The 104637-nt window shown below is 43.1% G+C and overlaps 1 protein-coding gene across 8 annotated transcripts; it reads right to left on the bottom strand.

The window, feature by feature from the left end:
* Positions 1–21627: 21627 nt before the first annotated feature.
* On the bottom strand, positions 21628–85818 carry LRRC56 (leucine rich repeat containing 56). Of its 8 annotated transcripts, none has more exons than XM_050336599.1 (15): positions 85766–85818; positions 84089–84237; positions 76767–76935; positions 74747–74911; positions 66711–66798; positions 59842–59902; positions 40966–41062; positions 40373–40570; positions 34791–34968; positions 32468–32668; positions 31386–31450; positions 30139–30269; positions 29193–29386; positions 26682–27048; positions 21628–25960 (listed from the first exon to the last, which is right to left on the bottom strand). In XM_050336599.1, exons 4-15 carry the CDS (start codon positions 74900–74902, stop codon positions 25768–25770), a joined length of 1929 nt encoding a protein of 642 aa, XP_050192556.1. In that variant the 5' UTR covers positions 74903–74911; positions 76767–76935; positions 84089–84237; positions 85766–85818; the 3' UTR covers positions 21628–25767. The 8 variants fall into 8 exon arrangements, with proteins under 8 accessions (XP_050192556.1, XP_050192555.1, XP_050192561.1 ...); XM_050336598.1 differs by having other exon boundaries at positions 84089–84234; positions 85766–85814; XM_050336604.1 differs by lacking the exon at positions 29193–29386 and having other exon boundaries at positions 84089–84234; positions 85766–85814.
* Between the last annotated feature and the right edge of the window lie 18819 nt (positions 85819–104637).

Raw genomic sequence — 104637 nt, 5'->3', positions numbered from 1 at the left:
TAAGCAACTGACTCAGCCCCTGGAAGTGCCATCTCCCTCCTCCACACAGGCAGGAGCCAGGTATAACCAGGCATAGTCCTCGTGTTAGATGGGAGAGGAGTCCTGCCTCCAGACAAAATCAAAGGATGTGAGATAACCAAAATACTCCAGAGGGCCTGGGCCTCACTCCTTAGCTAGGAGTCATCCCTCAGCCAGCCCCACGCATTTTGTCCAGGTATGGGTAGCATTGGCGTACTGGATAAGTGAGCTCAGCTCCCTCCTCCAGGACTCACCAGCTCCTTCAAGAACTGGAGATACTGCCACTGCCAGCATGGGGAGGGAGCACAAAATCCCCTCTTGCACAGCTCTCCTGCAGCCGAGCTCTCAGAAAAGCTGTTGTGCCGCTGGACAATGGATATCCATCCAGACAGCTTGGATGTCTGACCATGAAACTATTATAGTGGAAGAGGGTCCCAGCAGAAACCTCCTTTACTGTGTCACTATGAGTGTCATGATGCAACAAGGCTACGAGATAGCAACAAAACATGCCAAACTAACTCATTGGTGGGGCAGAGTGGACTCAACCAGTCAACCATAAAGGACAGAGAGGGGGTATTCTTTTCCAGGGTCCAGTGGCTCAGTTTTGCCCCTTTATGCTTCTCCAAGCAGGATCTGTTCTACCTGTCATTGGTGCAGGTGTCCCAGCCAGAGCCACCCAACATCACAGGCACTGACGCAGTGGCACGTGGGATAAGACCCTACCTGGATGCAGCATCACAGTGTGATTTCCCTTCAAGCTGCTACTCACCTGTGAGCTCCCCAAAATCCCCAGCTAGCCAACACCAGAGCTGGTGGGCTGGTGGAAGGAGAGAAGTAAACCCATTGTTTCTGGAGGGGTTGGAAGAGGGCCCAGCCAGTATTGATTCAATTCTTCCTTCAATGTATGTTTGAGTGAAGCAATTCAGAACTGTTCCATCAACTCAAACTTGTGTAATAACATTAGCCACAAAACTCAGGAACTTGGTCCATCTTTCCTAGCAGATCCATTATTCTGAATCACTCCCTGAGTAACGACAATAAAATGATCTTGGCCTGATACACCAAAGCCAAACTCTCTAAAATCTAAGAGATAAAGTTTTTGTTATCACCTTTTTCTGAACAAGAATATCCTATGGGAACGTGCCAAAGAGTCAGTTCCCCATCTCCCCCTTACCTTGAATAAATAATATTGTAAAGGAAGTAAAAGAATAAAGTAAAATTTAGAAAATATATTCTTGATAAGCACATCTTAAAAAACAAAAAAAAAAAGGAAGGAAAACAAAAGAAAATGTGCAAACCCCTTTTAGCACTCGGAGCAACCCAAACCAAGAAAAATAGCAGGGCTGAGGAGGAAGATTGTGTGGGCACTGCTAGGGTGGGAACAGAGTACAGGGAGGGAACTGTAACCCCCACTTTTCTACATGTACACTTCACCCTTAAAATAGACTTGACCTGAAGTTATATATTTTCTCAATTCAGTAATACCTCTAACAGACCTATGTCCATCTCCGCTCTCCTCACATCACCTGCTCTGAAGTGATCATCTCTTCTACCCCATACTTTTGGCTTAGCCTGTATATTCCTTGGACAAACTCCTCCAAGGTGGCAATCTCCCTCCCTCCCTCCCCATTCCCCTTGAAGGGTTTTTCTTTCCCATAAGATTTATTTTGTCACTTGCCCAGCAGGAAGTGAAATGAGGGCAAACAAGTGTATTCATTCACATCTCTGTCTCCACATTTTATCTGTCTCACAGGTAAGATGCAAGCCCTGCTGTGAATAACAGCTTTAACCATGGCAACGCGCTCCAGCAACACAAACACAAAGGCACTGAGGTTGTAAAAAGGCTGGGAAAAAGAATGAAAGGAGGAGAAGGACCAGGTCTATCAAGGCCTGTTAAGAGCCAGGCACCTGGACCTGAGTTGAGCAGCAAGGTATTAGGGGACCTCTGAGATCATCAAGTCCAACCTTTGATTTTTTTTTTTGTTTAAATCCAGTCTGGGTTTCCCCTCATTCCATACTCCAGGAAAATCCAGTCCGGGTTTCCCCCCATTCCGTACTCCGGAAAAATCCAGTCCGGGCTTTCCACCATTCCGCACTCCGGAAAAATCCAGTCCGGGCTTTCCACCATTCCGTACTCCGGAAAAATCCAGTCCGGGCTTTCCACCATTCCGTACTCCGGCCGAAATCCAGTCTGAGTGTCGCTCCCCTCCTCCCCTCCCATAGCGGGCCCCGGGACCCCGACAGAGGCACCGCAAGGTGTGAACCCCCCAAGGTGACACCTGAACAGTGTTTTCTTTGTTGTAACAAACACAGAGGATCACGATGCAATGAATTTCTTCCAAAAAATCAGCCATAACCCTTGTAACTATACGAGCATACAAGGAGTTAATGCAGAGGTGTCCATCTCAGATTGGTGTGAAGCAGCCACGTTACTGTATCAGTTTCATGCATTTAGCTGGGCTGGGTTTATATTGTGGGTGTAGCATGCACTGCTGTCTGTGATTCCAATGCATACCCCACATGTCTGGGTTTAGGTGGGATGGAGTGATTTGTGTGCAAAACCAGTGAATTGGCTCTTTGAAGGTTGCCACCTTCAAACTTAAATGCACTGTCACAGCCTGCTAATTAAGTCCTTAAAGTCAGCTTCTCAAAGACCTCTTCTTTGTTTTTCCTCCTAAATTAGAGACCAGATTTCCAAATTTGATATATTTTTTTTTTTAATCTGGTCCTTTATGAAGCAGTAAATAGAATGGGAGTATGTTAAATTTTAGCAGAAAGTGTGAATGGTAACTGCTTGAAAGTTAGGCAGGTTATTAAGTTCCACCAAGAGTCTGAAGATAGAGATATCGCATGATACCATGAAGTTTCTCAGAGTTCTTTTACATATTGGTAGGAGTTGTGGTTTGAGTGAGTTATTTGCAGGTATGAGATCAGACCAGGCTACTTGAGTGCTTTTTATATCCCACTGACTTTTCTGCCCACTCCTTTAATAGTAGTTTTTACTCAGGAAAAAGGCATGTCTCAAAACTGGTAGAAGAGTAGGAAAAGGAAGACTGAGTGTATGAAGTTGAGCAACATGTGTACATTTATAAGCATGATGGGTATTCTGCCAATATTCAACCTTTAAATTTGGGTCAGTCCTGTAAGCAGCAGTGCATTCTTCTGTGGTGCCAAGCAACCCACACTCTTACTGATTTCACAAGAACACTGTACTTTATGAATTCAAGACCAGAAGCAAACCTAGCAAATGTTATCCACTCCGGAAATGTGTGCTGTTATAAATAGAATTTTGCAATTTTTTCACTTTATGCACTAGTTTTACTGTCTTCTTCTACCAACTTGTTTCAGATTCCAAGTCTCAGTCACAGTGTCATCTCACAGACAAGTTTCCGTGCAGAATATAAGTCCACGGGAGGTCCTGCTGTCTTCCAGAAGCCAGTGAAGTTCCAGGTGGACATAACATACACAGAAGGGGGAGAGGCACAAAAGGAGAATGGGATCTATTCTGTCACTTTCACACTCATCAGTATTAGGGTTGGTACCTTTTCTCCCCCTTTTTTCTCCCTTTGCACTTAACATCTCAGCATCTTGCTAAGTGGAGGACTTATTCCATCACCTCTGCCACCACTGGGCTTGACTGACCTGGAAGAGAGCTCATTTCCTTCTGCCCCGAGTTGCAATAAAGGCACATTACAACTGAAGATCCTGGCTGCTTGAAAATTAGAGGGATGCATCACTGAATGGCCTGATGCAAAAACCAGACCAGCTGGTGAGATGCCATCATCTCACCTCCATCCTCCTGGGTGATGAGCCAGCCATAGCTCAGGCTATGAAAGCCAACAGCCCCTTCTTTGAATATGGGGTACCCAAGCCCCCTCCACGTCAGACACTGGCATCATCTCGCTGTGCTCATAGGACAGCTTCAAGGGTACCTGCTGGCTGGAGAAATCAAAGCACTGATTTACTTGTGGAGAGGACAGAGATCATTGGTGGTATGGAAGAAAGAGACATTTTAGCTGTACAGAAAGCACTTGCAATGCAATCAGGTCACTCTTGGCATGCTTGAAGCCTCCAGTGAAGACCTGGCACCATCACATAAGGCTCTGCATGGGCAAGGCCTTGTCCCACTGAGCTTGCAGGACAAAGGAGCAAGAATGATGGGAGGTGGAAGAAAGCGTGTTTTATGAATTGCCTTCTCCAAAGAGGGTGAAGAGCAGTGGAAGGGTTAAGTGGCCCTCCCACAGTCAGCCCAGATGCCCATGGCAGTGTCAGAAGTGGACACAGTCCCACCACTGTTTCACCTCCCTTATGGCTGCTAATATTCTTAAGACAGCCAGAAATACACGCGTGGCACCTGGTCTGGGCAGACTGGTCTCACTCCTCTGAGGAAGGAAGTGAATCAGGACAAAGCAGCAGCCTTTTGCTATCCAACACTGAAATGTCATAATTTTTGGATGACTTTGGCTCTATAGTGACCTCAGACCTCCTTTTAAAGGGTGATGTGGGTGGTTTTGCTTATTTTTGGTTAAAATCCAACAAGCAGGTTGCAAAGAGCGAAGGAGATGGTGATGAGGCGCACTGTCTACAGACAGTGAGACTGGAGGTGACACCCGTGGCTTAGGAAAGCTGTACCCCTGCAAATCAGAGAGAGAAGGAAAGTCAAGAGTGGCACGGGGAGAGGAGCACTCACAAGGGTAACTGGTCAGTGAGGGAGAGAGGTGCTGAAGGGTTAAAGGATTTTAGTGAAAGCACAGAAGAGACTAAATGGATCGGAGAGTGAAAATCCAATTAGGAGATCTAACAGGAAGAGGCCAAGCCCTGAAACAATAAAGATAATAGTTTTAGCTGCCAAAGAAAAGATTAGAGTGAGAGCAGATTTGTGGTGGGGCCAAGAGGAAGGAGAAATTGTAGCAAAAACACCATAAAAAATATAAAGAGTTATTATTCGTCAAGACAGATTTTCATTACAGTCTCACCTACAGCAAAGTTCATCTTGGGACCCACACTGTGCAGCTGGTTCTCGCTTTTATAATCGGCTGAATGCCTTCAAAGTAATTTGAAGTTCCAGTTTGAGTCCCTCACTTTATTGTTGGCATGAAAGAAGCCAGAAGAGAGTTGACCACACTGAGGTTTGCTTACTTTGCTCTTATATGTTGTTTTGTAAATACATTTTACCTGGGATAAAAGCAAAAGGGAGGGACTTCAAATGTGTCCCCTTCAGGTCTCAGAGGGGCTCTCACCTACAGTCCCTTACACACCATGGGGTCTCTGCAGGAAAACCAAGGAGATTTAACACTGGGGGCATGACTTTGCAATCAGGAGACAGGAGGCAGCCCAATGCTCAAAGAACACTCAGGTGAGGCTTCTACCCTTCCAGAGGAGAAAGAGTCCTGGATCAAAAAAAAACCCCAAAACCAAAATCCCAAGCTGGTTATGCATGGTATGCTGTGCCAATTACTTAAGCAAGCAGGATCACAGGAGTTGGCACAGCCTGTGGCCAAGAAACAGCAGCATCTGGAAGGAGCAAGAGCTGCAGGGCAGGCATGCTTGCCAAGCCACTGTGCTGACCTGTGCCCCAAAAGGCACCTCTTTGAAGCCTCAAACCCAAAATGTAATAGGGCAACATGGAGAATGGGATGAAGGAGGATCAAAGGTCTGGAGGAGCCTCCCTGCAAGCAAGGACTCGTGCGTGCCAGGCCTTCTCAGTCTGGAAAAGACATGGCTAAGAGGTTATGGTAGCGGGCCATGAAGTCATGCATGGCCCAAAGAAGGCTGATAGGGATTGGTCTTGCTGTCTCCTCCCAGTGCAAAACCTGGGGCTGATTTCAAAGCATGAAGGTTCTCATGTGATGGGGGTCAGACCTGGGGATCTCCTTGCCCAAGGATGCTGTCGGCTCTGAGCATTTGCATGGGTTCCAGACAAGACTGGACAAGCTGGTGGGGGAAAAAAGCCATTTGGATTAATAAATATAGATACATGCTGTTTAGAAAGCCTGGGGGATTGTGCTCTTGACCTGTGCTAGTAGCAAACGGTGTGGGGACATATGGGCCACACTCTGCCTATTTAGACCTCACTCCTGGAGAGGATGACAAGGGGTGAGAATTGAGGGAATGCTAATCAACATGCCCTTGAGAGCACCTACTGCTCCCTGAAGCCACCTTAGGATGCTCAGCAATTCAGACCCTTGATCTTAGTATAGGATTTTCTACTTCCTCATGGCTAAACAGCCACATGGATCCCAGTCTTGTCCCAGGATCACAGCTGTCCTACTGCTTATCAACAGGAAAGCTGTTATAGGGAGTGATTTATCCCTGTAGTGTGTGTCTTCAACTGCTAGCCTACATCAAAGAAACCCAGCCACAGCCTCATCCAACTTATTTCTAAAGTGTGACTTGTTATACTTAAAAACAGAGGTCCTCCCACTGAAGAATCCCACCATACCAACAGAGGATCATCCATCTCTCACAGGGTTGAAGCTCCATCTCCAAGCTCATGCAAGCCCACTCAGCCCGTGGCCATGCTGTGTTTTTCCACCACCAAAAGCACACCACTCACATTAGACAGCATAAAGCCTCTGACTCACTTGTCAGATGGGAATACACTCTTGCCAGCACCAGCTCCCAGATGGCAAGAGGAAACCTTTGCCAGCCCCACGCCAACCCCAGGGCAGCAGGTCCCCCTGCCAACTTCCTGTGTGCTGAACCATATTTGCTATCTCAGGCAACCACGGAGCTTTCATGTTTAATAAAGTGAAGGCTGCACAGGTGTGGGGGTAGCAGATGGCTGGCTGAAGGTCAAGATGCTCATGTGCTCCTTGTCCCTCCCATATTATGTCTTGGCTGACTATCCCTCTGACCTTCCTTTCCTCTAGATGCACATGGTGTGGATGTGGGATGTGATGTCAAGCCAGACAATGGCCTGGCTTTTACAGCCTTGTGGGATCACCAACCCCCACAGGAGGTGCCAGGCACCAGCCAAACCCCTGCTGGGTCTATGTCTTGTGCCTATTGGGAACTGCCTCATCTTGGCCAAAAGAAGGACCTTGCAACCTAACAGAGAGGTCTTTTCAAGCTCTCAAGAAGCCAAAAAATGCCAGTGTCTCTGCCTGGCTTACATTTCACCAGCCCATGATCAGCTTAGAGACTCCAACCTCAAAGCACAGCACTGTAGAAGCTGTGGTAAATCCCTGTGCTGCCTGGACATCCCAGGAAGGCTGCAGCAGAGGAGAGCTGTTTGAACCGGAGTTGCCGCACTCACAGTGCAGGATGGAAATCTCGCCTAAGCCAAATGTTAATGAGATGGCAGAGGCTCTGGGCAGGCTTTGTACTTTTTTTCCTCCTGGATTAAGCAGCGGCATGTGAGGATCATGGAGCTGAATGGCTGACAGCTGAAGGTTAACATCAGGTCAACGAGCCCTTTTCCCTGCCTTTCAGTCCCAAGACCCTGAGGTGGGAGGGTTACCTAAAGCAAACATTTTAAAAAGGCAGTTCTCCTTTCTTCCCTGTCTCTTTCCCTTGCTTGCAGAGGAGATGCCCTGGTTTTGAAAGCCAGCTTGAACGCTGCTTATCCATGAGCATCAGGATGTGGGAGCAAAGGCAAGCCATGGCTCTTCTCCCATCTGAAGTCCACTGGTCTCTTTTTCCCAGGACGAGCTCCCTCCTACACACTTGCAAGTGTCTGCAAGCACCTGAGCTGTGCACAGAAAAGCAGGCTTCAGCTCCTGACTCTGCAGCTGATTTCTTGGGTGAAGCCAGACAGGTTTTTCACAGACTGACTCAGCCACCCTCAGGTTTCCTTGTATTGCAGAAGCATAACCAAGATCTGGGCTCTGACGTCTCTTCCCCAAAGCAAAGGTCATCACCTCTCTCCTCATCACCCTCGTGGTGTGCGCTGAGACAGTGACGCCCCCGATGGGGCAGTGGTTTCTGTTTGATCATCTGGGTGGTACCACAACTCAAACACAACAAGTGGCTCGTTCCCCCCATGCTGCTGTGCAGAGGGCTGTGGGCTGCCCTGGCCTGCACCCAAAACCACCCAGTCTCATCAACAGTGTTAAGGACAGTAGAGTAAAATACCGTACCTTAAGGATCTTTTTTTTCCAATGCAGAGTTTGATGACTCAATTACTACACACCTTTTGAAGTAGTGATCCAGCACACTAGATGGGGAGCTCCAGGGCAGCTTCCCTGGCACAGAAAAGTGACTTGTGGAAGCTGTTTCCTAAAGAGATCCAGCTGGGCAGTGGGAGAACTTCAGAGGGGACCACGGCTGTCCAAGCTAAATAAAAAACCCAGCTGAGTGTGCCACAGGGATGAGAAGAGGTTCCCTGACCCTTCCCACTGCCTCTGCTATGGGTGCATCAATCCTGAGCAGTCAGTACTGAGAAGCTCAGAGATGATGAACAGAGGAGGGAACAGGAGGAAAACCAAATCATAAACCACCACAGATACTTCTGCCATCACCTTCTGGCCGCTGCTTCAAGCCCTGTTAGCATTCACAAGTTACATCAATTTAAAGCTGTTGGAGTAATTAAAGTGGAATGAATTTCCCATGAAATTTTTTTTCCACACACACACAAATATGAATATGGGTGTATATATATAAATATATAAATATATACACACACCTGTAAAATTGAAGCACCATCCTTTACATTGCCATAGCTTACTCTTGCCTGGGAAGGAGGTATCGGTACAGATTTTTAGGAGATGTGTTATCAAATGTTGCACACCTTATAAGACAAAAATATTTCACTTTCAAAACACCTGCCACATTTCTGATTGGTCTTTATACCAATAAAAATGTCATGTGCCCTCTTGGAAAATGAATCCAAAATGATTAAGACTGTAGATTTAGATTAGTGGAACCACATTAAGTCTTTCTGTATTCACTCTCATTTGAAACAAACACTCTTAATTCAGGTTAATTTGTAATTAATGGGAAAAATCCTCAATTCAATTTAAGGGACCATTAGTCTATTATGTCCAAATGAGGCTGTCAATAGAGCTCTCAGATGATTTTATATTGCCTATCATAATTACACCAGAACAGAAGCACCTGAGAGTTTCCCTGGGCAGCCAAGAAGCCCTCAGGGTCTGTGAGGGGAACTTGGGGAACAGTAATAAGACATTCAAGCCTTTTCTTCAGGCATGGTGCTGTGAACAGAAGCATGAGCACTTGAGCAGAAAAATGTCCCTTTTGGGCTTCTGGTCCTCCAGTCTCAGCATTCTCACCTCCCTGATGCCTGTTGCCCTCTGATGTGGCTTGGAAAAGAAATTGCTTACTTCCTAAGGGGTGTGTGGGGAGGGAGCTCACCCTGCGGCCCCTCAGGGACCCAGACCTAAGGGCATCACTCGTTCAGAAAGGTGTAGGTGCACGTTAGGGTTTTGCATGTGTCCAGTGCTGTAGTTCACCCTGCACATGGCAGATAAGGCCCCAAAATTGTACCTTGATGAGAGCCAGCTGGTTGCCCATCATCACTCATAAGGCAATAAAGCTTATTCCAAAGTCAGGATCAGTTTGGGGTATTTGGGCAGTTCAGCCCAGCCAGAAACAGGAATGCGGCAACCAGCATCCATGACCCACAGCACCAGAGAGGTGGAAGCGTGGCTTTTCTGTAACCAAGCCAAGACCAAACACCCCATTGCTCGTGTCTTTCACCCCATTTTTGCTTTTGCTCCCGTGAGCAAGTATAAAACATTCCCTGCCATCACCAACTGGGATTTGTTGAGGGTCAGCTGTGTTAAATCCATCCAGTCATGGCCTGTGGTGGAGCCACTGGCTTTGAGGAGAGGGAAAAAGCTGGAGACAACATATTTTGATGTTAGTAAGGCGTTAGGTATTGTTACAGATAAAACTTAACATTCTCATAATTAAGTCTGGGGAATGATAGTTGAGATTAAAAACACTGTACAGGGAGTGCACAGAGTGTATTTACTGGTTTTTCGGGTCAAAACAGAGAGGCCCAAAACTGTTAACCTATTCAGGTATTCACTTTGGAGGTAACAGCAAATGGGAGGAGTTGCCAGCACATCTGAGAAAGTGATTATGATTCAAAATGATCTCGAGAAATCAGAGAAAGAATCTGAAAAAAAAATCCCAAAACATAATTCAACAGAAGTGTGGGTGAGGTGAGATGGGATAATCAGTTGGACAAATGGAGGATAAAGAGAGTTGTTTTTGCTGGAATAGTCAGTTGGACTAGAAGAATAATTCCTATAGAAAAGGTGCTTTTGATCATAATCCATGATATGGGTTAATCATGCTGTGTTGGATGGCTTAAAACAGGTCCCTTACTTGGTTATCCCTGCTCTGTGCTGGTAATGCTTCTCAAGAAAATAAGAAGCACTCGAAGAGAGCTAAACAAGTTGGGGAGAAAAATGATCAGATAGGGGTAGGTAAAGGAACGGTGATCATTTGTCTAGGAAAGGGAAGGCTAAGGAGATGTTTCAAATACAGAAAGGGCTGTGATGGAGAGCAGAGTTTGTGCAAGCAGAACGAAAGCAATGCTCTGCAGTGGGGATAAGGGCAGTGTGGGCTGAACAGGGGAAAACATCTTTATCCCAGCTGTCAGGATAGTCAGTGCTGCACTGGTGGGAACTGGCAAAGAAAGTTTCAGGAGAGCTAGAAGAGGGCTAGGCAGTATGATGTCACCTCCCCTTGCCCCTTCCCCTTGCTCCCTTCCTCCCAGCCCAACAAAAACTCATGTTTCATTTGACTCAGCCAATGAAACAATGCTGAGGATTACCTGCCTGGTATCCGCTGCAACATGGCAGGTGAGACCAAACACCAACAAGGTTGCAGGAGCTTATAATGAACTCTTTTCATGTTTGGAGTTCATTGATGCCAGCTGGATTGCAGTCACTGACGATGGTGGTTTGTAGTGCGGAGATGCTGCAGCCTGCAAAAATGAGGGAACGAGGAACAGTGATGGTACCCAGTTACAAATATTGCCATTTATATCAGTGTCCCCTAGCCTTGCACAGAGTCTCTAGCTGATGAAGTGATGGAGGCTTTTCCTAAAGCTACCAGCACAGAGATGAGACTACAAAATTATTCCATTCCTGTATGCCAAAGGCACAGACGATTACAATTTTTCTTCTGACTCCTACTCATCCCGCCTCATGAAGATCAGATTAATCGTGGCACATGATCAAAGAGATTGAAATGAAGAAACCAAGAACCAAATAGCTGCCGTTACTCTGCTGAAAAACTTGGGTGCAGATAAGGACTCTAATTTTGCTGAGAAATAGCCTGGGCTAGGAGAGGTGAGGGATACGGTGCTAACCCCATGTGTTTTTATCCTGACAAGTACCCCAGCAGCTCTGGTTCAGTGAGAACTCTGTTATCACACTTTGAGCTTCAAGAAAAAAAATTCACTGCCTTTTGGGAGAATAAAAGCAAAGTGTGAGACCTGTGAAAATCAGCAATGCTGCAAAGAGACTTTGCCATGCAGAAAATACACATGGTGGGCTGAAGCTCCTGCACATGAAGCCCAACATGTTCCCAGGTCATGGTTACGGACCAGCTGCAGCCCCAGTAGCCCCTTCCCTGCAGCTGAGGACCAGCAACACACCATAAACTGGCCCCTAAACCCACCACCCCTCTCCTAGGACAAAGCAGTTGCTTTAATGAAGGGTTAGCCCCCTCCAAGAGAAACTTGGCAGTGTGGGGCACGTGTATCCCACCCACTCCTCCTCCTCATTCTCCTCCTCCCTGCTTCTGGCACACCACCCACAGACCCCACTGGCCACCCTTGGCAGCTCCTCAGAGAGCTCCAGGGAAGCGGAGCCAGATGGAGCTGCCAGCTCGCCCGTACAAGATGGCACAGGCTTTTCAAGCCGCCTCTTCCTGGAGCTGCCTACTCCCTGTGGGAGGTGTAAGCGAGGCACGTGTTGCTTCCCCTGATGAGTGATCCTCCAGCGTGTCCCATGCCACCAGCGCTGGCACTGAAGCTGTGCTTGGTTGTCCTGCAGAGCTGCCAAGCACCAAACTGGCTCAGATAAGCACCGTGTCACCTCTTCCAAAGGCCCTCTGGGTGGAGTGCAATTCAAGACAGAGCATTACGGCCGCTGACCCAAAAGCCAAGATTTTCATGGTCACCTGCCTGTGTGAAAAGTATTTGCGTGCACAAAGGCCTGTCCATGGCCCGTGACCTTGTCCACCATCATGTTGAGATGGTGCCAGCAGCAGAATTCCCAGCGTGGGAAGTGAAATTACTGGGAAGACCCTTCTCCTTTCACACTCTCAATTTTTATTCCCACTTACGACTTCAGGAGGACGATAGGAAAGAGTATCCACCACTGTCCCTTAGAGAGGTCTGCCCTGGGCATCCCACAGCATGTGCTGCCTATAAGGACAGGCTAGTGGGTGGAAGGGGAAGATGCCACCTGCTGTGACACACATCTCCATGTGCAGGGTGCTTGTGCAGGGTGAGAAAAGCCAAGACCACTATGGCCCGATGGCTCTGGCAAATCCTATCCTTAGGTAAAATCCTGTCTTTAATTCCCAGCATTTTACTACCTCAGTAAATCCCAGCACACATAAGGGAGGAAAACCAGGCACCCTGCCTGCACTGCAGCTTGCCAAAAATAAATTCAGGTGCTGGCCACACTGCAAGACGCTTCAGTTGCCACGGGGCTTTGTCACAGGTTTGAGCCTGCTGCAGCCATAGGTGCTGGGAATGCTGCCTTTGGAATATGGGAAGTGACAGATATGGGTCTGCATGGGAGCAACCTGGCAGGTGTCAGATTTCCAGTGCTTGGGAAGAAGAATGCAGCCTTTTGTGGGCTGGGTGAGCTGGCTTGACACAGAGACTTGCATGTCTTGCTGCCATTGCCAGGGATCAGGCTGTCTTGACACATTTCTGGGAATCTTCATCTGTGCTGGAGAAGCACTTCTGGCCTCCGCAGTCTTGCTGGCCAGGGAGAGGCTGGGATGTTCAGAGATGCAGCGTTTCTTTTGGGGAAGGAGGCAGAAACAGCTCATTTGGCTATATTTTCATCCCGGGCTTTCAGCAACCAGATAAAATGGATGCAAAAATATCTTGTAAAAGGAGAAAAAACCCTTTCACACCTAAAGTGGGAGGGTTGAGCGCTACCCTGGACCCCAGGGTTGCTGTTGAGGGTCTATCATTGCCCTGAGAGCCTGTCAGGGTGGGATGTGGAGTGGTGGAGTGCCAAAGGTGGCATGGCATGGCCAGGTCCATGTGGGCTGTGTGCCCATTGTCGACACAACTGGAGCAGCATGTAACACGGGACAGTGATGAGGACCTCTAAGTCACAGGCAGCCTCCCGGCTCTTCCCTTATCTCTTTAGCAAAGGCCTCTCTGGGGTCAGCCCAAGCCAATGCCAGACACAGCCTTAATTCCACGAGTCTGGTTCTACAGGCACCGTTTCTCACCCCCACGGAGCCACGTTCTGCCCTCTTGCTGCTGCTCTGCGTTTTTAGCTCACTTGGCTGTGGTTTGCAGGGCTGGGCTCGGGCTGCCACCAAGGCAGCTCAACCCAAGAAGTGTTTTTTAATATAAACACTTTTGTGCTGCCACTGTTGTACGGGAGGAGGGATGGCAAAGTGCTCATCTGAGGGATGTGAACTTGGTCCACCAGCTGTGATGCGGCATTTGCCACATCAGGCCTAAGGCCACCACCTCCTCCAGCAAGAGGGCTGAGGAGGTACCTAAGGTCTGTTGCGACTAACGGTGGTGGTTGCCACCTGCAGCAGACCCCATGAGTGACACATGATAATAAAACAAATACACAAGAAAACCCCTTCCACCACCTCTCCCCTGGCCTTCACCTGCGATGCAGGGTGCATCCCTTTGCTGGCTCAGCTTTCTCCATGGCAACAGATGGATGTCGGAGTCCCATCCCCCTCCATGATGCTGGGACGGGCGGGTGGGAGACAGATGGCGATGGAAGGGAAAAGAGTCCAGATCCTCCTGAGTGGCAGAAATTGCAGGAATCCCTGATTGCCGAAGCCAAGACGCTGACCCAGAGCCGTGGGAGGGAGGGAAAGCGGAGGCGCGTGGCTCTGCCGAGCCCGGAATAGCAGAGCAGCTGTTAAGTTATCACTTGTAATTATTACAGCATATGGGAGGGAAAGAATAGCTCTCAAAGGGAGAAAAACAAATAAGGAAAAGTCGGGCTGCTGCAGGGCTGAGCTGCAGGAGGAGTGACACTCAGCACTGTGGTGGGTCCCCACCAGGTGGCAAGGGCATCGGGGGACAGCTCTGCCTCTCCACAGCTCTGGCAGGAATTTGGGTGCAAATATTTGCACTAGGTGCTCACCCATCTCACAGGGTGCCCACTGCCCACTCAGAAGCATGGATATGCTGGGGAGAGGATGACACTGTCTGGGGTCTTGCAGAGGGATAGAGCCTGGCATGCTCCCATCAGTCCCTTCTCCCGTGCATGACACGACTGCTTGCTCTGCAATTTGGCAGGAGCCATCACTACTGCGTGTGAGCAAGGCAACAGGGTCATGGGCAGCAGGTGACACCACTGGAGTGCCAAGTGTCTGCATGCCATGGTTTGGAGGGAGAGCACCCAAATTTCTCACCTATGGTTGCTGCCAGCCCATGTCCAGTGCTATATGGGGAGACAGGACGGGTGGCATGGAGCACTGCTGCTCATGCCAGCCACTGCAAGACAAGGCTGGAACTGCAAAGCCAGAGCAAACATCTGCCCTAGGCCTCAGGATGCACCAGTTAGCCCCAGTAAACCAGAGCGGAAAGTCTCAGAGATGGGCCCTGCATGGGACAGCCTGCTCGCAGGAAGGCATGCAGCAGGGGAGAGCAGCAACATCAGGAAGAGAAGAAAAATGAGGACAGCAGTCTGTGAATGAGGAGCAATTACAGTCTCTCTTAAGTTCTGTGCCACTTGGAAAACAAGTATTGTATCCTCTTATGGCAGTTATTATTAAAAATGAAAATGGCAATAAGCCCCCCTTGGAAACGTGGAGCTATTGGCAGTTGCACCAGCTGCATCCCACCTTTGGACTGCAGTGTGGGGACAAGGAGTGTCAAGAGAATGCCACACTTATTCTCACCCAGAAAAAGCCTGAGAGACTTAATGAAGAAAAATCTAAGTATATCTGCTGTGTATTCCATGCAAATACTTAAATTCACTGATGAAATTCACAGTCACTGAGCTACAGATTTTCCTGAGAGTGGGAGGGCATTTGGGGCCCATTTTGATATTTGCTTGTCCTGTGCAACAGGCACATAGCCACAGAGATGAGTCAAGACAAGAAAGGGATGTTACTTGTCCTGTTCCCATGCTCTGATGGCTTTTCCCTGGGCAGCTGCTACTGGCTACAATTGGAGATGATGTAGGACCAGGGGCGAGGGGTTAAGGGGTTAAAATTTACTCTGAAGAGATACTTTTATACTCTCTTATATTCATCTCTCTCCTGCTTTTCAGCTGTATTTATTTCCTGTCTACTGCTGCCTTTTCCCTGACAGTGTAATGATTATCCTCAGAGCAGGTGAACTGGCACCTGCCTGCTCACCTAGGTCAGCACCAGTGTGTCCCTGGGTCTCCCATCCCAAGCCAACCTGATCCCATTGCAAAAAGCCACTGGCTCTGGTGAAAAACACCAATATCTGCTGGAGCAGGAGATGGAGAACCCTGGACACTCGGGCTGATGTGCCAGGACCAAAGCACACCACTCCTGGACTGAAGCCAAGAGCTTGCAGAAATGCCTTGGACAGGTGTTGCCAGCAGGACACTGATGTCGATGGGTGCTGAGCATCTGCTGGTCCCATGGGAGCCTGGGAAGTGCCCTTCAGCTCTGGTACCCCACTTGGACATGCAGCACAGGCAGCTGCTGAACAGCGATGATGCTGCAAACAAAGCTGTGACAGAAGCATTGGAAACAGGAGACGGTTCAAACTCTGTGATCCAGAACAGGAATAAATCACATGTGGCAGACAACAGCCCCAGCACCCATTAAATAAACCAGCCAAACCCTGCCAGCATCCCAGGATCATTGCCAAGACAGGCACTGTGCTTGGAGATTGAAGGACCAGCTCTGCTGCTAGCACAGCCTGGGTGAAGATCAGGGAGGCAACAACGGTTTGCACCAGGTGGGAATCTGTCCTGATGCTTTCTAAACTGCTGGTCCTGCCAGAAGGGCTGACCCCCACTCCATGCACGCAGGCTTGACTGCTGATGTGTGGGGGTGACCCAATAACCCAGCTGAACCTGGAAGCGTTCCCTGCTGCACTGACATCTCAGAACAGAGGGAAGCAGCAATGCTGAGATTTGCAGAGCTGCTTGGTCCTTCTCTCCTCCATCTGCAGTGACTGAGGGGCAGGGAAGGGCTGCAGAAGGGCAGATGGGGGCTGTGCCTTGGCATAGAACATAGCTTGGGTCATCCCTGCCCATAGCAGTGGAGTTGGAACTGGGTGATCTTTAAGGTCCTTCCAACACAAACCACTCTATGATCCAGAATGAAAGGATTCTCAGTGTTTCTGCCAGACCCTCCCTGGGGGACTGTGCTGTCTCAAGCAACCGAGGGGAGATAGAAAACCTGACAAGAGCTGCAAATGGAGGAGAAGTGCATTTGTAGTTCTTTCTTATCTCCATATTGGCCCTGGATTTGCAGTGGCTGAGTTAAAGCCATCAGGGTGTTGATGGTTAAGCCCTCCTTGTAGCAGGATGCTCTGCCTGGCTGGGGGTAAAACAGCTCAGACTTCACCATATTTGCAAGAAGTTATCAGTGATGGATGGAGAAGGGGGGTCACGCTGCTGTCGGTGTCAAAGAATGCTGAAACCAGCCTGACTCATCAATCCCAAAGTGAAACATTCCGAGGACATGAAAAACAATGTTTCCTGACAGAAACTGGCACCAGCGAGGAGGTGGCAGACAAAGTCCCTGATAAAGGAACCAACAAGTTATAGTACTGATAACTTATCTAATGGTGCTGAGCTAGAGGCTGGTGAGCTGACACAGCTGGCCTAGGAACATATGACTGGCAGGAAGTCACTTTGTACTATAAAAGCCCAGTCACACTTTTTAATGTCAGTGCCTTCTAACACACCCCATCTTGGAGTCTGGAGATTCCTCTCTTGACTGGGGACTCCCCACAAGCTTACTCCTCAAGGCTGAATGAAAGAGATATGCCCATGGTTGTTCATATGGGTGAGTAGCATCAATCTCTACTTAATAATTATTTTGCTAGCTTTAATATTGTTTCTTCAATATGGTCTCAAGAAATAGTGTGCTATACTAGTAGTCACAACTCTCTATATTCTGTAGTAAACAATTCTAATTAAAGTCTTTTAGTCTAACCATCATTATCATCACCATTTAAATAATCATTGTATTCATATAAATATATTTGGTTTGTCATCCTTAATTCTGTAGGACAAAGTTGTATAAAGGCCCAATTACATCTATATAATCCTTTAGACATAAACTGTTGATCAAGTCTGGGACTAGGATTGGATCCAGCTGCACTTAGACTCCTCTCTGAGAAGGAGTTTAGAAAGCAAGGGGGTCCTTTCTAACCCTCGTGACTCAACAGGAGGGTCTCCATGATAGACCTTGTCTGAAAATTCCACCTTTGCCCATGACAATCCTGCATCCCAACTCCCCCCGCAGCCCTTGTTCGACCTCGCATGGCCTCCATTCTTGAGTCAGGGCAAGGTGGCAGTGATGCCAGAGCCACCCCAGGGCTTTACAGGAAACAGACAGTCACACACAGGTACACACACACAGAGTCCCCCTCTTGCATTTTTGGCCACCTTCCCAAATGCCAGCAAGACACAGCAGCCCCTTTCCATCTCTGTCCCTTCTTCTGTAAATCATTTGCAAAGTTACTTGATCTTAAGGTAATCACTTTTTCCACAGCAGCAAGGGCCTCTCATTTGTTTTTACATGCCATTAATCTAATCCAAAGGCTTGTGTTTGGATTCCTGCTTCCCCTGGATTGTTTGTAATAAAAGAAAACCAGGATTGGACAATAGCAATTGAAAGAGGAAAGTAATGCCTCTCTTTTTCTTTTTCAAAACTACCAAAATTGGCACTGGATAAAATAAAAGGGATAGGAGAAATCAGGGAAAGTAGAAGTTTTGACCTTTTTCCCCCTCCATTTAAAAATTAGTTTGTTAATGACCATCGAGGGGAAAAAGGTATTTGTTGCTTTGACCCTACAAGACCCCTGAATATTTTTAATTCCTTGCTATTGCTGTGAGGCCCCACCTGGGGAAGCAGCAGGAGACATTCCTTGCAGGATCCTAGCAGCTTTTGGAACTGAGCTTCTGAACAGGGGCAGCTTTGGTGACTAATCCAGGAAATCCCCTTCTCCTGGACAAGACATCCACATCCTGATTCTGGCTGCTGTTCCTGGTGTGCAGCATTTTTCTGGTAAGGGCTGATGGATTCATACCCAGACCTTGGAAGATGCTGGCCTTGGCAAGACATTAGCAGTCATTCAGGTGGTCTGGAAAACAAGATCTGCTCTAACCCCTCTTTCTCTTTAGGAGGGTGTTGCTTTGGAGGGGGTCTATTACCCCTGCCTTGTTACTACTTCCACACCTGATCCAGCAGAACATACTTTCCCTCCCGTGACAGGGTTGCGCGGTGCTCCCAGCCCGACTCCTGCTGCTGGCATGTCCATCTTCCCTGTGCTGACCACTGCAGCCTCTGCTTCCTCTTCTGCTTGCCAAGTGCCTTCCTCCTGGGGCATCTCCCAAAGGTTTTCACTGCTTCCTCCCACGGCAGTTTCCCCTTTCCTTTCTCTCCCTGAACGTGACATCTCCTTTACGGAGATGGCAGACAGTGCTGTACCCTTGCTTAGAGTGCTCTCCAGCACAGCCCTGGTCTGTACAGCCTGGATTGGCCCAGGGCACAACCAGGAGACAGCACATGCTCACCACTGTCCCTACAGACAGCATGGCCAGGGCAATGTGTTTTGGCTGATGAGGAGAGAGCAGGTACTGAGGTACTCACCTTCAGGCCCCTGCCATGGCTCTAGATGTCCCCTGGGGTATGGATGATGCTGGTGACAGCAGCCTGCAGCAGCAGAGTGGCCCAGAGATGAAGAAGGGACTGTTGCAAGCTGTTGGGGAAGAAGGGTCTGATCCTGCCCACAGAGCAGGAGTAAGAACGTGGGTGTTGATTTTTGCCAGGCTCCACATGAGGAAAGAACTGGAACAGAAATGACATAGGCTGGGTGGTGGCAGATACTGAGCCCTTGGGAACTGCCAGGGTCTCTCAGTGCTGTCCTGACATCAGGAGGAGGACCAAGATCCGTGCAGGTGGAAAGCCATGGAAGAGAGAAGAGCAGCAACAAATGCAAACCACGCCTAGCTTGCACCACTCTTCCAGTAAGGTCCGTTCCAGGGAGGTACCGGGAACCAGCAATTGCTTGCAGGTGGGAGGCTGAGCTGGGTGAGAACCAGGAGCAGGGCAGGGAAGGACAGAAGAGGTGAGAGAAGGGGAGAGAAGTGGTAGAAGGCTTTCGCACAGCTGGGCTGGGAGAGGACTGGTTTCAGACTAGAAGACCTAGCAGCAGGGACTTGCCCAGTGGCACTGGGGAGCACAGTTCCCAAGGAAGTTCTGTCTGCTCTGCTGGGCTCCGGAGATGAGAGGTCCCTGGACAGCATGGGAGGAGAAACTGGAACTCAAGCCATGCACGGTTTTGAGCCTGTTTGCAGCTTGTAGCTATAGTCTGTGACAAAGATCATACCTTTAAAACATGTCGGGATTGCACACAGCATAATCACATGCCCTATAACACCACTAATGCCTGAAAGCACCACAGCTTTCCAGAGCTGAGGCAGGTCTGGGATGTTCTCCATTACAATTTGAGGGCATTGCAAGCTTCCTAAATTTCCAAATAAATCAAAGTCGTGTGTGATACAGCAAGCCACTATCAGCATAGTGCATTTGGGGCATCACACGAGGCAAGCACACTGGGTGCTGGATAAGGTAAAGAAGAAAATGTTGAGTCTCTGACTGTCAAACTCCTCCCAAGCGCCCTGGAGCTGCTTGGGTTTGGTTTCTGAACCTATTAGAACTGTGAGACTCTCTTCTTCCCTCTAGCGTCCATTTCAAGGTGTTCTTCTTGCTCTTCAGCTAAAGCGGCGCTTGCCTGGTTGCATGTGCAGTCACTCCCTTCCTGAGGCACAGGTTTAGTATTTATAAATGATACTGCAACTCTCCACCCAGGAATCCGACGTTTTATTTTTCGGTTTAAGCTGTGCCATGCAGGAGGATCCTGTTGCAAGGCTGTCATTCCCTGGCATGCTTGAAAAATGATCTCAATTACTCCCTTAATTTTAGCATGATGGCACTGAGCTACAGCTGGGGATGCACAGACACAATGAGGTCTCCAATGGCAGTGGGGAGAGAACGTGATGGTGGTAAATGTATTGTTTGAGGGATGGGTCAGAGCAAGCCCCTGCTCTTGTAGCCTTTGTAAGACTGTGCTACATCTCAGATCAGGATTTGTCCTTGGGCTGTAGGAAACCAGTGCAAAGCTGAAAAATTACTCCACTGCCCCTAAGGCTGGATCAAGGCTGTTGCTGAAAGGTTGTTTTATCTCTGGTGACAGCAAGAGACCTCTCAGGCAGGATCTCCATTACCTGGGTCCCCTCCCAGATAGCTGGACTGGTTTTTGTAAGTCCAGCCAGCCTCCTCCTCCTTGAGGACAGAGATAACAGACATTCCCCTCTTCTGAGGCTGGGCAGCAGACCTGCACTCTGAGATCCATCTGCAACAGGCCAGCCCTCTGCCTGCACACATGGTCTGCAGCACATCCTGACTTCCTGACTTCAGTCCAGGACAAGTCCTCCTCGCTGTCCTGCAGCCGTCCTGACCTACCTGCCCCACTGCCTGCACCTCCCTGGAAGGTCCAAAAGCTCCATAGGCCTGCTCAAAGAGCCATGTGCACTGACTTGAGGTGTGCTGCCCCAGCAGGCAGGCTCATGCTGTCTCCACTCTCCATGTCCAATGGCTGATCCTTTTTCTCAGCCAGGACGTTTCCACTATCCCCCAGGGTAACTTTAGAGGAGCAAGACACAGTAAAAAAATGGCCAGGATACTCTGGCATACTGAGAAACTATTGCAGGGCAGGATTCATCTCACCTCCTTTATCAATGGAGAGACTGGCACTGTTGGAGCACAAGCCATCAGACTAATCATACCCCAGGAGTGTCTGTGTTCTACCATGGCCCATGGCAATGAAGCTAAACATGTCAGGCTGTGAACAAGCCAAGGAACCACATAGGAAATAATCCTGAGCTGACTTGTCATTTGCACGTATTTGAAGAGGAGGCATGTACAAGACTTTTCCTCCTGAACAACTCCTGGGCCAAAGCTCTCCTCTTTGACAGACAAAGAAATCATCTCCTCTTCATCCTTTAATGAAGGTGAATTTGTTCCAAGTGCAAAGCAATCCCAAGCCTTCAGTGAGAGTAATGGCCTCAGTAACTAGCACGACAGCCCCAAGCCCTGTGGCGGTGCGCTGGGCACACAGCTGCCGTGGGGACGCTGTCCCCACATGGGATGCTAAGGTCTCTGCAAGGGGCAGGGCTCTGCAGAGCTAGGAGGTGCAGAACACAGTCCAAGTCTGAGCAGGACCCACCTTTGCTTGTCAGGGCCTATTTGTCTGAGTGGGATGCTGTCCCAGACATGCTTCCCTTCAGGAAGAGGAACAATTTTTAGACACTGAAATAACAGGCTGGCTGGCACACAGGTCCTTACTTATTTCTCCCATTTTTTCTTTCAAAGCTCCATCTGAGTGGAGACTTTCAGCATGCAGGACAACACCAGCCACTCCTGCAGAGCTGCTCACAGGATACCAGCTAAGTGATGCTCAGAGGCCTCCTGGATGGATCATGCTGCTTCTAATACCACAGCATTGTCACTTTGGGCCAAATCCTTCAGCTCCTAGTGCTGCTCCCTGCAGGGCAACTGTTCCCAGCTAACCACTGCCCCCCTTCCCTTAGCAGCATGCACTGATGAGACTTGGCTCCCAGCAGAAAACTCTTCCCTGCAGTGCTGATTTATTAATAGGTGAGGGGAACAGTTCTCGCCCCTCTCTCCAGCTTACACACTAGATATCAATTTGGCAGCCAGCAGCAAATGCCATTAAGGCAGTGAGATATTTAAAGGCATCAGCAGCTCCTGGCCCATTATAAGAACAAGGAGATGGACTCTGGTAATGCACATCTGAAACTCGTCACATCCGACTGGAAGCAAGGATCCTACTGAGACAAATATTAAGAGTCTGCAAAGGCAAGAGATGGGAATAAGCTTTTTCATTAAAGAACTTTCTCCGTATTCAAGGGACCAATGCAGGGGAAACAGCAACGAAAAACCACAAAATTAAACTCCCCATATATTTCCCTTTTGGGTCAAGAGAACTGAATTCACGAGTAGCCCATCATACGTCATATTTCATAATGTCACCTATTAAAGACTATTAAAGCCCTGTCTGACTTTTGCACTTTCTAGATGAAAAAGGTGAAATATGGACAAGCAGAGACTAAACCAGAGCAATAATTTTCTCTGTGGATCTGTTGCAGCTGTGCAGATAGCAATGGCCCTGTTTATTTTGCTTGTCCTGGAAACTGCAAGACAACAGCATGGCAGCTCTGGGAAACCTGGAGGCACACCCACTACTGGCAGATGGCAGACTACCAGCCCCTCTTCCCCATCAGGTCAGGCTGTGATCACAAACCTGCCCTCTTAACAAGCCTCCCTGCTGCTCCACGTGTGACAGCCTGGTGCTGGGTCCCGTTCCCCATTTAGCTGCAGAGCACATACTCTTGCACACAACCACTCAGCAGGTCACATCGCCCAGAAGGGACACAATGAAGGTGGCATGCAAAAATCTGATGCCTCCGACATGGCTGACCACCACTGCTTAGCTCTGCCACCTGCTAAGCTTTCATGTGCTGCTAACTAATTAGTCTTACTCCACTCCCTGTGCCCAAACCATATTAACAAGATGTGTGCAAGTCAGAGGCAAGTCAGATTCTACTGGTGCCAGTGCCCTGCTGCCAAAGTGCTTCATCATCCTCTCTGTACGCCTGAAACCAGGCTCTGCCCTGCTGGGTAACACAGCTGGAGATCCACCTTGGGAAGGCAATGCCCAAAAGCTAAGCATTGCTGCTTCACTGAGCATGAAGAGCAGCCTTCTCTGGCCTGCTGCCCTGTGCTCTGGGCACGTGGTCAGCAGTGCAGCTCGAGACCAACCACACCTCCCAGATAAGCATGAGGTATTGTGTCCACAGGTCCATCTGAGGACAAGAGCTTTTGCTTTCCTGCACTTAACCCAGAGGTTCAAATGAGGAGAATGGCACCAAGATGCTTCCCAGTGGCACCAAGATGCTGCAAGAGCCCCAGGGCTCCCAGCTCCTGGCACCACTGATTTCTGCTGTAGCACAGTGCCACTGAAGCCACAGCGCTCATCTCAACTGCTTTGCTCCTCAGGCTTTCAGTCTATACACTAAATCCCCACAGTGGCACCAGCAGGACACAAGAGCATTTGGCATTATGCCTGTCTTACATATCCATCCCTAGCAATATGCACCTGAGGAGGTGATGCAGTGATTATCAGGTGGCATAGACATCTCCCCCTGTCTCTACGAACACAAGCCACACCATGATGCAGCATGTGATTGCTTTGGTTAGACCACCAGAGGGGCAGAGATGGTTACTTAGGGGTGGAGTGGCTCTTTTGAAGGTCACATACTGCCTGCACCCCTGAGAGTTACCACTGGGGTACCTGAAGGGAAGGTAAAACAGGTAACCCTGAGTGAAGTGGTCTGGATAAAAGTCCTCAGTGACTTGTGTTTCCCACACATGAGGGCAGAGCTGTTTTTTCTGACCGTTTCTCCATGTTCTCTCTGCCACCTCAGAGAAGCTTCTTGCTCCACACACATAAAGAGCCAAGCTGAGTTTGTGGTGAGACAAGCTCATAGGTGCTTTTGAGAGACTTTCCAGATCTGTACCCAGAGTTTTGCATTTGCAGATGCACATGTCCAGACCCATCCGGATGCCACAGTTTACATGCACAAACCCCAGCAACCCTTCTTTGCCCGTTCACCCCTTTGAAATCAAAGATGCCAATTGAGAAGGAGGCTCTGAATATTTGCAGAAGACAGTCCTACCCATTGCCCGCTAGTACAACCCCTGGATATAGAGAAGGGCCTGATTGTCACCAGTGCTGACTGACAGCAAGGCCTGGAGAGTTCAAGAAGGCAGGAAGGGCATAGACAATTTCTGAAAACTATGCTATCACTGTCTTCTTTCCTTTATAAGGTCAGATTTTTTCTTTTTTTTTTTTTTTTTTGGTGATGGTATGGTCAGTGACACTGGCAAAAAGTCAAATTTAGGAGGCCCATACAAGGACACAGGCACTGTTGCTGGGTGACATTTGACAGAAAATCGTGGCTTGCATCCACAGTATTGCACAGAATCACGTCACATAGTTTTTAATGATTTTTGATGGATGATTTCCACTAGGGCTCACCAAAACTGGGCAAACTAGCTTCAAACTCCAGACTATTCTGTAGAAGAAAGTGGTACGAGGAGCACCATGACAAAAGGAAGTTTTAGGTCTTTGTCTATTATTCTGCTTCTCTGTGTTAAGATGGCCTGCAGAAAGGAGACAAACCAATTCATTAACTCATCATGTAATTACTGTTTTATAAACTGATTAAAAAATATAATCTAACCATAGTAATTTAAACTGGAAAAAAATGTGATGATGCTTGGTTTCAGACTGCAACATCAATAAAGTTGTAAGGCACAGTCATTTGGAACAGCAACTCAATCTGTAGTCACTAAAACAAATGTTTTGAATCTCACCCGAATACAAAGCAAATGTCCTATTGAAAAAACAAGAGATTATTCCCTTACTTCCCTGCCTTGTCTTTGCTGCATCCTCACTTAAAATCATTCAGTTGTACTAAATTGGAAAGTCTATTTGGTCTAAAAAAGCTAGAGGTAGGATGGAGGTGAAAGGTACATGCCAGGGATGCTCTGACACCTGGTGACAGAGGTCAGCTCTGCTAAAGAAATTCTGGAATGCAATGTCTAAAGTGAGAGAAGTCCTTCCAGGTACCTATGGAGCAAACAAACATGCTAATACTGGGATGAGCCACTTGTTCAGCATTTACTCCCATAGCAATGCATCTAACAGGATCCTATAATGCCTGTGAATGGGGTGAACTCCTGTGGGGGCATAAGCTCTGAAACCAATCCAGCTCTCCTGGGCTCTTCTCCAGGCTGTGCACCTCTCCCTTAGAACCTGCTCCAGTCAGCACTTCTTCTCAAGACCTCAGTTTTGGCCCTCATATGTTAAACATCCATGACTGCAAAAGGCAGATGGCATGGCTGCTGCCTCGTCACCTCCTCCAGCCCACTCCCAACAAGCAGGCTTCATGCTCTGCTTTGTTCAGTGTCCCTGCCTGACTCCCAGAGCAGGGCATGGTGTGGCTGAGAAGAAATACCACAGAATTTGTTCTGGTTTAGTGCACGAAAGTTGCAAAAATAACCACATTTTTCTGTAATAAGAGGTTCATTAGCTCCTTGGTTGATCAGTGGTTGCTCTTTAAAGTATTTCTGGACCAGCTGTATCTTGAATTGAGGCAAATCATGTAATTTGTTTGAATTGCTCTACTTGCACAGCTCTGTGTTTAGCTTGCAGAAGCAGCTGAAAGATAGCATTGATCCTTCATGCCTGTTCTGTGTACATGGCTCCAACACATGCTGAAAACTGGGTATTTTCTAGGGCTGAGGACTTCTGTTCTGAGATGTCCTTGTGACAGTAGTACTGTCTGGCAATGGCTCCAGCACGGCCCTGGCAGTCAGGGGCCAAGCAGCACATGTTGGTTCAAACCTCTCTGAGGCTTTTGTGGATGAGCAGACAGCTGGATGCTGGTGGTTGATCTCTCCAGAAGGGCTTTCGTCCATGATGGGCCTGAGGAAAAGAGAGAAATGCTGTGGCGAGATTGCACTCTGGATCTGGGTATCTGCATTCTCCTCACCAGCTCTGAAAACTGATCCAAAAGCTGCCAGGCCTGGGAGAAGCACAAGGAACACCAGCTTCCCACATAAGGCATGTGTTCTCTGTCTATACTGACTCCATGATGACTGTGTTAACTGAAAATCAACCTGTCATGTCACAAGTCCTCAGCCGTATTTCTTCAAAAAGCAACACGATGCTAATCTTACAGTAAGGGGGTACAGAAATAACAACGTTTTGGTGCATGTGACACTTCTCTAATGCCTACTTCATTTTCCAGAACTCATCCTAACATGAATTCATGTCAGGGAAAAAAACCTAAGTGGGATGTCAGGAACTTGTCCTGGAGTTTACTCGAGGAGAGCCTTGAACAAGAGCTGTGCAACAGACACAGTATTGGCTCTGTGTGGGGAACATGAGAATGGATCAGTGAGAACACTGGGCTATTATTCAAGAAAATATATAATTTCTAACACTCTATAAGGATAAGGAACATGACAAAACGTTTCAATTAGAATTAGATGGACAAAGGTAAATGTCAGCACAAATAAAAGGAATTTCTTTTACAGAACAGGGAGGAGACCCCATGGACAACACAGAAATCTTTTTCCTGCTGTGAAGTCCCTTCTGTTTTCCCCAGACACATTGCAGGCATTGCTGCCAGCAGTGCACATACCCAATCCTTGTTGATCCAACAGCTGTTGGTCCTGGAATAGGCCTTTGTTGGCTGGTGCAGCCAGCAGGCTGGTGCTGCCCTTGAGATCCAGAAGCAGACAGCATCTTGTGCAGGCTCAGGAAAGCAAGTTCCTCGCCCAGAGGCTGGGCTGAATTTTCTTGATGAGCCCTTGACTGGCATCGCTGTGTACACTGCCTGTCCTCCTCTTGGCTGGGTATTTTTAGGCATCTTACCCTGTGGTTTCTTGTTTTCCAGGGTCTTGCTGCAACACTCATTACAGATGCAGGTGAAGGGCTTTTTGGAGGGGATGGAATTAAACAAGGGCTTGGGTTGGAGAACACTACACCCTCCTGAGTCTGTGACGAACCTGAAACAGAGTGAAAAGCGCAGTGACTTACCAGTTCATCTTACTCCTACATGACTAACCCAGTGAGTGGCTTTGGAGATGTTGTGTGATGGAGCTGTCCCGGGGCACACAGTAATGCTGGCCTTGTTGAATTGCTTCCTCTGATAGTCAGGCATTTGGGTTCCTTGGCAGCCTCCCTGCCAGCACTGCTGGCGATGTGCCAAGCACCACAACTGCTCAGGAGCCATGCAGAGCTCAAGAGGGACAGACCAGCTCACCCACCCTTCTGTTCTCAGGCAGGATCACACCTGCATCATTCCTGGCCAGTGTTTGCACTGACTTGTTTCAAATACCTGAGGAATCCTTCCAGCAATCTGAAGTGCAAGGCACAGAAATAATCACACATGAGTAGATCTACTTTTTTTTATTTGGCGCAGAGATCATAGAACCTCATAATTTTGAGATTAGCTTTAAAATTACAGAAAGTGCCTGACTGCCAGGGAATATATTGCACTACATGCAGGGCTACTATTTGGCTGTTTGTATTTCAGCCCATGTAATCCTCAGGTGCAGCATACAGAGAAGAAAAAACTTGTTGCTGACTTATAAATATAACAAGCATGCATATATGCTTAAAACCATTCTATACATAGCAGGGATCTGATTGCTCTTGTCTATTGAAAGAACCAGCCATTCTATATATAGCAGGGATCCAATTGCTCTTGTCTATTAAAAGAACCAACTGTACCTAAGTGCCTAATGTGCGGGGTCCAGAGCAGGAACATAATCTAAAGAATGTGCCATAAAAAACCCAGGCCCAGAAAGTTCAGCTTGATGAAGGGATTGATGGAGATGTATTGTAATAGCTAGGGTAACCACAAAAAGCTGGTACAAAATTTTCACTGAACAGTTTGCATCATACTATATGCTTTTAAAATGTCTAAACTTCATAGGGTTTTTTTAATTTGTTTTTAAGTGTAGACACACTGAGAGACTGGTATGTCTGACTCAAGAGCCCAAAATAACATTCAGTGCCTTCCAAAGAGTGCAGTTTATACAGATCTGATGCTGCAAACACACTACGTAAGGGTGGCTTTACTCAGATGACTTGTCCTTTTCTGGTCAGAAGGATTGCTTCCAGCAACAAGTTCTTCTGTGAGAAACTCACATTGGGTAGCACACTTGTGCTTTTGATTTGGGATCTGGGTCATTCCCCCCTGCCACGTTAGATAGCAACAGATTTCAAACCACTCCACCATCTCCCAGCAGATTTGGTTACAAGATTGTCAGATGTATGCCCAACCATTCAATTTCTTAATGCTATAGGGCATGATGCTGGTACACTGTGAGATGTTTGTGACATTGCCTTCTCAGTCTTCAAAGATGATGAGACCATAATTCTCAATCTAAAGAAATAACATAAAATCTAAAAAGATAACATTAAATCTAAAGAGACTATGAGATCATAATCTTAATACTTGTGTGGTCACTGGAGGGTGGTTGGGCACTGGAACAGGCTGCCCAGGGAAGTGGTCACAGCACCAAGCCTGACAGAGTTCAAGAAGTGTTCGGACAATACTCTCAGGCGCATGATGTGACTCTTGGGAATGGTCCTGTGCAGGGCCAGGACTTGGATTCGATGATCCTTGTTGGTCCCTTCCAACTCAGCATATTCTGTGATTCTGTGATCCCTTTAGTTGCATATCTTTCCAGAACTCCCAGTTGCGCAGTTAAACCTTAATCATTAGCTCAGTCATTATTTACATCAATGCCAACTGGGTTCAAATACATCTCAGTTGGAATGACAGTATTTTAGACTCACCCAAGCACTGTCATAAATTAATGACACAAAGTAAGACAGAGGCATGTCCTTCCTCTGTACTTGATGCTAAGTTAGTGTAAGATCACCTCTGATCCTCTTAATTCTACAGATCTATGCCGAAATATATAATCTGATGGTCAACACAGCTGGCCACCATGTCCTGCTTAAAAACTGGAATGAATTATTTAGGGTCTGGCTCTGCAATGGTATTTCCAAATTGCTGCTCTAGAGCACAGAAGCCACATCTCATAAAACACTGAAGTTACCAATACACATATCTACAAACAGTAGCCTGTGTTACTACCCTGATGTTAACCCTTCCCCTGAGGTTTAGGTCCAGTACCTGAGGAAGACTTGGAGAGACTGGAGTGAGAAGAAGAATCAGCTGAAATCCTTTCAGCGAGGTCCTCATCATAGGCCTTCCTCAACTCATCTTCAGAGCTGTCAGTCAGGTTGCAGCCTTCACCCTCTTCCTCACAACTAAGAATTACCTTTGATGCTTGGCTGGCTTGTTCTTGCTGACCTGTTTGCAGGCACCTGGACAACATCAAGTATCCCATCTTTAGTTAGCCCTTTGAGTGCGTTTATGCAGCCAGTCAAGTGCAGCTTCGCATGGCCACTCAGGCAAACACCTAGGCAGTAGATTTACTTATCCACTCTTACTTCACACTTCTCAGGAGATAGGAAAAATAATTCTAATTGGATCAGCCATCTAAGATGCCTGTGTCTGATTATCTGAAAGTGTCCTAAAGTTAATCAGGTGAAGTGGGGCAGATTTAAAATACTTCCTAGTGAAGTAAGCTCAGAGAAACAAAACCATTTTTACTACCAAAATAACCATTACCTATCAGTGAGATGGGGGAATCTCAGCATGATGCTATTTGTCTTTCAGCATTTTGTTTGGTGAGGCCAATGTGCTGCATGAAGAAAACCTCATCAGCTTTCAGCTCTTTTACCATCTGAAGGTAGACACTGTCAGGGCCAAGAATGGCTTACCTGTAATGAAAAGTCATTTCCTTGCTCTTGCTAAGGAAGCGAGCCCACCCTGCCTATCCTGGACTTCAGCTGCTCTAGAGAGAGGTCAGAGGGTTTTTCTTCCGTGACCAGATGCTCCAGGTGGGAGGACAGTTGGACGGATTGCCAGCCTGTCCCAAAGCAGCGACAGGAAGGAAGGAGGCCAAGACTATCCCTCGAAACCGCCACCAGGTGGCCAAAGCGCTTATTTTATTTTTGCAGGAGAAAATGAATGCCGACTTCATTGCACGTCAAGAACTCTCCCACGGTCTCACCTCTTCTGCTGCTCTCTCCATACTCTCAGTTCAGAGGACACATTTTCCTGGTGCTCATCTTTTCCTCCTCCAGAGCCATAAAGGTTTTCTGTCCTCAGACCGCTCAGTTCCAAAGGGCTCGCTGCAGGTGGCTGTGAAAACGACAGATATTATCTTGATAACCTTGGGAACTCCCCCCAGCTCTGCTTCTAGATGTGGATTTTAGAAGGCATCAAAGTTCAGTTACCTCTGAGTTTTTAGATAATCCCTCACCATTTTCTTACTCTTCAGTTTTAAAAAGTCCCACACCCCATCACGTGCTGTTACAGCCTGAGGAACCCAGGGTGGCAAAACTGTTGATTGTTGATTTACATTTCACTGGCATATAAGCCTATAGCATCTATACCAATAAACATATTAAGACCAGCACCACAGAAACTGCATAATTCAGTATATGACCACGGTCCCATTCCACATCCCAATTTATAACACACAGTAATTCACTCAAATGTTCAAATTTGTTTCAGAAAACCTTCCAGCGCTCAGGCAGTAGCAGCAGAAAGACAAGAGTGGGACATATTTTTTCCTGCAGTTCTTTAACATCTGTTGTCAGCACTAAGTCAGGCTGCTGACAGTGCAGTGATGCAGGTGTCCTGTGCACGCTGTCTCCCTGATTTAGCACAGCCTGTTTAAACATACATTCATGAGCCTCAGGGCCCACAAACTGTGACGAGCTGGGCTGCACCCCTTTACATACATGGGTGTCCTCTCACTAAGTTATGCTGAAATGAGCAGGCTGACCCGCAGGGCTGGGCTACCACCCCACTGCCAAGAGGCACAAACTTTGGCTTTGTGTTTGTTTAGTCAATTGGAACGACCTTGCAGAATTAGCAATCTGACTATTTACACCAACATCAAAGAAATACTAAAGTCTTTTGCTTAATAGCTGTTGTAGAAATACCATCAAATTTTTTTGCAATCCTGCCTTGCACTTTGCTCACTGCAGGATGATAAAAAATCTGCCACCAGAAGCTGGTATGTGATTTTCATGTGTTCCTTTTCAGGAGATAGTTAACTGCTGCTAGCACATGGACACAAGCAACGTCATGGCAAGAGACCCTCTGTCCTCCTCAAGGGCACTTGTATGTTGTGGGGCTTTGAGGCAACAGAAGAGAGTGAACTGACACAAGCCACAGTGGAAGTTCAGTTTATCCCAGGATTTGTGGGGGTCACCAGGCAGGAATATGAAGTATTCAAGAGAAACATACACCTAGCTTTTGCCTCCTTTCACGAAGGGCCTTGGCGGGGTTCCCGCATATAACTTGACTGAGTCCTAGGAAAGAGAGGAAAAAAGAAAGCATTTTACTCCAGTGATTAGCAAATGATACTATCTTTGAAATCAGTCAATATTTTTCAAATGTGCACTCAGCTGATTGACTCTGCATTGCTTCATCTAATTCATCATCCTGAGTCCTACCTATAGCAAGAACTGAGGAGGGACTGGCATCTGAGAGAAGCAGCCCACCATGCCTGGAAACAAATAACATCTTCCTATATAATCTGCACTCTGTGGGCTGGTGGAGTTGCACCATCAAGTTGCTTCCAGAAGCCAGGGAAGGATGTCTTGGGAAGTGCCAAATATTGTACCATAAGTGAACTTCCTCTCTATCCAGCTGTCCCCAGGAGCTTCTGACTTGGTAGTATTTCCAGGTAACCAGGGCAGGAAGAGCAGTGGAACCCCTATGGTTTGGGCTAGCCTGTAGATCAGGTATGTGAAGTCAAGGAACTGGCTCCTCTTGCTAAGGGATCAACCACAGAAAACCCAAAAGAAAGTGCTCATTGACCACAGTGATGCTGCTACAGTGCGAGTGCAGAACACATAGCCTGAGCACATGATCCAATGGGGAGTGAAGGAGCATCACCACACCTTTATACAGGACTACCTCGGACCACATTCCAGGTACAGGATGTGCCCAGGTGTTAGTCCAGTGAGCCCCAGCTAGGCTGACATCTGATTTAAAGGGCTGAGCAGGACAGCTTTGATGAGGTATGAAAGGCAATGTCAGCAAAAGAGCACCACTGCAGTATGGGGCTGTCAGAAGGGACAGCAGCACATGATGCATGGGCGTGAGGGGCTGAAGAGTGGGCAACTTGCACTTTCTGCTGCAGCAGGAAATAAAGGAAAGCCTACAATAGAGCAGGTGAGTCTCATGGAAGAAAACATATGCTGAACCTCATCTAGCAGTGGCATGGGTGGGTGGTATTCAAAGCACCCAGGCTTTCATCAGTAATAATAACATTCAGAAGGAGGTGGAGGTGTGGGAAAGAACAGGATTAAAAAGCATATTACCATGTGTCAAATCACTGGAGTCATCTTCTGAGAACAGCATATCAGAAACAGCAGGATCTGGAAGAAGACGGCTACCATACAAGAGCTGGGCATCACTAAATCTCCCTACATTAGCAGACCACTGTGCATTTCCAGGTCTGGAAGTTGTTGGGGGTCTTGGGCCACATCCAGACTGCCTTGCTACTGCCCCAAGATATGGATCTAAAAGAAAGATTTCACTAGTGAAAGCATAGTTGTGTAAGGCTTTAAACCACACCATCACCGTACACAGCCAATACAATTGGCTGCTGCACATTTGGAGCTATAGGGCACAGAAAAATGTGTAATTGCAGCTACAAGAAACATGCTGGAATGGATCAAGCCTAGAGAAAGAGGGTTTCCTGTGCTGCACACAATCCCTTCTAACTGTTATTTGCAGATGGCAGAACGTGGGATGCCCAGTCAAACTAATATCCCTTCTCACTTTTCTGCTCCTGGGAGCCAGAGACAGACTACTGGGGTCAGGAACTGCTCTGTGCTCACCATCCACCTCTGACTGTCCCACAGGTGAACCTGGATGCATCCAGGGCTCTGCTACTTCCCCTGCCTGCATGTCCAGGATAAGTGGAAGCTGCCTCTCATTTCCTGCTCACTTGCCCATGGGGGAACCATTGCAGACTTGCCACAGGCACAGCCTAAGCTCTCAGTCTTAAAATAGGTTGCTTAAATGCCCTGGCACAATGCAGATGGTTATGGCCACCTTACCAGAGCAACTACACAATCAGGGCAAACTGTGTACCAGGAGTTACAGAAATCTGGAAATGGCAGTGATGGGTTTTTCCAGTCTTGCCTCAGAGACAGATACTTCTCTACCACAGAAAGAAAGGTGAAAATTGCATTTTTGTGATGCTACAGGACACTGTGAATTACACAAAAGCTAGCAAAGCCACTCAAAGCCTTGTTCTCTTACCTGCCCAAACGCTGGCTGTCCTGGGAGAACAGCACAGCTGTAAGAGCAGCATATGCAGCCAATAACCCATAGAAGAGTGGATTTAATTTCAGTGCCTAGATGAATAACGCCTTTATAAAGTCTTGAGCATCTACCAGCTCCACAGCGAGCCATCAGCTCTGTAATAATGTGGCCATTTCCTTAAGAGCTGAGAGTCTTTAATGTATCTCAGCCATAGTTGTTAAAACAAACTCATGAAATACACAGCATGTGAAAAGTACCCAAGTCAGTGTTGGTAAAGGAAAGAAAAAAACAATATGGGGATGTCTGAACCTGACCATATGAGCTCATCTTTTAGAGCTGACGGCAAGAACATAAGTCTGGTTACACGAGGAAATGACATGAAATCACAATTTTGTGCTCTGTCCCTACTGCTTCTGTCAGCAAACTTTGTTAACTAGTTTTCTGAACCACAGGTGATGTTGCCAAAGCAGGATCACTGAGGGATCAGATTTTAATGGATTTTTTCCCTACCATAACTACTATTACAACTAATGATTTGGACCCATAGGGATTAAATAAATGACAAATGTATGTACTTATTCCAAAACAGATTAAATTTTTAATGGAGTACAATTGGCAGACAAACCACAGCTGAGGGGTTGGGGGCTGGGAAGCCAACTGCATTGCCCACACTAATGGGAAAGCAACAGGAGCACTTATAGGAAATACTTTGCAATATTTAATGATATGTGGTAAAGTGCATGTAGCATGACACGTAAAAGCATGGACATCTGAACTACTACCAAGGCTGTAGGTAAGGGGACAACAGATTTACTTTCAAATCATTTACTCTCTAATAATGAATGTAATGGACTTAATCACAGTGGAAGAGAAAATAGAACAGATCTCTTATGAGACCATGCAATCCTGATGGGATGTTGCTACTGTTGAGGGGTGATGACCAAATTCCCTTTCCTATTATTAAACTGGAATAGGAAATAGTACTACATACATGCTACATGGGATCAACTGTTCCCATGGAAAGGGATATGAACAGCTGTTATTGAAACATTCCTTTCCAAGCTTTGCTTCTTCCCATCATGCAGAATGAACCCTAAGTACAGACTTCCAGCTACTGCTGGATTTGCTAGATGATCTATAAGTTTTCTGCATTTTCCTGATCTTGATACCCAGTTTAGGACAACATTCATTTAAATCTGCCCTGTTATCTGCTGAATTAAAGCTTTCTTACTTCCCAAGTGAAGAAGACAACATCCTTTGTCCCTTCACTATAATTAAATGTTGGCTTTGAAGAGGCCAGCTTGCTCTTCACCTTTCTTTCTTCATAACACATAACCTGAAAAATGAACCCCAGTAGGAAACCTGTCATACCTAACCACGAAATGTCTCCAGCTAAACCACCTTCCTTGATGGATTCCTTGATGATTAGACAATCTTCATACATCTTCTTGGAAGGAAGGGGAACAGTCTGGTTTGCTGGTATTTTGTCCAAATACTTCAAGTGGGGAATAAGTTTTTTTACTTCCGCTCTGTAATTATAACCTGGTTCCTGAAGAAATTAAGAAAGTGGTCAATTTAACAGCCTGTGAACTTCCACCAGCAGCACAGCGCTCTTCAATTTATATGACTGCCATATAACTTTAAAGGCTTTCTATGAAGGAAACCTATTCACCTCATTTGACAGATACAAATAGACAGGAGTTTCATTTCACTGTGCTTTCTGCTCACATAATTTCAACTCGAATTGATCATGAACATGTCCTGAGCAGTGCAAAGACATGGCCTTCACCCAAAGGCTCATTTGCTGTTTACCCACTGATGACTTTGGCATTTGCCTTTGTTATATTATGTATAATTTGCAGTAGTATAGAAGGCCACTGAGGCCCATGGAAAGCCTGGGCACCCTCAGCATTCAGCCAGTCTCCCTACTTTTGTGATTCTCTGGTTGTTGCATCAATTCTCAGGTGATAGGAAGAAGTGAAAACATATTATGAGTGTTGCCACACTAGCTGATGGGAAAAGAAAGAGCATTTCCATGGATCGTGTTTTTAGGCACACCCATAAATCATCTACAATGAATGAACCACACTGATTTTCTGGGGCAGTCTTCGGGGGTTTCGTGTCCAATTTTACACACTGCTAGAAGTACAGGCTTATTTCAAACTATATTTTCTTCTGCAAGAGGTAGCATGCCAACATCAGGTGCACAGAAGACTAAAAGAGGCTGCACTTGGGTTTCTTCTCTGTGTGCTGGAAAAACAATACGGTTGTTCCCGATGCACAAAGACTCAGCGTGACAGCCATGGGGAAAGCACTGGTGTAGCCCCTCTCTGCATGCGTGGGTGGAGGTGACATGTCATAAAATGATTCATGAGCACAAGCCAGAGCTGGGGGACCTCTGAGCAGCAAAGCCAATCCAGAATAATTACATCTGTGCTCAGAGCACAGTTCAAATTGGGCTGTTTTGGTGGATTCCAGCAGTAGAAAGAAACCTCCTTGTGGCACCTTCACCTTTGGGAAAACTTAGCAATACCTCAGGGTTAACTGGGTTGTGCTGGCTTGCAGTGGGAATATGTTTGGTTAAAGCAGTCTCGGATTACAAAAGGCAGCCAACAGTGTTGCAATCTCTTCTAGTAAAAAAACGATAAAGCCAGAGTGGACTACTAGTAGCAGAATAAAAATTAACAGCTACCTAGAGATCAATTGCTTAACTCAGGTAAATGTTACACTTTTTGGGACATTGAATGCCATACTAGAAAACCTCACAAAGTCCTCATTCAATACAGTTGCCGCAAACAAGTCTTTCTGTGGGACCTGACAGGTTGGATTCTCCCTCCCTTTATACGGTGCAGCACTGATGATGGCAGAGGGAACTCACCAAATAAAATGTGTTTGTTGTTGTTAAGAGGCAGACACTAATTTTCTCTAACTAAGCCTTTAATCTTAATTTAGAAAATGAGTCAACCAGTCATGGGTAAAGCCACTTTCCAGCCATGTCCTGTTGGAGAGAAGAATCACGTTACATTCATGTTACATTACTGTAACAGAGGCTGCAGAATTTATCATCAGGTTGTTGCTCTTGGTTTAGATAACAGGGGAAGATGAGCTCATCTGAAAATCAAATTATAGGAAGCAAACAGGCCATCTGAAGAAAGAACAGTAAATTTAGTTGGACCATTCTGCAGATTAAAAGTAAATAAATAGGAGAGCTTTTACAGAGCTGTAGCAAGGGCCAGACTACAAGAAGGAGCTTGAGAAATTAGAGTTAGCCATCTAGGGCACACCAAAGTAAGTCCACATCTATTCTTTTCAATATTTCCAGTGGTTTTTCTATGCCCTGAAGAAATGCAAACATCAGTCGAAACCACAAAAGCAACAAAGTCCATGAAGAAACTCTCTCGGCCAAGGGCCGGACCCACTTTGTAACCACCTGAGGGCAAAGCAGCTTCCCAATACAGACACTGGGTGGGACACTAGAGTGAACTTCTGTTACAACTCAGTGTAAAACACACAGTTGTGCAGACTACCTCAACAAATTCTGCCTGGCATTTGAATGCAGCTACTTGCACAGGAGTAGAGACAGATATTCTGTGTGAAGAAGAGCAGTAGGGCACACCACCACATACCACTCCTCTTTGCACTTCCATTATGTGACAACATGAAGCAGCATCCCAAGGACTGATTTCCTCCCCTGAACCAGCCACAGGAAATCTGACATTTTTTTCATTACAAGTACACTTAAGGACAGAAGATGCCAAATGAAAACTACATCCTCCAAAATCACCATTTGCATTGGGCAGGAATGACAAGGGAGTAGAATCAGACTTTCTGTACCATGAGGACACACTGCACCATTTCCATGGTAGGAAGCTACAATAAGGAAGAGTCAGAAGTTGTATTTATCTTCATGGGAGTAAAAAGAATGACTAGGCATGCTTTGTCCATCACAAGCAGGCAGTTCTTCCTTACAGTGGGAACATGTTTTTTTCCTCACATGATTGCATCTTCCATAACGGAGGAATGTTGATGGAGTAATTATTCTGGTTACAAGTAGTTACAAGTGTGGTCTCTTAAGTATACTTCCACCATTTCAAAACAGAAAGGCAAGTATATAATATATTCTCTTGAATTCCAGAGAGGAAAATTATGATAGCTAAACATGGCCCCTTTTACTGAGTGAATGATCAAGCCAACAATTACATCTGAAAAATATTATTAATTCATGCATCTAAAAAGTGCCAAGATTTAAAAAATACACATTTACCACACGATTGAGTTTTACTGTTAACACCTGCTTTCAAGTCTAAGTCCAGGACAGATACCAAACCCTACCTTTTAGGCAAATAAAAAGCATGGGCATGATTACTTTGAAATGCACAGTGAAGCTATGGAAAACGGCACAGTGGGATCACAGTGTCAGCTCATGCTCTGATTTTTGAACCCTGCATTATCACCTCTTTATGGTGCCATTGGGAATTGCACCATCCTTGGTGAGTGCTGGGTATTACATAACTCTCTCTGTGTGTGCACAGGCCTCTGATCTTCCAAAAAACCTGTATGCCAGTATGTTGGTGTGCTGGCCATAAGCAGTCAATGATATGCATTAGAAATTATGTGACCAAAATGAGGAAAAGTCTTCTATGGCCAATTGTTTTAAAGTCTTGTTTTCCTCCAGTTCCCTTTTCAATACATGCCAAGACGCTTGTTTTAATAATCCAGCAATACTTTTTTATGAAGCAGGAGAAAGTGAAAGAGAATAATACAGTTCTGAGACTGTTCATGTAGAATTAGGTCTTCCTTGCTTTGCTTTGCTTGTTGAGTGCCCTGAAACCCAAATCAGATCATGTATTACTGTGTTCTCATCTTTGTGACACAGAGGAGCTCATGACCTCAACAAAATACCTCAGCAGAAATTATTTTATCATTTCAGTACATAAGAGGTGAACCACTGTATTTTGTATCCTCAGCTTTTTATGAAGGTCTTTTTGACCATTTGATTTTAACATTTCAGGGGAAAGGGCAACAAGCAGTTCCTACAGTACAGTTACCTCAAGCATTGTTTTCTGAGGGTTCAACTTTTGAGCATGGTGGTATTGAAGCACTTGTTTTTGGACTGGAGAGCCTCCAAAAGAAATGCAAAAGCCTCAAAAAATGGATATCTAATTACAGAATCACAGAATGGTTGGGGTTGGAAGAGACTTCTGGAAATCTTCTAGTCCAACCCCTCTGCTAAAGCAGGTTCACCTAGAGCAGGTTTTACAGGATCATGTCCAGGTGGGTTTTGAGTATCTCTAGGGAAGGAGACTCTACAGCCTCTCTGGGCAGCCTGTTCCAGTGCTCTATCACAAGTAAATAAGTTTTTCCTCATATTCAGCTGGAATTCCCTGTGTTTCAGTTTGTGCCCGTTGCCCCTTGTCCTGACACTGGGCACAAGTGAAAAGGGTCTGGCTCCATCTTCTTAACACCTGCCCTTGAGATATTTGAATGCAATGACAAGATTCCCTCTCAGTCTCCTCCAGGCTAAACAGGCCCAGCTCTCTCAGTCTTTCCTCATAAGCAAAGGGCTCTAGTTCCCTAATCATCTCCCTGGACCTCCATTGGACCCTCTCTGGTAGTGTCTTGTCTCTCTAGGAACTGGGAAGCCCAGAACTGGACACAGCACCCCAGGTGAGGCCTCACCAGTGCTGAGTAGAGGGGTAGGATCACCTCCCTTGACCTGCTGGCAGTGCTCTTCCTAATGCACCTGATGGTACCATTGGCCTTCTTGGCCACAAGGACACACTGCTGGCTCATGGACAGCTTGTTGTTCACCAGGACCCCCAGATCATCCTAATCTTCCTTTTGCTGCCCATGTAATTGAACAAGCCCTTCTTGTTGTCCTTGACAACCGTTGCCAGATTTAATTACAAGTGGAACTTAGCCTTCTTCATCACATCTCTGTATACTATATTCCTATGTAGTTGATATGCTATCTTCCTATATTCCTTACAAATGGCCTGTATTTTCCACCTTCCATAAACTTCCTTCTTCCTTTTGAGTTTTGCCAGATGCTCCATGCTCATCCATTCAGACCTCCTGCCCCTTTGCTTGATCCACTAATCTTGAGCTTAGAGAAAGTGAAGCTTGATTATCAACCAGCTCTCTTGGACCCCTCTATCTTCTAGATCTTTAATCCATGGGATTCCTCCAAGTAGCTCCTTGAGGGGGGCAAAGTTAGCTCTCCTGAAGACAAGGGTTGTAATCCCATTCATTTCTCATTGCTTCCTCCACACAAGATCTTGTATTCCATCATCTCATAGTCACTTCAGCCAAGGGAGTCCCCAACATTTGTATTCCCAAACCAGTCTTTCCTTGTTTATCAGTACAAGGTCCAGTGGCACACTTCTCCTCACTGGCTTCTCCACTGCCTGTATCCAAAAGTTGTCATGAGTGCTCTGCAGGAACATCCTGGACTGTGTGTGCTCAACTGTGCTGTCTTTCCAGCAGCGATCAGGGTGAATTGAGACCTTGTGATTGGCACATCTTGTCAGAAAAATGTTGACTACTTTCTAACCTGCTGCAAGATCCCTACAGTCCAGAAGGATCCACACAGCTGGGGTCCATGCTCTCCTTGGTCTTCCTTTCAGATACCTGTTTGCACTGCAAGCAGTGAGAAGACACAACAGATGTGAACAGCTTATTCCTAGTTTAGTCCTGTTCTCACAGGTAAGAAGGAACACACTGCTGGGAGGCAGGCCCGAGACTTTACTAGCAGTCCTACATTTCATGTGTGGTCATCTTGGACACCACACCCATGAGACCACAAAATCAGTTAAATGAAAGGTGAGAAGCGCATGCCATGCCATTACTTAGAATGATACAATAAAAAGATGCAGAAACATTCCTCATTTCCAACTCAAAGCTAAAAAGCACTGACAAAAAATTAACACTATATGTGCAAACCAAGTCCTCACCTCTGCAGACTCTGCATTTGGCTTCAGGCAAATAAGGTTGCCCTCCACTGTCAGGTGACTTAGCTTGCAACAAAGTCTCAGGTACTGCATCTGGTCGATGTCCTCAATATTGTTCCCTTCCAGGTCCAAAACCTCGAGGTGATCCAGCCAGGTCAGCTGGCTCAGCTCAGAGATATTGTTATATGCTACGTAGAGTTCCTCAGCAGAAGTAAACAGAATAAATATGTAAACCACAGGACTGCACAAGTAACATTCAAGCTTTGCAAAATGTTTTCTAATACTTGAAATACTAATATTTAGAGGATGAAATTAGCAAGGACGTGAACATTTTTCAAGTGTGGCTGTTGCTGCCCTAAACAGCTGGGTCTAATATGGCAACAAACACTGTGTTGTTTTATGTGTATTCAGGATCGGACCTGACTGTTACAGCTCATTTTAAAAAAGTGATATTGTAGCATCTTTTAAACATGCAATTCAAGGCATCACACCAAAGCCATTTAGGAAAACAAAGGGTGAGAACAAACACTGTAAGCAAAGAGTATCAACTGAAGAAAGTTCTGAGATGTCATTTGGCAGGACACATGTATACTTACTTTTAGAGAGCTGCAGGAAGAGATCCCATCTAAATCTGAGAGCCCACAGCAAGCCATCCACAGGACACAGAGGTGGGACAATGAAGTTCCAAGATCCCTGATTAAAAAAAAATCAAAAAAAAATCAAGCTCTGTTTGAATACATGAAGAAAGTCAAGACTCGCTTTCTTTTTCCTAAGACTAGGCCACTGCTACAGCCTTCAAATCTCACACTGTTTACAAGAAATGTCATTAAAAATGTTCACCTTCAAAAGTAGGGAATAAAATTATACCCCTCTACTTCTCTCTCTCTTAGACATCTTTGTTTTTGTATGACAACGTGTCACTCTAGTTCAGTTTGATTAAGATTATTCCAAGTGCTATGTTATGCTAATTCTGCCATAAATCACTGGCAGTTGCCAAGGATTAAGTGAGGTTTTCTTACGCTGGTATCGTTTGATCAACACACATAACACATACGAACATATCTGAGCTGACTGCAGAGTCATCTCACTCTGTCCTCTCACAGATTCTTTCTTCCGATTTTGCAATTGAAAGGAATAGCATTCTTGCCAAACAACATTTTTTGAATTAGCAGAAAATTATAATCCTTTCCATCCTATTTTCCCACTCCTCAGATGCACCAAAATATACATAAGGGGTCATTTACATGAATTCTAAATTTTCTGGCCTTAACCCAGAAAACCACCCACTGACCTGCTTAACTCCATGCATATGTAATATCCCACTACATTGCAATGGTGCACAATACAGAGATAATGCAAAAAGGGTGGCAAATCAAACTGGGGCCTTAATCACCTTCCATGTTTAGTACCATTAAGCTACATAAAGCCCCTACTCTAACATAAACAAAATACAACACTTTATCAAATCTCAAACCAACTAAAAGCCCAGAATTCTCTACTGTAGTCATGATATCAGATTATCTGAACTAAGTAGCGGGGAACAAAATACGAGGATAGTTTATCAGAGGAAGTAGAAACTAGCATGGAGTTCACAGGACCACAGCAATGGCTGAGGTTGGAAGGGACCCTGGGAGGTCATCTTCTCCAACATCCATGCTCAAGGGGGGCTAGTTGCTTAGATCCATATCCAAACAGTTAAATAGTTCTTAGACGGACTTCAGAATTGTGGATTAACTATATTTTATAATATCTAATCTTATAATATCCATTATAATAAATTTTCTAGGGGAAATTTAAGAAGACAAAAGTCATAGGGTCTCTTCTGATCTTGGAATAAAGGTAACAGTTCCTGTATTCATGTCCTCTCTTTATGGATGACAGGGAACATGAGCAGCTTCGCATTGCCCTCTGAGAACATCACACAGCTTTGATGTAGTTCTGCAGCAAAAACCCTGTACCATGCACCCAGCCAGTCCAAGAGGTCAGGAAGGCATGCTTTAACCAGTGGAGACAGATATATAGTTGTCTGTGGCTTTTGTTGTTTCTCCACCACCTGAGTATAAGGCTGAATGGAGGCTGGATGCATGGAAAAATATCCCCAGATGCCTCTCTCCTGTGATGTGCCAAAACTGGGGATTTTCATCACTCTACCTTCTAGGGACTGGTATGCCCATGGACATCATTCAGACCTGTCTCACTTCATTCATCTTTTATCTTTTATCAGGGGCAGCAGGCATTGGGTGCCTCTAATTATCCCTTCCCTGAATGCTGCCAATTTAAGTAATCTCACAATGGATACACCATGCAATGTGTTTATGCAACATTTTATAACTTTTGAAGTACAAACAGTGCAGCTGAATTAATGGCCAGAACAAAGCAAAAAAGAAAAAAATCTCAGTCACATGATACATGTCTTTCTGTCTGAGGCTACTCCTCCTTACAGGAAAAAATTCCCAACTGACATAAACCACAATTTCTCCACCGAATTTCGTGCATCCAGGCAGCTTGCCTATACTGATGCAAGGATGAAGAAAGTGCTCTCCCCACCCTGTCCCGAGAAACTCCTTTCATGTATAAATGATATGATTCCTTCTGCAAACTTTACCTTGTCCCTTAGCTATATGGGCAACAGGGAACCCTTGCCATGGTGTCACTGTTCCTGTGACCAGATAAACCCCTAAAAAGATTTCTTTCCAAGTCCTAATTCAGATTTGCCTGATCCGAAGGATCATATGTCATCACATCCCTGGCCTTGCACAAGGTCTTCCAGGGACTATTTACATTGTGTATATTTTATAAATAAAACAAAAAAACAAACAAAAAAAAGGGTTCCTTAAGGAACAGATGCCTCCCAAAGTAATATTTACAGAAAATTTATTATTAGATTTGCAAGCTGCATGCCTATAATGAGGAAGAAATTAAATTACACAAACAGAACCTACTATCAAGCAAGGACAACACATCCATAAACACAAATATGGCATTAGGAATAAAGTGAAGGGACTACACTGCTCATTTCATGACCCACTTCAAGTACTGACGAGATTTTCAAATTTTGGGCTAATTTTGGTGTAAAATTTTCTTTTCTGTAAACCACTGAAGATACATAAAAGGAGGTAGTCACTCTCATTTTTGTGCTGTTGAAACAATGCTTTTGATAGATGCTCTGTTTATTAGGCCAGCAAAACTGAAGACAATTTGAACCTGATTACTTTACATGTGGTACGGTAAGATACGGTTAGTGGATTTTATTTTCATGTTTTCTTTGCTTTGAATTTTCTGACTGAAGGGGTTTTTGCCATAGAAGGAGATTGCAGTAATATGCTTGTTCCTAATGTTTCTCTGTCAATAAAGAGAATGCCACAGCAGAGTAAAGGATTAATTCCCACTCAATTTTTACACAAGGCCCCAGAGAACAAACAGTTATCCCCTCTAGTCCTAAAACCTTGATCACTTCATGCATTTGTAGAAGTCCCCTGCTCTGACTCAGAGGTCAAAGACTTCCAGAGTTAAATCATATTTCCCTCTCTGTGTTACGGTTTTCAGTTCCAGTGTCAACTATGGCTAAACCACAGTGGTCACAAACGGGGTCAGTCCCTACTCCCACTCTGCTACATCACACAGAGCACAAATTAACTACAAATTATTAGCTAATAAGTCTTTAAGCATTCTCCTGCTGTGGACACCATCAGAAGAAGACACTAACTGGTATGACTTCAAAAACCTACTTACCTTACTCTTCACAATTCATACTGCCAAGTGTTTAGTCTCAAATCCATTCCAGTTTTGTTCATGAGTTGCAGCTCTGACTCTCCTACAGCTAACTGGTGCAAGTCAGGAGCAGCATACTTAAGGCTGATACCAATGAAAGTTTAGTATCAAAGATTAGTATCTGTGTTCCAGACAAAGGAATTAGGTTGTATATCCCATATCTTGGGTATTTGCAAAAGGCAGAACTGCTGCATGTTTGCAATGCAACCCAGTGTTTGAAAGCAGGGTCTTTGTAATTAAAAAAATGTTTAAACAGATACTTCAGAAAAGAAAAAAACATGGAAGCTAATGTGAAATGCTTTCTTGTGAGGCTGAAGTTGGCTGTCTCAAAGCTCATCTCTAACTCATGAAAAAAACTACTAAGAAAACATGACCTTTGTTGCAATGTTTGGTATCATTTGGCCTAATTTTGCTCTCTGTTTGGGGAAATGGAGTTAGCAAGCCAAAGTATCTTCTCCCCTGCCCCTCAAGAATGGCATTTGAGCTCTTTTGAAGAGCAAATGACTGCTGTCTCTTCTTCCTTGCTAACAAAGTGATGAGGCAAAAGAACTATTTCCTCTGTTCGGGCTTGACTGCAGAACTAAATTCCTCTCATTAACACTGGGGTCATGGAGCTGCTAGAGGAGCCTAAAATTCTGGATCCTGCAGTCACACTTTGGCCCTGCAGATCTTTATTCCTGCATCCATAATGAGTCAGAGATGTTATCACATCTAAGTACATCTGCAAATATTTTATTCAGTAACTAACAGACTAATCTTTTGGAAGCTGCATGACTCACGCTGCAGCATCAGAGAAAATTCCCTTGTTAATTACTACAGAGATAATTGCCCTCGAGAGCACGGCTGCTGTAAGATGAAATGGCCACATAACTCAAAGCAAGCTGCTCCTGACAACCGCGTGCACCTGCATTTCCGAAAATTCCTCCAAAATATTTTGGCTGGTGAGAAGACAACTTAAGAGCTTGCAAGAGATGGGAGTGTCTCCTCTGGGACCAGCTCTACTGCTGGTACATCCACCTTGGGGGTGGTAAGAGCAAAGTGAAGAGCTGTGTGAGCACGACCACCATGGGAGTACAAGTGTACACACAGGCATGTTTTCATTTAAGTGCAGAGGGTGATGAGACCAACCCAAACTGGGGAGATGCATCTCATGATTTTTTAAAAAGAAATTGAATTAATGGGAATCTGCACTCTAATAATGACCTATTAGGGTAAACCATTTTAGTATAATAATAAACTCTTAATAACAATTTATCAGTGTAGTAAGAGAGAAAATCCTCTATAATTATACACATAGTGTAACAAAACAGACCTCCCCCAAAATAATCATTGGCTGAGACTGAAATTAATGAGACACATCAGAGACCACGGTTCTCCTGTATTAGGCATGATATAAACATATAGAAAATTACAGCATCTATTCCAAAACCAGGGTAGAGATCATGACTGAAAAGTCTGACAACCGAAAGAAAAAATATGAACCATTATACAAAGCTGGTGGTAATGGGTCGTATGACACAGCACAGGAGTGCTCCAGTGATGTGCAAACAACAAAGAACCTACAGAAGGAACTTGAGGAAACATAGCTCCCGTTAATATATACATTGGGTAATCCAATTCCAGTGGACAAATGTCCTGTCCCAAGTGACATGGAAGCTGGGAACTTTACAAGAAAGGCAAAGAATTAATAAGCAAAGACATTACATATCTTGCTGACCTCTGCTATGGTTTATTCAAGTCAGGTTCGAGGCAGAGAGATGGAACATGGGGTGGGAATGTGTATGTCGTATGTGTGGTTGTGCTAAACAGAGAATTACAGCTCCTGAAGTTGCCAAACCAGAGCACACTCCACACACACACGCTACTCCACCTGTACTCCTACCTCATTGCCTGCAGAACATGCAAGAATACTAGATCTTGTTTTTAGTATCCAAAAGTGCCAAGGAATCAACATAGACTTTAACCTTTAGCCCACAAAGTTGCATCTATAACTGATTTTGAGAAAATAATGTTAATAAACTGAAAGGATTGAAACCTGGGTTCCAACTATCTCCAGATACTGCTGCAGAGATGGGAACTCATCAGACAGCTCTGCGTTTCTGTGAGAGTCTTGGCAACACCCTCCCACTTGTGCACAACCATTCAGGATTTTTCCCACGAAATCTGATCTTGTCATCACTCCCTCAGACTACGAAGAGAGCAGAAGGGCAATGAACAGTTTGGCTTACAACACCTAATAACACATTTGAGAAATAATGTGCTCTTCCATTAATCCAACATCTCTGTTCTTCAGGGATTGATTTGCTCCAGCCAAAATTTTACTGGATGAAGACCAGACCTAAAGAGCCAAATCCTGCTGTTGGTTTCACCACGATAAATCTTGAATAGCTCCACTGAGCTCAAGCTACCCAGTAAACACAACACCACACCCCTGAACACATTCATCAGCTTGAAATCCACAGTTTTTTCTGGAAATTGGTTTTGAATCATTCACCTAGAAATAAAGCACTAAATCCACTGAACTTACAAGCAGTATCTCAAAGCATGTGTGCATCTGTCGAATAAATCTTCAGAAGCAATACATCTAAAATAGCCATTGATGTGGATTTTACTTATTTTAAAGGTCGCTCTGAAAACCAACACACTGGTAATCAGTGAGATTTAGATTATAAAAGAGTATCCAAACTACAATCTTAAAAATAAAGCAAAAAAAAGAATCCAGCCTCTGATCTACAGAAATCAAGTGGAATATATCAAGCCACACTATGATAACGATGATATGGTCCATGTCAGCACACTACGGTTTGGTTGTACAGATAATTCTGACATCTGAAACAAAAACTTTTAAAGCCTGGAAGTTTTTTAAATTAGTAACATATGTTCTAATAGGAAGCTTACATAATAGCTTCATTGTGTTCTCAAATAGCTGTATTTCAAATTGTAAGACTGATTGTAGGCATGTGTTGCTTGTACTTGATCAAATTTATGACACAGCGCCCAACTCTGCAAGCAGCAGTGAGACCACGTCCTTGTTGTCCCTGCAGTGCCCTTTCACAGTTGAACAAATATCATACGAATGTGAAGACCTGACCTGCTTTGCAGTATTGCAGTCTTTGTTGGTTTTGTATTTGCCCTTTCAAATTCAAGTAGCAATATGCCAAAAACTGTTGGCTTGCATCTCCTCTGTCTTGCACCTTACATTGCTGTGACACACAGATTGCCTTTGGCTTCATATGCTCCCTTGTGCCAGCGTGAACCACGGCCCAAAGTGCAAGACAACAAGCATCATGTCCCATCTTTTGCTGCCAGAAGCTCGATTTTAGGCCAAAATACCACAGAAATGTAGCAGCTAATAATCTGGCCTCATTCTGCCTTCTGAAGATTAGCTCAGTTGGTCAGAGCATGGTGCTAATGACACCAAGGTTGTGGGTTTGATCCCTGTATGGGCCATTCACTTTGGAGTTAGACTCCGTGATACTTGTGGGTCCCTTCCAACTCAGAATATTCTGTGAGTCTGTGCCATGTAACCGTGCAGCTTTTCAACAGTCATGGTTCCTAAGCATAGAGACATGTTGTTAGAGACTTCAAAAACTAAGCAAAAAGACAGTTTTGCTAGGCAATTTTTAACTCATATGCTTAGACACATCAGAGGAAGACTAGTGTGTTTTAGGCTGAACAGAAAGCATGCATTTACCAGAGGTCTTCTTAAATAAAAATTGTGTATATGAAATTCTGTTTTTGTATCTCCCTTTTACATGTAAATGAAGAATTTCTGTATGAACAAAAAGTTATTGTTGCCAAAGGTCTTTGCAGTAGCATGTTTCTGTTGTCCCATATTTTTTAGGCAACCTTACTATGAATAAGCAGCTGTTTTCAAAATGGGCTGCAGTGCTGATGCCCCTGGCAATATTTCTCCCAACAAACAGATTTCACTATTTTATTCCAGGGTTGTGGTATTTTTTTTGTTGGTTGGTTGCTCGTGTTCTAAGTTTCAAGTTTGGAAACGGGTAAAAATCTGGTATATCGCTTTTTTTACCTGTGGATCTCTGCTGCACACTTTCCTAACAGCAAAACGGGTGTCTGTGAGGAAATGCAACTGCCTGGTGCTGCATAAGGGGTAAATAAATCAGGGAGAACATTCAAGGCTTCACACTTTGTCCAGCCCTTAACTCTGTCTTCTCAGCTTTGCTATGCCAAAGGGACAGCCAGACTGCCTGGCTATGGCAGTCAAATCCACAAACTTCAAGGTGGTTTGGCTGTTTTCCAGCACTAAAGCCAGAGATTCACACTGGTGGTCCTGATAAGAGTACCTGAGCTCTGCCATGGGCACATCCATGATCAGTGCTTCAACCAGAGACACTACATAAAAGTCCTTGTTGCACTAACACCAGTGTCCACCTCCCTGTGCCTTTAGTAGGACCAAGATCTCCTCCTCCAGTACTGGCAGGCAAAGACGGCATCTGGATACAGGAGATGACAACAGGGGAAGAACCCACACCCAATGAGTCACATCTCTGGGCCATTCCTGACTTTTTCACTTGTCATTGTTGGTTCTCATTGCCTCACTGAACTCACTGTAGCAACTGCAATAATATATCAAGGGCTATGCTACTTGCAAGCACTTTATTTGCCATGTCAGATTATATCTCATTTAAACAAAAAGTGCTTTGTGAGACTAACAGGAGAGAGGTATTTGTAAGTGCAACAGAGTGCTGATACACACTCTTCTGTAACTGGTGATAATTGTGCCTATGGTAACCCAGATGTTACTTCTGTTAGAGTTAACAGAGATTAAATGTAGCTTTAATTTCAAGTGCTCTCAGTTTTAGTTGCTGTCAAAAAAACCTAGAGCAGAATAATGGGCTTGATCAATGTTGATGGAGTCAGGAACAGCAATTCCCTAACACACGAATATACATGTGTGGGAAGGATAACGTAATTTTGTGTTAATTTCCTTTTGATCATCAAAACTGTTTGTCAGCTTAGTTACTGCTAGCATTTTAACAATGGAAGATCAGTTGCTTTAACTCAGCTCCCACAATCTGAAAGGAGTAGGGTTTACCAAAGTGTGTACCTGTGGAATGAGACCTGTCCTTGATTTTTTTTTCCACCCTACTTCATCTCCAACCCTTGGCATAAAGCTGCATCCCAGAGATGCTGGAGAAATCCAACACACCATGGCTGCATCTCAGTGGATATATTTTATCTTCCACAAGACCAAGTGAATTTTCAAATGGGAAAGAGTTGAGACACACAGTAAATAAAACTCTCACACCCACATTGCCCCTCAGTTTAGCCCCAGAGCTACTGACAGTTCCTACAGCTTTGGTAATTGTTCATTTCTCATTGTTGAAAGCTTACATATGAAAAACCCCAGAGGATAGTGAAACTGTGGTTACAGAACGAGTTACTTACATTGAAGAATTGAACCCCACAGTGCTTTGAAATTTCCTGCATGAATAACTTTTCAGTCTCCCACATGTTGTGTGCCTGTTTCACAGTATGTTCCAGGTCTGAGCTTTGGCAGAGTAAGACAGATATATTCCAACTTTTGATTTAATACAGATCTCATCCTTCAACATCAACACTTGAAACTTTCAATGCTACAGGGTAAGCAGAAGAAATATTCTGTAAAAGATCCAAATCATCTGACAGGTTCAGTGGTGTTAAAATACACACCACTAAAAAAGTCCCTGAAACCTCTTTTTCTGTGTTCCAGAAAAACTGGAATTCTAGATTAGTTGACCACACACAACTACAGAATTGGATCAGCTTGGAGTAGCTGTTCAATTTTTGTCATGGTAATGGCTATAGAGTTTCCACTGGGAAACAATAATTGAGGCATTGCAGAAGTGGGTTGATATGAAAATCTAGAGAGAAAGTGTAATTTAAAGTGATTTACTCTGAACGTACAATGGCGATGCAGGTTCTTGAGATTCTTTAGATCAGGCATATTTGCATGACATTAATGATTTTCTCCTGTGGCTGAGGATAATTTCTTTGTAACTTTTCCTTTTTTTCCCCTTTTATATCCCTATATATATAATAAGAAAAAAAAAAGCAAACAAGAGCTCGCAATGAACAGATACAGGTACAACTTGGGCCTGTGAACGTCAGGTGATCTACTCCAAATTTCTTTTCTCTCTCAGCCTCTAATGTTCATTCCATATTTGGCATGACAGACTTGTCTCCACGTGTCCCAGGTCAAGACTTTTTCCTTAAACAATAGCTTCTAGGGAGATTTTCTCTGCTTTTACTGGCCACCAGATGTTCTTTCACAACAAACAAGATGCAGAAGAGAAGCTTGGGGGACCTCAGAGGCCACCAACCTGACTGCTGAGGCAGACGAGACCTTATAGATTTCCACACTGATCGTGTTACTACAAGGCAGAACCTCAGCACTTATTGCACAGTACACCAACAGACATCCCAAACCTGGTGCAGGTGTGTCGGCTGGACACATAGCAAATTCCACACCCCATCCTTGACTTCTTTCAAACAAATTCCCACTCCAGGAGGATCAAGCAGCAGATGCTGTAACCTGTCCTCAGTCATGGAGACGGGCCTTATGGTAGAAATGCAAAACCTCACAAGGGCTCTCAGCTGCCAGAGGTGCCACTGATCAGCTTGACTGATCAGTGGAGAGACTTCATCATGTGTGAGCAGACTAACTGCTCTCATCAACCTCTTGCCTACAAAAGTCCCAAAAGGCCTGCATGACCAATTTCAAGGGAAAATTCTCTGACACATCTTGACCTCGCTTTTGACCACCCGCAAACAGTTCCTTTGTAGACTAATTTGCAATGGTTCCTTTGCAGGCTACCAACCATCTCACCACAATAGTACACAGTTTTTGTGCAAGGGAAATGCACACCATGCACACTTGTAACTACAGTGACAAAATAAGACTCATTAAACAAATAAGCACATTTTCAAATATTTTTAAATCCTCCAGTATGATTTAGCAACCATATTTTAATGTGCTTCTTTTATAAAGGATACAGTTTATGCTGATTGATTCTTCCTATTGCTAGGGTCAAAACATAACGTGGTGATAAAGCTTTTTTCTTTAAGGAGTTCTTATAAATGTTACATCTTAAAACTGGGTTTATCTTGGGATGCTGAGAAAAAGAACTTGAAAAAAAAAGGTCTGTGGGACCTTAATAGGGACAATTACTATAATTACAAATAAGGGCAAGACAAACTGAACAACAATAAGTAGAGTTAACCAAAACACTGCCAGTTCTTGCCTACAGTGGGATGAAACAGTAGAAAGTGGAGCGGCAGGACTGTGAGGCTGATGAAGTTCAAACCAGGAGATGCCACAAATGGTCTTTTCAACTACATAATCTTTCATAAAACTTCTGCTACCAAAAGTGGAGGTGATAGTTTTCATTATCAGTCCTTTGTGTTCAGATTCTCAGTTCCACAACAAGAACATGCAGTGCAGCTTAAGGCAAAGTGTGAAGAATATGCATGTATTATACGTGCTGATGAAATCGCAAACTTCACCTCCTAAACCACAAAGGCATTTCTGTATTTCTTTCTTGCAGCTACTGATCCAGCTACCGATGCATCTGAGAGATCTAATGCATTGTTTTAAGATGCAGAGAAAAAGTGTGCACATATTTTAGGGTAAAAATAGCAACAAGTCCTTTGTGTGCAGTAATGCATCCACAGAAAATAAGGACAAGTAAATCAGCTCCTGTGTGGAGAATATTCCATAGAAATTAGATCACAAAACCGATTATACACTGAAATTCTATGTGTTCATTTTTTATTCATATCACTTGGCAGTTACCAACTGATGAATAAAACCATTTAGCTTAATTTCCCCTCCAACCTGACTCACTCCCTTTTCTAAAATCAGCACTTACCTTGCATTCCAAGAACATAATTTCCCACTGAACATAATTATTTTCTATAAAAAAACCAAACAAGCTGCAGAGATGCAACTCCCTTGTAGGAGAAAATCAAAACAACTACAAACCCATTAAACTAACGCTGATGATTTTCCTACCTATTTCCATGAAGACAATCCTCCCACAGCTGGATAGCATTAAGGAAGGAGGCACCCAGCTCGAGCTGTTTTTGTGTTGCTGCTCCACAATTAAATTGCTTAAAGGATCCAGACATCTGAGGCTCTGCTATGGGAAATCCAGGGCTGAGCCAGCGAGGGAAACTTGTCTGACTTTGTGAGTGTGGGGTGTGCAGGGAGTCAAGTGGGGCACCCGTTGGGTCACTGGAGCCACCCTTGTGAAGGAGCTTCTGTCCCAGCAGTGAAAGTCTGGGGTGGTGGGAGTGTGACTGACAGAGTAGCTCCTGGGTGGTCAGACAGGGAAGCGTCCTTAACAGTTAGTTCCACTGGCAATGAGCTAATTACCATTGCTTCCCAACCCTGTTCTTTGTGTTTTCTCAGATGATGATTATAACTATCCTTTCTCATCACTGACTATAATGAATATTTAGGTGTAAGTTTTCATAAGTGAGCCCTTACACTGACAGCTGAAACAGAGTAGCTGCAAACTGCCTAATAGCCAGGCACCTAAGTACTTATTTGCTGACAGAAATTAGCTAGTTATTACCGCCATTTTTATTTATCATATCCATCCAAAGCATGTAAGCAAGATCATGACCCCATTAGCCAAAGCCTTATACATAACTCATTCAAAAGACTGTGTCTGCCCAGGAGTAATATATAAAATAAACAACTGAGATAGAAAATATGGCATATTTGTACAGCTAACCCAGGAGGCTGTAGAAATAACAGCTAACTCGGGAATTGAGTTGTATTTTTTGAAGACCTGGTTCAGTGTGGCTCAGCCACAAAGCCCAGTCTTGCCACAGGCTACTCTAGCCAAAGCCTAATCAGCCACAAAGCCTCTGTTGCTACCTCTGCATGATTCGAAAGTAAAGCTGCCCCTGTAATTCCAGACACTGGAATGAGGTGGGCTTGACGACTGTTAAAAGGTTCCTCATTTACTAAAAGCAATTAGTGCATCTTAAATAACAACTACTTGTAAACAAACAATATTTGTAAGACCAAAACACCACTTAGTAAAGACTTTCCGAGGTTCCCTTTAGAAACGACAAAAGCTTTTATCCACGCATTTTCTTGATGAAGGGAAGGAAAAGAAAAATGGTGTGTAGAAGGTGAGAGCTGACAATGAGGCTGTGGATACATGCACACTTTTCTGCTCACTGACTTTAAAAGAGTAAGGGCTGGATTCTTTGCATGGGACCAAGGAGTTTACCCTCAAATGCCAGAGAAGGAGGGCAGAAGGAAGGTTCTCAGGTCTGCTCAGAAGAAGGGAAAAGCTGAGAATTGTCCTCCACGACAGTCCTCTCACCCCCTGGAACACACTGTGCTATCAGCACATCCGCACCTGAGGGAATGCTTGCTTCGAGATGAGTTGCATCTCCTGGACAAATGAAGCTGGATCCCAGAGAAAATCACACGTGGAAAAGGTCCGAGGCCTTCATATCAACAAGCCCAGGCTCCAGCAGAAGTATTTACTACTCAAATATTCAACATGAGCAAGTTAGTGGCTGAGGAAGCAGAAAAGAGAATCTGGACTCCTAACCTTGGATGGGTGAATGAGAAAACATCCTGAAAGAAAAGGGCACTTTTTACCAAATATACTCAAAGTGTAATGTCTATTCAGATGGTAGACAGAAAAGGTGTACAATTATTTAATGGGCTTACCTTACCTTGCAGGAGTTTACTGGCAGACTTCCTGCACGCATTATCTATTATTTATTTACTTTGCTATTTCACTAGCAATGTTCATGCTGCAAAAAAAAGTTGTGGTCTATAATGATCCTCTTACAGTTTTCGTGCTCTCTATTGTATGGCAGCTTGGATCACAAAATAGAAACATGATAGTGGTGCACCTGGGGAAAGAAGCTACCACCATGGAACTGCTCAGATGACAATGAGAGCAGATCCTCTCTGCTTGGTCTGTGGTGAGACAGATGCACTAGACCCTCCCCACCGATCCTGTCATGACAAGGAGATTTTTAAACCTGGAGCTGCAATGGTAGGCTCTGCCTTATAACCCTTGTCCTTACAGGTACACTCTGTACCTGACAGCCTGAAATGGATGACAGGGGAGCTTCAGCTAGAGAAGGCTTCAGAAAACAGAGTGCTGAAGTCAAGAACCATGGAAAGGCACTTCAAGGCCACAAACTTGTTTTGATGTCCTCTGTGCTTGCTGCAGAATGGAGCCCAAGCTCCAGAACTGCAATGGTGCCTTTGTACAGAAAAATGAGTTCGGCTTCCCTTGCCAGTGAATCAGCCTGTCAGAATCCCTGACATCTAAGGTCATGAAGACATTTACGCTGTCTAGTTTGGGTACCTGACCTCGTGAGATTAAGTCAGAGCTAGGCATCTCAGAGAGGTCTACCTAGGACAGATAAATAAATGGTTAAAGCAATCAGACTTCCCTAGGGCCTAATACAGACAGGCTGATGGTGCTTTACTGAATATGATCTGCTCAACTAAAAGTAGCTGTATTTCTGCCCCCAAATCATTACTTTTTATCAATAATATGAACATCCCTAAAACAATCAATGCTAAGTAAAACTTGAGGCCACAGCAATTTTGCCAAGGTTTGTAATGTTCCCAGTGATCTGCAGGCATTAATACAGAGAAGACTCATTAATACAGAGATTAAGATTCAATTTAAATGCTTTCCTAGTTCCTGGAAAGCACCCAAATTCCTCAAAGAACATGTTCTTAAGAGAGACTTCATAGCAACCTTAAGCAGTGAAGGACTTTCAGGCTGGCTACACAAAAGAATTAACAAATGCTTCCTACAGAAACTAGCTTGCATTTGAAATTAAATGCTTTCCTCACCCTGGAATGCAAATGTGAAAATAAACAGTGATGCTCTGGGCACTGAAATTAGGGCATTGAAGCAATTCACCCAGACCAAATCGCAGCAGTGGTTCTCTGACTGCACCTGTAAGTACCACCCAGAGCAAGAGGACCCTGATCCCTCGCTAAACACTGTAAGAAACTACTGTAATACAAATAAATCATCTCTTGACAAAAAATTGCACTCTTAATGCAAACTAAGCAACTGAACTGATTTCAGAAAACATCTGTGGATTTTATCTATCATAAAAGCAATGCTGATCCTTGTTGCACAAGACTCATTGCATTTATGTGTGCCACCTGTGTTACACGCATCAAACATAGTAATTGTAAAAGATTAGAAATGACAGGCAGATGAAAGAGCAAACTGGAGGGGAAAAAAAGAGACGGGAAGGAAAGGAATAAGTAAAAATGACAAGGAAAAAAGCAAATTTAGGGGAATGATGCCCTCACATTTCTCCTGTTTGAGGGAAAACCATCCAGCAAATAGTTGGTGCCTAGACACACACTATCAGCAATACATCAAGTCTTGGGGTGATAAGTATCACAGCTCAGTCTTATACAAGATGGTGTAACTTGACCCAGATCCAGCAAAGCACTTGGATCAATTTTTAATTTTCAGCTTGTGAGCAATGCCACTGAAGGCCAACTTTGTGTGACTTTAAGAGGTGCACATTTCCTTAAACTCTTTGTTGAATAAGTACCAAGGAGTTATATTGCTAAGTTCAAATACCTAAAGATCTTGATTCAGGTCTCAAAAGTATTTTTAAACACTACTTTAAAGCCCTTGCCCTTAATTAAAAAAGAATTTATTTGCCTCTGGTTTCCTAATATCATGAAATAATCAGCAAAACCCTTACTTAAATCACTTGGCTCACATTTTCAGGTTTTTTTTTCACAGCCAAGAGGGCTCAAAACATTCCAAAAAGTGAATACAGAGGTTCCTGTGTAGTTAGTCTTGTCTCCAGGATGTGGTGATAAAAAATCAAACCAAAACAAATACCCTAAGGCTCATAAAAGCATGAGAATTGTTGATTTTAAATGTAATCTGCACCTTGTTCATCTGAACTTTCTGATGATTTTACTGACTGAAACAGGCCAAGATTGCTGCTCTCTTGTTCTGGGAGATGCTTCTGCAATAGTGCCAGACCCATCTGAGAACTGCAGCAATGAAATGTTAACTCTATCTGCATAAAGAAAATCTGCTTTCCTTTACCTATATCCCTCATACTCACTTTTGTCCGCACATTTTGAAGTCTTTGCATTTCATCTCACTTAAACTATGACCTCTCCCTGTTACAAGCAGTTGCTCAAGTAGCCCTGAAAGCAGATCAGTCTTCTGCTGGCTACAATGTGTAGAGCTGAATGGGAGGAAATGAATTTCAGCTGGTGAAACAGCTTCTGCTATAAACTTATGGGAAACAGTTCCTAAGCTCCCCTTATCTGATTTAAAAGCCCTTTCGTAAAGATCTCTATCTAAACATTTTTAAACAGATCTTTTCATTCATCCCTGAATTGAGAATAAAAGCAATCTGATAAAAAAATATATAGGCTATGTGCCAAAGCAGAAGAAGTAATTCACTGGCCTTGAAATATACTTCTTTTACTGGAAACATCACAAAGATGAGGACCATGGTCATCACACACACACACACACACACACACAGAGGCAGATTTTAACAGGCACTCTTCAGAATAGGTTTGACTTTTCCTTCTCGATTATCAGTTCTTAAATCTAGAACTTCTAAGCTGCTAGCAGATGGGTGAAGGTCACCAAACAAAGACATAATAAAATTATTGTGATTTAGAAAATGAACAACAATAGGAACTGATTTCTTTTCACAGTACACTGGATTTTCCAGAGCTGTTCCCCTTTAGCAAAGGGCCAGTAGAAAACCAAAACCCAGAAACAGCCAAGAAAGAAATTCCCTTTCAACTGCCAAGAATGATTATCTGCAAATAAACTTGGATATATTTTCCTTTTGGATTAAATTAAATAGTTGATAATGATATCCTACACTTACATATAGCCTTTTGAAGTTTCAAGTATTCAAAAGTAATGCAAGCTTTAGGAAGATTGGGGAGGGACTACGAATTAACAACTAAAGTATCTCAACCACATGCCCCACCAAAGGAATCAGAACTTCAGGAACTACCAGGAGAAGCCAATATCCAGATTCACTGGCCTAGCAAGCCCTGCTGTCCCATAGAAAACTCTAATACATGAATACCTTGATTCCTCACTGCCAGAACACCCCTCCTTTGATTTCTACTGAAAGGTGAACGGCAAAGCACACCTCAGCATCCCCACAAGTTAAGTTCCTGTGTGAGGCTGACAGGAATAAACATCTCAAAAACTAAAGTCAGGATCATAAATCTTGGTTTTGACATCTCCCTATACCCTGTTTACTATCAAGTCAATTCTTTCCCCACTTTCAAAATGAAAAGAGATGTTTTAATTCCATTTCATCCTAAAGTAATTAGGTAATTCTACTCTGCCAGACAAAACTAAACAAAAATAAAATGTAAAAAACCAAAGTTTCGCATCTTATTACCCACTCATGTAGGCACACAGTCTTTTGTTTATAGTAATTCACAATAATATATTTTTTCACATAAAATAGCATGAAAAGAATGTCTGCTTTTAACATTCCAAGTATGTACAAAACACCCTCTATCTTTTGCCTGCTTTTTTCGTCCTTACCATCTTTTTAGTAAACAATCCAATCTTACAGTCTGACCCTATGAGCTGTTTCCTGTTATCTGCTGCCCATTTTCAAATTACAACCACAATGATTCTGATCTTATGGCTGACAAAATCTGAGGGAACTACTTTTGAGTGAGAAGGAAGAACAATTTTTTTCTATCATCCTCAGAAGCCTCAATTGCAAGGGTTTGGTTGAATACAGCAAAATAATCACTTTTTGGACAGAATTCAAATATTAAAAAGATTAATTCAGAAATAAGATTTCTAAATTTTGGAGTAAATGGCAGCAGCCTGCTAGAATGGAAGCAGCTACGTTACATTAGCTATAGCAGGCATTGCCACTGCTGTGGCAGCAACGTTGCTTTAATGGGCATTAAATTGACATGATGCAGACATCCAAAAATAAAGTTCAAGTACCCAGGCTGTGCTTGCATGGATGTGCCCTTAAATGATATATGTTTGTCAATGACAGATTGTCAAAGGTGGGAATTAACAGAGGAAAGCTACTGCTGTAACTATACTGAATGAGTTCAAGTCTAGGAGAGCTAACAAAGTCATCGTCTTCTTCCTTCACCTATTCCCTGAAAATTGCATTTAACTGGCACACAGAAAGGACACTTATTTAAAAGAGGAGCAGGTAGCTTCTCCTGGGATTTGTGTGCCTGGGAATCATCGCAGTATTAGACTTGATATCCAAGCCCAAACATATTTACATTATAGTGGGTCAAAAAAACCCCTCAACTTGAGATCAAACATTACCTGCATCAAAAAATCACAAAAATATCAGGTCAAAGAAAATGGTTTGCCGGAGTTTCTCATGACAGAAATTAGAGTCTCAGAACACAAAGCTGCAAAATTCTAGTAAAAGCAGTCAAACAATTTAGCTTTCCTGAACTGCATTCTATATTCAATACCAATATAACTGGTCAAAACATTTTCCATTGACACATTTTAAAGTGAATATGGATTTTTGACCAAACTAAGAAACACTTTTTAACTTTTTTGCTTTTTAGTATAATATCTTCTGATATTGTCAAAATTGTAATTTTTTTTACCCAATACTTACTCCTCCATTTTTTTTACCCAATACTTACTCCATAATGGAGCAATTTCATGCTTATGACAATGGTTGGTTGCTATTAAAATAATTGCAGCAATGTAGAATTACCACTTTTACATGTTACGGACTACAAGGTAAAATTTAGACTGCAGATACTTCATCTCATCACCAGAACAAGGGAAAATAAGATCAAAGTGTGACAACTGAAGTTCATTAGCAACTTTAGCAGACCAAAAAGAATTTATTGCCATTTCTTATCAGGGAACGCGTTCTCTTTAACAAGAATTGGCAAAACCATTACCTTTTTCCCCCACAAATTTAGCAGATAGCCATACAAAGCCAGAGAGCAGTCCTGTTTAAAATAAAGATGGCCTTTTACACAGCCCTTTTCTGAGATATGAACTGTATTTTTCCACTACGCATTAATTACCAAGGGTAATACAGGTATCAGCACAGGAAGGAGTAGACAGCTTTGCCTCCTCATTGTGATGGTTTTCACTTCTACCTTTCCAATCAACCAACTCCCCAGTTGTCTGGGAGAAGATAGGTGATGATTTCATGAAGCTCAGTAAGCCAGGGACATGCAGTCTTCATAGCAGCTTTTATAAACCGAACTTCATTGACTTCAATAAAGCCAGAGTGATTTTCATCAGCTGAGGAACTGGTCTGACCTGTACAGAACAGGTTACTGTGCACAATAAAAGCCCAAAGGCTGAAACACTCTGAAATCCAAGCACCTAGACATAGATAAGAGGTGAGTTTTTAGCTCCTTTCAAATTTGCAACAAATTTCCATGGATGTCAGCATGGCAGGAACTTCCCTGGTGGCAGACTAGGGCAATTCATTGGCACCATTGCAGCTACACTGATTTATTCCAGCTCAGGTCCCGTCCTTAAACTTCTGTAGTAGCAGAGTATATATTCATGACCTAACCCATTAACGTAGCATGGAGAAATTGAAGAAATGTAAGCAGCACAAATGAAGATTTTACCACTTAAATAAAATCGTGGGCTATTATTCTTTATACTAACTTCATAGAGTCATTCATTTCTTACCTCACAGACACAAGCAAGCTATTGTTCAAGTTCAGTTCTCTCAGATTAGGTAGATGCACACCTATGGGAACAGAATAAAGCATCACTTTGCACATCTGGGATGAGAGCAAAGGAAACTGAGGACAATTAAAAGTCGAAGCATCTAATTTTGCTGTTTAGCTGTTTCTGTCAGATCTGTGCTGGACTGCTTCTAAGAAAATCCATGAGATTATTTCACTCAAAAAATATTTCATCCCTTGCATTTTTGAAACACATACGTATTGTCTGCATGACTACCCAATTATCATTTTTTGAACCCCTCTCTGACAGGCACCTTTCCAGACAGACAAAACCAGAAACTGGCTTCAGGGATGTCTATTTTCTTTGGTCTGATTCCACATCCTTATTGACTATTAACTGAGTAATACTCTGACGAGGTAAGGGATGCTTTAGAGTATAGCATTCCATAAACAATTTAATGGAAAGTAGTGATCGACTTAACTGGATACACAGTGACAGTTCTTCAAAATGTAACTTTGAGTCAAACAACAAAAACATAATGCTCCATGTCACATCATTTTTTATAGCTCTGAGGTCCCCAAAACATTACTTCTATTTTGATAAGCATTGCTTTCTCCTTTTTAATTTTTTGGATCTGATCAATTGTTTACTATTGAATTGTACAAGTTTCATATTTATGAAAACCTCAGTACTCTGTTGTTATTACTTTAATTAATGCTTTTTTGTTTCTTCTATCCCTGAGAGACATTTGCCATTTTGGTTGCTTCTAAAGGTGTCTCTGAACCAAAATCATACACCAAATCCCTCCAAGCTACAGAATAATTTGGATATAAGTCTCAGGAAACATTTGCTATTGACAATAACAAACTTTTACCCTTTCCCACTAGCAGACCTTACCCGAGGCTGGTGAGCATCCTCCAGTATAATATGCAACCATGTAGAAGTAATACCAATTTTAGACAAACTGGATAATTGCTGAAACATTAAATTGTGTTCTCAGCAAATGTTTTTGTGAGTCCTTTTAAATCACTCTCTGGCAAGGGTGACTTATCAATGTCCAGAAGGACATCATTCCAGCACTTTGCAAAGGATAAAAATTTGAAAAAAAAAAAAAAAAAAAGGAAAACAACAACAACAACAAAGTTTAAAAAAGAAGTTAAAAAAAAAAAAGAAAAGAAAAAAGGAGTGGGATCTCCAAAGTAAACAAAGGAGGCTCTGTTGTTAATTCCCAAAACAGAACAAAAGCAGTTTTTACAAAAACATTTTAATAAATCAGGGGAGTGATTATAATGCACATATTGATCTTCATGCTATACTGCAAGTACTTAATTTCATGTCTTTGCAAAGCTCTTTTGAAAAAACCCCAAAAATTCAAAACACCTTGTGCAAATTTTTTAGCCTTGTTTTTTAATAATTTTCCATAATCCATAAAAATTGGAATACAAATTATAACACAGCATCTTTATTCTGCAGGGCATACTTTCTCATGTCAAACAAGTATGCATTTATAACAAAATAATTTGGAGTTCTGGCAGAGGAGATATTAGGATCTCTCTAATTATTCACAGCAGTCATACTAGCTATTGAGCAAATACTTCCTCAGATACAAACCATGCCCTAAGAAACTCCCCACGGAAAAAAACCAAAATCTAGACTCAAAAAAATTGCCATCCTGTTTCTGATAAGGACAGAGAGATTAAATGATACCCCCCAAAGTGTTAAGGGAAAGAGTGAGAAGGATGCAGTAGCCTCTCCAGTCCCAGCTCAGCAGCAGGTAATAGCCTTGCCATGGATTCAACCAGAAAGGGTTACCAAGCAGAAGCTGTTGCAAAGCATTACAAGGCAACTGTGTTTTAAGAACTAATATTAAGCAGAAGACTTGAATGAGGAATCAAGAAGAGTCCGAGAGAAATGGAGAGATGTGCCCGAGAAAAAGCTTTCCACTGAATGTATTTAGGGTTGATTCAGGAAAAAAACTATTCAAAGAGGCAGAGTGGCAGGCTGATGATACAATTTTCACATCTGGCTATTTCATTATTGTAACATGATCCTCCATCTCAGATATTTTGGCACGATCTATCCCTAGGAACTTCTAGAGTGCTACGCTCTAATGTGCCGTTTGCTAGACTGATACAGAAGTATTCTATGTGTGGTCATGCACAATTCTGACAACAATATTCTGCAATGTATTTCTGCTAGTCTGCAAGTTCTTCCCTCCTCTAAGTTTCATATTGATATGTAATTTTTCTTTGGTGCTAAAAATTCATTGTACGATTGATTTTGCTGGTTTTTACAGTCCCGAGTGCTTAGATATACATTAGAACCTGGAAAATTAAATTAAGAAGAGAAAATTGTAAAATGAATGTGACAAAATAAGAGAACTACCCAAATGTAACAATATATTTCTAATTTTCTTAATTTTAACCCTCATGGAATCTTTCCTGAGAGCAAGGACACAAATTAGTCTTGTACTAAAATAAAAATACCCTAAAATATCAACAATATTAACTTTTAATGTTCATTTCAAAAGTACAGACCATATATTCCTTATTCTGAAACTGCCTTCATGGTGTGTAATTTCAAATTTCAAAAAGGAGAATGGTCCAGAAGAATGCTGACAATTGCAGGACAAGACTGAGAATTCAGAATGACAAGCAATGTTATCTCATCTGTCTACGATTCCCTTTCACTAAATACCGTTTTTGTTATATGGCTCTGAAATTACTAACCACCAACAATGTACTGGTGTTAAACCATTCTACTGTACTGTCCCAGTGGAACAAAACTAAATGAAGAGTAGAAAGAAATCAAAGTGTAAGATAGGTGAATAAAAGCAATGCAAGCACACTCAACAACATGCCCTGAAGTGCTGCACTTCACAAGCAGGATAGCAATGCAGATGTCTTTCTGAGCTGCCTTGGCACAGAAGGTGACATTTAGAAAACTGATTAGGAGTAAGGAGAAAACAGTCAAAATGCTGGTTTTATTATATTCTACAAGCTATAACACATTTCTAGCACTTGCTGTTTACACTAGGAAGTATTCTTTAGGTAGCATCATATATCCTGTTATTCTATTGTTAACAAAAAATATCATGGCTTGACTTCTTATGTCTTTTGCAATATGGACTAGTGAAAAGCACAAAAAAGAAATTACTGATAAGTACTTGCAGTGCCATCAGGCAGCCTTCATGCTTTGTTGATCCTACAATGCAAAACAGGAATGTGAAAACAGGCTGTACTCTTCCAGCAAGAGCAACCTGATATGAAAATTAAACAGTCTACTTAATTGTATTTGATCAAGTAAGATACATCACTTTGATGTTATTTCTGCTAATTTTCTGAACTTGCATTTTTTTCCACATTTCTGGGGTGAACTGGGCAATACAACTGGAGATAAGAAAGCAGCACTTGCAGGCAAACCCAAGCTAGCTGCAGTCGAGCTACCTGAGATGTGACTCTCCCCAAAAACACATCAGTGCAGGGTTTAACATGAGCATGCTGCCCCAGTACATACTCGTGACTCACGGAGACCCTGCTCGAGCCCTGCTGTAGCGGGTTGTTCAAGCCCTACTCGGCAAGGTTTGTCAGTTGCAGCTAAACCAAGACCAGCATGGGCCAGACTCACACCTCCACTGGCTCCCTGACAGTGCCAACACCTGCTGCTGTGACACCGCCTACCGACAAACATCTCCCGGCTCCATACCAGGAAAGCCAACAAACAGGGCAAGAGGAAAGAGAGAGGATGACCCTGTGTGAAAAACAGCACATGCCTACTTCTGAACCTTTAACAGAGCTTTTCCTTGATAAAATGTGTGCAATGAAAGTGGCAATCATCAGACACGTAATCAGCTTAGCCTGGCCACCAGCAGGCAACAATTCAATAAGTAGCAGCGAAGAGCACTGTGGGTAACTTGATTTGTAGGTATTGAAATTATTTAGAAATAAGAGGGCTATGTAGTGTCTTAAATGACTCTATCTTACCATTATTTTCAACACAAATTTCTGTGAGCAGGTCACAAATGCAATCCCATATCTGTCAGCAACCAAAACTGAAGGGATAAGCTAATGAAAAGGAAATAGTCCCTCTGTTTGAGTATGAACTGAAGTCTACATGCAGCTGAAGAGCACAGAAATCAGCTCCAAGATCTGCAAAGCTGGATACAAGACCTGCCAGGGTTTTCAGTGTTTTCCCTGTCACTCAGCAAGGCACACTGAAAACAGCTAGAGATTTCAGCAATTACCCCAAGCCCCGCAAGTACTCAGATTCAAGCACCGGTATGAACCCTTTCCTTAATTTTAAAACTGATCACATGAAAATATCTTCATAACAGTCTTTCTGTGGTTTAGCCCACACCCTATCCCTAAGAGAAGTAATTGTTCCCACCACATCATGCCATTGTGTAGAAGCAGATCTGACAAACTGGGAAAGGTTAGCAGGATGGTGTTTTAAAGTTTAGCACATCCCAAAGTGAAATGGTCTCAGGAAAAACATCAAGCAACAAGTTTTAAATCACTCTGTAAGTCTTTAGGCCCTGAGTGTCTGTGTTATGGTCTGTAACAAAGGCTGTGAGTCTTGAAATGTTTCTCAAGTGGACACTGTGGTGTAAATTTGGGATTTGAGTGCTGCAAGGTTCCAGGTGACCCAGTATATGTGCAGTCCAGTAAATTTTTAACACTTTTACCTGGCCATTTAAGTGCTTGCACAGCCTGTTTTATCTTTACACATAAAACCAGTCAAAACAATATACCGAGTGTGGACTAATCACCCAACAAATAATTTCTCCATGACAAAGATGCTCCTTCCACAGCCAAGGAATACAGTGAGAACAAGGTTAGGTGGTTTAATATGGCTACAAAGCAAGCCAATTAGCCAGGTTTGAAATGCAAAGAAAACCCCAAATTACAGAGCAGTCTAGGCTGGAGGGGACAGTTGGAGATCTCAAGCTCAGAGCCAGGTTGTCTGTGAGATCAGACCAGGGTGCTCAAGTCTTCGCCCAGCCAGGTCTTGAAAACCCACAAAGATGAAGCCTCCAAACCTCTCTGGATACTCCTATTGCTCGACTGTCCTAGTAGGGGAAAAACTTCATTCTGTCACACTGGGAGTTCTGTCATTTCGGCTGGTCTGGTTCTTACCCTACTCTTTCCCTCAGGCTATTTCTCCAGACCCCTATGACCAGAGAGTAGGTCAGCAGCACAGTTCCAGGGGCAGGCAGGGAGCAAGGCAATGGACAACTTCAACAGCAATCTTCCTTACACCAATCACAATGAAGACCTCAACTGCTCTGCAATACCCTTAAAAATTTAGGCCTCATTCAGTGCACACCTAAAAATCATCTGCCATGTGGAAAAAACAGCAAGAAACTGAAGATCACTGGCAGCATTAAGTGGCAAACTTACTGCCCTAGCCACCTGTTGACATTTGCAAAGAGATTTTCTCAGGAAGGGAATTCAGAAATGCACTCAAAAAAAAAAAAAAAAAAAAAAGACAGAAGGAAATTCAGGACAGTCTTGATGCTCTGTTGTTCTCAAAAGCAGTGGGGACCTGCAGCTGCTGGTTTTTATGGTCCTCAAGGGCCAACTCTTGGTGCAAACAGTGGGATATAAACAAGATGGAAATTGTTTGCAACATGGAAATAGTGCTCTGTATTCTGTAGAAGCTGCAAAAGCCTAACCATGGGGAGGAGAAAGGGATTTATTCCAGTAAAAGAAAGGAAAGGGAAGAGAGAGTGAAAAAGGTGAAACATTTTGCTAGCTCATCACAGTTAATGCACAATGCTATAGGAAGGGGAGCATCACTTTTGAGCATTGTAGAAATGGTATAATGAGATTTCCTTATCAACTGGAGGAAACATGACTGAATAGATTATGATCTCTGAAAGAAACAGATATAATTTACCTTAAATTATCAAGTGCCTATCAGAAAGAGACCTATTTGTGAAACAAGCAGAATAACCAATACAAGGGGGTTATATAATTTCAGACAAAAGCCTCCTTCACTGTAGTTGCTCAACTATTCTTGACAAATGGACATCAAAAGACCCACTAAAGCTAATCAGCTGTTATATTGTAGTCATTGGTATATGAAAAATTAACTGTTTGGCTGAAAATACCAGCACACACTTTTGGGGACATGACTCCTTTTAGCACAGAAAATACTACCCTGCAGTAGTTACTCATCTTCAGTGTAGCAGAAGATAGACTCGGTTGTGGTAGGAAGCCAAATGACAGAGAATGATTGCCAGTACAGGGTGGGGTGGGAGGAGATTTTGTATTCTCAGTGTTCACTCTGCTACAGAGGGAATTCCTTAGGTACTCCTCACTTCCCTGGTGCAGTGATGATGACATAGAAATGAATCACAAGCATTAGGGCCATTTGTGGCTCATCAAAATGACATATCTACAGGACCTTCCTCCAGCACAGCTCAATGAGGCAGTGCAGCAGGCAAAGACAGGCTGCTGGCAGCATGAGCCACCTGATATTGCTGGCAAATTCTCAGTCACTGGGAAATCTTACAGTGGAGGGAACTGATCTTTGGTTACTGTTTCGCTAGAGACAAGTACTCTAGAGGACAAGGTAATCAGTAAATGCTCATTTGGGGCCTAGAAGCATATCATACAAGAAAAATTTGTTCAAGATGGCTGGCTTTAGACAGAAGTGGTGTCACTCATCCCATTGCCATAGTTTTCAGTCCTATTTAGAGCCTCACACAAGAAAACAGATCAAGGAGTGTGAGGTAGCAGGGAGATCACGTTTCAAGAGCTTTGAGCAGGGCAGTACTTTATATTGGCCGTTGGTCACTGAGTCCCCAGTCCAAGACATGATAAAGGAAAATCTGAGATGGTGAGCAGAAAATAGTGTTTTCTTACCAAAGTTTCCCAAGCTGGTCTCTCTTGTATCTACTCTCATCTCTAGGGCCTTCACTTGCTGCAGATCATCTACCCCTGCCAAAGCTTTCTGTAAAGATAAGCAGAAATATATGTGTACTCTCATGCAATAAACCAGATGTCACAGCAGCAAAAAGCTGTAAAAAGGCTTTCAACCAGTGTTTTGGCAACATATATTTCGGGACAAAATGGCTAGATGTGCAATCACATTGAAAGAAATTTATTATTCAAAGACTTTTCTTTCTTGTAGCTCCAAAATATTCTAGTCTCCCATAATTTATACGTTGCTTAAAGAGTCAAGGCTAAGGGTTACATTCAGGCTGCAAATCAGCAACAGACCTACACGCCCATCAGCTTCATTTAAACAGTATGTCCATACTTTATGATTTGCACAGGTCTTGCACTAATCCTCAGCAGATAGTGTTACCCCTAAGCATTGCCTGTAATCAAAAAGGCAAGAGGTAGTAAAACTCAATAAAACACACTCTTTAGCCTTTAAACCTCAAACAGTGGAAAGGAAACATAATTTTATCTCAAGCAGCTAACTTTTCTGAAAGAAGACAACACTAGTTACAAGAATTATGAATTCCTTTGAAAATATCTAGGCAATGCAAATAGATGCCTCCAAAATGCTTCATTATTTTTACAAAGTCTTTGTAGTTGGATCAACTGCTGCATTAAGCAAGAATGTGTGTGTGAATGCAGACTCTTTCCTATCTTATCACAGGATCTTTCCTAATACCCTAAACTCTGTGCTGATAGATACATGTACTTTTTGCCTTGGCAGAGTAAGAAGAAGGAACAAAACAAGCAGAAGCTACACACAGGGGAGGGAGGGAAGCCCTAGGACTGTCACTGAAAACTACAGAAAGGCTGTGAAATCCAAAGATGCCAGGCTGCAATTCCACAGAGGGCTGAAGTAATCTCACATTACCACTGTTCTCATCCTCTATTTCTTCCTGCTATGATCCAGTTTCCCTCTCCTCAGTTTTTGGGCCTTTACTTAAGTTGAAGGCAGGAAGTCATTCAACACCCTCCACGTACAAGAGACAAGTTTTCTTAATACTAAAAAGCTACAACATTATTTAGTTTTTTTAATAAGAAGGAAATGATTCATTAGAAGGAAAAGTGTAGGACCATCTCAGGCTTATGAATTTTGGGAAGAAAAAATAAACACAAGAATATCCAATTCATTCTGCAGGGGAAAATATGGTGGTTGCAGTCTTTGTGCTCATTAAGTAACATTTTTATTGTGCAACAAAGTGGCTGCAACTTCGTTCTGACGGTTCCACATCCTCTTACAAAGGACCAAACACAGTCTCTCTCTGTAATTGAGATAAGTTTAAAAGAACATGGTTTCCAGAAAAAGCTGAGCATACCACCATGAAAAACTGTCTCCCTTTATAAGGTGTTAACTTGTATTCCTAAGAAACAGAATTATCCAATATCTTCAACTGCCTTTGAACTATCTTTAAAACATTTTGATTAAAATAATTTTTCATCTTATTTTTTAAACTGTGATTTTAGGCAGGCTGAATACAAAAAAGCTTCCAGACTGTCTTGCTTTCCCACTAAAGTACGAGAAACAACAGTCTAAGGTGAAAATGTGGGAGTTCCCCATGGCACCCAGAAATTTTCTTCCTATTCCCAGATGCAGCCACCACAAAATGTGTTTGGCTCCTGCAAAGGTAGCAAGTTTACCAACTACAGACTGCTTTCTCCCTCCAAGTAAATACAAGATCTCTCACTGCAAGACACATTTTGCAGTAACCCTTTTCAGCAGATGACACTGTCTGTCATGAGATCATGTGTGAAACAAGAGCTGGCTGATGTCCTGGCATACAACCATGCACTTGGATTGCTGGATTTGGATCCAAGCTTATTGTCATCAAAGGAAACTGCATCTGAAAAATACCTCCCTGCTCCCCATCAAAACAGTCTTAAGAGCCTACATCAGAACAGGAGGAAGTCTCAGAACAAGTAATAAGCTTAGGGTCATACACTTTGTCAGTAGAGTAGGAAAAGGTCCTGACACCACAAGGAGCTTTTGTTCCATTTTTGTCCTTTTCTCCTCGTTGCCTGCAACTTCCCTGCATGCTGTCCTTCCCCTGCTGTATTCCAGACAGCTTCCCTTCACAGTTCTGGTCCCTGTTCCTCTCTTTCAAAATCCAAGCATAAAAGATGCCTAAAGTTATATTCTCTCCTCTTTTAGGGTTTCCTATTCCTTTTTATCATATCAGGGATTACCAGTGTGATTCTTTGCCCTTCTTTTCCTATTCCAGATCCCCCATTTGTACTTTTTTCACTGTCTGAGAGTTGAGCTGCTTAGTGCATCCATATTTTTGTACTGCAGCAGGCAGAACTGTGGCTCCAGTGCTGGAAAGGGTTATTGGCCGTCATCACCAGCTCTTTGAACTACAGATAGCTGTCTTGAAGCATGTGCTAACCAGATGCAACGAACTCCATGTATTCCTGGTGCCCACCTCCCTGTTCTGCATTTCCAAGAGTCCCTGTGAAAATCACTGTCCTTCCATCTGCTGATGCCAAGGACATGCTTGGAGAGCTTGAAACCAGTTTGCTGTGGGATGCAAAAGTTAGTGCAGTACGTGAAGGAAATGAGAAATGCTCCTGGGTGGAGGATATGAGCTCATTTAAAGGCACTAGAAGCACAAAGACCCCAGGTGTTGACTCCAAGCTAGTCAGCGAGCAAAAAGGCCAGGGTGGCAGTTCAAGAGAGGTTATGTGGTGAATGGTTCCTGTGGAAGATAGTTAGGATATTACTACTCCCCAGACACCATTCTTGGCATACTGATGCAGCTGCAAGTGTGATACGTCTTGTGTAAATTCTGACAGCAAAAATTCTGTCACCAGGAATGGGGGAGATTGAGGGAAGAATGTGGAAACATTTAAACAAAGATGATACATATTTAGTAAGACCCTTTTTTGCTGTTGTTTAACGTCAAAGCAGGGGAACCTGCACCAAAATTTGAAAGGACGCATATATAGGAAGAATTCTGATGCTATTGGGTAACAAGAGAAAAAAAGTCATGACCAAACACACTGAAGGGTCATCAGCTTGGACAGATAGATGTCTGGCACCACGTGGATAAAAGTGATGCTATGGTGCTCTGGGTCTCTTTATTCCTAAGGCCATCCCAGGTCTAGGACAGGCTGCTGCCCTAATTCAGAGGTGTCCCACTGTGGCTTCGGGTAATGACTGCCTGCCCACAGTTCAGTGGGCTGTTCTGAATGTCCCTGCCTGTGCCCCAGGAGTGCTTACAGACATGAAGGTGCTGTACCATCAAGGTATTTCTTTAGCTGTTTACAGCTGTTCAGCCTCCACGTAGAGCCAACAAAAAGGAACTAAGGATCTGTTCTAGGCAAAGAACAGGATATACTCAGTTATTTCAAGTCAAAAATATACCTTGAAAAACCTAAGTATAATTCCAGGCTGACTGTTGGTGTTCAGAGAGGATTCTGCTTGGCACCCACCTGCAACCCAGCAATGTAGGTATCAGTTATACAGAGAAGGAGGATGTTTTCTGAAGAATCAAATATTAAAATCTTCTGAAACATGATCTTCAAGAAGGTGGCCTGACAGCTTGATTCTGAGCAGCAAGTGTTACACTCCACTGTAAATTTGTTTATTTGAAAGGACGGTAATGTCCATGGTAAAGCACTGCACAATTCTTTGAAGATGAATACACAGTAAGTAAAACAAAGGTGAATCAAGTTCACTTTACATTTTTTCACCTTCTTCAAAATAGGAGTAAAACTATTTTTCATGATATTATGCAGAAGTTATTGGCTAATAATTTAGCCAGTATTTTAAGAAGCAACTGCACTCACAAACCATTCCCACCATGCAAAATGTCTGGGCAATATCTAACTGGAGAGCACACACTGGTTTGGAAAGCTTTTCCTCAGACTGACAAGTCAAGCCAGTAAGTATTCTGTAAAAATTTCAAATGAGAAACATTTCTGTGCTTGCAGAGCTTCCCAACTGGCAGAACAGTCACCTTGGCATGCTGGGAAGTCCCACCTTGTAACTATCTGTAGATTCTTTAATTGGCAAATAACATTTTTTTCAGTTAAAATTGGCATATACAACTGATGTCTTCTCTCTTCCCCAGATTTTTCACACACTCTAAGAAAAGTAGGTATGTTCCTGAGGAGCATGTTGCATGCAGCTGTCAGAGAAATATTTCCAGCTGTGCATTTATTTTGCTGATCCTGGTTAATTTGGCTAAGACAGAAATTCCTGAGTGATGAGCTTGTTTTCTTTTAATACTACACCTGTATGCAAATACTGGACTCATGTCCATTCATGCATTCATTGCCTTTTTTTTTTTCCAAGTTCTCAGCTCAAGTGTAATCTTTCTGCAAAAAAACTTTCTGCAAAAGGAAAAAGGAAACGACCGAGTAATTTCAGCCAGAATCCAATCTGTTATTCCAGGACCCTCCAGCATTTTCTTTTCCCCACGAGGATGAGTGCATGCCATATGAAATACACCCTAACCTCCTCAGCAACAAAACTAAACACCACTTCCGAACATGTGTTCCTAAGTTTAGAAAACATGATTAGTTGGAGCAGGATCAATAAATAGCAAAATTAGAGAACACTTCCTTTCTTCTCTAAAGATCACACACAAATGTGATTGTTTTTTATAATGTGACAATATCTGGAAGATCAGTTGGCCTTGTAAAATGGGTTTCTTGTGAGAAGTGCAATGCATTCTGTGGAATTCAGGAAAAGATCCTTTGCAAACAGTAGGGAGAAGACGGAGGTTAATAGTGCAAAACAAAAATGTGATTCAAGACAGGTGGCACCCTTAATTTCAATTTTTCCACATTTAATGAAAAATCTGTGCCACACTCCTATTAGAGTTAAAAATTAATTGCCTCTTATTAGCCATTTTGCAGAACCAAGTGAGAATTTGCTCACCCTGATATTCTACGATATCTGACAACAACATCATAAGCACAAGGACAAGCAGAGCAGGGAGCTGGAAATATTATTAGGACAGGTACAAATGAAAAAGCAAGAATGCCTATTCATATAGAGGAAGACCGAAGAGTACAAGAGAAAACTGCCATTGACACTGGCAGAAAGAATAAAAAGGACATTGCATGATACCAACCCTCACATCCAAAGCTTTTGACCTGTAGCTTGGATGAATAACATTCAAATATAAAAGGGTGTTACTTGATAGCGCAGCAACAGAGCTGGCAGCAAGCAGAAACTAGATGATGTGATTAACATAACAGGGATAGGGAATCACATAGGATTTGAAGGGAACATTATGCTAAAACAAGGTCACAGAAGACCAAGCTCTGCAGTGAATGAGCATAAGGTCTAAGTGAAGGGATCCACTATGGAGAAGAGGAGAATGGGTGAAGGTCCCAGTGGTTCTGTAGAAGTTCTACAGGGTCCAAGAAGGCAAGAAGAAAAAAAAAATTGGTGTAAGCCAAAATTTCCTGCTTTGGAGGGAAACAACCTAGCAACTGGATAAAAAAGTGAAGAGATACAAGCATTACAGGTTTTAGAGAGAGTTCCTAAAGATCAGGACTGCTAATGGAGACTGATGTTTTCACTACAAAATAGATGGTCATTCCCCTGGCAAAAAGGACAAAATGAGTCAAATGTGCAGGTAGAAACAAGGTTGCAATCAAGGTGCCCAATCTTCACAATTCTGCACAGCTAGACCTCCCAGCCTCCCCAAAACTCCAACTGAGCTGGTGCAAGAGAGGACACTGCAAGGGCAAGGAATAAAGCTGAGTATCTATCTCAGTACAGAAACCTTCCTCAAGAACCTCCATCAGGTGTCCAAATATCTGCCTACACAACACTGCAGAACTGAGGCCCACATCCTTATTTGAATGTAAAATAATTTTACTTTAACAAGCATGTATTTTAAAAGAGTCTTAGTTTCCTTCTCAGAGCACTTCAGTGAATACAATCAGTAACTCCTAAAATATTCACAACAGTGAGACAATCAAGAAGATACTGCAATTGTATTGATTTCAGCAAAACAACCTTTCAAACCATTTGATTGTTGGTGGCATGTGGTTCCTTAAAGAAATATGAAAACTTGTGAAATGTGAAAACTTGTTTTGTTAAATGTTTCAACATTCTGAACATTTGCAGATCCTGAGGAAGTAAATTTATGGAAGCAGTGGTTTCCATTTGATCAACATAAAGGTCAAAGAATAGATAGATTTGATATGTTATTAAAACAAACTATAACACTGTAAATGTTTCCTTGACAATGTCATGTAATTTTTCTTCTGAGCAGGAAGTATCCCAGCTATGCCAACACAAGTGTGATGTTCCAGGGCAGGAAATAACTATCCACAAAACATTAGCAGAAGAGTATGCATCCATTTAAAAGAATCTCTGAAATAGGATCCCTTACAAATGTTAAAACACACAATCTTAAAGAGTAAAGGCTCAATTATTTAACTTATCTGCATTTAAAAAAAATACAAAGTAATGAACATTAACGTTGTGGGACGTGGGTCACATTGCCTTACATACGCTTTTCTGCTTACGATTTACTGTGAACTAAAGCAGCAGACCTTCAAAAAGAGAACTTCATGCTGATGAAAGAACTTTCTAAGGGTTTAATTCAAAGTTTATTGAATCAGAGGGCAGCTGTTTTGGTTACTTTAATGGGCTTTGGTTCACACTCTAACAATAGAGACTAATCTGAGAGGTTCCCATTGAATTTGTACAGAGTATTGTAGGCCACAAACACATTAGACTGGTCAAACTCTATGCCAGGTTTTAAAGACAGATCAAGAAGCTGTCATGAGCCTAAGGAAAGAGAATGGCATAGATCATACAATCACGTAGCAATTTTCCTCCCGAGTGCTTAAAATATACACTCTCCAGAAAATGATTTTTGCATCTCCAACCATTTTACAAACACTAAAACACTTAGCTACTGAGGGAATAACAGTTCTGAGAACAATTTGTTGTTTAATCTACAGCACACGGTCAAAATGGTGACTGGTATGTGGTCAGGGAGTGGTGTAAACCTGCAGCTGGAATATGCTCCCTGTGGAAGCTCATGTCTCTCCACTGGTGCAGTGGATACACAGAGGATTATGGATACTGCCATCACCACCCTGCCTGGCACAGGAATGCCTGCCAGCATCTGAACCACAGTCTTGGCAGCCCCACCTGTCTTTCATGAATTCTACCCAGCAGAAGAGCTACTCTTCTGCAGCTCTGCAGCACAGAAAGCTTCTCCCCTTAATTTCTGCTCTCAGCCCTCCTTCCTTTAGCAGGGAAAAATGAGGTTATTTTCTCGGCTCCTGTACCTCCCACAGGATTTCACCCTTAATTAGTCCTAAGCAAATAAAACACAATATGCAACCAAGTATTCTTTCATGACTATTTCACAAAGTGAATTCCTTCATGAAGATTTCAGCATGTTACTTTCTTTGAACTGGCTGCACACTAAAATAATTTCCCCCAGTCAAAAAGGAACATGGCTTTCAAATATGCTTTGAAATTCCACACACTTTGATATACATACAAAGTACTTTTAGCATTTGCAGAGTATTTTAATTGTCTTCTTAGCACGACAGAGGATTTCACTAATCCAGAAAAAAAAAAAAAAAGCTGTGCTTTTAAAGTTACACTTCCAATCTCTAGAACACGGTTAATGTAAATTTTTTTTCTAATGCTAAGATTCAAGGTACGCTGGATGGCACTAATGAGATCTGTGTAGATTATAATTATGCTACCTGTACTTTTCTTCATGCTGCTTCAAGAAACATAGCAATAAAAACAGCCACATTCATGCTGGGAGTATTTTTGATATGAAACAAGGTGAAAGGAGGACAAGCACTTGATACGCTTTCATAAGACAGAATCTACTTCATGCAGAAGTCTAAATGTCAGACAGACAACAATCCATAATCAGCACAATAGCAGTTGGAAGTTAATATAGCTCTGTATATGCCAGTTTGCCTCTTCCACTTCATTAAAAAGTTGGATACCTACTCACCAGTTTCCTGGGGGAAAGATGTTCCTCCATAAGCAGCTCTCCATCATCTTTAATCAGTGGATTGGGATTTCGGTTGCCTCGCCAATTCCAATCAGTCACCCGGACTTCAGATGAGCCCAGATGAGAAACTCTGTCAGGATTCCACTTCAGGTCCATCTCAACATGCTTCGAACAAAAGGATAACAAGCAGTCTGACTTTTTTACCCGTATTTATTATTTTCCCTTTAGTAAAACCTATTTTGACTCCCGTTGCATGACAGCAAATGCCTATGGAGATACAGGTTTCTTTAATCGGAAAAAAACCAAAGCAATGCATCATGTAACATATATTCTTCATTTTCTTCACCCTCAAGAGCTATCAGAACTCCACACCTCATTAAGCTTTAAGTGTAGGCTTTTAAAGCAAACTACTGTTTGCAGTTATACAAAAAGCCAAGCATACCTATAGCGCTGTACAAGGATGTCAGAAGAGAACACACAACTCAAGATTCTAGCTCTTTCCAGTCTTGTCACTATTCCACTCACCCTTCTCCAGTGGCAATGAATTTCCCATCCACATGGGCCTCCTATCTACCTATTCACTCCTGAGAAACATGAACAGCACTCAGCAAAACTCTGCTGGACTCCAGCAAGTGCCACTAGCAAGACATGCCACCACTTCTCTCCAGCATTTTGAGCTCTGCCTGCAGGCAGCATGGACAGAAGCTGTCTGTATTTGCTGCCCTAAATTAAACATACCTGCGCTGTCACTAACTCTAGGCCAGGCAGGCTATGGCTACTGACTTCTCATTTTGAAGACAGTCTTGGAGAAAATAAATGTAAAATACAATTTAAACAAAACTGTGTGTGCTTCAAGTGAGGAGTGAAATCCAAAGCTGGAAGAAGCACTTCAAATGTGTTCATTCTTCAATTCCCAAAGCCATTACTTTCACAGAAATATTAACAATTAACTTTGAAATATGAGAGTAAGCATATGTACACTTGTTAGAGGCAAAAAGCAATTGGCTGTTCCCGAATGGTACAAGCACTACTATGATTTATACAGCTATTTACTATTACTTGGCAGCAAGGAAGTATCACAGCTGGAAGCACTGCTGTAACAACAAAAGGCTAGACTAGAGAAAAGCCGTCTTGCTCTGCTAAAGGGACACCTGCAGTTTTGTTCTGTTCTCCACTGTGAAGCAATACTTAGTCTTAGCGCTGGAAAAGTAATTAAATGATCAAGCTAATCATAACTGGCTGACAAAGCTTCAGTGGTGGCCAAGACCTGAGAATTACCACCTTCCTTCCCCCTCATACTAATAAACAGTTAAATACAGGAGTAATTTCTGTTAGGACAAATAGAAGTTCTCATTGCTCAGCTAGTCACCTCTGCTTCAGAGGACTGTCATGTTAGTAGGTGAGAGAGGTTTAGATCGAAGAGACTTCTTGCTCTGACTACTCATGTCCAGGCAAAATTCTTTGCTTGTACAAGAAAAGTCAATTCAAAGGACTCAGCATTGTCAGCAAAATCAGCAGACCTTATTAAAAGAAAACCAGCAACAAGAAATTAATGATCCATCAAATCTCTCTGAAGAATCTCAGCATTAGGAAGGGAGGAACCAAACCCTCAGACTCCTAAGTGCTCCTTTCATACATTCATCAGGGGAGAGGAAATCCACAGAAAGCAAAAACTATATTTTCAGATCACTGCACATACCTGGCAAGCACTTCTACCAGAGAAGCTGACTTCTCAAATGTGCTACATCTAAGCCACAGCAATATTCAATGCTTTAAAAACATATTCAAGAACAAATTCTTCAGAGACACATAACTCCTTTCAATCTTTCTTACTGGCTTACAAAACAACCACCATAAGTGAACTGAGCAGTGATATTTGCAGCTTCTAGAACTTCAGCATGCCTATAGTAGTATAAGTCAACTTCCATATTTTCATACTTCTGCGCATTAGGATGGACCTCAAGAACACTATGTGTCTTACATTTTGAAAGAAAAGTTACAACCCATAAATTTCTATTACCTGGTTCTTTTTCCAAAGAATTCTAGAATTTCTCAGATTTTTCTCGTCTGATTTCTTTAGAGCACGTCAGTATGATTTAGTCAGTAAGGGTTGCAACAGTCATCAGTTGTCCAAGGAAACTAAAGAATCTTCTGTGCCAGGAAGATCTTCTGGAGCTGTCCTTATTTTCCTGAGAAGGAATTATTTTGGTCAATAACTGACTTGGAGTAGAATATCTGTCATATAAATCCTGGAATACTTTGCCAATTGCACAAGATTTGTGTTGGATCATGTGCAAGTACTGGTGGTTCTTTCTAATTCAAGTGAGGATTGTTATTATCCAGAGATAATCCTGTATGTTACCAGAGCCAAGTGGAGCAACAGTCAGAGAACACAGATGTAACGTGTGAGTGCAAAACATAATGAGATAATCGCAGGATTATGCAGATTTGGGCCACAAAGAGTTAACACACTTGCATAAAACAAATTATTGTTCTTCCTCTGTTGGTCCATCACTATTATGTTTCAGAATGTCCTCAAATCTTTGAAACTTGTTGATACACCACTTACTTTAGGTTTGACAGGAAGATCAATTTAGGGCTTAATATCCAAAGTAACACTTTGTTTTATACTTCCTGCTATTGATCTGCTCTTGTAATTACTGTAACAGTAGATTAGTGAGAAGAAAAGTATTTTCATTACAAATTGCCTGGGATCAAGTTGAATTATTGTCAACCACTTTTTAAATGCTTCCATCGCTTCAAAACTTTCTCCAGAGAAGAAATAATCTTCTCCTGAACATGGATCAAAATATCATTCTCAAAATGAGGAATACAGAAAAGTTAAGAGTGCAGGAATCTTAGTGGTGAGGTGCCAATCTCACATAAAATCCATAGGCCTCTGAAATCTCCAGCACTGTGCGGAAGCGAGAGGAGGGTCTGGCATAACACTCGTCCTCCTACAGATACAGGGGACATACCACTCATTTTCATCAGGTCCACCCAACCTTCTGATGCAGGTAAAACCACTCCAGTAAAGCCACCTCACCCACTCATTTAAAAGGCTAAAAACCAAATGAGAGACCTATGGCTCTGTCAAATGCACTGGACAAGCAACCACTGACCCTAACTAGTGTTAGCCTCAGTGGGACAATTTACAGGGACTGGAAAGATTTTGTTGTCAATAAAGAGGTCTGAGAAGTCAACCTGAAGATTTTCTCCATGGAGAAGATGGTTGCATAGGATATACACTGGATGTATGAGCTGGATGGAATGACCATTCCTTCAAGACACTGTGGGACCAACAAGGATGGAAGCTAACTGCACACAGTGCAAACCTTCAACAACAGTGGGACAGCAAAGCAATACCAGTAAGTAGATGAGTGTCAGGGACAGGGAAAAAAGACAAAAAATAATGGAGTTTTGTCCTGCAAGTGAACACTGAGAAGAGTAAAATAATGAAAGAAATCAAAGAATTTGTTTTTGCAGGATTTGAATCAAAGGTATTGACTTGGCGGACTCTTACATGTGTGGATAACTAGAAGCAGATAATAATTGAGTGCAGGAGAAATTAACGACCAGAGCAGTAACACGGAAGATCTTGAACTCCACAAACTGTTAACCTGACAACTTTCTCCACTGCTGCCACTCTCCTTACCAAAGTGAGTGTGCATGATCATGGTAAGCTATCCAAATATCAGACATGTTGTGAAAGCCCATTAAAAACTGCAGGACATTTTCAACATACATAAATTCCACTAAGAAAGATCATTATTAAAATTTAATGATCCTTGGAACCACATGTAATTTGAAAATCCCTGCAGAATACTGTAATTTGCTAGAAAGAAATTGGCAGAGAAGACTTACTTGATGTTCTTAGGGTCTGACACTAGTAAAACTTCAAGATTTTACTTTCCTGCTGCAAGATTTATTGAAGAGTCAATGGTAGGATTGTGTACTCTTCATTAAATATATATTATACATTTCAAATTCAGCAATCACCACAAATGTCTGACTCAATATTAATTATGGCTTCTCAAGTGTGGGAAAGATCCTTTTAAACAAGGCATGTTTAAAAACAAACAAACAAAATATCAAACAAGAGTAATCAATCCAGACTTAGTCTAAGAAAGGCATATACCTCTATATATTAACATCCCATACAAAAAGGAATCTCTACGCCCTTAGGCCAGCTTTTCAGCCAGCATCCTCTCCTGCTCTGTGGCTACTCATGCCTTCACTGGACAGGGAGGGTGCTGTTTCAGTGGGGGTTCTGCAATCTCTTGACTCTTTTCTGTATGTCACCAGCCTAAAAATTCTCTAGGAAAAAATTTGAGAGTGATTGTGCTATGTATCCCTTCATGACAAGAAGCTTGCACTGCAGACTTCTATTTCTCTTGTCTTGCATAATATAATTTTTATATTTTTAATTCAGAATCACAAATTACAGTAGTGCCCATACTGTTACCACTGACACAGAATGAAAACAAAGAATTCTGTGTTTACTAAGGATTTGACAAAAGGTTTGGTTTATAAGTCCCAAGGGAACTATGAGTGCCCTTTTAAGTGTAATTTTGCACAAGTGCACTGCAGATAACCTCTTCTGGAAAATAACTGTTTGGGCAGCTGGAATTTACTATGATGTCATCAGGAAACTACTGTTACAATAATCCACCCATAATGGCAAAAACAGTTCCTGCAACATTTATGTAATATAAAGCATCCCGCAACACATCAGTCTATTTTAGCAGGTGTGACTTCCAAAAAGCTGAAAAATAAAACATCTGACCTGTCATTAACATGAAGTTTTTTCTGTGTATGACTGGACAGTCTGATTCTAATCTTCTGTTTTTGTTAAGCAGAAGGAGGTAACAACTACTTCAGTAATGCTACTTTAATATCATGGGATCGTGTAAACACTATAAAGAGCATTCATAAATATTCCACTTGTGTGTCCCACTACAGAAAAAAAGCTTTTAAGAGAATGCTGAAATATCAAGATATCAATGTCCAACTTAATATAAATAAAAATTCCCTGACATTAAAGCACCGAATGACTCTAATGCTTACAATGACAGTTTTGTGTAAGTCTTCTTGGCTCAAGCACCCAAATTTACAGATAAAGCAAGTGTACCCATTTGTCTCATTTGTTTACCTTCCTTATTTGTGGTTTTAAAAGCTGTAAGAGCGCATGACAGTCCTTTGTTATTGCATGTAAATCCTGCTCTACAATTAGCATGACCATGGTAGGTAGGCCTTGGGACTTATGTTGCACAGAGTCCTCAGGGTAAGTTCCTGAGAGCTTCGTGGACTTTCTATTACCCCCATGCACAGAGCTGAGTTCAAACTGTGCTGTTACCCAAAGCAGCAGTGATCCCAGAGAAGAAAATGCGTGCTACAAACCCAGACTAGGTCTGAGCCAACCCTGTTGGGATAAAATATGCCTAATATTCTTTAAAAACATTGCAGTAATAAATAAAAAGGCAATGCACTTCAATGTCACCTGTTTCTCCTTTATATATCTACAAATTGCATAATTAATTGCATGTGTAATACTTTCCCAGATCCTGCTGAGAAGGTTGCAGGGTGATGAGAAATGTTTTATCATATGTGCTGGAAATGCCTCTAATATTAAATCATTCTGGAGCTAGCTTGTCAAATTGTTAAAAAAACTTCCCTGTCTGATCATCCAGGAGCCACTCTGTCAGTCACACTCCCAACACCCTGGACTTTCACTGCTGGGACCGAAGCTCCTTCACAGAGGTGGCTCCAGTGACCTGACGGGTGTCTCACTTGACTCCCTGCACACCCTGCACTCACACAGTCAGACAAGGTTTCCTTACCAGCTTGACCCTGGGTTTCCCACAGCAGAATCTCAGAAGTCTGGTTACTTTGAGTAATTTAATCGTGGAGCAGCAACACAAAACCAGCTCGATCTGGTGGCTCCAGGAGGGACCCCCAACAAAGGAATCCCTGGCATTTTGCACCCTCACAGTCTGTGCATCTGACCTGTTCCTCACATGATCTTCATGTCCCTTACACAGGCCTCTTGGTCCAGTGGTGATATTTGGTCTGGGGTCTTCTTGCTTATTTGGAATCTACAGTCTCTGGGTGACCAGCCACTCCCAAGTTGGGGCCAGAGTTCTCCGTGCCCTTTGGCGTGCAAAGGGTCAGTGCCAGATCACAGCCCCTGGCCGAGGGCTCCCAACATTTACCCATACCCAGGGCACAACCTGCATCTCACACTGCAGATGCACACCCAGCTACTGGCATTAAATGTATTCCTCAATAAAATGTCCTTGTAGCAGAATGAAAAGCAGATCACTCTCTATTATATGTTCTATTACATACCAAAGAAAAAATAACCAAATTCCCATCAACTGGTTTTGGTCTTTAGAGTTCTATGGTGGGAGGGAGTCAGTGGCAATATCTGTCTGTCTACAAATGTTCATTGATTCTCTCTGCAGTGTAAGTCTCCATACAGTAGCTGTGGTTGAGTATGGATTATCTAAATCCTTAGCTGAAACTGCAAGATGCTACAGATTGAGGGTTTTTTCCCCATATATAGGTGAATTTCCTGCTGCAAGAACATGTCTCAAGATGCTCTTCTGCTGTCTGTTCCCAATCCTCCCCACAGTCAGGACAAGAAAAGCGAAGCAGGTATCATGATGCGGGGGTCGCTGGCAAACAACAGGGGTTGCAGATACTAGGCATGTTACTAGACATACACAAAGCAATGTTTTGCAAAATCAGTATCTCTTCAAGATCAACAAACATATTCTAACCCATGGACTCAGGACCAAGTGACAATCCAGAGCTGCAGAGAAGAACAACTCTATGGTTTTGGTCTTCGAAGCATTTTGAAGTACCCACCATTTAGAAGCATTCCCAGATTCCAGCCAAGAAAAGGACAGCAAAAATGGACCGTTTTTCCAGCTACTGTTGCATTGTATTTATGGGTCTTTTGAAAAACAAACTTCTGTGAAGACTGAAATGCATCATATATGGCATTTCTGAGTTTCAATGTACTCTGGTTGTCCTCAAACAATTTTCAGTCCATTTTGCTTGGTAATTAAGCTAATTGAAGCAAGAGATTCAACAAGGCCTGGAAAGCCATTTGAAGAGCAGCTGCATTGTTTCTGATTTCCAATGTGTTGCTCACATGAGATAGATTTTTAAAAAAAGAGATAGATTTTAGCTGAACTTGTAGAAAAATACTAAACAGTGGAGGATGCTGCAGGAGCTTATTTAGTAACAGACATTCCCAAAATTTTAGCAACAGCAGAAAACTCACAGTAAAAAGGACCTTGCAAAAGCAATTTAGGCTACTGATGAAGATACATTATAACTCTCCTGCTGGGTCAAGACAGATCTCCAACTAACTGCTGTAGTCATAACCAAATCCTTTAAAAACAGTATCAGAAGTAGGGCTAGTCCAAAGTGATCTTTCCCCTGGCATACTGCTGTAATTTCTGGCAATCAGCTGCTCAGTATCTTTGTAATCCCAAAGGTGTTGTGTTCAATAGCTGGGGAGGCATAGAGGGAAGCAATTATTTATCATGTATTGAGACATGACAAATAGTCATCTAATGACTAAAGACAACACAGAAATTTTATCAGGAAGCAGTTTTTAAAAAGGAGAAAGTGCAATTTTGCACTGTATTTATTTAAATTGTGGAAGACACTGACATAGGTTGTTGTGGAGGCTAAAATTAGAAATTAGGTCAAAAGCAGTTAGAATTATGGAGGATATATCCCACTGTCCATGCCATTCATTAAATTATAGCTTTGTTTGACATCATCTTGTTTTTCATCTCCTATCTGAAGTATTTCATGGAATCAATTTCAGTTCTGCCATTTACCCTCTAGGATGATCAGTACTGCATGTAAATTTAAAGATGTGGCCACAGAGGCAGTACATGAATTTCCACTGTTTTCAATTCCTATTCTCAGAAGTTTTAACACTGTCTGTTTGAGCAGCTGCAAGATGATATTTTCAGAGAACAATCACAACAGTTGAATGCTCTTTCTGAAATAACAATAATTTACTTAAAGCCCTTCATTCTATATATGTTTCTTTTCTTCATCACTTTGAACTTGTATACTCTATTAAAATAAAGCAAAACCACATCCAACCACTATGTATGCTAGTAACATTAAAACAAACAAACAAACAACCCAAGTAGTTTTAGAACTCCTTTCTAAAAATTAAAACTTAAGATGCAAAAAATGTAAAATAAACAGCCAGAGTTTTTTTATAGTTCAAATACTGCTTCCTGATGTTAGAAGCTATAGCCAACAGAATGCATGCTTTCGAAATTTTTTTTTAAAATATCAGATAATGCTTCTTTGAACTGGCCAGGGTCCATAATCTTTTCCTTTGAATACAGATACATTAGTATTTATTACGTCTGTCATGGCAAATCTGGTGATCTGATTTGTATTATAGCAAGTACTTGTGACCCTACTAATATAAGTTTGGTTCCAATCCTTTTTCAAGCCCACATGTGAATCTGTAGAAGGTATAAAAACACTAACCATTTTACCAGCAAATTAAAATTATGCAGATGGACCTAAATAATTAATTTCTGTGAAAAGCTCATGAATTTTCTGATTTAAAAAATAACCTCTTCATAATTCCTCATAAATAAATATTAAGCCATTCCCATTAGTGACAAATGTAGCAATCCCAAATTTATGGCATATTACATAATGTTACTATTTTGCAGCACCAACTTTTACACTACTTCAAACTTTGAGAATAAATGTGATCTCTTTAACTGTTTCCCCTAAGGAACGTTAGTTAGAAAACCATATGCATCATCATAATCATATGTAGTAAGATCACTCCAGTCCAGTGCTAAACTTGCATCTGGTCTCACACAGAATCTCAATCCTGCTTTTATATAGGATCAGGTCCCTTGAATTGTGTAAGAACTGTGTAAGGCTGATGGCAGCCCAGGCCATGGGCAGAGCCTGTTCTCTCTTTTACTGACAGTAGTGTACGACCAACAAACTGAGCTGTCCCACAGGTGGATGCATCCATATATCAACGCCTTGAGAGGTCAGACCCAGAGAAGCCTTGTAATTCCCACTGTTAAAGTCAAGAGAAAGAACACAAAGACCAGAAAAAAACTCACCACAACCCCCACAACAAAACCTGTTAATCGCAGCAATTCTGAGATCTGACATGCCTGAACGCTGCATTTTTAATCCAAGTTCTTTTAGGCAAACTCAAACTAGACAAAATAAAATGAAGCAAAGTAATAAAACTAAATGGAAGAGTAATTTAAAAAAAAAGTTCTGAAACATTTTCAGTAATTTGCACATTTAAAATTATTTTACCTTTTCTTCCAGTGCCACTGGTGTTCTGCATCATTTCGCATCCCTCTCCTACAGACATTTTAATTTAATTTTCCCAGCTGTTCATCTCCATTTATCTTGAATTACAGGTGCTCGTAGTGCAAATTGTTATTTAGTTGCTCCATGTCCTGCTAAAACAACAGTAAGAATACAGTCTTCAAGAGAACAAAACCAAAACAATCCCAAGAGATTCTGAGCATTTCACAATTAATAACAAAAAATACTTTATCCATTGTAGCAGCAGAAGTCCACACTCAAAAGGGCTTAAAAGTATAACAGGACATGAAGCAGTAGAGCCTAGCACAGCTTAATGAAAGTCTAACTGAATACAGTTCCCAAGCAGACCATGAAAAGGTGAGGGATTTGATATGGAAGAATCTACATATTTGAAGGAAAAAAAAAAGATATTTACTGAACAAAAAGAACAGTAATTTCCTAGGTAGTAGAAGTAAGTTGTGTTAGAGAAAACATTGCCATTGGGGCAGCATGGGATAAAAGGTTAAAGCTGACATTTAATATATTTAATATATTTCACTGTCAGAAAATGTTGCCTTGTAAAAGCAGTCCGAAAAGGAAAATAACAGGCAAGCAGGAAAACCAGTATCAGGAATCAACAACTATAGAAGACAGGTACAGAGCCAGGATAGCACAGGCCTCACATAGAGGCCAAAGGGAGAGCTGAAGATATCCAATTAACTAATTACTGTCTGCTAAAAACTAGGAGCAGGTAACATGAGTCTCTTGCTGACAGTGGGTACATCCCCAAACCATCCTCCATACCGCAGAGGGCTGGACAAGGACCACACCCGAGCCCTTTCTGCAAAAAGTTAAACAAAGCTTAAAGCCCATAAGCTCGGCACTGTCTCTTCAGCCCTTCAAGAGAAGCTGAGGAGGCAACACAGAGGAGCCACATTCTCTCAGCACAAAACACCTGGGGATACCCTCCACAGCTTGCACCTGCTGCCCAGGACTATTTACTGATCAACTTTTTTCTCCTCGAGCTCCACCAAAACATAATGTTTAAACACGCTGTCAAACCAGATTTATTGCCGACACCGACATAACCAGAGACTTTCGGTCTCAGACCTCAGGTGCTTTCCACCCGTGGATAGCCTGGATTGCTACAGTGACGCCCATGCTTTGGTGGGGTCTTCAAAGCCTGGGACACACTGGAGGTGTCCCAGAGCAGCCAGCGTGTCCTGCTCCAGTCAGTGTGTCCCACAGCAGCCAGCGTGTCCTGCTCCAGTCAGTGTGTCCCACAGCAGCCAGCGTGTCCTGCTCCAGTCAGTGTGTCCCAGAGCAGCCAGCGTGTCCTGCTCCAGTCAGTGTGTCCCACACCAGTCAGCGTGTCCTGCTCCAGTCAGTGTGTCCCAGACCAGCCAGTATGTCCTGCTCCAGTCAGTGTGTCCCACAGCAGCCAGCACGTCCCACATTGATCACCGTGGTCACCACAACGGCCTTCACTAACGTCCCTAAAGCCCAGGTGCACAAGCCCTGGGCAAGGAGGGCAAACCAGACTCCACGTTAATCCCGTCCCCACGCCCACCACACACCCCCAGACACCTCCGGGCTCCCACTGCTCCCTCCGTCCCACGGGCGAGAAGCACGACCCCTCCGCACGGGCCCGCCTGCTGGCGGCGGGGCCGGGCCGGCTCCTACCTGTGGGCTGGGCCGCGGGGAGAACGGGAGAGCAGCAGGGACGCAGCGGGAACGCCCGCCCGTCGCCCGGCAACGCCGCGGCCCCGGCCCCTGGACCGGCCCCCGGCTCCGCCCGCCCATCGCCCCATCGCCGCCGGCCCCGCCCGCTCCCGGGTCAGCAGCGGGAATGGAGCCCGGGCATCCTTCCGAGGCACGAACGCTTCCCGGCTGGGAATAGCAGAGCAGGGTGCTTGCAGGGGGAAGAGTGGACGTGTAAACAGCGGGAGCAAAGTGGGCAGAGAAGGGCTGGGCACGGCATCGAGGACAGCAACGGGACGGGAAATGCAGCAGGACCTTGTGTGGGATTTGGGTGGCAGGTGATCACACGGCTGAAGGAGTCAATGTGACGGCAGGAGGAGGTTGGGGACATCTCTGTTCCCAACAACATCCGAAACCTTCTTTGTTGTCTGATGGATAACTAATGACACCATAATGCACGAATGGGATTCCAGATGCCTGCAGTGTGTTGAGGACCGAAAAATACAACCTGTGGTGTGTAACAAGGCTGGTTTCACCAAATTATTTTGCATTTAAAAAAACCCTAAGAAACAAACAGATTAAAAGATTACATTTCCAGACCAGAGCTGTCAGAAGATTAGACACTTAAGAATTAAGTTTATCATAATCTGGATCCAACGGATGTGGTTCAACTTCTGCTGGTGACATGGTCAAACATCTGTCAGTGGAGGAGTGCAACTCCAGTGCAGCTCCATGAGCAGCAGTGTGCTATTCTTTCACCATTCACCATCTTCTAGTTAGAGACTGCCACAGTATCATCATATTCCTTTTTCACTATTTAATGTCAATGTGAATTGGAAGAGACCTTAAAGATCATCTAGTTCCAAAACTCTTGTCATGAGGAGGGACACCTCCTTCTAGACCAAGTTGCTCAATGCCCCATCCAATCTGGCTTTGAAAAAATAGTACTTACTAATTTCCAGGGGAGATTTGCTGGGACATCAGAAATTCAGAGTTCAAGATTAACTTCCTGTGGTTTAATGAATTACCATGCACATGCAGAGCCATCTGAACTGACCATGTTAATAGCCTTTCCACTCTCTAAACCAAATACATTTGCTTTCCCTTAATATAATTTATTTTAAAAAGCAAGGGACTAAAGCACAATGCAGTCAGTTTTCACAGCTCCACTGAGAGGCAGTAATTCATTAAATCAGATTAATTCAATCATCGAGACTCATCTGTCCATAAATTAAATTTGCCTGTTTGAACACAGGAATTACCTGATCTTTTAGACTCATCACAATATATTTATTCAGAACATTGCTCTTACCATTCTCACTCGCACTTAGGAGAAATCCACATTTCCTCATTTAGATATAGGATTCATAAATCAGGCACCTAGGAAAATGCGATTATACCCTCAGTGGTCCCACATCAAAAGCCCGCTTTTTCAGGGGTTTATGTTCAGGATGGCATCCAGCATTTTCTGGGAAGCAGCCCTTAGCAGAGTTTCTCTTGAGGGCAGGAAGGTAGGAGCTCTGGAAGGAACACAAAGTCCTGTCTGCCATTTAGAAGAGGCTGGGGTTTTGCATACCCTACTTGCATGCACTCACCCCTCACACCTCCGATATATACTGTACCTTCGTGAGGATGCTGGACAGCAGCAGCTGCTGGTGGATTGCATCAGCATTTCCTCTGCAACAACATTAAATTTACTCTAGCATTTGGAAAACACTTAGACCGTAGGTCAGGAAATGTGTTGACTCCCCTCTTGCAGGGTCCGATGGTCAATTAACATCAGAGAAAACCACGAGGGGCCTGATTTTCCAAGGTGATGAATGCTCTCAGCTCCACCTGGTGTCATTGCAATCCAGCTGCCCATCTTCACAGGAAGGAAGGCAATGGGCCTTGACGTGCTCCAGGAAGGTAGTGTGATTCAGTGAAAACAATACTGAATCAAGCATCTGCCCCTTGAATTTTATTCCCAACGATGCCATTTATTTTCTAGGTAACTAGCTCAAGTCACCTTGACTCACTTTCTCAACAGACTGCTTCTTGGGATACACTTCCCAAATATTATCTACAGAGCACACCTATTGTGTATGCGTACATCTGCATGGTAGTTTTCTTCTTTTCCTTGCTTTACTGGAAATAATCTTGTTATGGCCAACACTGCCTGAACTACTTGAAACCAATCAAAGAAGAAATGCATCTTGCCATCACTGAGCAAGAGAAAAATGTGGCACAATTTCAGGGTAGATACAGAAGCTTTACGTCTGTCCTGTTCAGAGTTACTGTAATTGTGCTGGCACCATTCCCAGAGCTGAGCTAAGGTCAGTAAGAAACCTGTAAATTAATTACTGTGGAGCTGATGTGATCTCTATCCAGGAATCATACTGTACTTTCATGAAGCTTTATAGGAAAGAAAAGTTATGTTTCAGTTTTGCTAAGAAATGTTGAAAATTTTAAAATCTTAATATTGACAATTAGCATACTCTGAACCTATTTGGAGATATTGGACCCAATTCTGATCTCACCATCATAGGAACTCCATAAAATGGGTTAGTCTGGATTAATTATACCAGTGCTATCCAAATGAACAGGAATTGGGTAAATAAAGCCTTCTCTGAAACCGAGCCTGGATGAGCACTCTTTCCTTTGGGTGCCTTATCTTACAAAGAAGAGATTTGCCCATCCTCTTGGTTTTATCCAGTCACTGGCAACATCCAGTCAATTCAGTCTCTAATTAATATTACTGATTAATAGCTAATTGCTGTTGCTACTTGCATTATTAACATTTAGGAATCCCATTGTACTATGACCCAGAAACACAGAAGCAGAAAGGAATTTCTGATCAGAGGGAACAGTTTTCTGCTATTGCAGGTAACCACGTCAGAGTCATTTAGATACCTGTCAGTGTCTTCCTCCTTATTCCGAAAGACTGGTCCAAAGCCTCTCCCTGAGGATTACAGACCTTCTAATTTTTAGGCTAAAGCTATTTACTGCCAAACTATACCTACTCATTCTCTCGCCAAATTATTTTTCCCCTTAAAATAACTCTGATGTTTGCATTCCTGATATATTTATAGGGCCTGTTGTCATCTCCTCTCAACATTTCTTTTGCAGAGTCATACAAACCAAGCTCAAAATTTCTTGTCATTAAAGAAGGCTCAATTTTTTTTGGTATATCCTGGGATCACATTATCAAGTGCATATCAAACTGGTTGCTCATAATCATTGACTATTAAAATGGGGTTCCTCTCTTTCTTTGTCCTCCCTGGTTGTAAAGGCAAATGGAATGGAAGTTCCCACTGTAGTAAAAGGTTTTGTAAGTATGTGACCCTGCACTGTGTACCACTTCATTTTATTCAATTCCTATTACCCCATCACCTTCTTCCCATCTTGCTTTGATGACACCCTTTAATAATTAGTAAATGTTATTAGCATGCTTTTGTCTTTTCCAAATGGCACTAACAGAAATTAAAATTAGTATTTTCCATAAGAACCTCCACTACAAACTATCTTTCTGCCTGATAGTTGTCCTTGCAGCATGATCTCTCACCTCCACTAGCCATCTCCGTAATCACCTTTTTGTCTTGTGAGAATCCCTTTTCCAGCACAACTACCAAATTCATAGAATCATAGAATAATTTCAGTTGGAAGGGACCTTTTAAAGGTTATCTAGTTCAAGTAGATAATACAGAGCAAGGATATTCATCCCCATTTTATACAACAAGATGAAAATCAAAACTAATTTGAGATTAAGTGGAGAATTCATACTATGGCACTGCCACCCTCATCCAGACTGCAGCTCTGCTGGAAAATTCTCTCATCTTCTTGTATTGCACAATAAGGAGAACACTGACTACTTTGGTAATTCTTCTCTCAGTTAAGAACCAGCAACTACCACAGTATTTTCAAAAAAAAAAAAAATCAGCTCAGGTCAGCAGAAAGAGCTTTGAAGTCTCGACTGTGGCATTAACCTCATGATTTCATGTGAGTGAAGTCACTGTGTTCAGGAGATGATGTAAGAACAGTTTCGACCACAGCAGGTGTTTAGAACTTCATCCTTAGCAGCGATGAATGAGGCTGAGAGGGAATAACAACTGATCCAAAGATCCGGAGGATGACAAGAGTCTGCGAATTGAATTTATTTTGCTGTCACTGCACCTGGCATGGAAAGAAAGGGCAATGAGAGAATCCAGTTAAAAAAACCATCTTCTCTGACTCAATGAATCCGGCCATTTGTTTTTGCTGCTTTTCACAGGCTTATGTGAATTCATAAACTGCAATCAGAAAGGAAAGCTTCATCAGGCAACATATGGAATTTTGTACAAAGCTGTATCTTTTCAAACTGAACTAGACCTGTGAAAACTTCTGCTAACAGTTTTTATAGAGTATTTTAACTCACACTGAAAGATGGGTGATCACAGTTTTACTTTGACCTTGCTTCTATGAACAAGTAAACCAAACAGCCAATGTTACCAAAGTCTCACAGAAACCATGTGTGACGTCTGGAGGTGACCATGCACTTCAGGGGTCCTGAACTAGGTGCTGAGTGATAGAACCTGTCTCCTCTCACTGTTGCATGCTCGCTCAAGGAAAATGAACACCTTCCTTGTCTCAATAGATTTTTGGGGTACTAGAAGGCAATAAAACCAGCAAATGACACCTTCTCAGAGTGAAGAGTCTCTTAGAGAAAAGGTAAGCTGAAGACAGGCTTCAGTTGTGCTGGAATATCTCATTAGCTTAAGCCCTAATTGAGCTCTGCTGGTAGGGAAGAACTCAGATGGAATCCCACTTACTTTCAAGCAATAGCAGGTACAGATGACACACCAGAGAGCTCTTTCCTTCCTTTGTACTATTGCTTTAGAAAAGCAGGCTTTGGTTCACAACCAAGTGATTCTACTCAGAAGTAGCTGCATTACTGTGCAGTCAAGATGATTGATTGGGATGAAAGACATGAGCTAGTAAAGGTGAAGCAGGGCACTGTATTCATATTTGAGCCACTGAACCAGAATTTCCTAAGTCCAGAAGGGCTTATTTCCTAATTCTGCCTTAATTTCAACAAAAAGTTATAAATAAATGAAAAAATAAATAAATTTAAGATTTTTCTCCTTTCCCATTTTTACAAGAAAAAGGAAACAAAAGCTTTCTCATCTGAAAAAAAATATTGAGAGCCAGAAAAGTATGCTTGTACTTCCTTGTTTTTATCATTCCTGACTCAAGAAGAATCAATGATAACTTGAAATGCATGTGTATAAATTATTACTGTTTTGTGTCTCTGTTCAAGGCCCTCTATCCTTCTCATTTTCTTTTGGGTCAAACTATTTCCTGGTTTTGGAAAGCTCAAGGATGCTATCTGCACACATCTGCTTTTCCAGGCTATGGTATCCTGTCCTACTGTATGAGACAAGTCCAAAGTTGCTCTACAGCTGCCACATGGTAATTTTTACTAAAGAACTGGTAGGTATAAAACCTGACATTGTTACAACCATAGTATTTTACTACAGGGGTTTCACTCAGTCTAGGGGCATTGCAGTGCTTGGTGTGGCAGAAATCCTCTGTAGGAGAAGGTCTTATTGAGAGGTCTTAAAAATGGCAGGATTAAAAGAAAAATATAAAAGGAAGAGCATTGACTACTGGACTAGTGCCCCTGGGACACAGAAGATCTCTTGCTGATGCTATTTATAATCCACACCTGGTCCATGTTGTTGGAGGCCCTTGCATTTCTTCTGGGATGAATTCCATAGTCAATGATTGAGTTACAACTTTATTTTCAACAATAAACTAAGAGGAAAACAAATTGATGTTAGAAAGGAGTTAAGGTTCAATGACTTTCTGCATAGTTTTTCAGGAGCATCACTCGTTCTTTACATCCCTTGTTGCAGTATAAAGGAACCTGTGGTCCCACTATGCTTTTTAGGTCTATTTTTCCAACCAGGCTTTCAAATTTATCTAGCTGTTAAATTCATCTAGTTGTCTTCAGACAGGGGAACCAGCAGCTTTCCAATGTGTACTTGCTTTTTGTGCCAATGCAAAGCCACGACAAAATGTTTCCAAAATCAGAAAGGGATCTATTTATTTTTACTTCCCATCAGTGTAAGTGATAATATATGGTGTGAAGCAGTGGAGAAATTGGGGCTTTAAAAAATTAATCAGGTCAAAGCACCAGTTTGCATGCTGTTACACCACTGGTTTGCATATACTTTGCACAGTTCAAAGCTTACTCTGAATGCAGCTCATGTACACCAAGGCTTTCAGCCATCACAGCAACAGCACTGCTGTGAGCCACACTACAGACAACAGCTCTGGCAAAAGTCCTTCACAAATCCCTGTCTAACAGGAGAGGAATAAGGTGGCTGGAGTGCAGTCTGCAGTAGTGGAGGGAGGAGATCAGCAGGTAGGTAAGGGGTCAGGCAGTTCTGAAGACTGAAACAAATACTGCAAACCCACTGCATCCCCCTATGCACACCCATGTAATCCTAGGGCCAGTATTAGTAGCCCAGAAGACACGGCTCTCTGTTCTAACATGCTAAGAGCCAAAGTGCTCCTTATGCCTTAAGGGCCTTACCCGCTCCCAGGGGTGTTTCAGCTCCACAGCCTACTTGGTGATTTGTGCTCGCTTCTGGCTCAGCATCAGTGAATGAACTGAGAAAAGGCAAAAATGGTCCTATCTGGTCTTCCAGAGGAACCCTTGACCCTGCACATCTGCGTCTGCTGCAGGCAGCGTGGAGTTGAGTTCAACAAATACTATACAGGAATGAAAAGTGATGCAACACGCCACTGTACTGTACTGGATTTTCCTTAGAATGGAAGGGGCTCAGGTGCCTTTCCCATGAATAGCCTCTTCAGAAAACCTTGGGATTCTTTTGTATTTGGATCACTGCCGTGTGTAACTTACTCTAGACTACTGGTAGGAACCCTATCCTCATGGAGAGGGAAGGAAGTTTCGCTCAAATGACAGGAGAGACCTGATTTCCTAATACTCTCTTTACAGCCCTGGCTCTGAATTTGCATAATGTGTGCTTAGGAAAAGGACTATGTACTTACATTCCAGCAGCTAAGTTAGGTTAGTGATAAGAAGAGATGGATTACTGGTATGCTTCTGTATGTTTTATGCACTGTCCAGAAGTTTCAGCTCCATTACCTAGCTCAGCATGCTGGCTGAAACCCAGACAGATGCTCAGGTAGTGTTTACAAGTATTAAAAACTATAAAACACATCCCAGGACAAACAAATCTCACACCTACTTCAAATGCCTTGCTTGACAGTTTGTTCTCAAGGCTGGATCTGTCAGCAGCCCCACTGGCTGGTGATGGCACACAGCAGCGAACGTGGCATGTTGTTTTCTACCAGGCACTCCAGCTGTGCTCGTAAGCCAGCCCTTTGGCCATGAAAACCCAAACTATATCACTGTATGCTTGCACCTTTAGCTAAGCACTCCATCCTAGTATCCTCTGTTCTTGTAATATCTCAGAAGAGACCCTGGGGTAATCCCTTATAGTGGTTTAATAGAAACTCCTAGTGGCGGAGCTGCATGGTGTGCATTTGGCTGAGCAAATCCCTTCAGCAGAAGGCAGAAATTCAGAGTGGGAATCCTCCTATGACCACAAATTACTGTTATCTGTAGGAGTCATGATGCTCCTGTAGTACTGTGACTCACCTTCATCCACCTCCTATAGTCTGAGCAAAGACCTTCCATTCCCAGACTCACCCACCATTGTTAGCGACGGAAATGGATCTTTGACAATCTCTGTTTCAATTTGGATCTGAACTTTTTGAAAACATAAAGGTGGCAAAACCAGTGCTGGATTTGCACCTGGGCTTTTCTAATATGATGGGTTGCAGAGGCTTGATCAATTAAAAATACTGCTTCAGTGGGATGAGCAGAAGTTCATCCATCGCACTGGCATTAAACTGACTCAACGCTGCGCAGTGTTTGGCTCCTGCTATTTTGTAGCAACAGTTATGTCTAAAATACTACCGAGCAGTGTGACAAAATGTGTGTCCCCCCCAATCACTCCTGACACATCACCACTGCCAGAACTTGTCTTCCTTGGATACACACAGGCCTCCCCTGTCCTGTCCTGCACTTATCACTCCCTATGCCATGCTGTGGATGTACTAACACAGGGACATTCATTAAAGACCATTCCCAGTAATCTTGTGTACCAAACACAGGCAGCTGTGTAAGTTATCAGTTGATTACTCCCCGCAGTAACAGATCAGGTTACAAGTTAAGCTGGTGTTAAAAATACATTTCCTTCTTATTCTCCTTAGAAGTCAGTGGAAACAGAAGTGTCTAGCACTCAACTGTATATTCACTGTTTACTGGATAACTCCTGTTTTGTGGAAGGCAGATTTTCCATGTGTAGTTCACAACTTCCTTTTCTAGAGAACTGAGCAGCAAGCAGCTGCCGACAGCTGTTTGCATAGGTCATCTTCTTTCTTCTTTGACATACTTGCCTCAAAACACTGGAGCAAGACACACAGCTCTTAGCAATGTGGAGAGTGAAATGCAGAGATTTGCGTGCAGGTGGGGAAATAAATAAATAAATAACCTAACCAGGGGTGTGATCTCAAACCTATTTAAGTTCAAGGAAGGGATTTCGAACCATATCCACCACCTAGCCTACAAAGAGGTGCCAAACTAACTCTAAGCTATTGGGCTTTCCAAAATCTCTACAAAGACCATGCTTATAAAAAGTGTTGTGTTGACAACAACCATTGTGATAACTCCTGGTCAGTGACCATAAAAATAAAATCCTTGTTCCAGCAGCATGCTTGGCTGCATGCAGTGAGTACAGGATCTCGAAACACAGAGTAAAAACCCTGTTTGTTCCGCAGTCAACATCCCAGCAAGGGCAGTTCCCACACCACTACCACACCACGTACCTTCTTGTTTGTGATCGCACACTTGAATTGCTTCCTCATTGTTTATACAGCAGCTATCTAGGAAATATGTTCAGAGAGTATCCTAGCACTCTAAGCACAACTTTCTGATATGCCCACTTTTAACCAAGATGTTAGACAAACCACTGCTGAGGAACACATGTCCCTGTGACCACCCTACCCTGCTGATAAGTCTGGAAGCCTTCCTGCTGTGTGGCATGGTGCATGGCCAAGTCCCAGATACATGGGAAGCAGGACTGATTCTACTGAAGGCACACTCCCCATCAATTCAACGGAAGGACAGAAGGGACAGGAGACTTGGGGGCTCTGATAGCTGATCAAAATAGCCAGACACCAGGGCTAATGACAATGCTCTGTCTGGACAGAGAAAGGAGAGAACATAAATTAAAAGCAGGAATTAGACTGAGGAATATTTCAACCATGGTCCCTGAAATGTCACGGGTAAGGAAAGATCTCAGAGTAGGAAATGTCTCCATCTTTGACACAGCAATACCTGAGTACCTTTCATCCAGCAAATTCGTAACACTGCTTATGAAGGAACTTTATATCATCTTCTCTGCTGCAGCATAATATCTGCTTAAGCCTGACATTTTAAAATACCTCTGCCACATGGAGATGGGCAGGTGACTCAGCACAAACATGCTGACCTCAGCTTGGCCCTTTGATAGGTGCTGTCATATCACAGTATGGCTTCTGAAATCAGCGGCTGTGATATGCTTCTGGAAAAAAGCATGCCAGCCAGAGAGCAAATCTGCCTGCACAGTCACTGCACCTGGCATCATAGCTTATGTTACCATCCAGACTGTCTAACGAACGGAGCAGCCCAAGGGTCTGGAACGTCCCTCAGGAACTGTGGGCTCGGGATGGGACGTGCTGCTTGCTGCTGTACCAAAGCCAGCTGAATGATGTCTCAGAACAAGGTGCAATTTTTGTGTCAACAACGGGAGCATTAATATGAGTGTCTGCAGGCTTCAGACCAAATCCCTCCCTTGGAACAATGCAAAGGGAGTAAGGAGGTATTTTTTGTTGAGCCTAAAGCTGAGCTCCCCTGCTCTGGACTGTAGCAAACAGACAGGGGTAAGTGCGTGCGGACAGAAAGGTCTTTGCTCTCTAAGCCTGCCTGGCTCCTTGCCCAAGTTTCAAATGCAGCCTGTGAGGGTTTGACTTGAGATGATTTGATGGATACTGTGTGGGTGCTGGAGGCAAGAGAAGCCAAGAAAATGAAATATCTGTCTGTCAGTTGCTCTGTTTCCTCAGATATTTCATGCAAACCCTTCACTTCTGGAAATAAACTCTGCATGCTGCTATAGATAGGGTGAGGATTTTAAGTGTGATACTGACAAAAGGGCGCAATACATAAACCAAAACTGAAGAGCTTTTCATCTACGGATCTCATTCCATTCCTTACATGTGGTAACAACATCCATGTGATAAATTAATTTTTTTCTGCAAACGGATATATACATAGTAATCCCCATTAATCCCATTCTTTGACCTCCTCTGCAATATGCCTGAGTCTTTACTACTTGCACTGCTTTTACCTTTACCAAGTGCCTTAAGCCCTCTGAATTTTGATCATCGATTGCCGACAACTGCGGTGATTAAACTAAAGCCTGAACTATCCCCATTACCAGAAGCGCACCACTCACATTTTCTGCAAATCAGATTTCAATAGCATTCCTCTCCTATTCCCCCTTGTCTGGCTCTGACTGAAAAAAAATATGCAGGACCATTTCCCAAGGTTAATTTTTAATCATGTCCTCACTACTGCAGCGAATGAAGTCATTTATTATCCAGCAGGCAGCATGCTAACATACTAGGCAATAACAAATGCTAAAGGAGGTGACTCAGGCATAAGCAATCAGGTGGAGCTTTACATTCCCACCTGCCGGATGGCTCAGCACAAAGAGCCGAGTGCAGCGTTTCAGTTTACCCTACGCTTGCGTCTCCATCCAGGGGACACCTGGACTCAAGCCACACGGACAGTGAGGTTTATTTGCTTCACAGTCATGTGCAAAGCATGTACATGAACACATGAACAGAGGCTGTGCAGCCAGCCCTCCCTCTGCCTGGGCACTCTTTTCCTCTAATGAAGGAGGTTAGTATCCCTCCTGGGCGGTCATCCCTGCTGCAGGAATGTGTCAGCCCTCAGTTTGGCCCTAAATAACGTTTTGTGATCTCAGGCAGACTGAAGCACAGACTACCCACCTGTAAAACAGGTTTAATGGTAGTTAGCTTTTTTTCTAGAAAAGCTGGGAGGATTACTTCATGTCTGAGATCTCTAGGTGAGAACTACTTAGTGGCAGAGAGCCTTTTAAAATAACAGCTCAAAATTAGGTCCAGAGCAGGCTGGTAGCCCTGTGAGCAGGTAGAAATGACTACAGAAGCTGCACTGTTCTTGTCTCATTACCCAAGAGCCTCAGAAAGGCTGGGATGCAGATGATTCACAAACCAGAAAGTGCTTTCAAATTACTTAATAAGTAGGATTCATTTTGCTTTTACAGCTCTGGGACGCACAAGGTTGGGCTGCAGAACCTCTTTTGCCATCTCTTCAGAGTGAAATGTGATGGTAATGTAGAGTTCACTCACCCATGTATCTATCACAGTTGTATTTTTGCCTCCCAGAGTAGCCCAGAGGCCACTGAAGAAGTACATGAATCTTCACTGTATCTGCAGTATGCTTTGGATCAGACCTTAGTAAGCCAACAAGAACATGTGGCTAAACATGCTATAACAGGTCCACCGGCATGTGCTGATCTCTGCAGGAGTGCTGGTCTAAGTGTGCTCCTGAAAACCAGGAAGATCTTGACTAAGGAGGCAGTAGCTTCTTGCTTAGTCCTCACTGGAGCACACCAGTGCCACTTAAATGAGGGAACAGAGCAGCTCTGAACCCATTCCCTCCCCAGTGCACTATCCCAGAGAAGCTAGAGAGAGGGTATTGTTTTACTCTTAATTCACTTTGTGATCACTTAAGTCCCCCAAATCCCACTGCCAGTAAGCTCCAATGATTAAACAGCTTACTGAAGGGAAACTATAGCTAACACCTTCTATCCCTATCAAAGCACATTGCTAATGAGGACTGGGAAATCTCTCAGTGCTAATACAACATCTGTAGATTAACATAAGCTTACTCATGTTTTTACAGTCAATGGCTGAAATTCCATCAATCACTTGGATTCATGTAACATTTAGGATCAGTGTTTTGGTACATTAGCCTCAATATTTCCCCAACTGAAGCCCCTTGACTGGAAGTGGAAAAGGCAAAGTCTTGAGTCTGAAGCCAGGGGAAGAAATTTGCAACATGTTGCTTTGGGCATCTCAGATTAGGAATCTTGCAGGAGGTCTGATTTCTGAAAGCCCTCAGAGAGTATCTGAGTGATCTGAATACACACACACACACACACAGAGACAGACAAACACACAGACATTCACATCACTGCTCAGCTCCTGAACACCTGAAAAGTTACCTAGAACATGCAATGGCCCACACCAGTCCTTCAGGATGCAAGTGACTGCAGGTCCTCTTCTGCCTTTCACCTTCCCTGATGGAGAAGCACCAGAAGAAAGGAGATGACCAAACTGCAGACAAAAAAAAAAAAAAAATGCTGTGGCTTCATTGTGAGAAAGTACTCTAATAAGGAAGAGAGTAGCTGCCAGCAAAATAAGAAACTGTGTGAAACTGGTGTAGAAATACCCTGCAGACATCAACTATGCCACCTCACCGAAGGAACAATTTCTAACCCTGTGCTGCTCTTGAAGGCATTTGTGTGGGAGGACTATGCTCTCACCTTCACTAGGGGTCTCTCAGGACAGCCCAGATTGGATGGTGACACAAGAGCATAGCCTTACTGCTAAGGAGGCCTTCCAATATCTCGCCTGAATCTCACTTGATGTGGGAATACCACGACGATCGTAAGATCACAGGGAGCTGTGTAACTCAGGATCTCTAGCTCTGACAACAAGCAGTTGTACTGAAGGAGAGTCTACCTTTGCTACAAATAACATGAAGGCTGAGGTCACCAATGGACTTTGTGACTGCAGCAGTGCGTATTTGAGGTAATCACAGAAGGGTCTGAAGGAGGAGCTGAAAACACTCCCCAAGAGTAGCAGGAAGAGTCTGCCACAGAGGAAAACAGCTGTCTGTGATGGAAAGGGAACAGATAAGCTGGCTTTACTAAGGTATACAGGAATAGAATGTACAATGGAGCGTCAAGAGCACCAAGAAGCAGAGAGATGCTGGGAATGCTGGATTCCATCCTCCTCTCCAGTCAACTAGGTAGCTATATTCTATGTGAGTACTGCTTTGCATCAGCTTTACTTGCTCACAGAGGTAGCAACCAAGGTGCAGGGCAGCTCCTCACAGAAGAAAAATCAGAATTTAGCGAAGGACTTGATAGTAGAGAAGAAAAAGCTCAGCAGCATGAGTTTGATGATGAGAAGGAGGGCTGCACAGCAGAGACAATGTGCAGCCAGTACATTAAAAAGCAATCAAAGGAAAAGGAACCAGTAGTTTAACTGCATAAAGACAAATGTCTTTAATTCTATCTGGTTCTACCATGTGTGCATGCCTGAATCACGCTGAGCAACACTGCTTTGAAATTTCTGCAAGAAACAGATGAAGTTAGCAATTGTTCTTTGATGCTGAGGGGAAGAAAATCAGCATTAGCTCATGAAGAAGTAAGAAGACTATTTAAAAAAGAATATGAATAATCTTAGTATCTTCTCCAGGAGAACATGTGGGATAGTCTGAGATTTCAGTACAAACTCATCTGGTACAGAGAGGCCTTGAACTACAAGATAAATCTGTTGCGCATCAGTGAACGCAGAAATGACACAGGGCACAAGGCATCCCTTAGCAACTCATCCCGTTTCCACTCTGGAAATCTGGCTCCTGCTAGCAAAAGTGACAGATGACCCAGAACACAGTAAGTGATCCCAACTGTCCCATAAAAAAATTGATGGCATGTAAGTTGCACAGTGTTCAAAGTTTTCTGCAGAGTTTGAAAAAGAAAATCAAATGGGGATTAAACATCGCAAGGGTTTCTTAACAAAAAATAGGGCTTTCAACTTCCAAATATCTGAGTTACTGCTGTATGAAGACAAAGGCAAAACCCCTCTCTCAGAGTGCAGTGATCTGAAGATCATGCTCCAAGGGAATGATTGACATTCCATTCAAGCTGACAGCTAACAAAAGCTCCTTTACATATGCCAGCAAACCATTGCCAGGAAAATCAGCATGGTTTCCAACATACAGATTTCTGCATTACCAGGCCTCCTACCCTACATGGCCCTTGCTGATTTAAGTGGAAGGAGACACGGGACCTCACCAACCCTGGCAACTCTTGGTCAGGTGAGGGCATTTCATGAAAGAATCAGTGCCATTTCTAAGTGTCTCAGGCTCCAGACTCACCACATGATCAGCTATAACTCCCTGGAAAAAGCACAAAAAGTCATAAAGAACATTTGTTGGGGGCTTACACAAACACCCGCAGGAGCAAATGGGACACTGCAGAGGGCAGTGCACTTCAGGTAAGAGTGAAACCAGCAGGCAGTTGTAGAAAGGGACATTGCTTGTAAATACAGTCTCAAGAGATTAAACCTGTATCTCATCTCTCCCACCTGACCACCCCCACAGCAGACTCTGAAGTCCAAACATCCCACTCAGGTGAGGGCCTTGTTACTGACTATTGCATATCACGGCTAAGGAAAAGCCACTGTTGTTCATTCCTGTGGTATCTCTACAAGAAGGTTGATTGGGAAATGACCAGCCTTTGAACTATGTCTTTTTCTGTGTGTGTATTTGGGTTGTGGGGTTTTACGGAAAAAAAGGAACCGGCAGCTGTCTGTATTCTTAAACAATGGAACATAGACCTCCTTCCACTTCCAAGCTCTCATTACAAAGCCTTTCACTTCTGCGATTACAGAGCATCTCCCCTCTGCAAGTTTCTATTCTCAGTTCATAACTGATCAAATCTAATTGTTAGTAGAACTCATATCAGTCCACAGGAATCTTTCCTCTCTCTAGCTTTGGTGGTGCTTAGGCCAGGCACCTGGCAAGATCCTACCATGCTTATTTCAAAAAGGAAATCCATAAGAAAGATCCTGTCCCGGGTCAGATAGCCCTCCAGAACTGATGATTTTTCCCTATCCACCCAGAATCTTCTGCAACATTTCAAATGGTTCAGTTGAAAGAAGCCTGAGCACTCTTACTTAGTAGAATTTAATCCAATATTTATGCCATTATGTTGGCAATTAAAACCAAAGTGGTCCCACTCACTGCTTCAGTCATCTGAAGCAATGGGGTGTTCTTGGAGATGATATAGAGGAAGATTTTGTTGATTGATTGAGGATTAATTAATTCAGTGTTTTGTTAATTGATTACTCCAGCAGATTTCTCCAGTTCAGTGTCTGTCTTAAAAAACCCTTGAAACCAGGACTAAGTGGCCTTTTTTTCCCTCTGTGTGGTCTCTCAGTTGGACTGCTGCTTCCAAGTCTTAGGTATCTCCAAGGGTCCCAGGCCCTTGGGATGATGGTACACACTTGCAGAATTTCACACTTGTTATAGCTCTTCTGGCTATGTCTCTCGTGGTACAATCTGCAGTAAGGATTAGCCTGCAGACTCCCCAGTCTCTAGGAGACTGTGTTAAATTATGGTGTTGAACAGTTTAGCATGGTTTCTTTGGGATGACTTTCATTTATCTCATGGTTTCTTTGTGCTGCAGAAGACTCAGATTTTCCCCATAGTCTTTTTATAGTCAGTCACTCACAGTATAAGAATTCATTGTCAGGACAGAGCTCTAGCTTTGCATGTCCACATATCCATTTATCTGATACATTAAGAGTTTCTCTCAAAGGCTTCTTTCCAAGTCATGCTATTGTTGGGGCTTGTAATCTAGCAGTATTTTCTCTACAACCTCACCAGGAAGCTACAAGAGGATTGTCCGTGACTCACGATAATTTTACGTGTGAATTCAGCTAAGCCCCCAGGCAGCTCAGAAGGCTGGCCAGTGTTTCTCAAGCCCTATACTAAATCAACAGCATAAAATTTAACTGGGAGAGAGTGTTTTTAAAATAGAATGGGGAGCATACACTTCATTCCATCACACAGTCGGAGCTGTGTTACTCGTGGTTCATATCAGTAGTCTGGGGATTAAGAAACTTTCAGTTTTTCCTCCACTTTTCAAGACTATCCCACAGAAGACGTCCTTTCTAGCTCAGAAGCAAGGCAAACATTCTCTGTATATCCAAGACCCACTCCAGATCTACAAATGAGTCTATCTTCTGCCCAGGAATCCAGCACTAGTTCCATTGGATTTTGTAACTATTGGTACATACAAGAGTTTTAAAATTGTCCTCCTCTGAGCTAACAAAAGCTCAGGTTTGATTTTCTCCCACAGTGGTAATCTGAGTGTTTCCCCTCTCTGCCCTTAGCTGATTCCCTTTGCCATTTCTAAACTTACTCACTAACCCGAGTAAAATGTGTAGCAGTGAGACTTCCCCTCCCAGGAGCAGACCTGTAAAGAGCATGGATTTGAAGACAGACTTTGCAAGCCTGTTCCATCCTCTGTTCCAGGTAACTCCAATATACAGATCCGTGGAGATTTATTCCACTTAAAAAAAATAAAGGGGGTGGGGGGGGGAAGAATGGAGATTGTCAGAGAATGCAAGCCAAATTAATTTCAGAATTGGTTCATCCCTTCCCGGCATCTTCAGAGTTGCGTCAGCTTGCTGAGGAAATGGACTTGGCTTTGTGTTTCTGAGAATCCAGACTTGTTTCAATTCTTCTGAACACTTCCTTCTTTCCTTCTGACTGCACTTCAGTTTTGATCCAAGTATCAGATAGGCCCATGAGACAGCTCACTTGCACAGAATGTAACACAAAGTTCTACTGACAGATTCTGCTACCTAGACGATGCAGTGAACAAAATGGATAAGGTCTCAGCTTCTTTCCTTGTTATAGCAACAAAGCACCTTGTGATGATAATTGTTTTTTTCTGTTTCATAAGCTGCTTGCCATGGCAAGTCGCTTGTGTTACTCTGTCAGATATCAGAAGAAAACAATTTGAGTTCCCTAGAAAAATACAAATTTTAAAAGTTAATTGCATATTGGTTTGCTTCCTGCCGTAACACTACTCATCCTCTAAGCTCAGGGAGAGATATGCAAGGAAAAATCCCAGCATGAGAAAAGGACTTGAAGGTTTCTTGGGCCTGGTGTATGTGCAGAAGGACTAAACTAAAAACTCATGAAGAATATGGTACAATGGGGAAGCAAAACTCCTCAGTACACTCTCAGAGACACTGTTAAAGAGAGTACAATGATAGAGTCTTCCTTGCAAACACTTTCCAAGAAAGTTTCAGTTACACAGAAAAATTGTGCATGCAGGAAAATGGAGTAGGGAGAGTTCGAAAAAAAGAACCAGAAAGAATCTGCATGATTAAAAGTCAGAGGAACTGGTAAATATGGTGAAGCAACAGGAGATTCAGAACAACAAAAGCAACTGACACCACTAATCTACCCTCTGTGTCTGCTGAGAACTGATATACCCTTCAGTATATCTAAAATAAATGATGCTTATCTGGATGTATTCAAGTATTGTGAAGCTAGAAAAGTACTGTTACTTATTTTGCTGACGATTTTGATGATCACAAGAAGAACTTTTCATGTTCTTTTGAGGTTTTTTTTTAGGGAAAAAGAAAGAATAGTTCAAGTTGGCCATTGTCAAATGTTTCTACTAGAAATCACTCAAAAAATACCATAATTTCAAAAATATCAGGGATAGTCTTGATCTGTAGCTGATAAACAAGTTCAGTTGCTCACTAAGCTTTTGGCATAAGTCTGTATGTCACAGAGTGGACTCCCAACCTTATGTCTTGTCTGTGATTCCCCTCTTGCAGAAGTTAAAGAGGGGATGCAACATCAAGAAGTTGTTTTTTAGGTCACAGCACCTACAAAGATCAGTGACGTACTTCACAGACTGAATTTAGAGTGTTGGTACAAGGAGTCATGACAGGATAAGCCTGTCTATGAGTTCTGGCCTCCCACCTGCAAGCTACATGCAGTTTAGGGAAGACAACCAGGAAAAATTGAAGGCATAGGAATGATGGAACAGCTTTTCAACCCCACTGCAGAACTGGTTTTCGCAGGTTCACTGTGGCAGTGAGGACCTTCTAAGATACTCTCCCTTTCCTTTTTATTGCTCCCCATGCAGGCAGACCCAGTATTTGATTAGCCTTCCTCTCCTGTCAAGCAAGGCTTACAGCAGTTAAGAGCACTGCAGGATTTCTAGAGAGCTGCCCATTTCTCTTTTCCTGCCTTGAGGTTCGCCGCAGAACACTGCTGCCTGGTGGGGCAGCTGGAGGAGTTTGTTGCCAATCCAGCTGAAGTCACAACACAGGTTGAGTTAGCAGAGTAGTGTTGGAAGGCTGAGCTGCCTTCTTGCCGTGGCATTTGCACTGCTGTTGCTGTGGCACTGCACATCGTGTGTTTAAAAAAGAGGGTTCTGTCTTCCGGAGGCTTCAGATGGGCCAGACATTTTTCAAGAATTAAACTCAAGTTCAGAGAAAGGACGGAAGAATCTGCTCAGACAGAACAATATTTTACATACAGAGTGGGCTATAACCTCAGCAAATGTAAATCTGTGCTCTGACAAAAGCAATGGAGTTACATTGCTTTGCCACAACTGAGGATCTTGTCCCAATATTTTGCTTTTTTATCAAAAAATAGAAAGGGGAAGAAGACACCTTAAGCTAATATCACTCTCTGTGCCTTTGCAAGTTTGCATCATCACCCCTATGCGATTGTGTGGTTATGACTCATCAATAGGTGATTATGTCTCTGCTTCCAGCAGTCTGCAAACAAGTAGTCCTCAGGTATCTTATATCCTGATGTGATCTGGCAGTGAAGAATGAGCAAGTAAGAGGCAGTTTCAGTTCCATCTTCTGGTGTTTCTTTGTTC

This window comes from Myiozetetes cayanensis, unplaced genomic scaffold (assembly GCF_022539395.1).
Source record: "Myiozetetes cayanensis isolate MyiCay16 unplaced genomic scaffold, myiCay2020 scf6-25, whole genome shotgun sequence".
NCBI lineage: Eukaryota > Metazoa > Chordata > Aves > Passeriformes > Tyrannidae > Myiozetetes > Myiozetetes cayanensis.
The sequence above is the reverse complement of the archived record's forward strand: the minus strand, read 5'-3'. Positions and strand labels throughout refer to the sequence as shown.

What these genes read in the sequence shown, in the direction of transcription:
- LRRC56 (XM_050336599.1), bottom strand. Translation starts at nt 74,902, where the DNA reads ATGGACCTGAAGTGGAATCCTGACAGAGTTTCTCATCTGGGCTCATCT. An exon ending in CTTCCTGCAGCTCTCTAAAA is followed by an intron (nt 40,571 to 40,965) that starts GTAAGTATACAT and finishes ACTTCTGCTGAG; the next exon opens with GAACTCTACGTAGCATATAA. An exon ending in AAAGGAGGCAAAAGCTAGGT is followed by an intron (nt 30,270 to 31,385) that starts GTATGTTTCTCT and finishes TCGTTTTCACAG; the next exon opens with CCACCTGCAGCGAGCCCTTT.